The 144,179-nt window shown below is 46.7% G+C and overlaps 1 long non-coding RNA gene across 1 annotated transcript; it reads left to right on the plus strand.

The window, feature by feature from the left end:
* Positions 1-11,196: 11,196 nt before the first annotated feature.
* On the plus strand, positions 11,197-116,202 carry LOC146187600 (uncharacterized). The gene is made up of 3 exons (XR_014707138.1): positions 11,197-11,324; positions 40,437-40,512; positions 114,645-116,202. It is a non-coding gene; the product is annotated as an uncharacterized LOC146187600 (long non-coding RNA).
* The last annotated feature ends 27,977 nt before the right edge of the window (positions 116,203-144,179 follow it).

Consider the following 144,179-nt stretch of genomic DNA (forward strand, 5'->3'; position numbering starts at 1 on the left):
AATTTATGTAGCTCTTTAAAGAAATTGAAGACGCCAATTGCGGGGCTTTGAGTGTGACATCAAATGATGCGTTCGTTTTGAAGTTGTAGATGTACATAGCGAACGGCCCTGCCTTTTTTTTTTCTTGTTTTTTTCTCTTTCTTGGGCTTTATGCTTGTAACTCTGCCTGCGAGCAGAGGTGTAACGTGTGCTTCTTTTGTACCTTCCCTGCCCCCCCCCCCCTCCCACTGCAATGCCTTGGCGCTGTGGGTTCCTTAATAAATAAATAAATAAATAAATAAATAAATAAATAAATAAATAAATAAATAAATAAATAAATAAATAAATAAATAAATAAATAAATAAATAAATAAATAAATAAATAAATAAATAAATAAATAAACACGCAGCCTAGATACTTTTGGCAAAGGTGATACGTTTTGAACCTCACAATTGTGAGTAGATTTTGTTTTTGACTGCGTGTGCTTGGCTATGAGTTCGAAAGGTGATAGTAAACTTGTATTGTGCCTGTTTTATCTCAGATCTGCGACGCCAACATGCGCATTTCGTGACCCTTGCTACCCTGCCGGACCAACGCCTCCTCCGCGACGCGATCGTCTAGCGTTACTCCTGTGCGCCGAAAGGTGAACGAAGACCTGCTGAACACTCTACATCTTTTTTCCTGGGTAAGCTCTAAAAAACCTGTGTTGATCATTGAAAGATCTTGATTACATGCATTGATGTGTGAAATCGACCACTTGCTGTAAGTCCGCTTTTCTACGAGGCTTGTTTGCCAACCAAAAGGTCTCGTTTCCACTCGGGAATTGTTAAGAAAGGCAGAGAGGCAAGCTCTTTCTTTTCAAACGTTATCTTCAAGATGACTTCGCGAGATCTGCCGAAAGGGTTCAATAGATGTATACTTCCCCTTTATATGTAAAATACAGGATGAAAGAATTGTCCAGCGCGCCTTGCTGTGCGAGCATGACTGGTTTAGGGCCATTTGTCACTTCCCCTGCCTGCGACACGTTCACGACTCGAAAGTGAATGCACGGTAAAAACGCCTGCCTCTTTTCATTTCAGCAAAGACCGGGAGTGTTTTCTGGTAACCAGATCTTTTTTTGGAAAACAAGCCTTGTAAAGAGGTTGACTTATATTTTGGCAAGTGATTCATTTCCTAAATATGCTGAAGCTGCATGAATGAGACGGGCTAGTTATGCCAACGAATGCACGTTTCAGTGCAATTTAGTTGTTATCATGGCAGCAGCACCATCATCATCATCATCAGCCTGACTATACCCACTGCAGGGTGAAGGCCTCTCGCATATTTCTCCACTTAACCCGGTTCTGTGTTAGCTGCATCCACTTGACCCCTGCGAACTTCTTAACCTCATCCGCCCACCTAACTTTCTGCCGCCCCCTGTTACGCTTTCCTTCCCTTGGAATCCAGTTTGTTACCCTAAGCGACCATCGGTTATCCTCTCTTTGCCCTACATGTCCTGCCCATGCCCATCTTGAGCATGGCAGCAGCAACAAGAGACAAATATTTAGTGTTTAAATTAATTTCCTGGTTGAGAAACCGGGGGGCTTGTGTTATGCAGGTAATCATAGCACGTTGTTTATATCAATACAAAGCTGCAATGCTGTCCTTACAATGATGCTCGCCTAACACGTTGTCAGCATTCCTGCGAATGTTTGCGAATCTGGCTGTGGGCTACTTGGTATGGATTTTAAATTGTATACTAAAGCATGCTCAAAAGCTGTTGAGATTAGCAAAGGCGGGCCTAAGTGGATGTCATATTTTGGTTATGCAGGACACAGCGACTACCCACCGAAGTCATGGCTGATTACATCAATGCCAAGGCATCACAGACCCAACCCGCTGTCCCTTCTCTGCTATCGTCTTGTAGCCTGGTACAGTCGGCTGTGGTCACTAACTGTGTGGTAAGCATGCTTAAACTGAAACGTGCAGCATTACAGCAAGGCAGTAAATGTTCATGATGCTGTTTGGAATCAGAAAATATCACCAACAATGATTTTTTACTGCCACTTATATTCAGTAGAAACATTTCTTGGCAGCAACATTTCACTTGAGTGTTTTTACTGCAAAAAAGGCAGCATATGCAGAAGCACATTTACCTTGATGTAAAATGACCATACAACAATGACATGTATATTGCAGAATAAATTATTAGACTCAAAGAAGTCATTCCCTTTCATATTGAAGCTACCTATACAAATAGGTACTGTATGTATGGTGCAATATAAAAAAAGAATGCTTATATATCAGATATAACAAAGCCAGTTCGATGGTATACTATTAGAGGTCTTGCTATGTGCTGTAGCAGCTGCTATAGGAGAAGGGCGTACATTACTAGGTTTCAGTTCCCAGAATGACTGCTGAATGACTACAAAATCTTAGTGACTATAAAATAACTAAGCATAACAAGTGCATTGCAGTGGAAATGTGTGAATAAATGTTATTTTACACTAATAAAACGTGCAACACTGTCAAAGAGAATGCTGAACAGCTTGGAGACAGTAGAGGCAGCTAGACTATAAGCCTCCAAAAATGACTACACCATAAACATGTATGATAGGTGCACCTATACTCAGTTACTTTTCTCCTTGGCATTTAGTTTGCACGTCCCTTTCAACAAATACCTAAAACATTCTTCTGTTCAAACTTGCCTTTCAATAGAAAAGGCTTGTACATAATGCACATATTATTCAAAGATAAGAGAATGAGGAATGTGTATAGCATGAACATATTTTGAAACACTACAGATACGTTTTGATGGATATAAAGGTACTTGAAAGCTAGTACACATTATCCACCTTCGAGATAATCTCTACCCCTCTCTGGCGGGCCCTTTGTCAGATTGGGATCGCGGAAATTGAGCCGATTAATGTTTTACCAAACCAAACCAAACCATCTCGCTTGCAGCATCACACACCAGCATGCATAATGCGCTTGCCTTTCCCGCCGACAGAGTGGATACCGTTCAAAGCGAACAGGCCCAACGGCAGAGAGGCCTTCCAACAATGTGCGATCAATACCATCACTCTGCCTACTGCGCGATATGCAACATACTACACATTCCTGTTCAGACCTGCCTTTATCGCTTCTAAACTGAGGCCTGGTAGAACAAACTCGTTCTCGCCTCGGTGATCCTAAAAAAAAATTCTAAATAGAGTGACTGTAAAAATTTCTAAATAAAGTGTTTTCTTTCTCTTGAACAAACCAAACGGAGCATAAACATCACAGTTTCTCTATCTTACACAGTCTGAAAAACATCACCAACTGAGCACGAACGGAATGGAGTAGCAGCAACAGCAATCGGATTGTCAAGAACCGAGCCCGATGTGCCCGAACTCAACTGGTTATGAAGCATAGCAGTGACTGTCACCGTGGCTTGTAAGAGAAATCCGTGGTGGAGAGTAGTGCGTCGGACTTCGTTTTCCGCACTGCAGTCGCGAGCTGTTACATAGCAGCTGCCACCTGCTTTACTGATACTGCCAGCTTTCATCTGTCGGCAGATGTAATAGTGTAGCCTTCATTTTCCTCTTGTAGTTTCTAAAGAAACAGAATCGCAGATCACATGGCTCCCGCTCGTCGCTCTTGTCATCGCTGGTAAGCACTGATGGAAAACACTGACTCTCTCCAGCAAGAAGACTTAGTTGATTTTCGTGCAAAACGCTTTCATCAAGCGGTTCACTGCAGGCTCGTAGCCTTCACTGTTTTCATTCAGATTTTTCCGGCTACTAACTACATCCGCACAGGGCTTAAATTTTCGACGACACGTAAAAAGTAGCAGCTAGCTGGGAAATCAGCTGTTTCTTTGCAGGCCGCCATATGCACTCTGACGCCGTCAGCGTGCCCTCGCGAAGACAAAAGTTACTGAGGAGCAAATTTAATTGCATAACTAAAAACGCATCTAGATCTGCTTGATGCTATTGGGTTTTAAAAATAGTTTCTTTCAAGGTAAAACTTTGTTCATTTCATTTATTACGCATTTATGGCGCCGTCTCATAAATAGTTAGGAGACGGTCCCTTGTCGAGCTCGGTCATGATTGTGGCAACGATGCAGCAACAGCGTTGGCCACGGAACCGGCGCTTCAGGGGAGTAGCCATATTACAAGTCATTGGTAATTGGACGATTTTGCAATCCGCCACCATTGACGTCTCAAGGTCACGTCACAGCCACGTCAATTTGGCATAACGCTCTCAAACTCGAGAGCGAAATTGAGAGTGATGCGTAATTCGGCACCAGCACTCAGCAACCGTATCGAGCTCACCTGTGAAAAGCAGCGCAGAGCGAAAATACCGATGTTTTCAGCAATTTTTTCAACTTACGAAGACATTTTTATTTATTTAAGATACCAAGCCAGTACCGCGTGAAAGAAATAGACGCTCGATAAAAATAATGTAGTGCATGTCAATATACCAGCATTGTTTAGCGTTAAACAGCAATCTGCACGCCGTCACAGAAGCGTTAAACAGCAATCTGCACGCGTTATTTCTTTCACAATGATAGCGACGATTTAAAAAGATGAAAAAGTTCCTTCCGAAGGTAACCGGACAGGCAGAGTGCCAGGCCAGAGCTTATCAGTGTTTCCAAAGCAACGTTACATAGCTGACGATGACTATCCTTTTTCTTACGGCCAGCTAAGAAGCAGACGATAACGTCGGCCGTGGTGTAAGCAAAGCGCCGAGGCTCTCTTGCATATTGCACGCTGCCTCACCAGCGGACGTCGCGAGCTGCATGGCTCTAGAAAGTGAGTTTTCCTTCATCTCAAAGACTGATACCGCATCGTCTCGTTCACGTCATCAAACTCCTCTTTAGGGTTAACCACCCAGCTAGAAGTTAAATATTTAATTTTACTTAATTGCATGAATATTTAGCGGAAACTTGCAGCATGTTATGTCCACTAGTGGAGATAGTGCGTTCCTGGAAATATTATGTATTAGTTTTGAGGCTACTAATTTTTTAATATTACTTAAAGTGATTTCGTCACCCTACTGGTATCACCAGAGCGCCAGACAGACGCACTGCGGATGGTCGTCAATTTCATTTTGACCGCACCTTCGCTGATAGCAACTGCGTCAGTGTCTAACACGCGCTGTAATTGCGCTTGCAGTCTGGATTCAAAGTGCGCAGTGGCCGAGCGATTGACGCCGGACGCACAGCTGGCTCTGTGATATTGGATGAAACTGCCTATGAGGGTCACATTTAGGGACATCGTAACGCCCGCTACAATTGTCTTGAGAAAATCGTTTTTCGCGACTATATTTTGGAAGACGAGCTCCATGCTTGGAATGCAACACAGCCCCTAATATGAAAATTGGAAAAGATAATTAACAACTATTGTTAATTAACGAACTAATTGAAGCCTTCTAGGTCTTGCCTGATGTCGTCCGTTTCCCCCAATGTAGCCTCAGGACTAAAGTTAATCTAAAGTCAGTTACGCTTCTTTTAACCTTTTGGACGCTCTAAAAAAAAACAAAAAGCACCTGGTATAAGCTAAATCTTGTCTTATATTATGCCCTAAACTGTTTGTTTTTTACTTGCTGGGTATGAGAAACACCCAGAGGGGTGCTCCGGAAATATTGATCACCTGGGGTTGTTTAACGTGCACTGACATCGCACAGCACACGGGCGCCTTGCCTTTCTCCTCCATCGAAAACCGGCCGCCGCAGCCGGTATTCTGTCCATAACTGAACATTTAATGACAATGACGCCAGCATGCACGTTGACCATCGCCGAATTCGCGTTCACCGTGACATCTAGTACGAAGTATACGGATGTTGTGCGACAGCATGTAATGTGGACATATAGTTGAAAGGAGCACGGAGGTCATCTGTGCACCTAACCTTTGCCTACAGCTTAAATCGATTCTGCGTCTCTATTTGGCATTGAGTACGCTTCTTCCAGCAGCCTAAGAAGCAATTATCTCTGAGAAAGTTCTGTTTAAGAACTTTCACGTCACTCGATTCAAACTCGTGACGTGCTTCGAAAAGCACTCAGTGCTCATTTTTGAAAAGAAAGGCAGTGCATAGCCTTGCCTCTCGAATCTACCCAAAGAACACCGTCGACGCACCGTGGCCTGTACTCGCGGAATCTCCCTTCTGGCCTCTGCATGGAATCCCTCCTTGAGGCTGTGTTATGTTTGTCCGGCAGCAAGAGGCGCATTTATTGCCGAAAAAAATTGCATTTAAGAATTCATGACGCCAAGACCAGGAAGGGTTGGTTCCGTGACCACTCTTTTGAAGTGGCGGTGGAGGGGACCTGCAAGCAAAAGTCTGTCTTGACCCACTGCACTTTGCTCGCAAAATGAGCCGGTGATTATAAAGTTGAATTTCCCACCTTTTTTTTTTGTTTTGGTACTTTACCGGCTTTTTTGAAGATCTCTGTTTTTAGTAAAAATATCATCTTAGTCGTCAGAATGTTAATCTGTGAATACAGGAGCTTCAGCTCCTCCCCTTAAAACGACAGCAACTTTCCTACAGAGTTGTTGGCACGCAGAGGACTGCCATTTGGTTTTTTTTTTCTTCGTTGCTTCTGTTTTTGTTTTTTTTTTTTTTTTTGCTCCGCGCTCGTGAGGTCTTCGTTCGACTTCCATCGTTGAGTAAGAGGAACATGTACTCCCGGCGTTCTCGCGAATTGGCTGATTCGAGCTCACCCGTCGACAGGAACCGCTGGAGCTCTGCTTCGACGAGCCTTCTCGACCGTTGGAAATGACCATACGACACTTTGCGCGGGTGTATAGTGAAGTCGGCTTGCGGGCGTGTTCCTCGATCATCCGCTCGTTGCCTCCCGCAAAGAAATCAAAGACTGTCCGCCTGCACCGGAAGGCGCGGGATTCAGAGGCGGACGGGGACGTGTGCGGGAGCACAAAGAAAGAGCGGCCGCTGCTTCCTTTTCGGGGGCGAACGGGAAGCGGATCGTTTGTTGGAGGACGTGTCACGCTCGCGTTGCCATACTCGCGAATGCCGTGGTTATAAAAGGAGACACAAAGGGCAGGAAACGGAATAACGCAGCGCGCGCCTCTCGGCTCGCGAGGCCGGAATTTCGAAGCCTCTCAGAGATGGTCATCAAACACCATCACATGCATGCACACAGAGGGTGCTGAAGCCGATCCGCGGTGAATAGAACCATTTATTGAAAGCAACAAGACAAAGGCGCGAATTTCACGAGCGAGTGAAAAAAAAAATCTTTATTACTGGACGATTGGTAGTCGCAGGCGGCTGGAGCGTGCGGAACTATAGCGTGCGTATTATAAACTGCGCAGGCAAGTCAGTAAGACTCCTCTTAATGGCACGCTTACCGGCTTATGCACAGTTATCGCTGCCACCTCTTTCTCTGTGCGTGAGCTAAAAGTCTAGGACTATTACGAATGCATCTAATCGTAGCAATTTACGGACATGCGCTCAGGAAACTGACTTTCACCTACAGACAAAAAGGAGGATTGTTAGGGAGTCGTCGGCGCGGCTGACTGTATGCAACCTGTTTTGTCGCCGGTAGTCAGCTCAAACAAAGGACCCGTTGCTTCGTGTTACTTCATTGCGTATACAGCTCATGCCGTCGTAAAGGCATCGTCGCGAGTTGGCATTGTTCCAACCGTGTCAAAAAAAAAAAAACGCTTCAGATTTCGCACTAATTTTCTGATGCAACCATTTTTTCGGCAGTGTTTAGGACGGTGCCATGCCATTTCACTTCCCACTTAGCATCGATCTGCTAGTCAAATTGGAGGCTATTGTGCAGTACTAATTCGAACCGAAGACATGTGAACAGCCTCTGTTAAAAGCTTAGAGCCCATAGTGGTTTGCTTGTTCTTTGTTGTTCCTGGCGCATGATAGCCTAAGTTGATTATGCGCCAAAAGAACCCAACACAACAACATGGTGGTCTGCTTCTAATCAATATAGTGGCACTCCTTTAGCACTTATGGAAGTACATTCTCTTGGAAAATGTAGGACAGAAAAGCTTACCTTTAGGAGATTTGGTACACTGGGAATGTATTTCGAGCAACACGGTGTGGCTCAGAAGCAGCACCCATGGGTTTTGAACTTTTGACAAAGGCTACCTCCAATTGTATGTTGTCCGTCGGGAAATGAGACAGATTCTGCGCCTTCCCTTTCCCTGAAAAAAAAAACACAAATCAACTAAACTAAAAACTTGTGCCAGTCCCACAATACCGAACCGCCATGCCGAAGCATGCTTTCGCACGACTTATCGGTTTAAGCAAAGTTAAATTTCTGATAATTTCACAAGATAGCGTATGCAGCTGTTGTCGTGATGTGGCATCGTGCTAGCAGTCGGCCAACGTGTCGGAAAGACACGCACGCTGTCGCATCCACAATCAGGCGGTGTCTAAGCGTCTCTGAAGAACTTTTTCTGTATAGGGCGGGCACGCGACAAAAAAAAAAAAAAAATGCACAGTACAACGCTGAGCTAAATTCACAGCTTGCTTAGAGAGAGTACTCATAGTCTATGAAATCGGAGCAGTTAGGGATAGGGGTTGATGGGGAACACCTGAGTAATCTGCGATTCGCTGATGACATTGCCTTGCTAAGTAACTCGGGGATGGACTGCAAAAAATTATTGATGACCTAGCCGGGAAAAGCAGAAAGGTAGGCCTGAAATATCAATATGCAGAAGACTAAGGTAATGTCCGGCAGCCTCGGGAAGGAACAGCAGTTCACAATAGGTAGCGAAGCACTGGAAGTGGCAAGCGAATATATATACTTAGGACAGGCAGTAACCGCAGATCCGGACCATGAAAGGGAAATAATGAGGAGAATATGATTGGGATGGAGTGTATTTGGCAAGTACTCGGAGGTAATGGCTAGCAGTTAACCGGCATCGTTCTAGAGGAAAGTATATTATAACAGCTGCCTCTTACCGGCATTCACCGATGAGGCTGAAACGGGGAGGTTGATTCTAATTGTTCAAGCCATGTTCCAATTATGTTCCGGGCAATTAAGAAAGCTATGAAACGGAAAATGGTAGGTGTAACGTTAAGAGGTAGGAAGCATGCAGAGTCGCGGTCAGAGAGATAACTGGACCAAATGACTGTAGTCGAAATCAAGAAGAAACAGGCATGGTCGGGATATGTACTGCAAAGGGCGGATAAGCGATAGTCACTAAGGGCAGCAAATTCGATTCCAACGGAAGGAGAGTGTCGCAGGGGACGGCAAAAAAAAAAAAAAAAGTGGGATGATGAGGTCAGTGAGTTTAAAGGGGTGAAGTGAATGCCGCTAGCACGGGCCGGGTATATTGGAGGAATGGAAGAGGCATTCGCCTGCAGCGGGTATTGTCCGGACGCTGTTGCTAATGATAGATAATAGCTATCACCAGCCTTGCTGCGGCGGTAGTGTAAAAATAAATGACAGCTTCCGCGTTGATACTGCAGGTGCGTCTTAAATTATTGAGGGAGATAAGGAGGAGGAGGAAAAGGAGGAAAGGCAGGGAGTTAACCAGTAAAAGCAACCGGTTTGCTACCCTGCACTGGGGGAAGGGGATGAGGGGATATAAAAGTTGTGAGAGAGGGGTAGTTGAAGTTAATACAGTCACATAACAGACACGCCACATCACATCACGTCACAGTCATGTCATAGCAAACTCATAGTCTTTCGATTAGGCCTGTGCTTCTCATAAAGCGGAGCAGTGCCTGGGAGGCCTTCACCGCAGACGATCGCCGTGGCCAGTGACCTAAAATCTTAGTTTCACTCAATGGGCGTCCATCTAGATGCTCCAGCGTACGGCACAGACACTGTCTTTCCTCACAGTATATGGGGCACTCACAAAGAATGTGGCCTATAGACTCGTCGCATCCACAGTTTGTACATGTAGAAGAGAGATAAGTTGAAAATGGCATCGAATGACTAGGTGATATGGCCATTTTTTTTCGGGCTGGGGACTTAAGATTGCACCGACACTAACCAGGAACTAACAACAAACGGATATACTTAGTTTCAGCATTAAGTCTAAGGAAAATTACGTCATGCACTGTGGCTGCGCTAAGAAGCAACAAAGAAAGTTGAACGCACTCAAACGATTCCCGCCCTTCGATATTCGTATCAATCACTGATGTATTCATGTTTCTTTTAAGCCCTGCTTTTCAAGAAATAATCGTATCACAACGAATATATTGCGGCCATCATCATTATGAGGGAGAAGAGGCACCTCCAAAAAATGAAAAAAAAAAAAAAATCTTATGAAGGACACTTAAGCTCCGCCTTTAAGGGTATGGCGCGATGGCGTAGGCTACCACCCGACGTATAAAGCCCCGCTTTAACCAAGCCGCATGAACGTGCCTGCGGGGCCTAGGGGTAACGTGAATGGGAGGGTAGGCTGATTCTCATATCACCCTCCCACATAGAAGGAGAGGCCCGTGTTGGGAGCTTCTGCCAAGCGTAATGTCAGGCAACCCGACCTCAATTCAGTACGTTGCCACGTGAATTGCCAGCTACCACATGTCAGCGCCATGATTGGGATTTTTTGCTCACAACGCCGATGCCAGATTTTCGGTGAACTGTGCCTTTAACGCTATCGTGTTACAAAATAAAGCTATATTACTATATTATAACGCGAGCTTAAACTTTTAAAGAAAACCTGTAGTCGATGGCTATTCGTGACCGCGGTATAGATTTACGTCTTTTTTTGTTGCGCAAATATGTCCTTTAGCACAAGGGATCTAAATATAAAGATGCAGGTCCGTGGCACCTATAAATGTCACCAACTCTAGGTGGTGGGGCCCATGTGTCTGTCGGAGCTACAGCGAGTAAGGACCAGTTCCGACAGCGTTGAGGTTAGAACTGACTCGTCTTTATTTTCGCCACTCGCGCTGCTGCTCCTGGCGCCCACTTCGTTCTTGTCCGGTGCCGCACCATGGCTCGCGACCTAGCGTGGCGCGAGGGGCGCTACATGTCCGTACTCTTGTATCATGTGTCCCAGTAGGTTGGTAAGTGTGGCTTCGAAGGTGTAGCTTGCGTGTCACCGAAAGTACAGCGAAAGTTGTTGTGCGTCTCGTCAGCCTAATTTGACAGGCAGAACTTCCGAACCACACTCGACAAAATGAGCGTTTTCTTGACGCCGTTGTCTCGTGCTTGTTCGTTTCTTGTGTTGCGAGAGCTGTTTGCGGGACACCTTGCTGCCATGCGCAGCTCTTTCGCGGGGTGAGTGGAAGGAGTGCCTTACGCTGCTTTCGGTGCCGCTGGTCAGGTGACCGCCCCTGCAGAGTATCTTGAGCCTCGATCATCGTCCACCCATTGTTGTCATCACAGGTAGGAGGCTCAGGCGCCATCACAGGCTGCGAAACTACTGCGAACGGGCTGCCCGCAAACGTAAGTATTCATTGCGCCTCCACACTCCTATAGAAACCGCAAAGTCGTGAAGAAATCGGCGCGGCGCGTAAGTGAAGCAGGGTTCTCGCCGAGCTTAGCGCATTGCGCGATATAGCGCATACGTGTACACTCGCCGAAAGTTGTCTACTTCTCGCAGCTCACGAGCTATAGCTGTTTGTAAAAGAAGCAAGAAAACAACAAATAATAGTTCGCGCTACGCCCTGACTCCTATTATAAGGTGAGGTAGGCATGTTTTGAAGCAGGTAATAAACTAAAAACTGCTTTTATATTCGTACAAGTAAATTTTTAGCCTAAGTTTCCAGTAGGGAAGGCGCGCTCGAACTCTGCATTGCTTCAAACCTTGATTCTCTATTTTATTTTTTCAGTTGATAATAACTATCATATATACTCCAGCTGGCTTCCGTCGTCTGCTTTCCCCTAAGAGCTGCTGCGGTGTATCTTACTGAGACGACACCTTTGCTGAGCAACTACACGGAAACTTTTAGTCTGGCTCGTGTTCGAACCTGCCATTCATCGTCAGCTCGCACGAAGCAGCGCATAAAAGGCGACACTGGCGTCTCGTTAAGGTGCACGGTGTAGACGCTGTGCCTCAATTTTTATTCAAAATCTCACCTGTGCATGAAGTGGCGCTTAGCGAATGGCTGTAAGCTGCGGCATTTAAGGGGGCGCTGAGCAGAAACAGAAGTAGACCTATATCTGTATATGTTATCACACTCTAACGAGAAAGACAGTATAATTTCATTCAAAAGGATGCTTTTGTAGCTTAGAAAAAGTAAAAAAAAAAATGGAATACAGGCATCACCATCATCAGTTCAATTTTCGAGCAAACTGCAGGGAACCGAGGCATTTTTTTTTTTTTTTTGTGCGCGATTTTCCTTAGGCTCACTTGACTCACATCAAAATAGGGTTCACAGAGCATATTCTTTTCGGCCTTCACTGCGGGGTTATAAATTGAGTAGTGAGAAAATTTTTAAGTTTTATTTTCTAGACAAAAATCTAGAGGGCACTTTGGACCGCTAAAATGCGATGAGGCGAAAGCCAATATAGCTCAGTGGATCGCAGCCCTCCACTACGGCACCTCTATCTCCCTCTCTTCTTACCTTACTCCTTTCCTTTACGGCGTGGTACATGTGTCCGCCGAGAATTGTGACAGATACTGAGCCTTTTCTATCCTGTTAATCAATTTCAAACGCCGCTGATGCCTACTGTACTAACGCCTCCTAGACATCTGGGTCTGCTTCTGATTCCTGCGTGGTGCGGCATTCGAAGAAGTGGCAAATGAAAGGCGCCGCACGGACGCCCGGCGGGGTCAGCTTCGTATATGCATGAATCGCCTGGTGACGTCATGACCTGTCGTGACGGCACATCGCGCGCCCCTTCTCGAACACAACCAGCATTTCATTGAACGCATCAAAGTTCACCGGCGTTCTATAATTCGTTTACAGGAAATGAAAGGCGCAGTATCTGTCACTCGACGGATCCCGCTATCATCCTCACGGTAGACAAAGGGAATAATGAAGAGCGTTTCACGACCCGGGGCGGGGCGCAGTTGGTACAGCGCTCGTCTGGGGATCCGGGTGATAGAGGTTCGATTCCCGGTGGAGACAAGGTTTATTAATGTATTTTTACTTCTCGCTCTCGAAAGCTTGACAGCCTCTGCCGACAGCTCCTGCTGACAACAATGAGAGCTTAACGGCGTTCGCCTTAATAAAAGCGTCTCTTCATGCCGGGTAAACGTTAACATATGTACACAGAACGGGCCATAGAGGAAAAAGACACATTAGGTGCTACGTGTGGCTCGAAAAAGTTCAGGATACTAAACGCACAGCAGGCACAGGACAGAGGGAAGCGACAACAGAGGGCGGCTCCCTCTGTTCTGTTCCTGCTGCACTTTTATTGTTACGATGTCTCATTAAGTGATCAACTCATCTGCCCTCGAAAGCGTTGATGCCTCCATTTTGCCGGCTCCCCTTTAGGTTCTTCGTTCGCTCACAATGCATTTGCTAATCGTTTAATCACAAATCCCGTAATGCGGGATTCTAATATTTCGCATAAGCTCATTAGCATACATCGTAAGCTACCACATTTTAATTCCCCACGACATAGAAACCGAATATTTAACCAGTCGGCACGAACGTTTTACTGTGACCTAGGTGCAGTGTATCTCACTGGGGGGCCAAGGCTCATGAAGGGCTGCATTCCGATCTCTCGGCCATGCCACGCGGTCTCGTAACGTACGTAGCACAACCTGACGACCACCGGCCAGATAAACTGCTATGATTTGTCGCTCCCAAAGCCGACGCCGTATTCTCCGGATAACGGGCCCTTTAACATCGTCCGTGTCCCTTTAAGTTGGTTTTAGATGGTGATACCAAGGAAAATGGTAGCGAGGCTGCATTTTTCTTTAGGTGCCTCTGAGGCGGCATTCCTGCGAAGAGGCCATGGGTACCTAGCTTCAGCGACTTATGAATAGCTCCACTGCTTAGGATGTAAGAACTCCGCGCGTGGTCAATACCATCCCCAGTAGAAATCGTGCGGCGAAGTGGCACCGAGACACTTTCACAATCGAGCCTCTCCAAGGGAACTCGGCCCCCGCCCTTCTTGTGAATTCAGTTTTCACTCTCGCTGCCACCCTGAGCGCCCTGCAGTTGCGCCCGCTTCGTGACGTCATCGGTTCGCTTTCTGCTGGTCTGATAAATGACTTATAACGCGCGTCCTGAATGCCAAGGGTATGGGCTGGCCGGTAAAAGCATGCCTTTTCTGTTGAGGACCCCTCCGAAAGCCCATTTTTAACCTTGGTATGGCAGCAGGCTCTTGCATAGGAGTTCAACGAGCAAGAAAAAAAAGGGAATAAAGAAAAGAAAGCTCTGAGCTTGAAAAGCGCCACGCAGAGTTAGGTATTCCTTCCAGCAATCCATTACGAAACAATTCGCAAACATATCACAAGCTATAGCGAATTCAAATCTATTTTTCTTGAAGCATTAACCTGTAAAAACCAGCGTTAAATCTCAAATATCAGAAGCAACCTGATTAATATCGTGACTACGTCACATATCAATGAGGCTGCGATTAGGGCTCGAGGATTTTTGCAATACATGGCTTTCAAAAATTGAGATCTTATTTGATCCTAGTGTAAATAGCCGGGCGTCACACAAGGCGGTAGTGACACACACGTAACGGTCACTCCGGGTGCTGCGAGTGCGTAAGAACATCCCCTTCCCCACAGTGTTCTTTTTTTTTTTTTTAGCTGAACTCACGTCTACTTGCGATAATGGATGTGGCTACAGGTCGTATTATAGACTCCGTCTTGCAGAACCTAGTTTTGAAATATGCTTAATTTTTGTGGCATGCATGTCTCTGTATTTTCTCTCATTGTAGCCTAACGTGATCACTTAGTATAAGTTTACGAGACTGGTCATTCCACCTGACAAGGAATGGAGAGAACTCTGCTTCACCGGCGGCATGTGTTATGTTGTGTTGGGTTTTATGGCGCATAAGCAACTAAGGCTATCATGCGCCAAGAGCAAGGTTAAAATGTTTAATGTTCGGAAAAGTGAAAACAAGTGTGTTGAAATTTACAGCTTGTTTAATAGTCTGCTTCTTTTAGGAAACTAAAAGCACTTGTTAAGTTTACTAATGCGCTTTCTCCTAAAAGCAAGCTCGGGTGGAATGGGATGGCATGGTTGACGAATAAGGTAAAATGCTTTTTCCGTACTGTCTCAAGTTTGGGTATGTAAATAGGATGTGGTTGACTGTGAGTATTTCTCCGCATTCTGCACAGGTAGGCTTATCATGTTTCATTAGTAGAAAGTTGTGTGTAAGATGTGTATGGCCAATACGGAGACGGCAGGCTATTACTTCCATTAAACGTGGATGCTGTGTGCATGATATCCATTCTTCTATTGTGGGTTTTACAAGGCGTAATTTATTATTTTCTGTGTTTTTTCCACACAGACTGCCACTTATCTTTCTGCTTACACTGTGTTCACTTCAGGCAGTCTTTATGCGGAATGTTGACTTTTTCAAACTTTTGTTGCGTCATTGCCGCCGATGTCTAAGTGGCTTGGAACCCAGCATAATGCTATGTTATGCCCTTGTGCTGTTATATTTGCTACATTGTGTACTATATTACCAAGTAATGGCATGGTTGCATTTTTGGAATTTAAAGCTGTAAGTATGCTCAGCGAATCTGTGTAAATAGCACCGTTCTCGATGTTCTTGCTTAGAAATTTTCTACAGCTTGCAGGACAGCATAGCATTCGGCTGCAAATATTGATGCACACTGAAAATTTCTGGTTACTTTTGGCCACCCTTCCACTACTACGCAACCAATATAGGAGTATGGGTTTTGAACCGTCAGTGTAATATTCGGTACAATTACTGTATTTTTCTTTGAGGGTACGATATTCTTGTATGATATGCTTTTTAGGTGTTTGGAGTTTACTGAACTGTGTTAGAGAAAAGTCACATACTGCGGGAAGGTTATACCACGGGTGAAGGGGGTTGCTGCTTTGAGCAACATCAGGGAGTGTATTTAATATACCGAGGTCCTGGCATATGCCTTCAAACCTTAGTATCAAAGGTCTAGTTCCTTGACGTTTATTGGTAAATATGATTCTGGAAGGACAACTAGTGACAATTGGGTAGCAAATGTGTTTTTTCTTTGTTTTTATTCTGAGAACGTATGCACACGTAAGGGCTTTTCTTCTGTTTTCCAATGAAGGCTCATTTGCCTCCACATAGAGGCTGACTACAGGGGACGTTCTGTGTACTCCCCATGACAGACGCAGACCAAGATTATGAACTGGATCTAACTGTTTTAAATATGATGGTCTTGCTGAACCATAGACTACAGATTCATAATCCAGACAGGAGCGCACCAGAGAACGGTAAATATGGAGGAGACATGCTCTATCTGAACCCCAACCTTTGCGCGACAGAACTTTAAAGATATTAATAGCTCGGCTAGCTTTAACTTTTAGGTGTTTTATATGCTGTAGGCATGTGAAGTTTTGTCAAATATTATACCTAAAAACTTATATTCCTGCTTTAGTGGAAGTACGGTGTCAGTTAAGCGAAGAGTAGGATCTGTCTGCAAGCCCCTCTTGAGCGAGGAGGGAACAGCAACTGTTTTCTGTGGGGAAAACCTGAATCCATTTTTGTCGGCCCAATTTCCAGGTTTGTTTAATGTGAATAGGATCTGTCTTTCACATGTTGTTAAGTTGGTTGATATGTATGCAATCTGTAGGTCGTCAACATAAACCGAGTACATAACTAACTTCGGAATTATTTTGGCTATGGAATTTATTTTTACTATGAAGAGTGTGGTACTAGAATACACCCCTGCGGTACTCCATTTTCCTGGATAAAGTTCTTTGAAAAGGTAGAGCCAAGACGTACTTGGAAGGTGCGGTTAGAAAGGAAGTCATTCAGGCAATTCAGCATCCTTCCACGGATGCCGAGATCGGATAGGTCTTTCAGGATGCCGAATCTCCAGGTGTTATCATATGCCTGCTCCATGTCGAAAAAGACAGCTAGACAGTGTTGTCTGTGGATGAACGCCTCACGGACTGTGTTTTGAAGTCAAACGAGGTGGTCCACTGCTGAACATGCTTTTCTGAAGCCGCTTTGGTGTACATCGAGAAGCTCACGGGATTCGAGAGTAAATATTAACCTCTTATTTACCACGCTTTCGAAACAATTAGCAAGGCAGCTCGTGAGAGCTATGAGTCTATAGCTGCTCGGAGAAGTTGGTGATTTTCCAGGCTTAAAGAATGGTACAATAACGGCTTTTTTCCAACCACCAGGAATGTTTCCCGATACCCATACTCTGTTATAAAAACTTAAAAATGCCTAGACAATGAGCGCTGAGAGATGGGTCAACATTTCGTAATGGATTTGATCCGGGCCGGGTGCAGTCTGTTTGCCAAGTGTGAATACTGTATAGATTTCTTTATGCGTAATTAATTTATTGTACGACTCGGTGAAGCCACCACTTGTAGGGAGTTTTTGTTTTTCGGCTGTGTTTTTGTATTTTAGAAATGAGTTTGAATAATGAACTGAGCTTGAAATACTTGAGAAGTGTTCACCTAGTATATTTGCCTGTTCTTCGATGATTGTTCGTGTGCCGGGGGCTGTGAGAAACGGGATTGTAAAAGGTGAGAAGCGGCCATTTAGTTTTGTAACTTGCTTCCACATTTTCTTAGGTGTGACGGAGCTGTTGATGGACGACAGATATATTTGCCATGACTCTTTTTCCGCGTTGCGGCGGATATATATCGCTCTCGAGCTTTTGCCTTTTTAAAATGTTTAGATTTTCATGGGTTGGTTATGTTCGGAATGTTCCCCATGCTTTATTTTGTCTTTTTTTCGCTTCCCTGCATTCTAGTCTATACCAAGACTTGTGATTTTTGCGTACTAATCCCGATGATAGTGGTATGGCTAAGAGTGCTGCAGCAATGATACAGGCAGTGAACATTTCATTTACTTCATAGATGCTCAGATTATCTGACTATATCTCAAGTCTCGCTTTGAATTTAAAAAGCGCCCAGTCGGCTAAATGAAGCTTCCATCGGCGTGGCTTTGTCAGAGTTAGTGATGGGGATGATGTCATGGTGATAATTACAGATAAATGGTCGCTTCCATATGGGTTGTCTAAGACGTCTCATTTAAAATCGTTAAAAACTGAAGGTGAACAGAAGCCTGAATCTAGACAACTCATTTTCTTAGTGCGTGGCGAGTAATAAGCATGTTTTCCTGCATTCGGCAGGCAGACATTATTACAGAGAATAAAATCTTCTAAAAGGTGGCCTCTGGTGTCAGTTTACTCACTACCCCAAAAAGGAGAGTTGCCATTAAAATCTCTACTAGAAAAATGGCTCCGGTAGCTATGTTATAAGGGGGATCCGGTAAAAACGACCCCGGAAAAAACGTCCGCGGAGCAAATGTACCCGGAAAAAATTTCACCGGGAGAAACGTCCCCGGTAAAAATGTCCCTACTGGCGAAGTAGGAAAAAATGTCCCCGAACAGGGCTGAAGTCTTGCGCTATAGGACGTAGACTGCTTTTCCCCGTGGAGAGCTGCAATGATGAATGATGCATGTTAACTTTATTACAGCGGTTTCACCTGTCGGCTTGTAATTGACCGCGAGAATCGAACTGATGCGGGCATTCATGACAAAAAAAAAATATGGCAGCGGTAAACCATTGACAGCGACTCGTCTTCACTTTGTTTGCGAGGAAAAGAGGAGCTGACTACAGGCTTCACCGGAGAAGCTTGGAGCAATGCTTTAATATGTCCGCGATGCATGACCGGTTGAGCCTCGTTCTGCTTATACTATCATCACCCTTATCACAATTCTACACCAGCATCAGAAGAACGGTTGAACCTCGTCACCAGAAGGTCTGGAAAGTAATTCTAGTGACGTCTTCTGCTTTGGCCGGTTCCCCGAGACTACCATACGCCGATCCGCTTGTACCTCTCTAAGTGGACAGTGTTACCAAACTTGCTTAACAGTGTTGCCAATGATTGCTTAACGAGCTGCGGAGCTCGAACCTCGCAACGTATAAAGAGCCAGATGGCTCTTTCACCATGCTTTTAAGCAGTTCTTGTAAACACTTCGGGCCCCCAGAGGACGCAGGTTCCAAATGATAATTACATTTAACTCAGAGCCAAGAAAGAATGGCCTAATTTTTTTTTTTTTTTTTGTCATGTGAGTTCCGGAAAAAAATTTTCTTTAGGGCCGGTTTTGGCCTTGGGGACGTTTTTTCCTAGTTACTGCTTCTTCAGGGGACGTTTTCTTCCGGGGGCGTTTTTTTTTTTTTTTCGGAGACGTTTTTAGCTACACCCGTTATAAGGTCTTCTAAGTCGTGAAGTGTTACTTTTAGGTGAGGCTACAGATATACAGTGCATATTATGATGGTTTTAAAATGGAGAATGGTTACCGCGGCGGCTTCATATTTGGTGTTAAGAGTGATTTCGCGAGTTGCGACCCCACTCTGAACTGCGATCGCGACCCCTCCAGAGAGCCTGTTTGTTTCTTCTCGGTCGCAGCGAAAAACTTTGTGTTTCTTTAAAATATTCTTGTGTCGTGATCCTAAGTTGATTTCTTGTAATCATAAAACGACTGGGGAAAATGAATTTAAAAGATCTATTATGTCAGTGTAATTTTTGGTGAGCCCACGACAATTCCAGTGTATCAGGAAGGCCATATTGAATTATGCGAATGTTGTTAAAACCTTAGGTTTCCATACTATCTGGCCCTGTTATGCGATTTCTCGTTTTTCTTTTCTAGATAGCTTTGCCGCCGCTGTAGCGGAGGCGAATAAGGGTTTGTTTCCATTGCCTGTTCACAGGCACTGGAAGTCCATGGTTACACCGCGGATGAATGAGTTTCAGGTTTTTGTTGGGAGGAAGCCTTGTGGGCTACCGACTGTGAGGCAGCTTTCGCTGTCCCTCTTTGGGGCGGGGATGGCCCTGCCTGAGGCTTTGCCTGGACATGGGCTTGTTCCTGTTGTGACGTGCCGCCCCCACGCGTCACTACATTAGAACAGTCTGGTTTGGGTGTGAATACGAAAGCTCCTTGTGTAATTTGGTAACGCTTTCGTGCTTCTTTGAATGTCATGTTTTCCTTTACCTTCAGGGTGATAATTTCTTTTTTTTTTTCCCGGACGGACATGACCGCGAGTATGCGGCGTGGTAACCTTCACAGTTTGCGCAACGCGGCGCAGCATCACACTCATCAGACTGGTGGTCATTTGCAGCACATTTAGCACACGTTTGTCAGCCACGGCAAGTCTGGGAGCCATGGACAAATTTTTGGCAGTTGAAACATCGTCGGGGATTGGGAATGTAGGTCGGATGTCTACTTTGATCTAACCTACTGCGATAGAATCTGGCTGATTGCTGGTGTAGAAGGTCAGAACTATGTGCTTCGTGGGTATCTCTTTGTTATCTTTTCGGATTTTGATCCGGTGCACAGCAATGACATTTTGTTCAGAGAGTCAATCGAGCATTTCTTCCTCAGTGAGCGATAGGAAATAATTTTCGGACATTACACCTTGGACAGTATTGAGAGATCTGTGAGCAGTGACACTTAGTGGAATGTCGCCAAACGTCACAAGTTTATGAAGGTTGAGTACTGATCTTTGGTTTGCAGTTCGAGCAGGAGATCCCCGCTGCTCAGCTTAGTTACTTTGTAATCGGGGCCTAGGATGTCTGTGAGGCACTTTGAAACTATGAATAGTGATATCAGACGAGCTTGTTTTCCAGTGTTTTCACCATGAACAACATGATATTTGATGAAACTTTCGTGTTTTCCGGGAAGAACTGATAAGCTGCTTCGGTCCGCCTCTTTTTACGAAGGCAATCATTCAGTTGAGAGGAGGAAGCCATGAAAATGGCTGTTTTTGGACCATGGTGCCAGCCACCCACCATAGAGCCCAACTAGGGGACAGGACAGGAGCTTGAAGAAAGCCCTGCCCACGCCAACTGTACACCATAACTATAACCCAATATGTGGCAACTCAGGTTAGCTACTCCACACAAGGTTAACCCTCGCCGCCAGGAAAAAATGAAAACAGTAAAAAGAGAGAGGACAGGACAGTTGTAAGAAAGGAGATAGCAAAGCGGAAGAGGAAGTTGAGGATAGTAAAAGGCGACTGCCGATTTCCCCCAGGTGAGTCAGCCCGGAGGTGCCGTCTATGGGAAGCGTGGACCAAAGTGGTGTGTTGCCTCCGCGGGGGGGCCTTAAAGGTCCAAACTCTCGGCATCGGCTCAACCACCAGGATCCCCTTTTCCCCAGACACGGCGATGCCACGCACGGCTAAACGTGGGTACTCGGGGTCCTTGGTGTCGCACAGTACACAGAAACACCTGCTTTAACAGGTGGCCCTTGCGGGGTTCACCGGCGGCATGGTCCTGTTGCTTAGTGGAGGGTATAGTCCGGGAGGAACAAAAGATAACTCAGCTGAAGTGGCCCCTTTCTAGTAGTCGCAACTCAACCCACCTTAGTCTGTGTTCCGCTGCACCGTTATTTCCACTTAATTCCTGCCTTCCTTCACAGGTTCTACCGAAGTTCGGGAACAATTTAGTAGAACCATCATGTACTCATGCAAAGAATAAACATCTGGAATTAACTCATGGCGGGAGGCATCATACACGTACATCGCGGAAGGCGAATGCAATGGTAATTCAAAAAGAAAAGTGTCAGCCCTCCTCGTATAGTTACAAGCAGTGACATCACTGAGAGGACCACTCTAGTCGAGAATTCCTCAGTGCGCCCGAAGCTTGTCTGGATCGAAACAGCTATACTTTCTTATCACTGGCGCACATTGACATATAGTTCTGCTAAATACTTAGGTTAACATCTCAATAGCTGCGGAGCCGATTTCGCCACTAGTCGAAGCGTTGCGACGTTTTCAGACGCGTACAGGGGTGAATTTGTTATATGATATGATTATTACAGCAGTAAGCTCTATTAGGTAGTGCATTAATGCCAAATACAGCGGGTAAATAGGCAAATGAAATCAACAGTGGATCTGCTGTGCATAAGCATGCTGTTCGAGCTTTCTTTCACGGACGTGATCTTCAGCGGGAAGCGCCTATATATTCTGGGTTGGGCGCGAACACGCTCACGCACGAACGCACGCACGTCCGCAAATGAAGAATGAAAATCTCGCGGGTTACAGCGCTTTTGAAACGACATGTCCGCAGTGATGAAAAGCGATCACAAAAAACTGCACTAGATTGAAATGCGCATCACGAAGGCGTCTCACTTCTTTGCGACTTTTAAAGAAGGAGTGCAGCAGCGTCTCAAAATGAAGGGGAGAAGTAAAAAAGAACTCAAAGGAGCGGAGCGCTTGATAAATGAAGTTCGAGCGGAGGTGCCGAGGAAACTTCAAACTCAGGCTAAAGGATTGGGAAACGTTTCAGAAACGTCTTATCGGCGCGTCTATTATTTATAAAGCTCACTCGATGCCGAAATAAGGCGCAGGGCCCATAGGCTAGAAAGCTGGGACGGAAGCTAGAAAGAACGAGAGAAGAGAGAACAGCGCAAAAAATAAGGTGAGAGACAACGTTTCCTAGACCTCTTATCGCTTTCCATTATTTATAAAAAGGTCGCCGCGATTCGTGCTCAGTATAAGACCGCACACAGACCTTGGCGCCGACCAGAAGCGAGATAAGAGTTTTTCATCGGGGCCTGGCCACTCTCAGAACCGTTCGTTTTTCAGTGCGCTTTACCACGTACCTTATGCCGTAAATGAGTAAAAGAAAACGCATAGACGACGAAATAAGGAGGGAACACGCTGCCTAGAAATTTCTTCTTTTTATTGCCACTTTTTTTTTTTCAGCTATCCGAGTGCTATTTCTCCTTACGTTCTACCTCTTCCCCCACCTTTCTCTATTTTTTTTCGCCCTTTGGAGCACCGCAGTAAAAAAAAAAAAAAAAAAAAAAAAAAAAAAAAAAAAAAAAACAATAGAAAAAAAGGAACTTAGAATTTCGACTTGCCGCCATCACCTACCCCTGCTCTCTTGATCAAGTTTACTGGTCTCGGGTTCAAACGCCCGTCGACATTCGTTGTCGTCAATCGAAGTTCACGGCTGCTAGAATGGAGCGTTTTCAAACCAGAAGCAGAAAAAGATCGCCTTAAGTGTATCAAAGCGCCAGAACTATGCGAAGAACGGAAGCAGGGAGTGAAAAGTTCAAAACAAGAAACGAGATTCTTGATCGTGGACACACCGAATGGAACAAGCTGGACGGAAGTCTATATAGAGCGGCTGAAAAGGAAGGGGAAAAAAAGGAGGGAGGGGGGTGCATGGGGATGAGGGACCGTAGTGCCTGCTGCCATCTATATGGGGGTTCGAACGAGTCGTGACAGAGCAGGCAAGCAGGAAGATGTAGAAGTGGGAGAAATAATCTAATGTAAAAAATACTTCCCGGCACACCGAAAAACCGCTTAAAGCTGAAACAGCGGTTTTAAGACGAAGAGAGAGAGAGAGAGAGCAGAGGGGTTGCGGGTGGAGTTGTAAGGATGTCCTGTGCGTGTGTATACGCGGAGTCGCGAAACGGACGTGTAGAGTGTTGAGAAGAGGGGGGCAAAGGGCGAGCGTTGAGTGATGCACGCGGTTCAACCGCGTCCTAAATATGGGTCCGTGGAAGAAAGACAAATTTCAAAGTAACGTGCTGCCCGCGCCCACCCATTCCTTGACAGGTCGCGGAACGGGAATTTCGCGAGAGTGAAGAGAAAGCGCCACTTCGCACACACACCACAGCCGTTCTCTGCGCGATTTGAGAGTCCAGATTTTGAAGAAAACAATAGCCACGCTTAAAAGGGAATGCAACGCACTCCAGATGTGTAAGGACAACGCGGAAGGCGCTGACCCCGGCAGAAAGGAGATTGCGGCAAAGAAAAGCGTAGGGTTTTGGTCTCCGCTTTCCGGACGTACTTTATCGAATTGTTGTCATGTAACGATTCTCAGCTCAATGGCAGTGTAACAGTATATTTACAAGCTTCGCTTCTTTGACCACGTTCCATAAGTCTCTTTGATGGCTCAGGTTTCAGCTGTGCGAACGAATGCATTTTTTTTTTGCTAGGAGTTAATCATACCAGGCGCAGTAACCTTTTACAAGTAATTAAACTGTGGTAGCCATTAATTTACCAAAATTCAAGCAAATATAGATTGCAAAACAAATTACAGCTCGTAAGAAGTGGTGACTACATTGCACTTCCGAAGAGTAATGCATTTACTTCCATATTACACGTTCCGCCAAAAAGCCGCCGCCGCGGTAGACGGCGGTGGGGAGAAATCCTGACTGGTCGACAGGGTCATGATGTCATAGCTACGTGACCCCATGATGCGGAAATTTCAAACACCCCATATTCAAAGAAAGCTAACGAATTGGCGGAAGGTCCCTGTGAAGCCAAAATTGGCGAGGGGGGGATCCAATGTCGCTATTTTAGAAAATATAAGAAATTCAGCGAAATGATTCTGTTGCCACTGAGTTCGACCACAGGCCCTCTGACCTCGGTTCGAACCCCATCAGCGACAATGCGTCGCGTAGTACATGCTAGGCATGTACGCAACGCACTGGCCACGAAACGTCGTTGAAACCAAGTGCGTTAGAGGGGCACGTAGTGAATGTGCTGTGGTGCGCATGACCCACTAACGTGTGTTTTGGATGCGCACTGATGTTACAGAAATAATAATTTTAAAGTTCAAATAGTTCGAACAAGAAAAAATGTTTTAAAATTCGCCGAATGAAAAGGCGGTGATAATGGCGCTATCGCGTCTACTCTTAAAACAAAGCTTAAGCGTCTTCCTGATTTTTCCTTAGTTTTCATGCGTGCAAAAAACCAACTCAAACTAAGTAAATGAAATCTCAAACACTCTCTACACGCGGCGAACAGATTCCTTCCCCAAATATCGTAGTGCCCATCTATTTCCCCTTCTCTCTCCTTTCCGATAGCACGATAAAAAACAACAGCAACTAAACGAGGAAACCAAAATCACGGCCAAATATCTGTCACTTTCAGTGCACCCAAGCTAAAAATTAGTCGCGAACCCAACGCCTTGCTACCTGGAACTGTCTCCACCGTTTCAAGCCTCCGATGAAGGCCTGTATCGCCTCGATCGTACCAGGCAATCGAGATGGTAACGTTCACGCCAAGCAGGTTACCACCTGTACCTCGCGCTTCTCGTGGCGACAAGTGGCACAAAGCAGCACTGTGCCCTTAGTGCCTCATGCACTCCTGACCAGTTTAAAATTCCGCTCTGGGCCATCTACCCGTTCTGCGCTCCAAGGACAGCGTTACAATTGCTGCTTCTGAGACACTCGCGATACGCGTACTCCCCATCGAATACTGAACAGAGGCCACCAGTGATCAGGGACTCAAGTTCCTACTCCTTTTACTTGCCGATACAGTACACTGGCCTCCGTTTACCAAGCGTCTTTCCTTCTATCAGGCACGAGAGACCGAGGCTTTTCCGCCAGATAGAGCAGTGGTGCTATTGAAAGTAATTCCGGAGGTAATTAAGAACTCATCGGCAAAATTGTTAAATTGTATTGTAAATTTCTAGCTGAAAAAAAGTAATACAATTATGATACTTTTATTAGAGTAATTTGATTACTGCCATGTATGAAGTTAACAACAAGATGTATTCTAGGAAAGCAGCAGCGAACCAATACAAACACGAGGGAGGAAGGGAGGAGACACAGCGCTGGGTCTCGTCTCTTCCTCCCTCTTGTTTGTTACAAAGGCTTCCTATAACATTCTGTACTGACCGTGGTCCCGTAAAATTTACTTCTGTTTCTTCCACGTTGTCAACGCGTTTGTTATCGCATTTTTTTTTTTTTTGTTGTATTTATTGTGTCCCCTTTTGGCGTCTCTCATAGCCTGCCGCTTTGAGACGTTAAGCGCCATGAACCAAACCAAAGCAATCAAACCATTTCGGCCAGTTTTACGGACGTTGTCGAGCGGATGCATGCGAAATATCTAGTGGACCACAGCGAATAAGGTAAAGTGCAAAGCTCGAGACGGCATCGCATCGGGCGTGAGACACACGTCGCGTGAGGTTGCGGCAAGTTTGCGTAAAAAGCAAAATGTTAGGACCCAACACCCGTGTGTTGCCTTTACGCTGGAACAAAATGTGCAACGACAGTCAAGATACGACAGCTGTACTCTCAACTTTGGCTCTGACAGCAAATAGATCGAACCAACGTGAAATTATTTACTTCTGCTCCAGAATGAAGTTAACTGTTATTCTACTGTGACAATTTAGAAGAACTATGTGGTAAGGAGGTTTCCCAAAAACTTAACTGCGCTTTATTACTGTCAGGGAACTGTGAAACTGCGGCGGCTGCTGTTATTTTCATTCTGAACTTTCGCGCTCCGTGGAGCAAACGAAATCCAAACAAACGGCAATATTTTTGCCTAGAAAATTTCCAACTGTGTATGCTGCAATCTCAAAGGAAGCAATCAATTAGGCAAGAGAGCATGAGAGAGAACAAAAGTGAAGAAGAGGTTAACCAGGGGATAAAAAATAAAGGACATTTACAGCCGACGATTGCGGCTTCTGTCGGAGCAGTGGATCACCCAGCACTCCAACTGAAGCCTTGATTGTCGTCGACTGGAACCTGCCAGGCACTGCCCGCTTCATGACGGCACGCAGTTTAGCGTGTCAGCAGGAGCTGTCGGCAGAGGCTCTCACGCTTTCGAGAGCGAGAGTTAAAAAATAAATTAATAAACCTTGTCCCCATCGGGAATCGAACCTCCATCCCTTGGATCTCCAGCCAAGAGCTTTAGCAGCTGCGCCACGCCCTTTATCTTATTTATTGCATGGTCTTGACACAATGCATTTTACGAAAACAAAATAAAAAAATCACTCGAATGCTATTTACATACGCTATTTACATATGACACACTAAAATTCACGCATACACAACAAAGGCTCTATCCTTGAGAGCCACGCGGGATGTTCTGCTGCAGCTTTCTGGATTGCCAAATAACTGTCCACGCTTTCCCGAAAATAAATTCTGGCAGGCCGTGCATCTTTATCGCAATGGTAACCCGCCATTCTTGAGCGCCATATACAGTAGAGGCCCATGAGCATAATTAAATCAAATGATACCCCATCCTCACTTTCTACGCATAAGTACCGAATGCCATGCGGGTCTAGCTACAAATCTGTCATTAGCGTTTTTGCAATACATCCCAAAAATATACTCCTTGCCAACAAGGTAAAAACGCCACGCCACGGATTTTTTTTTCAGCATGTTATTTATTACATGCCTTTAAATGCAAGAAAGAGCTATATACATTATTTACAAAGTAATCAGCATGTAGCCGAAAAGTCCAATTGAAACATACAACACATCATCATCATCATCATCAGCAGCAGCAGCAGCAGCAGCCTGACTATACCCACTGCAGGGCGAAGGCCTCTCCCATATTTCTCCACTTAACCCGGTTCTGTGCTAGCTGCATCCACTTGATTCCTGCGAACTTCTTAATCTCATCCGCCCACCTAACTTTCTGCCGTCCTCTGCTACGCTTTCCTTCCCTTGGAATCCAGTTGGTTACCCTAAGCAACCATCGGTTATCTTCTCTTCGCACTACATGTCCTGCCCATGTCCATTTCTTCTTCTCAATGTCCACTAGAATGTCGGTAACTTGAGTTATTTCTCTGACCCACTCTGCACGCTTCCTATCTCTTAATGTTACCCCTACCATTTTTCGTTCCATAGCCCTCTGGGTTGTCCTCAACTTAAGTAGAACTCTCTTGGTTAGCCTCCACGTTTCAGCGCCATAGGTGAGTACAGGTAAGATGCAATTGTTATATACTTTCCTCTTTAGCGATACCGGTAAGCTGCTAGACATAATCTGCGAGTGCTTGCCAAATGCGCTCCATCCCAATCTTATTCTTCTTGTTATTTCCTTTTCATGGTCCGGATCTGCGGTTACTACCTGTCCTAAGTAGACATATTCGCCTACTACTTCCAGTACTTCGCTACCTAATGTAAACTGCTGTTCCTTTCCGAGGCTGTTGAACATTACCTTAGACTTCTGCTTATTGATTTTCAAGCCTACCTTTTTACTTTTCCTGTCTAGGTCATAAATCATTCTTTTGTAGTTCATCTCCTGCGTTGCTTAGCAAGGCAATGTCATCAGCAAATCGCAGATTACTGAGGTATTCTCCATCTACCCTTATCCCTAACTGCTCCCATTCCAAGTCTCTGAATACTTCCTCTAAGCAAGCTGTGAATAGTACTGGGGAGATTGTGTCTCCTTACCTAAGACCTTTCCTTATGGGAATTTTGTTACTTTATGCAGAACTATGGTTGCTGTGCAGCCACTATATATACTGCCGCGAAACCTTCAAAACTGTGTTGGTTGTTTTTTAACAGCCGCCGGCATACAGGCTTATCACTCTGATTCTGGACTGCGTATCAGTTTCGTAATCTTTGTTAATGCTCGATGTCGCGAGTCACACCTTTATCAGTTTCGTTGTAGCGCAAGATGCACCGAGATCTGTCTCGAAGGTTCCGGCCACTCGGGTGCCTTTCCACACTGTTCCAGCCCGTGCTGGTAGCTGTTTGCGACGTTATCTATATTGTTATGTGCAGCCTTTAAATTGAGCCTTGACGAGTGTGACGGGCATTCTTTGTTCGACGATCGACCAGCACGTTTGTTTCTATCGCCGCCGCCGAGTTGCTTAGTTCTTTTGCGGGCGCAAGTCAGCCCAAATAAAGTTTCTTTATTGCAATCATCGACCCTTCATTTGTGTTGTCGACCTCGTCACCGCTATACGTGACATCTGGTGGAGGTGTTGCCTTTGATCCTTCAAGCGAAGACCCAAGCCGTGTTCCTGTTGCCCTGGAAGACCAGCCTACAGGTCACCGAGCCAGCCGCCGGTTTCAAGGCCTACAACTCGAACACGGTCTGCTGCCTGACCCCATTCGATCTCGGAAGGCATCGACGCTTACAATTGCCCAGCCTACAGCACCGGTTGTTTTCGTCCAACCCCGTGAGCCCCCCTGCTTCCATGGACGACCGGATGAAGATGCTGGAGACTGGATGGACCTTTTCGACCGTGTGGCAGAATTCAACGGCTGGAACGACGCTGCGAAACTCAGGCAGGTCTACTTTGTTCTTCAAGGACATGCCCGAGTTTGGTTCGAAAATCATGAGGCAGCTATGAAGGATTGGGAGATTTTCAAGGAAGCGTTTTTGACTGCCTTTTCAAGCGTCGTCCGAAAGGAAAGGGCCCAGGCCCTCCTTCAGTCAAGAGTTCAACTTCCTAACGAGCCTGTCGTGGCGTTCGTTGAAGAGATGAAGCGCCTCTTTCACCGCGCCGACCCTAACATGACTGAAGGTGAGAGAGTCAAATTTTCAATGCGAGGCGTCAAAGAATCGCTCTTTGCAAATCTTGTCCGAAATCCGCCAAAAACGGTGGCGGAATTTGAAACGGAAGAGTCTGCCATCGAGAAGACGTTGTATGCCCGGATGCGCCACAACGAGCGACCACTTCAGACAGACAACTCAAGCCACTACCCCAGCGCATCTGCAAGTGGAGAGAACCTTCGGGACCTCATCCAGGAGATCGTGCGAAGGAGCTCCGCCGATTGATGCCATCATCGCAACAACCCCAGGTGGCGACGCTCGCGGACGTCGTCCGTGAAGAAGTCCAGCTGGCGCTGGGCGTTCCTCAAGCGACGGCTGCGACTGTTCCAGCACAAGAGGCAACATCAATGAACTACGCTGGTGCATTGCGTCGCCCTGCGCCCCGACGTGATGACTTTCCGAGCCCTCGCCGCTACCGTCCTGTTCCTGAAAACCGCCCCTTGGCCCACGCCCGCCAAGCCTACCAACGACACCCAAACCCCAGGAAGTGCGACGCCTGGAGGACAGCAAACAACCGGCCATTATGCTTCCACTGCGGTGAGGCCGGCCAAATTCTGGGCCACTGCCCGTACCGACGAATCGATCTCCGCGGATTTGCAGTCGACGCTCCCCGACCACGCCCAGGTGAACGACCACAAGAAATTAACAACTATCTGCGTAGCGGTGAGATTGCGCCACCAAGCCGTCGGTTCAGATCTCCATCGCCGTACAGGGCCCGCTTTGCGTCGCCAGGCCGTACTTATGATGAGAGTATGCGCGGAAGGTCCCCAAGCCCGCGCAGGGGAAACTAAACAGAGCAACCTTTGGGAGGTGAGGTTGCTCAAAGGCGAAAAGACGAACATCCTGCGCCGCAGACGACCACTAACGACGACGCAGCCATTTCGCCGCCGCTCCACACGACGTCATCGACGACAACACGACCAGAGTGCAAGCAGACACCGCCGCCCAGCGAAGTAACAACGGTATGCCTCGGCCATGACCTGAAGAAACGACGGAGCCGAGATCGGACACTAAGGCCCACGTGCAATGCGAGGACGCGAACAAGTGACCTTGAAGTTGATATCGACGGTCGCAGAGTCACTGCCCTAGTAGACACCGGAGCTGACTATTCAGTCATTAGTGGACCGTTAGCCTCTCAGTTCAGAAAAGTTACCACCGCTTGGGATGGCCCGCTGATTCGCACCGCAGGTGGCAACCTGATTACTCCATTGGGACGATGCACTGCAAGGATAACCGTAAATGGGCGTACTTACCCCACCAGCTTTGTGGTCTTGCAGCAGTGCTCCCGCGACGTGATTTTAGGCATGGACTTCCTAAATGAACATAGGGCTATCATCGACCTGCGATCCAAGTTCATCAAGTTCTCTGCAGACAAAGCCATTCCTGCTACGACGACGTCGATGCAACACATACCTCTAAACGTCCTCGATGAAGAATTGACCGTCCCGCCCCGATCAAGCATCGCAGTCTGCGTAGGTAGCGCAAACATCGAAACCGCTGAAGGCATCGTCGAAGGAAATATCTAGTTGCTCTTAGAACGAGGTGTCGGCATCGCAAGAGGCATCACGAAATTCCGGAGAGGTGAAGCATAGGTTCTGGTAACAAACTTCACCGAAGAATACCGGCATCTCAACAAGGGCACGATGATCGCTTTTCTCGACGAATTAGCGGACCTCAAAGATGTATTCGCCCTCCACGACCAAACGCTGGAAGACGCACCGGACCTATACCGTCAGCCCACATTTGACATCAACCCGGCATTGACCCACAACAGGAAAGAACAAGACCTGGGACGCCATCTTGCCGTACGTGATCTTCGCTTATAACACGGCAGTCCAGGAGACGACCAGAGCGACCCCGTTTAAGCTTGTGTACGGCAGGGAGCCCACGACGACGCTCGACGCAATGCTGCCGCACGTAACCAGCGAAGACAACCTTGACGTCGCCTCCTACCTGCAGCGTGCAGAGGAAGCCCGACGACTCGCACGGCTGCGTATTAAAGACCAACAGCGCACCGACAGCCGACGATTTTACGACGACGCCACGCAGAGTACAATCCAGGAGACCAAGTGTGGGTTTGGACACCAGTTCGCCGTCGCGGATTAAGTGAAAAGTTGCGTCGATACTTTGGGCCATACAAAATCATTCGCCGCGTCGGACCACTGGACTATGAAGTCATTCCCGACGGAACGTCAGCATCACAACGGCAACGCGAACGCCCAGAAATTGTACATGTACGACTGAAGCCATATTACGCGCGTTAAAGAATCTGTGGTGTTTAAATTTTGCAGTGTTTATGTTTAAGTTTCTTTGTTTTGGAACATCGAGGCGATGTTTTTTTAAGGGGGGAGTAATGCCGCAACCTTCAAAACTGTGTTGGTTGTTTTTTAACAGCCGCCGGCATACAGGCTTATCACTCTGATTCTGGACTGCGTATCAGTTCCGTAATCTTTGTTAATGCTCGATGTCGCGAGTCACACCTTTATCAGTTTCGTTGTAGCGCAAGATGCGCCGAGATCTGTCTCGAAGGTTCCGGCCACTCGGGTGTCTTTCCACAATGTTCCAGCCCGTGCTGGTAGCTGTTTGCGACGTTATCTAGATTGTTCTGTGCAGCCTTTAAATTGAGCGTTGACGAGTGTGACGGGCATTCTTTGTTCGACGATCGACCAGCACGTTTGTTTCTATCGCCGCCGCCGAATTGCTTAGTTCTTTTGCGGGCGCTAGTCAGCCCAAATAAAGTTTCTTTATTGCAATCATCGACCCTTCATTTGTGTTGTCGACCTCGTCACCACTATACGTGACAATATCTTCCAGCACTTTCACGTACGGCTCGTCTACCCCCTGATTTCGCAATGCCTGCATCACCGCCGAGGTTTCAACTGAGTCAAATGCTTTTTCGTAATCAATGAATGCTATGTATAAGGGCTGGTTATATTCCGAGCATTTTTCTGTCACCTGATTGATGGTATGGATATGATTGATAGTAGAGTACCGTTTCCGAAACCCTGCTTGATCCTTTGCTTGATTGAAGTCTAAGGTTGTCCTGATTCTATTAGCGATTACCTTAGTAAATACCTTATACGTAACAGACAGTAAGCTGATTGGTCTGTAATTTTTAAGGTCCTTAGAGTCCCCTTTCTTATGAATGAGGATAATGTTTGCATTCTTCCATGGTTCCGGTACCGTCGATGACACCAGGCACTGCGTATACAAGGTGGCCAGTTTTTCTAACACGATATCCCCCCCGTCATTCAGCAAATCCGTAGTTATCTGATCCTCTCCAGCTGATTTCCCCCTTTTCATAGTTTCTAATGCTTTCTTGACCTCGTCCTTCGTCACTGGTGGAACGTCTGAATGTTTGTCCCTACCGCCAATATCATTACGGTCCTGACTACTTTGGCTACTGTAGAGATTTGTATAGAACTCCTCAGCTACTTTGACTATCTTATCCATATTCGTGATGACGTTGCCCGCCTTGTTCCTTATCGCATACATCTGGTTTTTGCCTATGCCCAATTTCTTCTTTACCGCTTTAAGGCTTCCCCCGTTCTTTACAGCATGCTCAATTTTCTCCATGTTATACTTCCTTATATCGGCCACCTTACGCTTATTGATTAGCTTTGATATCTCGGCCAATTCGATCCGGTCTGTTGGATTGGAACCTTTCATTCTCTGGCGTTTCTTAATCAAATCTTTCGTCTCCTTAGACAGCTTACCGGTATCCTCTCTAACTGTCCTACCGCCTACTTCTACCGCGCACTCAGTAATGATATCTCTGAAATTATTGTTCCTTGCTTCTAGGGTAATGTCGCCATCCTCGGTTAGAGCTGAATACTTATTCTGTAGCGAGATCCTGAACTCTTCTGCCCTCCCCCTCACCGCTAATTCGTTGATGGGTTTCTTTCTTACTAATCTGTTGGGTTCCTTCTTCAGATTTAGGCTAATTCGGGACCTCACCATCCTGTGGTCACAGCATCGCACTTTCCCGATTATCTCTACATCTTGCATAATGGCGGGGGTTGAACACATTATGAAGTCGATTTCATTTTTAGTCTCTCCGTTAGGACTTTTCCATGTCCATTTCCGGTTCTTCCGTTTGCTGAAGTAGGTATTCATGATTCGTAAGTTATTGCGCTCTGCAAACTCAACTAGTAACTCCCCCCTGCTATTCCTAGAACCAATGCCATAGCCACCTACTGCCTTGTTTCCTGCCTGTTTTTTCCCTACCTTGGCATTGAAATCGCCCATTAGTACAGTGTACTGCGTCTTTACTTTTCGCACTGCCGATTCTACATCTTCATAGAAGCTTTCAACTGCCTGGTCATCATAACTACATGTAGGTGCATAGGCCTGTACAACCTTCAGTTTATACCGCTTATTAAGCCTAATTACGATGCCTGCCACCCTCTCATTAATACTATAGAATCCATCGCTATTATCCGCTATATACTTATTGACAAGGAAACCTACTCATAGTTCTCGCCTCTCCGCTAAACCTCGATAACACAGTACATGCCCATCCTTCAGTACAGTATATGCCTCATTCGGCCTCCTAACCTCACTAAGCCCTATGACATCCCATTTCATGCCCTCTAGTTCCTGTAACAGCACTGCTAAGCTAGCTTCACTAGCTAGGGTTCTAGCATTAAACGTTGCCAGGGTCAGTTTCCAATGGCGGCCTGTCCAGCGTAGCCAGGCTTTCTTAGCACCCCCTGCTGCGTCACATGTCTGACCGCCGCCGTGGTCAGTTGTTCCGCAGCCGCTGGTGACTGAGGGCCGGGGTTGTATGGAGCTTATCATAGGAGGTTGCGGCCAATTACTGCACCAGGGTGGCCAACTCCTGTTCTGGTGAGGGAGTGCGTTGCCGGAGGTGTTCACCGGCATCAGGTCGCACCCCAAACCTGTTTATGCAATTCCATCGACACGCGGATTTTTTTTCTTTTTTTTTTATCCGGTGGGGAATTGCGCGGCACCGGGATTTGAGCCCCGGTCCTCTTGCATGCGAGGCGGGTGTTCTACCGCTACGCCACCGCTGCACATACAACACAACAGTACACAACTATAGAATACGACTTAGCACAGCTTCACTAAAACGGTGGCAACGAAAGACAACACATCAACAATGGCAGTCAATCCGGTTGATAGTCACTATCTTCGTGTCTCTAAGCTGGTGCACCATCTGGCCGAAATGAGTACTGGGGGAAACAAGAGGCTCACCATTCCAATCCAACATACGCGTTTTGCACAGGTTGTGCAGTCAAAGGAGGAAAATCATGTCAAAGGGTTCATGGTCTTGTTCGGTGGCCATTAAGCTACGCATACTGTGGAAATTCAAAATAAAGCCTTTCTTCAGTAGTCGTTGCAGAACGTCCCAAAATAATGTTGCATCTTTGCAGGCAATAAAACAGTGTTCAATGGTTTCAGATGTATCACATAGCCGACAATTAAAAGAAGAAACAAAAATATATTTCTTTTTTTGAAGGCACTTTACCAGGCGGAACTTCGGCATGAAGTTTAAAGAAAAACGTTTTAATAGAAGGCGAGATCGACCTTTTGCGTACCCTTTTTAACACATTATGCCCCATACAATTAGAATAGTGTGAACGATATAAGGGAGGCCGGAACGACATACATATCAATTCTTTGTATAAATTTTTCCCCAAAACAGAGAATAAGTACTCGTAAGAAAAGCGAACTGCCAGAAAACGCACTGAATCGTAAACTTCTTTCATAAAACCAAATAATAATGGCCGATCGGCAAAATTGGAAGAGATCAGTAAGTTGGGAAGAAGGTTCACAAAATTAGTTTGCAGGGATGCTCTGGCAATTGGATAGGAGCTATTACGGAAAAAGAAGAAACGAGCAACTAACTGTTTGACATAGAGATGTGTCAAACCTAGTCCTCCAGCAGAAACAGGCCTGAATAGATTATCTGGCAGCATAGTCTCAAAACTGGAGGATCATATGAACGACGCAAACGTTCGGTGAAAGGTTTGGATGTAATGCCTCGCGCAATAGAGTACCTGCCAAACATAATAAATTTTTGTGGCCAGAAACATGTTACAGGTCTCTGCTCGACCAAAAACTCATAGGCGGTGCGGAACAAAAGTCTGAGCATAGATTTTCTGTAAAAATACCTAATAGACCCAATTCCAATAGCTATCGCTAGCACCTCCTTTTTAAACAGCTCCGAAGCAGCAAATACTGGTATGACACCTGTAAAACACACTTGCAGTTGTGAGCGCATCCGAAAGGCAAACTCCTGGTCGTTTAAAATCGAAGAATTTAGCTTCCAAAGCTCCCACTGTGACCTAAATTTTAAGCAGTAAGTTCTCCTCAGCCGAGCAACCACCATACAATGATCTGAAAAGAAAAACAAAAAAACAGTACAGTAGATCACTGGAAACCAGCGAGGAAGAAACATAACTCCTGTCCGGGCGCACGTGGGACCTCCCCTGGATATGCGTGAATAGTGTAGTTGCATGACATGAGGCCCCTGTATCAATGAGTCCTGAGTCATCTATAGCACGCGACAACCCTTCACCACTTCTATCCCTGTGTGCACTAGGCACCGCACGATCATTTAGGCAACATACACAATTAAAGTCTCCCATTAACACAACATTCTTATCACAATCTAGGACGGCAGCCATGCCGTTAAACATGTAAACACGCTCAGCTGCACTATTGGACGCATAAATATTGATGTCTCCATGGCTTCCTGTGGAGCAAACAATCACAGCTTATTAGCCGCCCTCGGTTAGTAAGATAACTCAGAATAAGGCAGAGCTTTCACAAAAACAAGAAGCAACCCGCCCAAAAACCAACAGCACGCGTCACAATAACATTGTATTCAGACAAAAAGAGCCTTAGCGCCCTCCCTGTACCCTTCTCACTCTCAATTTCCGTTTCCTGGACGGCGACAAACTCAAGCCGCCCGCTGCTGATAAGTCGGCGAAGTTGTACCTGCTTCTGATGACACCTAAAGCCACGCAGATTCAGCGTTTAAAACACCAACTCCTCAGGCGTCGCCATAGTGACCACACAAGTGCTAACTAGACTTGCATTTGTCTTTCCGGAGACGGCGACGTCGTCTCCGGACCTCCGCCACGACTGCGGGAACGCGAACGTTGGCCTTCCGCTTGTGTTTGGACGTGCGCCGGCGGCGGCGATGCTTCACGGACCTCCGCCACGACTGCGGGAACGCGAACGTTGGCCTTCCGCTTGTGTTTGGACGTGCGCCGGCGGCGGCGATGCTTCACGCTTACCGGATCACCATCTTCACTCGAGTCAGTGCACAATGTGCCCGGCGCTTATGAAGATGCTCTTCAACAGGAAGGACGGCCTCAGTTGCAGGTAGAGTGGCCTGACCAGCAAGCTCTTTTTCAGCATTGACCTCAGGAGCTGGAGCAACCTGAGCCGCATCTTTGGTAGGATTAGAGCAGGTGGCCGGTTCCCTATCGTGTACCGGATTCGGCGTCTCACATCGAGGCAGCGTCTCACGTTCTTCCACTTTCGCCTCGCTCTCCTTGGAGCCACCGTGAGGAACAACCGATGTGTTAGCTGTGGCAGCCGTCTCCACAGTAGCGGCTGAAAGGACACGAGCCGCGTCAAGCACATCCGTGGCGTCTATTATATGCTCTTGTAGAGCGTCGTCGGGGGGCCGCACATGATGCCGCAGCTCACCCGCATAGGTAACGACGCACTATTCCGCGGTGTGACCGAAGCGTCGACAATCATCACAACGCGGCGTACGGCAGTGCCTACGAATGTGGCCAACACGGTTGCATCGGAGGCATGGCGGCGGTCTGCCTGATATTAAAACAAGGCTCTGTATACAACAAATAGTCAGCAGATGTGGACGTCGCCAACATCGACTCCTTCAGCGAGAGACACAACACCCCGGTTCAGTGTTCTCAAATTTTCCATTTCCACCGCTTTCCAGTTTTCCGTCGAAATCGAAGTCACCTTCCCGCACGCTTGTGGGGCCTCACGTAAGAAGGCGTCTTCCAAGCGCTCAAGAAGCCACAGAAGCTTCAATTTCACCAATTTTGGTTCTCAGTCCATGACGACACACCGACGGTCCGTAACAACGAGATCATCGCAAGCCACCAGTTTCTCTTTCGATTGTGCCGATTTACAGGTGACCATCCATACATGAGACATTTGCAATTGGGCTATTGAACTAATTTCTTTGAGGTCCAGAGAGAGAGAGAGAGTAAACTTGAATTGTTTAACGGAATAGCGTGGGCGGTTTCCTCAGTCCAGGATACCATTGGCTTGGGCGGCCTCCCGGGCCCTGGTGAGCAGGCTACGCTGCTCAGAGAGACCCGTGTGGGCCAGCTCTGCCTCCCAGTCAGCTTGGATGAGTGCTCGAGCTTTATATTTCTCTAATTGCTGTTTGCAGTTCCATATCATGTGAAGGATGTCCGAGACTTCACCGCATTCAGTGCATGTGTTATTTTTGAATTTTTTGGGTCAAATTTTGTGGTACTTTTCTAGGTTCGGGGATGTCCTAGCCTGTATGTTCCTCCAGGTTACTGCCTTCTGTCTGCTGAGGTCCTTGTGTGGTTCTACGTATCGTTTTCTTCCTAATTTGAAGTATTGTATTGGTTCCCCGTATGTGAGAGGAGTTGAAGGCTCTGGGGTAGCTGGCGCAGGTGCCCGGAAAGTATTCCCTCGGGCTATCCTGTCGGCAGCCTCGTTGCCGTCGATTCCCTCGTGTGCCGGTATACACAGGATTGTGTGCTTCACGTTGCTCGTCTTTTTTTCCTGCTCCATTATTCGCTGTGCCTGTTTGCATACGCGTCCCAGGAGGAAGGCACGACAGGCCTTTTGGGAATCGCTGAGTATTATGTGTTTTCTACCTTGGCTGCTTTGGCGCTTACCTGCAAGGGCGATTGCAACTTCCTCTGCATCTTCTATATAGGTTTTGGTGTTGATCGATAAGCTGGTCACCTATCTCCGGTGTGGTCAACTGTGGTGGCTACCGCCGTTTTTCCCCCAGATATGGACTTGCGTCTGCATAGAGTATGTCGCTATTGTTTCTGGCACGGTGTTTTGTATGTGGCGACTTCTCGCTTTTCGTCTTTCGCTCTGCTGTGTAGGGAGTCCATGTTTTGGGGAATTGGAAGGATCTGGTATTCAGCTCTGCTTTTGGAAGTGAGTGTTTCTCTTAGGGGGTTAGTTTTGTCGTCGATGGGTCGTCCCACGATGTTCAGCAGATGTCTACCAGTCCGACTTTGTTCTAGTCTGCGTTCTTGGCAGACCAGAATTGCTTCTTTGTGTTCTTCGTATGTGTTTCTATGGGTGACCCTCCCAACTCGCACCCCTATATGCTTCGCGGTGTTCTAAAAATACTTCACCTCAGTATCGAGATTTCATACTTTCACTATCTATTTTAGGATGTTCATGGCTACTCTGCACCGAATAACGACATAATAGGTGCCCCGTGAAATGAGAAAACTGCTTTGGAATCTTTCGGTTCCCTGTATTCCTATGGGCGTTAACCCTACTTTTCACCCCCAGTTGGTTCTATTGGCCGAAAATGCGAGCGACGATTGAGGGGCACGTCGCCAGCTGCACTCAATGTCAGCGCTATAAACGCCACACAAGCGTTGCGGCGGGGCACCTTCCCCCGTAACTCCATCCCGTGTACCATTTGAGCAAGTGGGCGTTGATCTCCTCGGCCCCCTACCGCTATCACATAATGGCAACTGGTGAATTGTGGTTTGTATTGACTACCTGACTCTGTATTGCGACAGGGCAGCCTTATCCGCGGCCACCACATCTCATGTGTTCTATTTTCTTCTCCGGGCATTAGTCCTCCGCCACAGACCCACGCGAGTTATTATTACCGCTCGTGGTCGCAAGTTCACCGCCGATATTGTGGAGCAGTTGTTCCGTTAGTGTGCCTGTCATTTTCGCCATTCATCGCCTTGCCATCCTCAGACGAAGGGCCTAACTGAACGAACGAACCGTACTATCACGAACATGCTGTCCATATACATTGATTCCAAGCCCAAGAACTGGGACGGAGTCCTATATTTATCACGTACGCTTTTAATACCTCCCGCCATGAGACTACTGGCTTAAGTCCACTCTTTTTGCTTTACGCTCGTTCCCCACGATACATATATTATGGTGAGGCTACCCAAAAGTAATATAAAATAATACGCCTCTGCCCGTGCCACTAGGCGGGCTTTCCCCACGATACAGCCTGGACACCATGATCCCCCTTCCTGCAGGTCCTGATGAAGATTCATCTGTCGCGGAGACACTCTGCCTTGCTGAGGAAGCCCGCCGCCTTGCCCTCCTTCGTAATCTTGCATCTCAGGATCGCTCAAAAGCACGATACGACGCTCCCAGCCATGACGTTTCTTATCAAACTGGGTATCCTTACAGGCCGCCTTGCTGTGGCGGCTTGTAAGGAAGCGGCGATTATCCCAAAAGCTGCTGTGCCACTATGATGGACCCTTTGTTGTCCTTGCCCAACTCAGCGAGCTCAATTGCCACATCACGCGCCTCGCCGTATTTCCGCAAAAAGTGAAGTCTTACACGTTGCTCGTCTGAAGCCCTTCTCATTATATATATGCGCTAGCACAAAGGCTTCAAGAGCGTATCATCTCTTGTTATTCAATGCAGCAATGTGTTTCGGTACCTTTGTCTGCTTGCGCATTAACGAAAAATGTTTCCGTTTGTTTTAATTGGTTGTTATTTATCAGGGACGACTACGATATTACATCCAATGCTGCCCTGTTTGCAAGATGTTTCTTTATCGCGCGAAACTGCTTCGGGTGATCGCTAAAATATTGTACCTCGTAAAATTAGGGGGACTGTTGGTTTGAAGCCTGTGATTAAATATTGACGAGAGACGTTTCGAGGGAGGGAATGCCGCTGCATTTGCGCATTTCAAGAACTTCAGGTAGGCACTACAGCAGAGTGTTCAAGGAACATCGCTTCTATGTTATCATTACCATGAGACGTGATTCGACTGAAGCTCGCCACGGTAGAAACGAATGACTCCAGCGCTGACTGCTAGTTAAGCAGCCTTTGTGCCGAACTTCCAATAACATATTCTGTACTGGCTGCGGTCCCGCAAAATTTACTGCTGTTTCTTGCGCGTTGTCCGCACCTTTTTTTCGCATTCTTTTTTCAATTATTGTGTCCCCTTTTTGCTCTAATGCAGCAAGCCTTTGATAACGGAGCCGGCGGCTGCCACTGCTAGCAAGCTATCAGCCACGACTTCAAAGGCGGTACCTATGGTAAGAGGGCAAAAGGATAAATTTTACAAATATATATCAAGGATTTCTCCCGCAAGAGGTTTTTTGTTGTCTCCAATGCGCTTTCTCTGACAGTTGCATCGAACCAGCAGCTCATGCCAACAATTAATGAGCCGTAATTTTGTTGCGGTTCAAGAAGGGGTAAGCTTGCCGGTTCGCGAAGGGGTTATGATCCCTACTTCGACATACTGTAATATCCATTTTTCTGTTTGCAAACGTGCAAGCCGACCAAGTGCCTAAAGTCTACGGAGGCGACAAAAACTTGCCAAGCTTTAGAACGCACAGCTGACGGTAGCGGACTAATTCTAGAAGTGGTTCGCGTTCGTGAGTGGCCAGTGCCAGTGTTGTCGGCAATCGGAATAGCACCGCGTACGACTTCAGCCAATAGTGGGTCGCTGTATAGAGTACGAACAACTCTGGTAGTTACGGAAGGTGTCTTCTCGTGCACACAGCAGCCTCCACGGCGGTGCCATAGTTTATAGAACCAAAGTATACAAGTGTGTTCTTCCAAAATAGCGATCTCTAATAGTGCTAAAGCCAAATCGAGCTGTGAAAGCTCTAGTTCCCTCACAGCATATCATCATGCAGAGTGAGATGTATGCTTCGCCAGAGTTCCCAGCTTATGAAGTCATGAAAGCTTTGAAGCGATGAGGTATGAAATTGGCGCGGCGGGTTATAGCACACAGCCTTGAGGGACCATGTGCATCTAGGGCGACAAATGGGTAAACATTTATTAAGAACAAAATTTCATCGTAGAGTGTAGGCTCAAGCGTAAGGTGCATGGCGTGAAATGCTTAGTGTTGCTTATAATATCTCATAGTACGGTAGCCGCATACCGGCCAAGACTGCCGTACATAAACCGTTTTCGTCCACTTCCGTTCTTCTAGCTATATATAGGTAGGGTGTATGGAGGATGCTTCCGCAGACGAGGAGCCTCCACCATCAGCCGCTTTTCCTATTTGGAGAGCACGCTTAGCTTCATGTGTTGCTTCAGTTGTTCTACAACCGTTCATGTTAATGTTTTTAGTGCTGCTTTTAGTTTTTAGCTTCGACCCGTGTTTTAGCTTGTTGTTAGCCTGCTTTAGCAATACATTACGCAGCCAATTCTCACCATCATCTGCGGCTACACCATCATAGGCGGCCTTTTTTACCTTTCATTCTCACAGCCACGGCGGCAGCCTGCAAACGAAAATCCGAGGCTATAAAAAAAAAAAGAAAAAAAAAAGAACAGGCGATGAAAAGCGAAGAACGAAGCTGCACGAGACGCTGTGGCAATGGCCGAGAGATCTAATGACACTGCAAAACAAAGCTGCTCTATTTGAGCCGGAGCTGGTTATAACTCCATAGTTTAGAAACATGTTCTTCACATTCAGATGATGTTCGCCTGAGTTTGGCGAGAATGAGAATGAGAAGCGTCAGCACGCAGTATTGTTGAAGTATGCAGCAAGGCAGCCAAAAATCGAGCGGAGAAACATATGCAAACCGACAGCCATGCAGACACGTCCGTTAGTAGGATGCTGAGACTTAGCTGTAGTGCTTGTAGAACTTGCGTGCGGGCTAGTTGGTTAGATGAATCTGAAGACTTCTGGCGCTGGATTGCCCATCGGTTTGGATGTCTTGCAATATCGTGTATGTGTGCGTGCATGTGCGTGCGTGCGTGTGTGTGTGTGTGTGTGTGTGTGTGTGTGTGTGTGTGTGTGTGTGTGTGTGTGTGTGTGTGTGTGTGTGTGTGTGTGTGTGTGTGTGTGTGTGTGTGTGTGTGTGTGTGTGTGTGTGTGTGTGTGTGTGTGTGTGTGTGTGTGTGTGTGTGTGTGTGTGTGTGTGTGTGTGTGTGTGTGTGTGTGTGTGTGTGTGTGTGTGTGTGTGTGTGTGTGTGTGTGTGTGTGCGTGCGTGCGTGCGTGCGTGCGTGCGTGCGCCCGCACGCACGCGCTCCAGACAATGCAGGGCCAGAAGCCTTCAAAGTAATGCTTGTGTTGCGCGCGTTATTTTTCCGATGAGTACGCAGGGACTAATGCCATATCACCCTTGACCGTAAGGCAGCCCGTCATGCAGTAGAAAAACACTCGCGGACAAAAGCAAGACAAACGCTTCTTTGGTCTATAGGCATATACAGCAGTAACTGCAAGGCGCAGAGTTGGTTTCGTATATGCACATTCGTGCATTAATATCAGAAGCTTGTGAGTTCTCTGGGTGTGGGATCGATGGAGTTCGTTATGGAGGTTTGGCATATTTCATTCGCGTTTTTCTTCCCAGAGGAAGGAGAGCACAGGGCATAGGGAAAGCGTGGCCGGTGGCAAGTTTGTTGTCGCAAACAATGGTTGAACGCGAAGCCAGATGCGGCAGTACCTGGTGTTAAGCGATGACGCCGCGCAGCAGCTTTGTTTCGCCGTTGATAACACCATTTTCTCTGCTAAATCCAGCTCGACGGCAGCGTTGTTGACAAGGTAAGCTTGAAAATCCCGAGGAGTTGAGCAGCTGGTGAGGCGACAAAGACGACGACAATGGCGACGGGCACCCGGTGGACTGCCCTATCCATTCCATGCCTATACTTCCGTCGGTCCCGCTGGAGCGGCACAGGGGTTAGTGCGCTCGACTGCTGTCCCCGAGGATGCGGGATCGAATCCCGGCCTCGGTGGTCGCTTTTCGCTGCAGGCGAAAAGCAAGGCATCCGTGCGACGCCAGTGCGCATTAAAGAACCCGAGGTGGTCGAAACTTCCGGAGTCCTCAACTACGGCGTCTCTCATAGCCTGAGCTGCTTAGCGACGGTAAATCCTACAAACCAAACTTCCGTTGGTGCTTACCGCGCCGTTGTAATTTTCTCTATAATCGAATTGAACCTAGATAACCACGGGGAAAGTTTAACTGGGTCGCTGAGAAGACGTGCACGTGCTTGCTGTTGTAGCCATTTTGTTTTAACGCGATGCTTGCAGCGCCTTCACGCCATTTTGGTTGCGAGCGTATTCCGCTAAGGGTCTACATTCAGCTGTACGCGAGGACGAGTGCACCTATAGTTGTGCTGCTCGAAACTCGGCGAGCGATCATCCCGACGGGAAGCGCGGCACACTCCCATCGGCGGCGCCCTCCTGAATCCCTAATGGCAGAAGGAAGTTGACGCTCGTTTGGAGCATAGCGCTCCGCCGCTTGGCTGAGTGCCACTTTGGCCGCCGCTCGTTGGGCCGCGCGCTTCTGCGACGCCGCCGTGGCTGCTTCTCGGGTCATTTTTCTGCCAGAGCCGTCGTACGCGCTCGTCCGTAGAGTGTGTACGCACGCTGCGACCACGCTTATGTCGACGCAGTGGAGATACCCATCGAGGATAATTGCCACGCGATGGAAGCGGCTCGCCTACGTCAGGGTTGTTCTGTTTCATTATATAAAGGACTACTGCAACTGATCCTTACTCCATATGGCTCACAAGCATCCACGAGTGACATGTTTGAGCCTCTCATCATCACCACTGACGCGATTTTAGAGGCTTTACAGGACGCCGGCTGCGCACACTTAGTGCCCTCGCTGGACCCCAGTGCCTTTACGCAAGATGCACCTGGTAAAACGGTATACGTAGCTAATACGTCTTTGTTCAGTTAAAAACGTCTATTGTTACGGGCACTCGGTAAATTTATCCATCGTATGAAAGCACGGAACCAAATCGTACAGTACCTATGGCATGATCGGAGTGCCCACTGAAACATTGCACAGCACACCTAGCCTATGCGCGACGATATCTGGAGGGACACGATATTTCAGTCGTGTTCAACTTTGAAGCAAACATTTATAAAAAAGACACCGTGCGAGAGATAAATTTCATCCTTTAATTAAAGTGCAATATCCTCGCGAGAGGACCAAAAAGGCAGGTCTTGAAAACATTGCTTTTTATCATTTTAGAACGCGCAGGATGTCTTTCGCGTCCTTGTTGGTTGCATCCACCACACTTACCTCACCTCAACTCGCCGAAGCTTCTGTCCTATACCTCGCCTGGAACACGTGATGGAGTGTACATTAAATACGGAACAATTGCCTCCACCCAGACGCCGATAACAGGTGAGGTTTGTATGCGGTATTATACTATATGTCATCGCTGTTGCCAAGTGTGTGCTTTGAACAAAGGTTTCTTTAGTGACAGCCCTCTTCGTTATTTTGCTTCCGATACAGGGGATCAGGTTTGAACATCACGCATGCTTTCCTGCAGTTAGTTAATCCAAGTGCGGATTAGACCGCATTTTTTTTTTCATGACTGTGCTGAACAGCAAGCATGCTTAATTCGTCCATTCTATAACATAGATGCCAACATCTCCCAATGTACTGTATTTGCCAAACGTAACCAGGCTGCACGTTTTGCTTCTCGCTTGTATTGTAAAGTCAACATGGCGTCCAGAGGATCACAACTTATTAATTAGTGAGGACAGGAGCTTGCCTTTACTTTGCACATATATTTACAGCTTCAGAGGTGGTAGGAATTCTCTACTGTCCGACTAAGAAGCGGAACCCGGAGCCTGGGTACTTTCGGCAAAGACCATACGTACGCACGTCCTTGTTATGTTTCTTCGCGCAAACCGGCGCGTCAACTGCTCGCTGTCATATATCGTTCTGAAGCCTCGTTACTCAGGAGTTCATGCACAAAAGCAGCACAGAATGTTTCGTCACAGGGGCCCATATACAGAAGCGCGGCCACAGGCGTCCGTGCTGAATTTGACAAAGCATGTATTAGTTGGGTGAGATTCGAGTCACTAACGAATTTTGGCGTCATTAGATCTGTTCCAAAGCTCTTCTTTAACCTTCGGTATAATTGTAAAAAGAACAACTGGAGAGGCTACATTTTGCAAAACACCTTTTACTTGAGCGGACAAGAGGGTGGAAATAAAAGGCTCGTGATGACGCAAATATGGTGGAGGTTTCCTTCACATGTATGTAATAAGTTAACGATCCCATTGTTTCCCTTCGCTTATCTTCTTAATAGCATAACTAGGAACTCAGTTGTGGCAGTCTAGATGCCACAGGTAGCATATAAGGGTTCTCGCACAGCAGCAGCGTTGAACCCTTGTAAATTTTTTTCTTCTTCTTACTAAGCAATTATCCTTCAGATAATAAAAAAATTATTACACGACCAATATCTCACTGATAAAAAAAATAGTTCTGCGTTGCTTAATTTTCATGGCTGCTGGCTCCTTTTTTCGCATTGCCTTAAAAAAGGAGTGCATAACATGTTAGTATGGCTGAAAGTTTTTAAACATAAAAGAAAGTTTTTGCGTATCTCAAAGTGACCAAAGGAAAGTTTCTGCCCTTCTTCTGACCATCTTTATTTGCGTTGTCAAAGGCAATGGCATGGCTAGAACAATAATTAACGCAGAACTTGGCGAACAATCGATCACTACTCCATCTCCCAACCGCAGAAGCAAAAGAACACAGAGGAGAATCGGAGAAAAAAAAAAACAAAAAAAAACAATAAAAACTCGTGCGTTCGTCACGAATACAGGGAGACCCTAATCAGAACGAGTTAGCCGATGCTCTCCGAATTATCTGCCAGCTAAACCTCTCCGCCTCGCGTGGAGCCACTAAACGAAACACGAAGACCGTCATTACCCACATCCCTGGTTCCAGAGAGCGACGCAGAATCTCGCTTTGGCGCTACGCGCGGATGAAACCGGTAACCGCGAGTAACACGAACAGACAGCCGCTAATCCGAGAGGTGTAACGCCGCATCAAGGGACTCAGCCGCCGCTCGTCTGACACGAGGCTAAATTCCGCGCGGGACCCGCGAATAAGCACACACTCAAGCCCAACACGGCGCTTTCCCCTTTACTTCCTGTCCGTGGACACATCTCACGTAATCTCGCTCCATCGAGCCCTCGCGCCACCACGAAACGGCCGGCCCTGCTTCGCCTCAGGAGCGACCTGACATCGATGTCCCTGGGACGCTTCTGAGCAGAGTTCGATGCAGCGTTTCGAGAGCCATGAGCCCGTTTGGCAGGAAGACAAGACAGATTTCGAGCCCCCGATGGCTACGCATCTTAGCACATATTAAGCCCGCACCACTTTAAGCTTCTATTCTTGGCCAATTCTGGTGAACGTCGTCCGTGAAAAGTCCGCGAAGAAGAATACTCTAGAAACATTAAAAAAGTTAAATCTGAGACGGGCTCATCATAAAAAAGAAACATCATGAAATCTTCAAATGGTACAGCGTTGAGCAGAATGAAAATCAGCGCCAGAGCAAACCGAGCAGTATAAACACGCCCATCGCTGCAGCCCTGCTCATAAGTGTTCCATATTTATAGCATCTCACCCGATGTGCTTTAAATAGTTATCTATTATTCGTTACTTCTGCGCTTACAGGTGCATTTTGCTTAGCGGCGATAATGTTGCAGTAGAGGTCGTGCAAAGGAACCAGAAGAAGACATGGAAAAGCTCACCTCTTTTGTCGACGAAAGCTTTGCGAAGCCGCCCTTACACGAACAATATTTTGTACAGTGAGAAAAACGAACACAGGGGAAGAAACACGCAAACAAACAAGGGCTGACTATCAACTGAAATTTTATTAGGAAATACTCGGGCTTAAAGGCTTCAAACCCAGCACGATCATGGAAGACAGTTAGGCTAGTTGGTGTGTATTCGGTAATGACTGGGACATTGCAACTAGCGGGAAAAGCACAAAGGACAGCGACAAAAGGTGCCAACGGGACAGCACGCTAGTGTCCCGTCGGTACCTTTTGCCACTGTCCTTTGTGTTTTTCACGCTAGTTGCAATGTCGCAGTCATTAACAAACCCAGCACGCGCCGCCGCACAAATAATGAAACACACCAAAAATTAAAAACAACAAAACAGCAAACTAAAGCACACGTGCGCACTAACCTCATTGCGCTGCAGCAGTAGTCTCAAGATAGTCCAGTTCTACCTGGTGTAACGCCACCGTAGGTTTCGCTATACGCACGGCGTGCGCGTTGTGGCGATCAGATAGGCCTCCGCTATTTCCCGGCACAGCTGATTCCTGTGCCTGAAGACAACATCGGCACGCCCCAAATCAGGAATACAAGCGCTATCATTATCTTTGCTGCATCCACGGCAATGTAGAACGAGATTTTATGAAGCGGCAGAGGTCCCCAGCGACCTCTCGTGCTCTCTCAGGCGGACGTTGAGGCACCTTCCAGTTGAGGCATCTTCCAGAGAGTAGTTAGCTGTTTTGTTGTTTTTGTTTTTTGACGTGTTTCATTCTTTGTGCGCCTGCGCGTGCTGGGTTTAAAACCTTTATAAGCAGGAGCATTTCCTAATGAAACTGCAGTTGATAGTCAGCGCTTGTTTGTTTGTGTGTTTCTTCCCCTGTCTTCGTTTTTCGCGCTGTACGTTAATGTTGAACGTTCACCAACTCGCCCACTTTCCTTACACGAAGGTGGAGGGATAGGGACTTAGTTGTGCTAACGCGTCGCTGACGCCGGAAAGAGCATACCATCACTAGCGTGTCAAGAAGCGAAAGCATCGAAGGTGGCCGGACACGGTAGAGTGAAAAGATTAGGCATTGAAGACGGCGGTACGAAACATTTAAAGCATCTGCACGCGTTCGGTGAGTGACGCGCAGCGCGCTGTCAGCTGACAGCGTGCTGTGCGTCACTCACTTGAGCTAGCTCAAAGAGTAACTAATAAAGAAAACAAAAATACGCCTAAAACAGTTCATACAGACACGGCTGGTGACGGCGGTTCCTCAAGCCCCGAAAAATGTTGAGGAGGACGTGTGCGAGGTCTAGCTTGTATATGTGACAGTAGAGAATTATATAGGGAGTCGCAGGTCCAAAGGACTCGCTGGTTCCTCGAGTGAAGTTAGAAGCATCTAGGAAGCGTTCTATACGCCATGTGTTTCAGCGAAAAAAAAAACATTATTTAACTAGTCCTAAATATAGCTATATATATATATCAACTTCGAGACAAGAAAGATATTTTTCAGAAAAGCATTTTCAGGTAGAGCTGACGCAGTTTTCCATAAAAGCAACTCTAATTGTACATCTAAATAACTGAAAACCTTTTTGAATAATTTTGGCGGGTAATTTGAATGGCAAGTTAGAAGCCATGAAGAAGACGATGTCATATTAGCTGGAAACGAAAAAAAAAAAAAACACTTTTTAAAAATATGCAGCTGCAATTCGTTGGTTTCTCCCGTGCGAAACTTAATCTGACCGCATTACACGCGCAGCAAACCAGGTGATGACGTCACTTCTGCTATACTATACAGTACTCGAGGTCTCCTTGGAGGGTGACCTCAAAAAAAAATAATAATAATAAGGGGCATTTTCATGAACTCTGCGCCATCCGGCCAGTTACCACTTTAACAGCAAAACAGTCAAATGCTGCAAACTCTCTTTGTGGAATGGCTGGAGACAGTGGAAAGAAAATGGTTGTTCCGCAACTTTGCACTGACCCTGCAGGATGCATTATTTATGCAACCGGCGTTGAAGCAATGTGCACCACAGCCAATAGACGACATAATCTAATGTAGCCGTGTATGGTTTTGACTCAAAATTGTAAATGCCCGCTAAAGCGAGACAATGTTGAATTTGCAGGGCCCGTTTAAGAAAAACGAAACATTTGAAGGCACCAACGTGGAAAAAAAGAAAGCATATATAGGCACTAATATAAAAAATACGCATTATAAGGACAGTATTAAAAGCTCTAGCGAAGGATAACTCGTGGTCAATTCCAAACATGGTGTGGTAACGACGCGCAGGTTTGAAAAAAAGAAGGCAATTGTCTAAATTGCAGTCTCTATTGATCAGTGTTCGGAACTGAGTGCAAACTAGTGTAGGAAACCGAGCCCGTGTCTGCCATTGGAAGGACACGCGCTTCAGTCACTTTCCTGCTGCAACGCACTCTGTGCACCGAATGCTTTCTATACATATAGAGTTGACAAGGGAGCGCGCAGCACGAAAAAAGGTATACGAATCTATGCTAGCGTGGTCTCTAGCGAGATGAGAAAATATGACACAATATGGCTTGGAACTACCCCATTGAGGAATGATTAATAAGAGATGACATCATCACCCTTCATTCACACCTTAACTTTCCCTTAACTTCCTCTTCCCCCCTTCCCCAGTGTGTAGATAGCAGGCCAGGTTTTCTTTACCACCGGCCGACCTCTCTCCCTTTCTTCTCATTAAACTACTCTCCCTCTCTCTCTCTCTCTAGAGACAGGCTCGGTCATTTCAGTGAACCTTTTGAGACAGTTATCGCCAAATACGGGCGCTGTTTTTTCTGTTCATAAAGGCGGACTGCTACTATATGCAAAACGGGCGAATGATCTTCGCCGCACACCAGCTACCGACGTGTCATCTGTGTATGCACTGGTCTTTATAGTGCCAGGCACCAGCGACGAACTGCACTCATTAAAAGTAAGTGACCTTCCCCCCTCTCCTCCTCGTCGCATGCAGAATCCACCGTAGACACACTAAAATATTCCTGCAACTTTACATGTCATTCTCGGGTGTCCTGAATAGTAAAAAATGTACTTTTTGCAGACGCTTTCTTCAAAGCATGTTAGCGTCACGCAGGAATCGGGCCGTCAGCAGCAGTTTTCAGATCAAAAAGCCGCGTGCCAAACAAGAGTCAGGTTTATATCCTTCGCCGTGAACACAGGCCCACTCGCCATCACGTACTCACGCGCAAACTTTCTTTTTCCTTTTTTGGAAGCTGCTCTTTTCGCCAGGATTGATTAGGGGAAGAATCAGTTTCTATGCACGGACAAGTGACGAGCAACGCTAGGGATGCCAATCTTCCTAGCGCAAAAAGTAAATAAAATAACGGCTGCGGATAAAATCACCAGTACGACGGTGGCGCGAACCATGTTAATAATCGGCCGCGCGCACGCATCGCGCGACAGTTGTCGGTCGCAGTCGCGATCAGAGGGGCTCCATAAACAGAGGTAATGCTAGGCCGACGGTGATCTCGTGCACGCGCTCGCAGATGTTGATGCGGGCGGACGAGACAGGCGCGACCGTAACCGCACCAGTTGACGGCGGGGCGCTCTGGGCGATACTTCCGGCCCTAACGAGGGAAGCAAACAAGTCCCACACGCACGCAGCCAACGGCGTCCCTCACGTGAGCTGCGGGACGAATATCGACTAGAGTCACTCGATAATTTTCTGCGATGCCTGTTCGCGAGATATCTTCCCGCGTTTACCGGAGTACATGCAGCGCATGGCGCGGAGGTGCTACCGTGGTGCGCAAACCTACTGAACGTCATGAAATCCAGCTAACCTCCCCGTTGGCTTGAGCAGTTAAATGCACTGAAAACGGATTAATTTAATAGGTGAATGTAAAAGGAGCCCACCCCATCAATCGCTTCAGTCATCGTACATAATGCAATGTATCTCTCACAAGCACATAGTGCGATCTTTCAGTGGACATTTTGCGGTTCATAGCACGAGATTGGAATGGCCTGCTGACCAAAATTGCCACCATCATCAATCTACTATAGCATTGAAGCGAAACATTCAAGTTAAGCATTTCACTGATATTTACGCCATTTGTTTGTCGTGTAGCGCCTTCTAAGATGTGAGGTCTCAACCGCAGAGAAAATGGGTGAAATGAAAAGCTAAAACATTTTTTTCCCCATGCCTACAAGCATTGTATGCCTTAAGCTTAAAGAAAAAGTGAGGACAACCACATCCACCTTTTGAGCTCAGTAAAAATCGATTTCGTGGCTCTTTCTTCCTACACTCACATGTTTTTCTTTTCTTTTTTTTTTTTTTTTCATTTCGAGGCAAAAGACAGATTACGTATGGAGAAAATATGGTGTGAAAATGGAGCTTTCTTTCTTTCCCCCACTTGATCCATACTTGTGGTGTTAAGGAAAAGAACTTCGTTATCCAATTGGGAAGTGAATGAAAGTGTAGCCTCAGAGATCCGGCTGGAAAAATCTGTCCTATACCATCGCTGCACTTCGGCTTCGAAATTTAGCGGCGCTAGAGGTACATACCTGTATTTCTTCTAATCCTGAGCCATTTTATTTGATGTTGAGCTTGCACTATTCTAAGCGACTTTTGCTCTGTTCTCTTCTCGTGATATTTGACTGCATGTAAAATCCGGTGGCTGCTTATGCAGGTGGAAGGCAGCAGAAGTATAGCGTATATGGGTGTCTCAAATTGAATGTTAAAAAGTTTGTAGAGCACAATATGGGTCTCTGACGCTTAAACAATTTTTTTTTTGTGTCATTTTCTTATTTCTTGTAAAAATCTTAGCCGAATGCCGCGAATTAAGGCGTTTGATGGTACTTCTCTCAAGAAACTGGATCTTCTTAGATGCCATCGTTGGGGATTGGCATTGACATTTGACAGCTGGCAGCCAGGTGCAAAAGGGCTGCCATCAGTGATTCCGTGAACGAAGCAGTGGGAGCAGCTATGCACGTAAGTAATCAAAACTTTTCACATATAAGGAGTGAGTCAGCTTGATTCCTTTCTACAGGAAATTCCGACAGGTCAAAAATACGAGCGAAGGAAATTTATTACACATGACTTTTTAGCCGTTAAGAAATAGCCCCTGTGCTTTATTTGGACATAGGCGAAAATCCACTTCTATACCAGCGATTTCTGCAAAAAAGCACTTGTCTTTAAACTAGTATATATATTCATGTCTTCTGTTTATTATGCTACGTCAAAGTGATGATAGAAGACGTTTACGCCAATCAGAGGTATTCATACGACGTCACGGGGTCCCATTTGTGGAGCAGCGCCCTGACAGTTTCTGTAGTGGAAGCAGCGTGCAGGTGGCGATAAGCCGATTAGATATGCGTTGAAACCTTTTGCCTTGGTACATGCACTACAACATGGCCGCCCCATGTTGTGGTGCATGTATGTACCAAGGCAAAAGGTTTCAACGCATACATACACCACAACATGGCCGCCCCATGTGACCTAGGTGCATACTTGCTTTAAAGCTGATGGCACGCGTAGGAATGTGTCTGTTCTTGTTCGCCTGTTGTACCCGGCCGCTTAACCCTATGCAAGGAGTCATGAGGGCAGTGAGATTTTGTTCGAGGAATTTTCTCTTCTTCATGGAAGTTTAAGGGTAAAACTTCGCGAAAAAGAACTTTTTACAGTATTTGAGAGACATTTCGGAACCGAAATTGTCGTTTTTTTTCTGTTGCATATTTATGGCGTTTTAAAGCTGCTGCAGGGATCCGGGACTAACTGGGACAATGTTTGGCACTGAACTTCACTGCAAGGCAAGTGTTGACGGGAAAATGTGCTGAAGTCGCTGAAGTCGCTTTTCACTTGAGTTTGCAGAGTTTTCGAGGAATGCGCCTCGCAGAAAATCGGCCGACTTCCACTCCGGACACGCTCCAGCTGCTCACAGCCTTGTGGATCATCGTCCCTGGCACATTATCGACTACTCATCGCCAGCAAACAACGGCCGCCCGTTGCACGCACGCCGAGCGTTATGTATAGATCCGCGACACGGATTCACTCACGCGTGCACACCCCCTGCAGCGAGTGCGCACTGCAGAGCCCTCTTTTCAACAACTCTGTTGGAACAAGGGCGATAACTGCCGTTGGAAAGGAGTAAGAGATTGAAGCATGCTGGCTCGGAGCACGAAATATCAGGAGAGCGAGCACAAACACGTGAGCATCGGACTCCTGTGCGTGCAGCGGTGGGCGTTTCCGAAAGCTGTCGCCACTCGCGCATGCGCGCCTCTGTCACGTGATCGGATGGACTGCTTCTAAGCGAAGGCGGGTGGCAGGAGCGCGCGGCCGCAAAGAGGCGTCGGAAAATCGTTATCGACCGCGGCGGCCGCCTACTGTTTGGCGTTGCGAGTTTTGAGCGCGGCGCGCCGATGAAAACTGCGGCAGCGTAGCTGCGGCAACAGCGATGTGGCGCGGACGCAGCCGGCGATTTAGCGAGCTCCGACCAAAATAACTCTTGCCGCGCACGCTACGCGCAGGCGAGCGTTGGTGCGCGTCGATAAAGGGGAGTTTTGACGCTCCGTGGATCCAGGTGCCAGGCGAAGTTAGCCCTGGTCAGGGCTTTTGTGAGGGCCAGCAGAATGGCCGGCCGTGGTGCCTAGGGCTCCACCCGCAGCCGTATACGCACAAAACGGCAGCCAGATGTAAAACTCGCAGAGGTGTATACGGGCATGAGGATCGAAACGTAAAACTCGAATGACGCAGGCCCGTAGATAAAAGCCATCTTGAACGCAAGAGAAGTCGAACAGGCCCCTAACTGAACACTTCGCGATATATATATATACGTCAACTTTGTTAGCAATACAACGGAAGCACCAACATGAAGTTCCTGTGACAAAATCAGGACATCAGTGCACCCTCTAATGCTTTACAGGCAATAATGATTGAAGCAAATTGTTTCAGTTAGGACGGTCGCTCAGCCTCAGTCCCGGAATAGCTGTATATGGTCACAAATTTTTTATAAACTCTTCAACTCCAAAATATGTGCGCTGCTTCAGTTTCATTGTAAACGGTATTAACAAAAAACAATGGCTGAGGTTTAACCCTGCTAAGCCTATAGTTAGGCAAAGCAAAAGCATGGTTTCGCTTGGTTTTGTTTGGTTACGCTTAGGCAGACGTCGGCAGACATGGATTTGCAGCGATCAAACTGCCGAGACTATGTAGTGAAGAACGTCTTCAACTACGAGAGGAACACGTGATGCTGTATCTGCCGTCGAAGGTCAAGTGGGGGTACACTATAGGTGGTACCATGGTTAAGATATAAAGCCACACTCTGACCTCCGGCTCTTTGAAGGCCAAGCGGTCGGAGAGGTGGATCTCGCATGACACATGACGTTGTGAAGCTTTCGGTTTAACTCGGTGTATGGGTTTAACGTCTCAAAGCGAACCTGGCTACGAGAGAATCCGTATATATAGAGGAGAGCTCCGGAAATTTAAATCGCCTGGGGTTCTTTAACATGCACTGACATCGCACTGCACACGGGCGCCTAGATTTTCGTTTCCATCGAAAAAGCGGCCACCGAGGCCGGGATTCAATCCTGCAAATTCGGGCATAGCTGTCGAGTGCCCTAAACACTGCTTTACCATAGCGGGAAGTGACGCTTTCGCTTCAAAAAAAAAAAAAAAAATCTTAAGCTGTCAAGTTTATAACTGCTAAAACGCGCTAGAAAATCCAAGAATACATTACACAAAATCTAAGGAGACCAAATATTATCCACCGCGAAGAGCTCCCGAGGCGCTTCTAACGCATGTGGACCGTGTTTTTCCATCGAGGAAGGCATCGGAAATTTCTCTAGCCGTGTGACCTCGGCTACTGACGATGGCGCCATTGTCCATAGAATTCGGGGTTAGTACAATTGCACTTTTTAGCGCACATGGTTAGGTGCGAACCGTTCAGGGTTTTCATGACTTGTACGTAGATACTGACAGTCTCTTGCAACATTGCTTAATTCAAGCAAAGTGACGAGGTTATGGCCTGGCCTATGTGGCATATCCGCAATGTAAACAATAATAATAAAACAAAAGTGCGGTATGTTTCCGCCACTGAACACAGCACATGTTGCTTCTGTTGGCTTGTGCTGCACTTGCCGCCTGCAGCTGTGACGTATGTATAGTAGAGAACCACTAAATATCCTAGTTTCGGAACTCCGCGCTAAGCAGTTAAGACTGTGTGCACGGGCACAGGAATTGTGTCCTTCGGTTGCACCGCTGTTCATGAAAGACCGCTTATGAAAAGCGTTCACAGCGTCGCATGCAAATGCAGCACCGTATATCAGTATGGGTCTGTCCATGCGAAACGTATACCCATCCGAACCAAAAATGGACCAGCGCCGATTCCCGCAGAGGTTTAACATGGTTAAACCTAGTACAACATGCGAAAGGACTATTTCGGCGCATAGTTTATCTTGACGGATGATGGATGTAAGCGGCATTGTTCGCTGTCCTCTCGCTATGACCTGTCGGGGGCACGCTCATGCACGAGGATGACCATAGTATATAACCTGTGCAAGTTGATATGAGCGACACATCCGCTTTAACCACGCCGCACGAAGGTTAAAGTAGCGTGGTCTAGGGGCAGCCTGCTCGCGATCAAAGGAAAGGCTGGATTCTGATCTTGCGGAACAATCAGGATGAGGGGGTGATTGCGGGCCGCCTCTGTTTATTGAGGGAGGCCAGGAGCCGCGGCTGGTCGGTCGACGGAGCGGACCGATGACATGGTGCTGCTACCTGGCTCGGTTGCTGGGCAGTTCGATGATGCACGAGCGTTTGAGCTCATGCTATTGGGTTCGATGGATGGATGGATGGATGGATGGATGGATGGATGGATGGATGGATGGATGGATGGATGGATGGATGGATGGATGGATGGATGGATGGATGGATGGATGGATGGATGGATGGATGGATGGACGGATGGACGGATGGACGGATGGACGGATGGATGGATGGATGGATGGATGGATGGATGGATGGATGGATGGATGGATGGATGGATGGATGGATGGATGGATGGATGGATGGAGAGACAGATGGACGGACGGACGGACGGATGGATGGATGGATGGGTGGATGGCTGGATGGAATATAGGAGCGTCCCCTTTGAAACGGGGTGGTAGCAGATGTTATCATGTTCGTTTTTTCCCTATATCCTAATTATTGTTTTAGATCAGTTCACTATACCTTCATTCTACTTATGTAATTTTTTTCTACATTGCTGACATTATGTTACTTTTCTGCGTTTAAGCCACCAATCTTCCAATCGTTTTTTGCTAGCTTCCCCCGCAGGTTCATTACCAGGCCACTGGTATCTCTAAACCTCAGGGCCTCAGGAAGAGTGACTGCGCCTGCATCGACTTCCGGATGGATACCATCACATTCGAGTATAAGATGGTTAATTGTGTATGTGGATTTACCACATACTGCACATGTGTCATCTTCATTGTTAAACTCCATTTTGTAGCTGCGTGTTCTAAGGCATCCTGATCTAGCTTCAAAAAGTAGGGCACTGCCTCTTTAGTTATTAAATAAAGCTTCCTTCCTGATCTGCGTTTTCCACTTTCGGCGTAGTTCCGCACTCTGTTTCCTTTCCATAGAATTTATCCAATCTTTACCTTCAGTGTTTTTCACCTGTTGCGTAACGCTCTTTATTTCCTCGTCCTTGTGGCCAGCACACTGACTGGTTAGTTTCCTAGTTCTTTTCTTCCATTGTGAGCCACCGCTTTTTAGATATAGGTATTTAAATACTTTAGCTGAACCTGTTACTGTCCAATTTCCTCAGGCGTTCCTCATATAATATTTTACTCTGAGCTTCTCGTACTTCGAAAGATGCCCAGCCCATATCTCCCTGTACCGCCTTATCTGTGGTCTTGCCGTGGGCACCCAGTGCTAATCGGCCTCGAGCAGAGTGGCCACCTAGCGGTATAGCGGCGAACCCTACCCAGTGTGGATGCGTGTTCGCGTCGCGTGCCAGCCCGCAGTGATTTACGTGCACGCGTGCGGCATGTACAAGGGCTCTTTTTGTTTGTGTCGCGGTTCCTGTGCGCTTTTGCTTACTTATCTGCCTCTTGCAAAAGAGACATTAACAGGCTATTTTGAGATTTTTTGACAAAGAGTGTCTCAAACGAAGCGCTGCGGTCGTTAAGCGCCGTGTCAAAGCAAACCCGTTGCCGCTGTCAGTACAACTTAATGAAAACGCTCAAAAATTGTATATTCCCGTTTCTGTTTGGAATATCGCAACTACTTACACATGCGACCGCAGACTGCTGCATAGCAAAATCCAGTTTGAACAAGCCATTTGTGCTTTCGGTATCCACGATAGAATTGTCTGAGTACTTTTTTTTTCTTTTAAACCTCTGTTGCGGTGTCTCAGTGGTAGGGCGCTCGACTGCTGATTTCGAGAACGGGGGTTCGCCCGGCCGTTTCGAAAGGCGCTCCTCGGCTGTGGGATTTGACTGCACGTTAAACAATCCCACGTGGTCAAAGACACCTAGGTCCGCCCCTACATCATCCGTCATATAGCCGATGTCACGAGTTTTAACTCATATATGCATTTAATTTCTTACTTTTTTCCTGTTGAAGGATTCTGCGCATCCGTAATAGTAGTAATGAGCACATTTTGCTTTAGAGAAATGCTCGAACGTTTGAGAAACAAATCTTCGCAGCACCCATTATACTAAATATTGTAACGTAACGTAACACAGAAGGCGCTCTGGCACTCTGGCACCGAAGAACACCAACAACCAGTCAGGTCAGCACGAAAAGCGGAGCACCGTTTTTGCTTCGTCGTCTTCTCCGAATCTCCCGTTCAAATCTTCGTCGTCTATGAATGGCATGTGTCATTGCCCCCCGCCCCCCCCCCCCCCCCCACCTTCTTGGCAGCATCGCCTCGATGCTGCAAATGCTGCTTGATGCGATGAGCTGACAGATAGTATGCTAGGTTGGTATGGCATACCACAACACAAAACGGGGCACCATCAGTCTCAAGAATAGTCAGCTGGGCGATCGTGGTAGGGTTTCATCCGGACGACGTGTACAAAATCAGTGAACTTGCGTCGTCTGCGGCTTGAGAGATCTTGGGTCGCGGATTCAACGAGCAACGTCGCTGAGGCGGCGGAGGACACGGTATGGGCCGAAGTACCGGCGCAGCAATTTTTCAGAGAGCCCACGATGACGAACAGGCGTCCAAATCCAGACATAGTCTCCAGGCTCGTAGGCAGCGAAGCGCCGTCCCTTGTTGTAACGGTAAGCGTCTAGTTGCTGTTGTAGGTATATGCGCTGCCTTGACAGCTGCCGCGCTTCTTCCGCACGCTGGGTAAAACTAGCGACGTCCAGGTCAAGCTCATGTTCGTCTTCGGTGTATACGGGCAACATTGTATCCAGTGTAGTGGTCACTCGACAGCCGAAGACAAGCTCGAAGGGTGTGAGCCGCGTCGTCTCCTGAAGTGCCGTATTATATGCGAACGTGGCATAAATTTGATCCCAGGTCTTATGCTCTATATCCACGTACATAGACAGCATGTCGTCCAGAATTCTGTTTAGCCGTTCCACCGAGCCATTAGTTTGCGGGTGGTATGCCGTGGCCCGTCTATGGCTAGTGTGTGTAAGGTTCAGCACAGCCTTAGTCAGGCGGGCCGTAAAAGCTGCCCCGCGTTCGGTAATGATAACAGCCGGAGCGCCATGACGCAATACGATGTCATGGACAAAAAACTCTGCTACTTCGGTGGCAGTTCCATTTGTGAGCGACGCGGTCTCAGTATATCGGGTCAAGTAGTCTGTCGCGACAACAATCCAACGCTTTCCATTAGTTGACTTCGGCAAAGGACCAAGAAGATCCATCCCCACTTGTTGGAAAGGAGTTTTCGGTGTAGCGATCGGCTGAAGAAATCCAGCTGGTTTCACGGGTGGCGTCTTTCGGCGTTGACAATCATGACAAGTTTTAACGTAAGATCGTATTGAGGGTAATAATTTCGGCCAATAGTATTTCTCCCGAATTCTTGCAGGCGACCTTGCAGCGCGACAGTATCCCGTCACGTCCGGTTACCAAGAGCGTCGGCCTATGTCCCCGACGAGCTAACGTTCTACAAGTCCCCACTCTTCCCGACGCCGCTCCTCTCCCAGCCCTAGCCGGGAAAACTAATACCAGCGGCCTTCGGAGGCAGGGTCGCTGATGTCTGGAAATGTGAAGATCCTCCGTCATCGTCAGGCAGACCCGACGAGATTTCGCTTGTGTCAGGTAGCGACAGCAACCGGCATACTACCTGCGATTTATGTGTAACGATTGATGCAGTGGATGTCACCGCGTTACTCGACACTGGTGCCGATTATTTAGTAATGAGCCATGGTCTCGCCCGAGAATTGAAGAAAGTTTTGACACATTGGTCCGGCCCGAAAATTCGCACGGCGGGAAGTCACTTGATTGAACCTGCAGGCAAGTGCACAGCGCGGGTCGGCATCCGTGGTTTTGTGTATGTCGGAGAATTTATCGTGCTTGCTGAGTGTTCTAAAGACTTGATCCTTGGTCTACACTTTCTGCAGACCAACGGCGGTGTCATTGACCTGAAAGAAGCGCGTGTTTCCTTTTCGACGAAACGAGCCGTGGCGCGCATTGAAAACGAAGATCCGGGTCTGAACGTTTTGCGTATAGTCGACGATGACGTGAGGATTCCGGCACGTTCTAGTGTGTTGGTTCTTGTAAAGCATGACTTATTCCACGATTACGAGGGCATCGCGGATGGGCACCTTCCGCTACTACTCGAGAAGGAATTAGCCGTTGCTCGAGGACTCGTACAACTCCAGAACAGTTGTGCTACTGTCCTCCTGACAAATTTTGCTAAGCAGATGCGGCGTCTCGCCAAGGACATGGCTGTTGCCGTCCTTCACGATGTTACTGCCTTGTCTCATTTATGCACCGCCGGAGCGAACCCTAAAGAAGAGGCCGCACCTTGTCATGCTCTGCACACCGTTAAAATTAACCCCGACTTGAGGCCCGATCAGAGGAATCTTCTCTCGGCTCTTCTGAGCGATTTCGCAGACTGCTTCGACACAGGCTCTAAGGTCGGTCGTACTCCTGTCGCCAAGCACCGCATCATCACCGGTATCGATCCAGTCCTGCATAATCAACCTATCACTACGGAGCTTACCCCCGTACATCAACGCCTCAGCCGCCGCCTACGTGGAGAGCCCCCTGAATTCGGACCCCTTCCGGCCGCTAACAGGACGACGCACCCTCAGACGGCCGTAGAACCTGCTGCAATGACATCTGAGAGCAGGCTTCCTACCCAGAACCTCCACCAGATTTGTAACGTAACGTTTCACAGAAGGCGCTCTGGCACCGAACTCCAACAACCAGTCAGGTCAGCACGAAAAGCGGAGCACCGTTTTTGCTTTCTCGTCTTCTCCGAATCGTCCGTTCAAATCTTCGTCGCCTATGAATGACATGTGTCAATATTACATAATACACGTAGATTAATGTACACTGGTAGCCCATTAGAATCATCAGAACCCTTGACTTCGGTCCTGTCTTTCGAGCAAACTGGTTATTTCTGATAAGGGGAGTAAAATAGCTTCATACAGGCTTAACCCTCAGTGATTAGTTCGTGAATAAATACATATTTATAGTCACATGATATTCAATGATCCGTAGCTCGCACTTCAACTTTACTGCAAATTAATCGCTGATAGTCCTAAATTTTGCAAGTGTCTAAACGTTCCGTCACATGGTGAAATTCATTGTCATTGAATAAAGAATAATTACACTACTATACTTTACCATTTATAAGCATCACAGAAATCAGAAATTCCTTATACTTTCCTCGGTTTCAGGAAATCATTTAGAGTCATTTCACAGTGCAACACGAGACTATCTGCCGCAAGAAGCGTCTGCCTTGTTTTGAGCTCGGCAAACTCAATTCACCCACCGCTCTACACGTGAGCAGTTTCCTGTGCGGCGAGGCTTCCTGTTCAGTGTCGGCGTAATCTCATTTTTGGGGAATACTTGTGCCTGGTTGTCTAGCCAGAGTTGATGTTCACTCAGTCTACGGCAGCCCGCCGGGCAGTACGTTGTCAGTGCCGCATTTCACCTGCTTAATCCTCGAGTTAAGTAAGACATAATGAACCAGGCTGCATCGATTCAATAAAGTACGGCAGGTCAGAGCACGAACCTTGATCTCCGTGGGTTTGACTCTAAATTTACCCGTCTCACTCGTATAAGGCACATGCACGCTATTGAAAAGGCGATATGTCATGTTCAAGCCTAAGTATCAGGTCTGTGAGCTTCGTACAACGCAAAAAGACAAGTGGTTGCATGCCTTTTTTTCCCTAAAATCCACGCATCTTTCTTTTTTTTTTTTTGCTGCATTGGCGAAATCCAGATTTTTTTTCTGTGTTCTGCAATATTAGAACACTCTAAACAGTAAATCGCTAATGCATTGCATAAGACACGTTTTCATCGCCAACAAACCCGCCGTAAACTCGGAAACAGACATACGCCGCCTGCGTTTCTGCGAGCGCCGCCGGCTGCCGATCCACACTATCGGAGCGACGGTGACGCCACCTCTAGGTCGATCTCGCGGCGAATACCTACTTCAGCGCCTTCATATGCGCTGCGATTATCAATATCAGCGCAGCTACAATCTTATCCTGCCATCTTAACGACGCAGGCCGAGAGGCGCTGCCAGCTGAGTCCTAATTTGGCGACGCACCGAATCGGATAGCCGCTCATTGAAGTGTAATGCTTTTGCACTGACAAAAAAAAAAAAAAAACAAAAAAAAAAAACAAATGCTTGTCAGCGATTGTGGATGTCCTTTCGTAAACGTATTTCTCTTGAAAAAAAAAAAAAAAAGGTTCTGCCCACATATACGCACTCTTCGAAGTTTCTGCCTTGATTTCTTACTTGATTTGAACATTTTTACCTTCAACCAACATTTGGTTCTTCGCAAACGTTGGTTGAGGATAAAAAAGTTAAATTCCAGTGTGAGGTAAGATGCAGTGACAACTGTTTTTTTGCTAAATTTCATTTGCGCTATATTTTTTTCACGTGATTCCATTAATGAAAGGATGCATGAATACTTCGCGTTTTCTTGGCTCACCAAAAGGCAAATGGTGTGGCATTTTGAAAGATATATATTTAGCTCAACATCGGCAGCGTTGCAGCCGAAACTACTTTTTCATGTCACCAAACGTTGTCAGGTAACGTTAAATATAATTTAAACTTAGTAAACGAAGCACGTTTTAAAACACTGTGTTACAAACGTCGCAAAAAGTGGCTACTCTTCTGAGGTCCAGGCCTAAATTTGGAATCAATATCCTGCAGAGAAAAATACAAGGCCTTAGACTTCAATCTAGAAGGTTTTATACGAGTAAACTTTGTACGCAATTTTTGTACAATTTTCGGTAGCAATTGTAGAACGCCTGCGAACTCTGATGCGTTCAACGGAACGCTGATTGTGTTCGGCAATGGGAGCGCTATATAGTACCATGTGCAGCACTAACGCTCAGTCTTTCGTATTTTTTTTTTTTTTTCACTGCAGATTCTGCAGTGCTCTCGGAAATTTATTTATTTTTTCGTGAGTTCCCTGCATCTCATTTTGGTGGCTCGTACGCTCCTGCAAGCCAATTGAAACAGCAATTGTGCGAGTGAGAACACCTGCAGGTCATGTAGTGGGCAACAGCAACAAGTGAGCTCGGCGGCCGTCAGTTGATAATATCCATCACAGTTTGCCGTGCTCTTTTTATTCGTAGGTGGGAACTTTTCACATTTCGTATGGATGATTCTTTTGTGCTGAAATAATGAGATTATTCGTGCCCCTTTGAAGTGCCTCAATGTACAAGTACAAGTAAAGAATTATCCCCTTTGAAGTTTTGTATTGCGCGTAGCCTTCAATTTGCCGATGGCCTCGAGTCCGCTTATCCTAATGCAGTGCGGAATATTGTAACCTTTTATTGAAAAGTTTGCATAAAGTACGAACTCGTACAAAATGCATCATGCCCGTGACGTCTGAAGGTGCGAATACTATTAAAGGTGCAACAGAATTGACAAACATAATCTGCTAACACCAATTTTACGTAGAAAACATGGGAAAAAATTGGAGTACCACAAAGCGAACGTTTTCTAACTTCATATTCCTGTGTGTCGTATTTTATGTAGTACCGTTATCTAGTTTTCTTTGGACATTAGCGCAACTCTGCGAAAGACACCGAGTTTTAATGAGCCTTCGAGGAATATAAACTCGAACGAACGTAAAAAAAAAAAAAAGAATCAACCCACAAACTGAACTACTTTATTCTTGGAAAAAAAAAAAAAGTGAAATCACGTTAAGGGCTTCAAGAAGATCGAAGAAGCGCTGTCAGCGAAAGGAAAAAAAAAAGTAAAACCTCGAACGCGACTCTCAAAACGTCGATTGGAAACGAAAAAATGAAAAAGAAAACAGGGACCAAATGAGGAACGCAAAACGGGGGGGGGGGGGGGGGGGGGGGGGGGGGGGACTCGCAGTCAGTTCTTAGCCGTGAGAAACGCGACACTTGCGCTGTAGTCTACAGAGCGGGTGGACGTAAAAGAACAGCGAACGAAAACGCGTGTAAGGGAAGACAGGGGAAGACCACACTGAAGCAGCAGGGGTTCTGCATGAAAAGGGAAGACATAATACGAGTGAGAGCGGGTGGAGGGCTCGCAGCAGCAGAATATCCAGCAAAGTTTGGGATCCGACAGTCCGGTCAGGCGTGCATGCGAACACGCACTATACGCGTGAAGGGCTTCCACCCCTCCCCCCCTTGGTTGGCACGGACACGCAACGAGTGAGCGGCCGTGATTAGAATGACAAAGCAGAGCCGCCCGCTTCCTTTCCCCCCTTTGGCTCCCGTCAGTTAGAGCAAGCAGGCCGAGTATTGGCTTCGATCCGCGCAGCTGGTCCCTATGCCTGTCCCTCGCCACCGCGTGCACTGCAAGCACCCGGAGCGGGGCGCTTGCTGCATGTTTAGGGGGCGAATGCGCGGGCACTGAAGTTGCCACCTATATTTGAAGAACAAAAGAAAAAAAAAGAGTGAAGAAAGGAGGTTGATAAGGGCAGTTAAAAAGAAGGAGAGGGGGGGGGGGGAGGGGTTTCGTGAACGCAGGGGAAATAAAGTTGACAAAGCTCATAACCAACTGTATAAATAATACTCTTCATCATCGCTTACCCGTTTTTTATGGTTGTTTTTACATCAGAAGAAGCAAAATATAGGTGACACTTGCGCGGCCTTTTTAAGTGCATGACGCGACAGCGTTACGTCGTCCCTTGCGGCGGGTCCTCGTTCGCGTACATTCAGTTGCCTACTCGCTTAATCAGTAATTCCTTAATCTCTGCCTCTGTTACCTTACACACGTTCATTAGCATGCAGCTGTAAGACAGAACATTATCTGAAAGAACCCCCGACATCGATATAAAGCCCGCTTTAGTCAAGATGTATGGACGTGCCTACATTGCACATGGTCAGCATGTCTGACTCTAGTTCCATGCAGAGTCCCGGAGGGCGCGATTCCCATTTCACTCTCTCAAGCTACCTGCCAGTTCAGCTATATGTCATTTGGCCCCGTGACATCGTACAACTAGCAATCTATCAGTGTCCGGCCCTGTCACTAACTAAACCTGCCAGACTTCGCATTTTCTTGAAAATGTTGCCTTTCACCCTGCAGCGACAATATTAATGCGGTGGAGCTCTGTGGAGCGAGTAATTCTGGCTTCTTGGGTGCAGCGAGGGCAGAGTGGCTACGTCATTTCGTTGGTTTTATAGCTGCCGGAATTACCTAATAAGAACGGTTTCTGGTCATTACGGGACCTCTCCTTTCGATTGCCTTATGGAGAGTCGAATTTGTCTACTGAATGTGGCGTATACTTGCAATTTTGTTAAAAATTTATCCCTTGTCAATCAGATGTGTATTAGAGATGACTAGCATTGTGTAACGACCACGCGCTATAAGGCTGAAATTCCCCGTTTCTTTCGGTTTGCAGTCATTGTGTATTTGCTGTAATGCGAAAATGCAAAAATGTAACCCCTGTCTATTGATGGGTTTGCGTAATATGATAATAATAATAAAAGTGCTCAAGGGTCTAAGCATTTATAGTATCGTTTTATTCGATCTCCGCTATCGAAATTGTGTTTGTGCGGGCTGCAAAGAAGTAGCAATTATTGCTTTTGTTCTATTTATCATCATCACCATCGTCGTCGTCGTCGTCAGCCAGGCTATACCCCTTACAGGGCAAGAACCTCTCCGGTACCCCTCCAATTTACCTTGTTCTGTGCAAGCTGCATCCACTTGACCCCCCCTCTTTCACTGAGCTTCCTTTTCACCCCTGCTACGCTTGCCTTCCCCTAGCGACCGTCCTCTCTTCTCATTACATGTACTGCACATACCCACCTCTTCGTCTTGATTTTGAATAGAATGTCATTAACTTTAGTTTTTTCCTTGACCCACTGTTTTGTAGCGACGCATTTATGATCCACTAACAAGGCTTATATCCTGAGTGGACGCAGCAGCGGTAGTCAGTGACAGGTTCTGCGTGATAACGCAATGCTCCCTTCGGCTGAATGCGTATGATAAAGCTCAGAAATAACTAGAGGACAAAGTACACAAGAGCCCTTTGTCAAAAATACACAGTCCCTGCGGTAAGTGTTCGCGAATCCTTCGGACAGAGTCCTATGTGGGGCACTCCGACGATTGGGCCAGCGAGTAAAACTTCCACTCTCGTTCTGTACAACCCCGGAAGCGGGGTGAGGGGAAGTCGCACAAATGTGATACCAAAGCGAGGAAGCTGTTTGGGCCAATCACGAAGTTGTCTCCGTCATTTTTCAGCAACCAGTGGTCACCTTCCTCTCTAAACACTCAGGCCTTGAATGCAATGCAGTGTAGCCTTCATCCATGCAGGCCAGGCTTAGGCTTTGGCCGGCAGAGAAGGACTCAAAAGCGGGAGAAATGAGTGCGTTTCGGAGCGAGGGATTACGCGTAACCTGAGACGCGGCGCGGTCCCGCGGAGCAAACCATATGTTGCGTGGCTTCCGCGGCCATTGCCGGGGCTTTACATTTGATCGTTTCGCCCGCACGCAGAGACCTACTAAGCGTGCAGATGGTTGAGATAAGCGATCAGAGGACTGATACGCTTTTTGATACTCAGAGAAGTGGGCACACTCACTTGTAAAGCACATGGTGGCGTTCCGGGGAACTTTTGTCGGTGCCTTCTGGAACCCCGATGTATTAAAAGATACAAGCTAGCTAGCAAAGCACGGAGCTCTTTGCGTTGAGATTACTTGCAACGGAGACCGGCCACCGGTGTTATAAGCTCGCAAATGCTCTGTTCAATACTGGATTTTATTTCCTTCGCATATGCTGGAAGCGCCACCTCGGTGTTGAAGAGCCTTGTAATTCAATGCCTTAGGTTCCTTCAGAGGGTTGTTTGCTACTTAAATATTTCCATTTTCCGGACTGTGCTGGTTGGGCCACATGCTTGCGGACACGCCGGCGGAATTACTGGCGCAGTGGCTTCCTGATTTACCGATTTCTATAGGATAACTGACGCAGCGAGTTACTGAATGAATAGTTTAAGACTGCATTTCGAAGAAATGAAAATAATTATTCCCGACACCGCACCCCTTCTAGTAAGGTTGAGACCTCATGTAAATAATTTTTTTTTTTCATTTTTTCAAGTGTCATAATGAAGAAATTCGACACGCACTGGAAGTGAGGAAAGCATATATGATTGTCTCTGTTTTTTTTTTAATTTCTGGTGCTTATTATTTGGAAGTTTGCGATGTAACCATTTCGTACCTGGAAAATAAACGATCAGACAGCAGATAAAAAAGCAACAACTCCATCCTACCGAGGTATCTGAGCACACGATTCCCGAAATTTGAAGGCCCAGACAAGACATTTTTTTTTTTTTTTTTTGTCCAGGAAATGCGTTTCAAACTGTTTTGGTGACACTTGTCAGAAGATGATAGATGAAGAAATCTTAAAAGCTCGCTGAAAGTCTCACATTTGCACTCTTTTTATCTCGCACAAGTTGTTCACAGTGATGCTAAATATTTTGAGCGGAAAGCACAGATAGCTGAGAACATACTGCCGTCACAGTTTATATAAAGACAACCGGGGTGCAAACGATATCTCGCGAATCAGCGAAAATGATTATAAAAAGCTTGTGCAGAGACATCAATCTGCGTTCATACTTGCTTTTAATGCAGACCCATATCGAACACAGTTAACAACCGAGTTTCTGCGATGCACAACGCCGCAGAAGAGGAGATGGGCGTCGCCTCTTGTGACATGAATGCAGTAGGCCATTGAAAACTTCGCTCGTGCATCATACTTCGAACATTTAGGCTGAAAGCTTTATATGTCTCATTACGAGGAAAGCCATCGGCGATGTTATGCTATGCCCGATGGGTGGTTCTAAAATACGTCATCAGGCGACAGTACAAAGTAAATGCTACGAAGTCATAATCTCGTGACACAGGCCCAACCACGACCGAGGGCGCGGCCCCTTCAGACAACGTTCGACATGTCTTTCATCTGTATCGACGAGCACTGGCGGACCTTCATGGGGCGGCAGTTTTCTGTATCAAAACTGTGATAAAACCATTCGTCGCGCAGCATTCCGAGTGACGTCATATCAATTATGGTTGCATGTGGCATACAATTGCTAGTCACGTTAGAGGATAGTTCGAAACAGAGATTCAAACTGACAAAATAAGTGCCTTAGTTGTATGCCTTCAAACCAAGGTTTTGGGTGATTATGGCTCCACGATACCGTGCGGCATCCTACGTCCAATGCGCAAACACGCACACTGAACAAAATACCAGCGGAAAGAACTTTATTACACGTCGAAAACCTACCTCGGAAGCGTTTAATTCGCATTCCTATACGTAAGTATAGCCTGAAGTGTGCCTGCTGAAGTTTCATTTAGGTGCCCGCTCTGCGCAAGCAGAAGTCTCATGGGAGCTTGTCTGAGAAGTCTGCGGGTGCTGCGGTACGCGGAAGCTCTGTAGTTGAAACCTGGAGGCGTCTTGCTCCATCCTATGCTGCGAATAAATTATTTTCGATCGAAGATAATAACCGGTGGATGTTAAAGGGACACTGAAGCATTTTTTCACAAATCGAGTATACAACAGAATAGTAGTTTTTCATGCTGCGAACTCGAACATCGAACTGAAATAAGGTAGACACAAGCGCGATTTTTCTTTTTTAGCAGAAACATATGCAACCGGTGCCGCGGGCCACACCGCGGGTCATGGTGCCGCTTGTGTTAAGGAAACAAGAATCTACATGAGCGCACACAAAAGGAGAGAGAGGACAGGCACCTGTGTATGCGTCGCCTTTTAAACGCTAATTTAAACGGTATTAGTTCTGATCACCCAGAAAAATGCCCCCATCACACTATTCTGTCTGCAGATGCTTCCGTCAGCCCCAAAAAACCTACAGTTGGCATATTTTCGCAGGATTTGACATTGAGCTATTCGGTCCGTATCTCTTGAATTGGCTCTGCACAAAATTACATGCCATGCACCAAAAGTTATCATTCTCGCTGATTTTTTATCAATGTTCAATCTTGCTTGAAATCTCACAAAAATATTTTTTCAGTCCATTCCTGCGTTTTTCTTTTCTGTTCCGCGTACTTTGAGTGTTCGTTCATGTAAAAACCAGGCAGTGTGAGGTATAAAGAACACTTCTGAGGCCATAAATTCCGAGCTTGAGTTTATATCTATGCAGATGTGGGTGGACACCGAAAAACGTAAGTGCCTCATGCGGAGAATTGAAATCCATTGATCATTTTCTTCTCTCTTGCCGGTGGTACACACTTCAGAGAAGGACATCCCTAGTGAAAAAATCCCTAGAGTCACAATAACCTCATACAAATTCTCATACTTAACTCATACTAAACTCGTACCAATCTCATATCACCTCATACAAATCTCATTAAACATATTGTGAGCCTTCCACGGATCTTCTTTCACTTGTACATACCATGATCTTCTTTCTTTTGTACATACCATCGTCATCATCCCGCGGCGCCGGCTCCAGCACGCGCCTGGGTTCACCATCAGATTAAAACGCTGACACGGCGTACCTTGCCTGCCGTCACGACTTTGGCGTCTCGACCCGGCCTTCTTTCACAAGTGGTGGAGGTGAAATTTGATCCCCTTGCTGTCTTGTGTCCTGCCTCTCGCTGGAGCTACGTTCCGGTCGCCGTTTGGCAACAACCACCATCGTTATGTCAACCGAGAGCAGTCCCGACCCGGCCGGACCCTCTACCTCGGCTACACCGCCGCCTCCCACTGTGCCCACTGTGCCCACACGACAACGCGACCCGCCGCTGTTCGACGTTCGTCGCGACGAGGACGTGGATGACTGGTTTGACACTTATGAACACTGCAGTGCCTACAACCGGTGGGATGACGCTTTAAAATTCCTCAACGTTTCCTTTTACCTTATTGAGGTCGCCAGGAATTGGTTTATCAACCGCGAGCCCCACACCACTAACTGGCCCACATTCAAACAGCAGTTCCGCCAATACTTCGCCGACCCGGCAGTTCGGACTGAGATCGCGAGAAACAAGCTCGCTTCCCGTCTTCAAGGTCCCGATGAGTCGTATGCGTCTTACATAGAGGCCATACTTGCACTTTGCCGGCGTATTAGTCCCACCATGTCTGAACCTGAACGCGTGCACCATGTCATGAAAGGAATCAATTCTGTGGCTTATAACACCCTACTTGCCCAGAATCCATCGTGTTGATTCCATTATTACGACATGTCAACGCCTCGAACAGCTGCAGTCCTCTAGATTGCAGCCCGGCTTCTCTAATGGCCCCCCTTCTACTGACTTCGATCTAAGAGCCCTAATTCGAGCGATAATCCGCGAGGAGCTTCAAGCCTTGAGCCCTTTCTGCCGGCACGGGTGTGATCACTCCTCTTCTAATGACGCCAGCCTCCGCACCATCATTAAAGAAGAATTGGCAACTATCACCCACCCTGTCGCACCTGACCCTCCTGCACCTCGTACAGCGCCGACTTATGCTCACGTTGCTGCATCCCCTCCTGTCCGTCATTCGGAAAACTAAGCAATGCAGTGTCCGGAGGTGAAACTGCATTCTGCGAACTTACCAAAAGTCCTCCTCATCGCCCGTACAATATGATTTCCGTTTTAGCTGAAGGATTACCGGTCGAAGCTTTGATTGACACAGGGGCTGCAATGTCTGCTTATTCGCGCTGATTTGTGCCACCGTTTGCGGAAAGTAACGACACCATATGATGGACCTGAACTTCGTGGAGCAAATGACGTCCCTCTACATCCTTCAGCAAAGTGTACAGTTCGAATTGTTATAGACGGCGTCCGCCACCATGTGCAGTTTGCTGTGCTTTCACCGTGTGCGCATCAGATGATTTTTGGTTGGGATTTTTTGTCGACCGCGTCAGCGTTAATTTCTTGTGGCGACCGCGTCATTCATATGACAGACAGTGATTTTTCATCTGACATGTCTGAAGGACGTCATTCTCTCATTGCCGCAGTTGACACTGTATTGCCTCCACAGTGCGAAAAACTTGTTACCGTTGTTTCGGAACACATCACTGACGGGGATGTACTTGTCGCACCATCTCATCGTCATCTTGCACGTGGAATCGCCTTCCCATCAAGTCTTGTACGATTCCGCAGCGGCTCAGCGATAGTAACTGCCACGAACACATCCCGTGAATCCATCGTCCTGACTGAAGGAACTTCCCTGCCATGCATAGTGGATGCTCACCCTAAGTCCATGATGGTGCTCACCGCCCCGCTACCTCAACAACGTGATTCATCGCACGTCTCTCTTCCGATGCTGTCGAAGACAATCAGTCCGGACCTCATGCCGCACCAACACAAAGAATTGCTGGAATTGCTTCAAGCCCATCAAGCCATTTTTGATGCCACTTCCCCTCCACTGGGACGGACTAGTGTTGCACACCACCGCATCATTACTGAAGGTAACTCGATCGTACGCCGACGACCTTATCGGGTTTCTCTCTCGGAACGAAAAGTAATCGAAGAAAATGTGAATGACATGCTCCGTCGCGATATTATTCGTCCATCAACAAGCCCATAGTCCTCCCCAGTAGTATTAGTTAAAAAAAAAAGGACGGATCGGTACGATTTTGTGTTAATTATCGCGCACTAAACAAAATTACCCGTAAAGATGTCTACCCGATGCCGCAAATAGATGACGCCCTTGACTCTCTCCAAGGCGCCAAATATTTCTCGACCTTGGATCTCCGCTCAGGTTATTGGCAAATACCAATGCATGAGGGCGACAAAGAAAAAACCGCTTTCGCAACTCCCGATGGACTTTACGAGTTTAATGTTATGCCCTTCGGCCTGTGTAACGCACCAGCGACACAAAGAATGATTGATACGGTACTTCGTGGCCTAAAATGGAGAACCTGTTTATGTTACTTGGACGACATTGTTATCTTTTCGGCAACTTTTAGCGACCATCTCACGCGCCTGAATGAAGTCCTGACGTGTCTTTCTTCAGCGGGCCTTCAGTTCAACACCAAGAAGTGCCACTTTGCACAGAAGGAAAATAAAATATTGGGACATCTGGTTAGCCGTGACGGCATTCGTCCAGACCCAGATAAAATCATCGCGGTCTTGAACTTTCCTCGTCCGCAACGGACTGCAGATTTGCGCAGTTTCCTCGGCCTGGCGTCATATTTCCGGCGTTTCATAAGGCATTTTGCAACTATTGCTGCGCCACTTCATGAACTACTTAAAGCGCGCAGCTCTTTCGTGTGGACAGAACAGTGCAACACTGCTTTTACCGACCTAAAGCACGCCCTCACATCAGATCCCGTTCTTGGCCACTCCAGCGACAGCGTTCCTACCATCCTGCACACTGATGCCAGTGGTCACGGTCTTGGCGCTGTCCTTCTGCAGCGCGATGCAACTTCGCGTGAGAAAGTCATTGCCTTCGCTGAGAAGGCAATGACCTTGACTCCAGCTGAGAAAAACTACACCATTACCGAGCAGGAATGTTTTGCCGTCGTCTGGGCTGTTCAAAAGTTTCGCCCCTACCTCTATGGTCGGCACTTCACAGTTGTGACCGATCACCATGCTCTTTGCTGGTTGTCTTCACTGAAAAATTTGACAGGCCGACTTGGCCGCTGGATTCTACGCCTGCAAGAATACAATTTCGACGTCGTTTATAAATCGGGTCGCCAACACCAAGACGCCGACGCTCTTTCTCGCTGCCCACTTACGGAATCAGCCTGCTGTTTTTCTTCGCAACGAATTTCCACCTCTGACCACAGCCGACCATCTCTTCCCCCGACGCAGATCACAACAGTTTCTTTTGACGATTCTGAGCACAAACACGCACTCCGCTCGCAGCAATTAGCTGATGCCTACTGCCGGCCCATCATCGACCGCCTTATCGGCGCTTCGAACCCGCCCAATGCTAGGCTTCGCCGCCAGCTTCGCAATTTCAAACTCGAAGATGGCATACTACGCCGCTACGTGTATTGCCCTGATGGAACTTGTTGGCTCCCAGTCGTGCCGCATGCGCTTCGCCCACGTATACTGGAGGCTTTCCACGATGATGCTACTGCAGGTCACCTTGGTTTTGACAAAACATATGACCGCGTAAAAAGACGATTCTTTTGGCCTGGCCTATCTTCTACCGTAGCTAAATAAGTCGCTTCCTGCTATCTGTGCCAACGCCGTAAGCGGCCGACTTCTTCGCCCGCTGGCCTCCTACAGCCTCTTCCATGTCCCGCCACGCCATTCGACGTAGTCGGCATCGATTTATATGGTCCCCTACCTCTCTCCGATGGGGGTAACCATTGGATTATAACAGCTGTCGACCACCTTACACGCTACGCTGAGACAGCCCCTGTACCGACTGGTTCCGCCGAAGAGGTAGCTAATTTTTTTTTTTTTTGCGATCAATTGTCCTGCGTCATGGCGCTCCTCGGGTGCTTCTAAGTGACCGCAAGACGGCCTTCTTATCGACAGTCGTTGCCGAAGTTCTTCATGCGTCATCCACTCTTCATAAGACAACCTCAAGCTACCACCCCCCGACTAACGGTCTGACTGAGCGATTTCATCGCACTCTATCCGATATGATATCCATGTACATCACACCGGATCACCGAAATTGGGACACTATTCTATCATTCGTCACATTCGCCTATGATACAGCAGTACAGCGGACTACCGGTTACTCTCCGTTTTTCCTCGTTTTTGGCCGTCCTCCCACTACAATGCTCGACACTTCCTTCTTCTCTACGCCCGACTACTCCTCATCAGTACCAGCCCAGTTCTTATCCCGTGTGGCCAGATGCCGTCATCTTGCCCGCCTCAACACAGAAGCGCGCCAGGAAGACCGCAAGAGTCGCTACGATTCTACGCATCGTGCGGTCTCTTTTCGTCCCGGTGACGAAGTCCTGCTTTACACACCACTGCGCGCCCCGGGCCTTAGTGATAAATTTCAGCGTCGCTGTCTTGGTCCCTACAAGATCATAAACCAAAGTTCCCCCGCGAACTACCAGTCACACCTGTTGATCCCCCAGCCGATCGACGCCACCGTGGAACTGAAATTGTTCATGTCTCCCGCTTGAAGCCGTTTGTGCGCCGCGGTGCATCGGTTGGTTAGGAGCGGCCAGGCTGGCCGCTTCCGACCCCCCGGGAAGATTGTGTGAGCCTTCCACGGATCTTCTTTCATATGTACATACCATGATCTTCTTCTTTCTTTTGTACATACCATCGTCATCGTTCCGCGGCGCCGGCACCAGCACGCGCCTGGGTTCACCATCAGATTAAAACGCTGACACGGCGTACCTTGCCTGCCGTCACGACTTTGGCGTCTCGACCCGGCCTTCTGTCACAATATGAGAAATATATGAGATTGTATGACATTTGTATGAGTTTAGTATGAGAAATCTGTATGAGGTTATTGTGACTCATACGGCTTTTTTCACTAGGGATTCCTGGAAGTCCTCCTGTCTAGGTTAGGACTCCCCTCGTCACTACCCGTTTTACTATCGGTCGGTGCGAGTGCCAAGGAATTTGCGTTGGACACCATTTGTGGGATTATTCATGGCTATATTATTGCAACTGGTAAGTTAACTTGTTACCCCTTCTCGAAATTCGTTCAGTTTTTTTTTCGCCAAAATTATTATGGTTGTTATTAAACTCTAACCAGAATCTTTATTGATGCATTGTTCACATCTTTAGATTCTCGCTTTGCGGCAATTTTTTTTTTAGTGTAATCGACTATAGAAATTTTCATGTGTACGGCACTACACCTTGGCCAATCCCCCATGGTGGGTACGTGCCACGTATGAAGAGGCAATACCAACAACAACAACAAAAAAAAAGATAAGATAACCCTGCGTGCGACATGTATGGTAGTGAGGAAACCATTTCACGGATACATGGAGGTGAAGGGTAGTCTGTGGTACCATTTGTAGACAAATGACTCGATAAAGTCACGTCGTCGTCAACATTGCTTTATTTGTGGTGGCTTACTGAAAGAGACAAAACGGGACACCGGCTACGCCATCCATGATCACAGCGATGGTAAAATTAGCGGGATTCGCGAAGTGGTGGCGGGGACGTTCGTCAAGAACTGCGTCAACGATAGAAGAAGCAGAAAGGGTGGTGCACATAGGCGGGCCAGCGTAGCAGTGCAAATTAAAGTGTTGCGTTTACACGTACCCCGTCCCCTCTCTTTTTCCAGCCCTCATTTAGATTGCCAACCTTGAGGGAGGTGCTACTCAAGTGCATTCGAGTAAGAGCGGGCAGGCAATAAAGCCACGCTAAGGTAATGAAGACCATAGATGGCAAAATCACTTTTTAAAAGGAAATAAATTACAACACCAATTAATCTGCTGAAAATAAAAAAGAACATATCTAAATATTGCAGGTTACTCTTTCCTAAATGTTATGGCATTACATTACGATTAATTCTGCCGAGTAATGCAGTTACTTTTACATTACTTTCTAGTTCTCACCGATAAACAAAATAGCAATCTCTCTCCAGACGCAACGCGCACATTCTTTCTTCTCCCTTGCAAATACTGTTCCAGGCAAAATCAGAAGCACGGTCGGAAGCTTGTCGCTTTCGTAGCACTCAAGACAGACTCGAGCGGCGAACCCAGTGTCTTGCTGGCCTGGAGCTGTCTCCACCGTTTGAAGCTCCCGAAGCAGCTAGGGTAATTATTGCTTCCTTGGTGCCGGGAATCGACCTAGATACCGTGCACTCAGTAATATTAGGTTCGTTCGATTCACCTGCACTACGTGAACTAGTTGTTGTGGTGCTGCACTTTGCCATTCGTTTCAGCGGAGCCACATGGCGCCTTCTGCACGAGACCATTCGTATCAAAAAGTGTAAAGTGCGGCCGTCGTGTAGGTCTAGCCTACGAAAAGTTCAGAAACATTCTGCACCTTCTCAGCGGTGAGCGCCGAAATGGTGCAGCTGCTGCCGTCGCATGTAAGCAGACGACGGCTTGTGCGACGATGCCTTGTATGTTGTGATAAACAGCCAACAGACGAGTTATTCCTTTCGTCCGGTGTCCGAGTTAGCCATGGAAAGGCGGCACGTACTATACACGGCACGTCTATAAAAAGTAGGCATGCGCGTGCATGCACGCTGATTTTATTCTTGATCCTGTGCAGTAAAATATATGTATGCTTCGCGCCAAAGTTGCGCATACATCGAGATGCTGGTTCAATGCAATACTTCATTGCAATGTGCCATTTGAAAATTTGGCCCCTTATTCGAGATTTCGACGCCGGTTGACGTGAATGGCATACACAGATAGCCGACCTCTGATGAATCATTCCGTCTGATTGTGCATCGTAATCATGAATGAATGTGTGCTGTCTGCTGTGTATGGCGCTCACATTAACCGGCGTCAAAATGCCGATTCACAAATAACCTTAATCGCGGTAGCTGGCGCGAAACCCACATATGATCATGCATCACAGATGCACGTGTTTACTTTTTAGATGCGTTAATTGCGCAGCACCCATATCGGTTTCCTTGACGAACTAGGGCACCGTTCCGGTGTATATTCGCCGTTTATTGATTACAACGCACCACATACAACGCTTCGTTTCCACGTGATATTTGAAAATTAGTCGGGTTATTCGGGATGTTGGCGCCGCTTGATGTGAGCGGCACACAGTAGACCGCAGCATGCTGGCGACGCCAAGGTTAGCAGACGACGAAGCCTACTCTCTGCTATTCGTTTAGGAAGCAGCCGGTGACGATGCTGCACTTGAACTGCCAGAACTGGCGGAACTGCTCTGCACGCTTGTGGCACCGCCGAAAAACTTTACGAAACTGGTGCAGCGAGCGCAGCCGAATCGAACGGGCCTGTTCCCGCCATAGCCGCTTCCGCTGGTCTCTCCCCCACCCCTCCTTCGCCACGTGGTGACGAGTGTGACCAGGTGCTAGTGTGCCCTAGCCGCCGCACTAGTGCCACTGCGCTCTCCCAACTTGTTTTGAAATCCGGCCATCTTACACACTTTGTCCCTTCGGTGTCCTTTTGGCGCCTTACATACTGCTGCTTGGGGAATGGTTGCGACTGCCCATGGAATAGCCGCAGTAAGTGGCTCCGCAGGACTCCGCAGGACTCCGCAGGACTCAGGCGTAGAGTTCTACTCAGTGATTTCTTTTCTTTTTTTACCGATCCATTTAATCTGGCCGAGGTACGTGGCCGTGCGTCGTTCCAGCTTTCACGGTACTCTACCGCGTTGTCTATTAAAAGAACAGTGGTGCATTTTTTTAAAGTAATTTCGAAAGGAATTAAGTACTTTTGCGGCAAAATGAGCGCCCTAAAGTAATTCATTACATTACAAATTACATAGAAAGGTAATTTAATTACAGTCATTTCATTACTTTAATTCAATTACTGCCATGTCTAATGTGGACTGCAGAAAAGGCTTCGAAAATGTATTGAAGAGCTCAAAGTGAATGTTTTAAACGAGGAGAGGGAATTTTTCTGACAAAAAAGGCTCTTTTTATTTCCCTCCCACCTAGCCCGTTATCTTTTCCTTATTTTTTTACGGTCACAGATCATGTATTTATAAATGAACAGCTATTTTCGCGCATGTGGTCTATATTTTTGACCAATTTTGTTATCATTTTCGATGACACATTTGCACCGACATTGGAGGTACTAAGCAGTAACGGAAGACGGCCGAGGTAGAAATAGGGAAATAGGTGTAAGAGGCTCGCGGGGGCTCAGAAGCAACCAAAATTAAATAAAACAGGAAAGAGCGCTGGAACAGGCCGAGCGTTAGGGGGCTCGAAAGGCGGAATCGAAAAGTACACGCTTCCCGTGAACGACTGCAAACAAAGGCTGAATAGCCCGATGCTGCGCTGTTAACAAAGCAGCCTGGCTGGTAAGGAGGGAACGCGAACGTCGAATGAAGCGACGGGCAAAAGGTCGTTAAAGGAAGTGAATGAAAGGGGGGAAAAAATACGAGATAGGAGGGCAGAGCAGAATAGGGCTGTATCTACGGGGAGTCTATAATAAGCAAACGGCAGACTAGGCAATTGGGGAATCAGAAAATGCTGCCGTGGGGAACTTGCTCGGAGGGAGACCATTACGGCACGCAGGACACATCGCTTGAAGCCACACGTGTGCCGAGAAAAGCTCGTTAAGCCAGGTGACGGGTACATTGAAGAGGCTACAAGTGATCCGAAGATGAGGTAGGGATAGGGCGTCTCGCTGAGAAGGAATGTCTGTGTAGAGCCGGGATGTGAAAACACACCTAGTTATAGAAACATTTGCTGCTATAGCGACAAAGGCTTTACAAAAGAAAAAGGAAAAAGCGCTACATGTTTTATTTGAGCGTAAGCGCACCTATCGCCCTTTTGTTGCAGTGAGGGGTCAATTTGGTAGCGATCCTTTCAAGGTATCCCTTGAAAGGTTCAACGGCTCGGTCTAGTTTGTTACGCGTGATACAATGAAGAGAAATGAACTTTCTCTTATATTTTTGTGTTGTGCAGAAAACCTCGGGAATTTTAAAGCTTACGTCTATGTACGCATAAGAATAGGTACAATAGCCCCTCTCGTCATCTATGCAGGTTAGCCGTTCAGCCAACAAAAAGAAAAGAAAAAATTCATGTTAATTGTTCATTGGAGACTATGGCCATAACCCCAATATGACCGGCCGGTGGTTCACGCAGCGGATAGAGAGCAATCTTTAATTCAAAAACATAAATTGAAAGATATAAATAGAGCTGTCATTTAAGTACTCACGACTGAGGCACATATTTCAATGGCACTGCACAGTACAATAAAATGTATCGAAAAAAGGATGCTGGCACAATGAGCATTCCAGGGGGCCTGAGGTTCTGGTATAACAAAAGTAGCGTAAAAATATCCGCGGCCAACGTTATTCTGTACATTGTTTCGTCAACAGATCATTTCAAATTACACGCTGTTTATCTTTATTTGTCCTATAAAGAAAACCCTCTAAAGAAAGGTGTTAGGCAAGGAGACACGATCTCCCCAGTAATATTCACAGCTTGTTTAGAAGAAGTAGTCAAAGATTTGGAATGGGAGCAGCTAGCGATAAGGGTAGATGGCGAATACCTCAGTAATCTTGCGATTTGCTGATAACATTGCCTCGCTAAGTAACTCAGGGGATGAACTGCAAAGAATGATTGATCACCTAGACAGGAAAAGTAGAAAGGTAGGCTTAAAAATCGATATGCAAAAGACTAAGGTAATGTTCAGCAGCCTCAGGAAGGAACAGCAGTTTACGTTAGGTTGCGAAGCACTGCAAGTAGTAGGCGAATATGTCTACTTAGGACAGGTAGTAACCGCAGATCCGGACCATAAAAAGGAAATAACAAGAAGAATAAGATTGGGATGGAGCGCATTTGGCAAGCACTGGCAGGTTATGACTAGCAGCTTACCGGTATCGCTCAAGAGGAAAGTATACAACAGTTGCATCTTACCTGTACTCACCTATGGGGCTGAAACGTGGAGGCTAACGAAAAAAGGTTCTGCTTAAGTTATGGGCAATGCAGAGGGCTATGGAACGAAAAATGGTAGGGGTAACGTTAAGAGATAGGAAGCGTGCAGAGTGAGTCAGAAAATAACCCAAGGCACTGACATTGTAGTGGAAATCAAGAAGAAATGGACATGGGCAGGGCATGTAGTGCGAAGAGGGGATTACCGATGGTCGCTTAGGGTAACAAACTGGAGTCCAAGGGAAGGAAAGCGTAGCAGGGGGCGGCAGAAAGTTATTTGAGCGGAGAAGGTTAAGAAGTTCGCAGGGTTCAGGTGGAAGCAGCTAGCATAGGACCGGGTTATTTGGAGTGATATGGGCTATGCCTTCGCCCTGCGGTGGGAATAATCAGGCTGATGATAATAATGATGATATCTTAATTATTTTCGCATAGTTTTAGGTTTACCCAATAGAAATAATTTCTTCTCTTCTAAGGCGATGAACCACCGGACGTTTGGAGCGCTGTATCAAACTGAAAAAGAATCATTGAGCTGGCGACTCTACCCATTTGTCTTCCCTAGCGGTGACCTTAAGCTAGAGGGTTCGCCTCGGACTCGTGAAGCACTGATTTTGAGGTCCAGTGGTGTAGCCGGGTTACCAGCAGTTTTCTAGTGGGTACAAAATTTCTGCGGTCCCGATGCTTTGCTCTTCTGCAGTAAATGCTTAGGAAAAGAGCCTTGGACCAAACCGTCCATTTCAAAATCGGTGGAATACCCGGCAGCACTGGGCATCGAACCAAGCACCTTGCGAATACGGATGCACTGCCATATGGCCACCGCTTCGGTTTTGGTGTGCGTACTCGCCGCAGCTTGACAAGGGTATATAGCGGAATCGCACTATTAGCCGAACTTCATTGTCTCTCAAGGGGTGCCACACTTCCGCAGTTTCTGGAATTCGTCAGCTGGCGCGGTGGGCGATGGTAATTCCAGAAGGTCATCGAAGGAAAAGTACCCTCTCTGCTCTGCTCTAGCTGTTTCTGTAATGCATGGAGAATTTCAGAGGGGAGACCTTAGTCCCTTTCTTGCATAAAAAATAAGGACGGCGGTGTCGCGTAATAATTAAAATGCTGAATTTGCGAACACGAGGTTTCTTGTTCGATCCGAGTTGGAGTCAGCCCACTTTGTTTGGAGTCTGCGAAGAATATTCTGGCCACATGGTCTTTGCCACTAGTGTCTGACCAAATACAGTTAGCTTCTGAGGGAGGGGTGGATGTGCACTTAAATTCTGTATTTAAGGGTATAATGCGAAAGCGCTAATCGCTCTCGTTTGCCAACTCTCCTTGAATCACATACACTAAGTGTGCCTAATTTCTAATCCCTTAATTTGTTCGTTTAATGTCTCATACATATGCTTTAGCATACAGTCTTATGTGAAAACCACTCGACATCTATAGGTATAGAGTCCCGCTTTAACCAATTCGTATGAACATTCCTGCGTGGCCTATAGGGATGCAAGCGTTCTGGGAGACTTCTGATGTCACCCTCCCATCTGAAAGGAGACACTCGAGTTGGCAGCTCCAGCCAAATCGGGCATGCCGTGTGTTGACGTTAGGCAAACCCATGGCCCATCAGTGCCCGGCCATGTCAGGCCACCGCCACCTATTACCTGCGCGAGACATACTATACTATATAGACAAGCGTCAGCCTGTGACGTCAGTGGAGATGCGGCGGCACTGGCGGCAGCAGTGACTTTCGTGGTGTAGGCAAAAGCGCGGGCCGTCTGCATTGGATGCGCGGCGATTGCTGTGTTTTCGGGCATAATTCCCAATATTTCTGCGAGCTGTGTTGCGGTTGATTGCGCCTCGAGGAACAAAAATCAAAATGGCACTTGTTTTGACATATTTCTTGCGGTAGGATAAAGATGAGAACGAAGGGCAGCGGCGTTGAGCGCGACAAGTAGACTCTTCGGTGACGGATTGCCTTCGCGGCTAACATGCGTTGCAGTTCTTCACCGACACTAGATCAATTCGTTTGCAATCATTAATTGTCATTATTGCTTTTCGGCGGCACGACGAATAGCGCAAGAATAAACGCCTGAAGCTCGTGCCCGTTTTGATCTATCAGTTGTCCTAAGAAGTTCAGACGCGATATATTCCGTGTGCGTATGATCCCGCAGGGAAGCTGCACTGTGAGTTCCATTCACTTGCAGTACTGCCCGTGCATATGTTCACACAGAACTGACACAAAAGCTGCTGTGAAGATAATTGCAATTACATTGAGCGGTCACTCCAGTGCGATATTGCTGGCAATAACAGGCCCGGACTTGTAAAGTAGCTTTTCTCTGTTTGTGCTTTCGCGAGTTTCAACGAGTGACTCTTCATCGTTATGATCCGGGCAGTCCCGCAGCGTTATTTCTCATATATTTAAATTTTATTTTTAGGGGTCATTATAAAACCTTGACAAACGAATTAAATATCCACTGATCGAGCAGGATATTTAAGTATATATGGTACATGGAGTTTATTGTCCCAAAGTGGAATCGACTATGAGGGGTGCGAAATAAGCAGAATAAGATGACGCACATTTGAATAAAAAATTTCCAAGTGTATTAAAAAAAGCTCAGCAGATCGCGCAAATTTCGCTAAAAGCGATCGTGGGGAACGTTGCATCTGCACTCATGCATCTCTCCTATAGATAAAAGAGAACAAAATCAGAGCTTTCTTACTGGCCTTCATGTACATATTAACCTGTGAATGACCTTGCTATGTCTGTAAGATGAGACAGACGTCAAACGTCTTTTTATCGAGCAGGCGAAAACAAGTTGGCAGCACACTTTGCGAACATGCTACAAAGAACTAAAAGATTGAGTTCTTCTTATTAGATATGAAATTCTATGACTTAAGTTGCCGGTAAAGTGAGCTAGAAATGTGATTTCTAGTTTACTATATATAGTTGCCGATAATGTATTGTTCTTTAGAGTGAGTGCTTGTAGCAGCAGAAAGCCAGTCAATAGAGTCGTCATATATGAAAAACACATTTCCAGTCATTCATATTGTCGTCCTCCTTGTATGCGCTAGGAATAAGCCCGGGAGTTGAACAGGGTTGACTATTAGTCTTTCTTATACATTGCTCTTTCTCGTTTTTATTTAACGTCTAATCCCTCACGGCAGTCACCTACGTACCGTAGCCGTGCGCTATTGAGGCCACGGAGAACGAAGCTAATGCAGCGCTCTTCTCCAGGTAATTCCAGCTGTAATCGGCTGATAACGTGCGGGAATACTCTCCAGGCATAATCCAAGCTAATTCTATGCATAAGCGAAGCTTTCGTTTCATAATAATTCGCACGCGCGAACTGGTTTCGAAGGCAGCGTCGCTTTGCTCAATGTAGGCACTCTGCGCTTTTTCCTACCCCCCATGTCGCTGTCGATCGCAGCGCCACATTTGTTTACAAACATGACGCTTGTCTATAGATTTAATTTTTACTCAGAACACCAACAGCAACGGCGACGGATTCTCTGGAGGACAAGGCTTTTAACGATATCGCTTTAAACTGTTCATGAAGTAAAACCAAAGTTAGGGGCGATCAATTTGATCAATGCGAAGAAGTGCGGCATAATTTTTCTTTCACTTGCCAATCTATTCCAATTCTACTTCGTTCTGATGCAATTCGAAATATTATTTCGTTGTCTTAATCGCGCCCAAATTCTATTCTTGTTTCATATCAGTTCATACTCGCTTCTTTTAGTCTATTATATTAAGTTTTTTTTTTCCTTTCGTTACTCTATTCTCCTTCCACACTATTCTTATTTTCATTCATTCTTAAGTGGTAGACATTCTAACACCTAACTACTTTATATGCCCACTTTCATCTATTAGCACCGACGTTGTGTACTTGTGTATGCTAAATACTAATATTCGCTGCTAATGAATCAGTAATTACAAACTTCATTGACACCGCTTACAACGTTACCCTTGTTACTATATTATATAGATTCATTTGTTGCAAGAGGGGCGTTGTGTACCAGACGCCGTTATCTTGCGACCTTATACGTACATTAACCAGACAGGCTGATGCAACAGAGCATGCTAATTCTTTGGATAAGACAGACACAAACTTGGCAAAACATTGTTGCTGAATGTGATGCGTATCATTCTTTGATGTCACTGAGTTGTTTTTTTCTTAATGACAAGACCGCCAAGTAGTCGCTGAGGCCTTCCATATCATCAGGGGAAAAAAAATGGATGAGTTAGCAAGACGTCTGCAGCTTTGTCTGCAAAAGAAATGACTTTGTTGCACGAACGGTAACATTTAGGGCGGGTATAGCAGGTGTGAAAGTTATTTTTTGTAATGTTATCTCAACACCATGTATGACAGTATAAGCATGTGCGTCCACATTTGTATGTATAAATTGACTTCCATTCTTCTAATAAAACCAGTTGTATGTTCAGCGCCGTGTTCATCTCTTGTAGTTTTTTTCCAACGTCTAGTGCTGTTAATCACCCCCAACAAGCCAAACCTGCAGTTGTACTATACTGTGGCGCTGTACTGGTACTGCACTATATTATTTAATCCTCTTCAGTAGACCAGAGGCATCAGACCACGGTGCTTCAGACGGACGATACTGACGGCTGTTTTTGTCCTCCTTCAAATCACTCCTTATGCTTCCGCAGACGTGTACACCTCATTGGGCTTGCTTGGCACGCCGCTTATTGTGACTTAGTTTTGCATCGCTGGTGTGCTTCAAATCCCGCTGAAGTGAGAAGCTCACCTGTCCAGAACACAGGACTTCCAGAAGTGCTGTCAGACTCGCACTGCATGGCGTAAAAATGAAGTCCATGAGGTGCAAACATTTCACAAACGTTGCACTTGGAACATTGAAACAAATTTTGACTGAAGCAGGCCGACAGCGCGTTTATGTTTAAAAGGGGGTCCCTTGAGGTGCGGGTTCCAGAACAATAATATGTACTAGTCGCACGTGAATTACAGTACAGGGCGAATAGAAAAATTCCCCTTTCCGAACATTTCTGATCAACTTCTAGGAATGGAAGTGGCGGCTATTTCCCTCTCGCTTGTCCATTCTCGAGTACGTCAGGCATTGTTTTGCACCATTCGTGACTTTGATGCAGTGGTGACCGCCGGAAAATATCGTAGGTAGTTTCACTATTGGCACAGCCTTGGCTGCGGCTTTAGTCCGTGTGGTGCAGAGCCACCACATCGAGGCGAGGATGTTTGTCGGAAGCTGAAGCAGCAGCTGCTGCTTTATTCTTGACTCCTGCAGATAATTGGAGAAGCTGGCATAGTGCGTTTAGATCTGTCTCATTTTAAATAACATGCCCAAAGAGCATAGCTTGCACTGTTTTAATAATTAGTCCGCACAGGTTGTAAAAGCGAACCTTTCATGAGACGAATGCATTTCTGTGCTGCCTTCTCTAAGTTTTTCTTATGAGAAAATGAGTCGCACTTAAATTATCCCCAATTATTCATCAGCAGTGTGTATAGCCTTAGCTTCCAGTCGCCCCAGATTCAAAGGCGCCACAATGCTGTAAGCTTAAAGGGAATAAAATAGCGTATTTTTAGTCAGGGACCCAAAGCTATTGCAAAATCTGCAGCGAAGGGGAGAGCACACAAGTGAGAGCACCGAAGAGACAACTTGGCAAAGAGAAGAAGCGAGCGGAGGGAGGGCCATGAGAGGACCGGTGCCATTCTAGGACGAACCGAGTCCGCTCTAGCGCGAGTACCGGATGGACGCTGTGTGTGTTAATAAGCTTCGGCAGGGAAAAGGGTATCTCTCCACCGCGCCACGCGTGCAGCCTGGAACAACACAGGGGCAGCGAAGAGGCACCGCCTAAAGGGGGAGCGGGTCGCGAGGGAATGGGGCTCAGGAGTGCGGCGAACCGGCGAATCTCGGCGCGAGGACAGGACCGGAGTCCCGCTCCTGAAGCAAGTGGCGTGCTCGCGACGAACGAGAGCGCGGCGGCTTCTTTAATTGCGCCGCTCTTTCGAGACTGCCGAGGCGGAAAGCTGCGACACTGCTGGCGAGCAGAGTTTTCGCCTGCACGCGCCGTGCGTAACGCAGCTCGTTAGCGGAAAGCGGACGGGAGCACCCCTCGCACTCTGTCCTCCGTCCAACCCGCTGCACTCACGCTTCCCTACCTTGTATTCACGCCTCGTGGCCGGGCTTCTTCCTCTCCCCTTTCGTCGTTTCCCGTGCTAGAACGACATTTTCCACCTCTCCTGTGCCCCTTGACATCGACTTTCGCTGGGCGCTTATATCTCTTTACTGGAATTAATGTCCTTGCCGACATGCTTCTCTTTTACTCGCATGTTCGTTTGAGCCTCTAGTTTCTGCATCGCACCTAAATTTTTCAATTCAACCTTCTGGCACTCCAAAATCCGTGAAATTCTGGAACCATCCTCTTCTACATCACCTGATGCTCCCTTTAAAAAGAAAAAGAAAAGAAAATGAAACGTCCCGGCATAATTTCTGCATAAGTTACCCAACGACCCTTTGAGTTTATTGCGTTAAGCGATGGCAGGATTTCAACCTATTGCCCCCCCTTTTTTTTTTTTTTTTTTTTTTGCAAAATCCAGAACGACAAACATCAATAAGCTGGCTAGCTTCCTCGCTTTTTGTGAGCACAGCAGCTGTGTCCAACGTTTCGCCGTATCCTGCAACTCATTTGCTAAATAACTCGGTGCCTCTTCAGCACGGGAAACAAGTCCGCCCATCCACCCGTTATGGCCACGCTAATGTTCTGCGCCACGGATGCCCACCCGGGTATGCCCTAACTAAGGAGCATCAGCAGATCAACTGCATGTGAAAATGACAAGCTTTATTGTGAGATACATAAGGGAGCCCGCAGCCACTAACACAAAAGAAATCAAAGGTGACTTTTCTGTGAGTGTTAATCAATGTTCAGTAATAGTGTTCGTGGAAATATTTTATTACAAAGTACTATAGGAGAAAACAGCCACATGGCACCGGTAGGATCCGAACCCACAACCTCCGAATTTCGTGTCCGGTGATTGCGTTATGGTAATAGCTGTTTCATCTTCCGCATCCTTAGATATTACATTGCGTGTAACCTATTCGTGAGAGTGCACCAGGCCCGTCCTTCTCCATAGCGGTGGGTAGACGTGAAACGTCCTGTGATGCCGCGAGTTTCCCGTGAAACGTGTTATAGCGGGTAGGGCGATAGCTGCGTGACTACCCTCTTGCGCTACCCGTCACTTCAAGGCCTTCGTATTTGAAGCCCTCGTTAAGCTAATCAGCAAAGAAATGTAGGCAAAACGAGAGGCTTCAGGGAAAACGAGGGGCTTCGTTATGACATACAGAAGAAGGGAGTCGACAGCCACTGGCACCAACAGCTGATAAAAGTTGATGAAGGCGATTTCCACAGCACAACGCGAAGGAATGGCGCTTTTTTACACGCGAAAAGAGAGGGCGCTGGATGTTGGCAGAGCTTAATAAAGGGGAAAAAAGCGGTTATATGGCCGAGTATTCTACACCGGCGGCAAGCAAAGGTGATCGGTTCGTGCCACCGCGGGTCTGAACCACGCTTGAGGTCTTGGGATTTTTATGTTTTGTCGGAGAAAGCAGGCCAGTGACAGACGGTCACTACCGGGGGTTTGATCGTTTACCCGTTCCTTGCACCGATAGATTAAAACGCCGCATCAGGCTGGATGACCAGTATCGCTATGCGTAGCTTCCAGCTATTTACCACGACCTCGAATACATTAATAAATATGTGGATAGTGGTTCTCGAAGGTCTTGATATTCGTGTGGCAGCGGCTGTGTTCTCACTGGCCGAACTGTGAGGCAGACTACGTTCTGGCATTGATTCTTCAAATGATGCCGTGGCACAACTAACAAAAAACAATGGCGATCTTGAACGAAGATGTCGGCGAAATGTCCACGTCCTGCATGGTATCACTGAAGAATCAAATTAAAGTGATGGGGATCTATTGAAGAAAGTTTCAGATGTCATTTCCGAAAATGTGAAGATGGAGTGCGCGAGACTGAGCGTTGTCATAGGTTTTTGGGCCACGGGATGACCTTCCGCGTCCTTTCATCTTAAAAATCTTTGATTACTACGTGAAAATTACAATATTAAATATTTTTGATCACTTAAAAAATTTGCCTGTAATGTAACCGAAGATTACTCCGTTAAACTTCTCTTATTCCGCAAAAAAACTTTGCAAAGCGTCAGCCATTTTATGGCGGGGGTTTTGTGGCAAAGTGGCTCTTCGATCCCGTTTTCATTCAAAAGGTCGTTACGTTTCGGGCACTTCTACGGGTAACCTTAAAAAGCACCTTAGCTACTCCCCTGGACCCACGGGTTTAGAGTATGCTGCCTTATCCCCGTCATCACCATGGACTGTCATCGCCATCTGACACTACCTGACGGCTCAAATGCGCACAGGAAAACTTATCTGTTTTTAATATTAACGCCAGAAGGTAACAAACATATTGTTACGTGGTGGCATGACAAGCGATGGAACACGGCGACACAACAGAAACAGAACGACGTGATGACATGACGATGAAATATGCTTTAATGGCCAGCGGGCCTGGCGGGAGTACTCCGCCCCGCGCCACTGCCCGCTTCGTCATCTTCGTAGCACTACCCGGGGCCACCGAGCGATCGTCCCGATCGATTGCTAGAAATCCATTGCATGAAGTGACGATGAACACAGACACAGGATTAGGACATGAAACGCTGGACATCACAATGAATGCGAAGATGAGATGAATGCTTGCCCCGGAGCATCGGGTCCAATCTTTACCGTTTACCGAAGGCCAAAGCTCATGGACACGCCGAACGGCTTGGGCGGGGGTGCTGTCTTCGCTCGAGTGGTCGTGAGGTTGCTTCGTTGTAGGATCGCTCGGGTCGGCTTTAGGCTCTTCCTGGTCGTCATGTGTTGTGGTCAGGGCTAGGGACGGGGCTGGGGAGAGCGGCTGGTCGGGTCTGAGCACAAAGGGCTGGGGTAAAGCTGGGCGGTGATCTCCACGGGCTCTCGGCCGATGGACCCGGCGTACGGTTGGCTTCGACGGGGCAAGGCGAGGATGGGGATGAACCGCACCTCCAACCAAATGTTACGTGGTGGCATGACAAGCGGTGGAACACGGCGACACAACAGAAACAGAATGACGTGACGACATGACGATGAAATGTGCTTTAATGGCCAGCGGGCCTGGCGGGAGTACTCCGCCCGCGCCACTGCCCGCTTCGTCATCTTCGTAGCAATATTCCAATATTACATCTCTTACCGTGTCGTATTCCCTTCATGTTGGGCTGCTCACGGAAACGTGTGGCTGCACGAGTGCATCCATGGTTTCTAATTTAGGCTTCCTGGCTGCGTGGTAGTGCGGGTGGAAAGAGGAATATGACTAAGCGGAATGTGTTGCGTTTCTTTTTCGCTCTGAACTCAAGTTCACAATTTTAACGGCCCCTCTCGAAGTTTCAATAGACTATTGTTGAGTTAGTTGGTGTTCTTGATTTAAACTCCAGGCGATTAATCTATTAGGTGCAAATCAATTCCTAACAAACAGTCCATGTGGTTGGTATTACCGTCTTCTTTGAATTGTTGCGTACCGTGAGCTATTATTTAAACACACCGCTGGGTTGCCTCCGTGGTTAAGCCATTCGCCTACCGAACCTGAGTGCCCGGGTTCGAACCCTACTGCGGCGTCCTCGTCTCTAGGAGTCGAAGCGTAAAGACGCCCGTGGGCTGTGCGATGTCAGTGCTCTTTAAAGAACCCCAGGTGGTCGAAAGTTCTGGAGTCTTCCATTACGGCATCCCTCATATCACGAGTTCGGCAAAATTGATCCGGTAAAAATAGCTAACGCATTCTTCAATGCCTGCTTTCAATCCGTGTTTTTATCTGATAGTGATGAAGTAAAATCTTTTGATCCTCCTGACGCGGCAGCCTCGATTGATAAAATTACAATTAGGAAAGAGGGTGTGCTTAAATTAGTACTGAAGTTGGACACAAAACATCATGCTTAACTCATTTCTGTTTCGCTGTTCCTTACGGACTGCTCGATATCTCGCAATTACCTTCAGTGAATCCCAAGCATCGGGCGCGGTACCATTGTACTGGAAGCTGGCGAGTATGATTCCATTATTCAAATCTGCTAACAAACATTTTTTTACCTAACCAAAGACCTATTTGATTAAATTCCTATTTATTTAAGATGTTAGAACACATAATACACAGACATCCAACAAAATTCTTCAATGCCTTAACGTGTTGTCCCGTTTTCACCCCAGTTTAGGCAAGGTTTCTGCACCGTAAAACACTTGATTGAATAACGGCATGATTTTCCCTGCACAGTTTATTTTGACGCCCAAGCGGACGCCGTATTTTTGACATTTTTGACACTTTACTACATCCTAATTTCATATGCAAACTAAACACCATTTAAAACATCTTCGCTTGTTTAGTTGGATAGCTTATTTTCTTTCACATCGGTCAGAGTCCATTTTCTATAATTCAACCAACTCCTGCCCTGCCTACGCATGTATTATCTGGCATTCCTCAAGGTTCATTGCTTGTCCGTTTATTATTGCTAATATACTTGACGACTTAGCTCGCCATACCAGATCAGCAATACGCCTCTATGCGGATGATTATGTGTTATATTGCCACAGACGCCGGTAGAGCTAAGTAAGCAGGTTTGCTGGCATCAACATACAAGCACTGGCGAATGAGAAGAAGGCTGGGCTGACCGACTCGCGAGCGAGCTTCGAGAGAAAGAAGACGAGCGCGCTCCAGTGTCCCGATCTCGACTACAGAGCGGCGCCAGTATTTAACATTGCGGCCATTGCCCCTCTCGGTGGACATGGCATCGTCCCGATGCCGAGCGGGGAGGGGAAGACAAACAGAACCGCAGGGTGCATGAACGAGTTCCCATGGAGTAGTGAGGAGAAACAGTCACAGGAATGAAACAAAACATGTGGCTTGGCCGAGCGGGCGTGGAAGGGATTCATTCCGGCAGCGTGGACGACTTCTGATTGCGCCTCCCGACGGGAGGAGCGAACAGTTCCTTGGGGGATCACTTCGTAAGTGACGTCACTGAGGCACCCACCACCTCCACCAAAATGTCACAGAAGAAGACAGAGCTAATTAATCAGGTTTAATGGCACCAACACAATAAGGACACGGACAATCCAATGGTAGCTTCAAAATTTGGGTGGGCCACTGCCAAAATTTGGTCCCTTGGCCTCCAAAATTTGGCTTCGTCCGAGTTCGTCCGACCAACTAAGCAACGGTACTGAAAAACTAAACACACAACTCATAACGTAACTAGGAACGGAACTCACAATGCTTTCGCATTTATGCACGTAAGCAGATTTGAGTGCACCCCTGTATTTTTTTAGTTACAGCATCTTTGTTATATTATATCGTTACATATTAAACAATTTAGATCAGTTAACATGTACTGTGCCTTACTTTTTTATTATGGGTTTTTAACCCCACTCCTGCAATAGTTCCAACAGGGACTGCGTATGCACAAATAAATACGTTAATTAAAATGGGATGATTATTCTCACCGTTCGACGCCCCGCGCCAAGGCTCTCTTGACTTCACTGGAGGGGGTCGGTAGACCTACAAATAGGGCACGTGCCACCAACGTCGTCGTGGGGAAAGCATGGGTAAGTTGGTTAGTTAATAAATAGAAAAAGGGAAGATGCTTTTATCTAGTCAGGACATCTGAGGACCCGTGCTACGGCCAAAGGAAGTAAAAGGGCAGCGAGTAGACAGTGGGAGGAATTGAAAGAGGGCAGCGATGAGAGCAAGGACAGAAATAGGGACATAATGAATGACAATAATAGTAATAAGAGACTGCACATGAGCACGACGTCCGCCTGCGATTATGTTAGCACGAAAGGCATAGCGGACAGATGATTCTCGTCCCGCTTCGCTGCGTAGAAGTCACTATAGGTGAGTGAGCCAGCGTGCGGAGAGTGTATATCTCGCGCACCGCGGACGTGCATAAAACGCGTGGACGCTGCTTTTTGCACATTTTACAAGGCAAATTCTTTGTCAAACTTTAAGAGCACAAGGGGGCTTCGAGCCCTGTCCATGGCTCCTGGAAGCAATCCTGAAATACGTAAGCTCGAGAAGGGGGAGGATTAAATTTGTCGTCACCCGCAGGACTGCGAACGCTTGAGATACGGAATGTTAGATTCAGAAGCAAACTCATTGGACTGCATAATTTTGACAAATGCCGTGTATGCGCTACAGAAAGGTTTTACATTTTGCAGGAAGAAGTACGTCCCATATATATAGGAAGTCATAACTGGAACGAAAAAATGTTCATACCTCAAAACGAGATTAGCAAATGTCAGGCTACGGGTGCGCCCCACGGGGGGCACCGCATGGCAGTCACGTGGAGGGAGCTCGTTTAATATCGGGTGACCACTTGCTTTTGTCGTATCGACAACTGCAAGTTTATTTACTGCCACACCCCAAATCGGCGCGGATTAACGGTAAGAGCTTTACTAGAAACCCAAAGACCAAAGAAACCTTCTTGAACCAACATTTTAGTTCATGGCCCCTTTTCCCAAGCATTTCACCCCAGAAGAGCCGAGCACCAGGCCGGGGGAAATCTTGTACCCATTGGAAGCCGGCGGGTACCCGGCGGCACTGGGGATCGAACCCCGTACCTCCCGAATGCGAGGCGGATGCTCTACCAGAAGGCCAGCGAATTTAGGCTGCTGCACGGAGTGTTATCACTCTAAGTTGCTTCACCTGTCGGCGGCCGGGCAAGAATGGTCTCGAAAAGTGTATTGCGCAAGGAATGTGCACAAAGGAAGCTTTTATTTGCCATTTGCCTCACGTGTGAGCAAGGGAAGGGTCCTGGGTTTTTGTGCGCTGCAGAGGGGCACGTGATATTTTGATTGCTGAACTTTTACTTCTGCGGAACGAAAGAATTATTACTAAAGTCCCTAAAAGAAATAAAAATAATGCTATCTCATCTGTACTCTTGCGTCGCCGCTCCTCCTCTCGCTATTAAACCGTGGCTCCCTCTGTGCGGGGCACAGCCAGCAGATGCTCTCCGGAGTAATCGGTGGAACCAGGTTTCGCTTGAGTTTTTCAGCGTGCATTTTTGCCGCAATCTGTACACGTTATATTATGGTTGGCTGCCGAGCACCAAGAATTGATGTCTGTAGGGCGTTGCACTCAATGCTTCTGTGGTTAGCTGTCACACAATGTGCCGCGCAGCGCACAAAGTCGGCATAGCTCCATTACAACCTCCGCCTCTGTGCGTCAGTCGCTCATCAGCCGCCGGTCAAATTGAGCGAAAGGCCTGCAAACCTTTTAATAGGTAGCCAAAGCGACGTACTCATCAGCATTTTTTACACGCACCTATCTTACAGCTGTCACGGAGTTGTGAGGTAACGGTAAATCTGCGGAAGAGCGATCTGGACCGCTGCAGTGAAGTGCTCATCTATCCAGAAAGCCGTAGACCCGAGCCATTTCCCTCGACCGGTCGACGAGATTACGCGGGTCGTCCAGGCTGGAGCTCGACAGCTAGATCTCCCACTGCTTTTCCATTCGATTCCTGGTTGTTTTGGGCCCATGTGGTTTCTTGCATCCCCACACCATACATTGTGGTGTATTCGGCACGTTACAGAATGTGCAGTCTTTGTCAAAAATATACGGCCCAAGGGTTTTGTTTCAAAGTCTCGTAATGGCGATCAGTACGCATCAGCACCGTTCGAAATCTCGTAGACGACAAACCTAGTCCCATTCTTCTCTATGCTTACCTATATATTCCTGTGTTGCTTTCAGGGGCTTAGCTAGATTGCTTAGAAGCGAACCTCTTGGGCCGTATATTTTTGACAAAGACTGTACATTCATATTTTCCGGCGGTGGACGATATCCTTTGTAGTAAGGTGCCGCGGACGTGGCGGTTGGTTTGTATTTTTCGGGCAATGACTGCTTCTTTCTGGTTATTTTCTAGTGGGGTGGGGAATGTATTTTCTGTCAAGTCTGTAATGAAGGAGGGTGTTAGTATAGCTGGCGAGAATGTTTTTGCAGGCCAGTTGGTGTATTACTAAAACCTATTTAAGCGCAGTCAGACAAACACAGGAAGGAACGAAGTAGCAGGACAGAGCACTGAGTCCTGTCACTTCTTGTGTTTGTCTGTCTACGCTGCAAACAAACTTCAGGGTTGTCAATATACTTCTTGATTACATCCTGAGTTCTCCGAAATCCCTATGGAAGTGGTGCCCGGTTAGCGTATCCTCGGGCTGAGGCGTTCGCGGCCTCGTTTCCTACCAGGCGGGTGTGCAACATATATGATGTAAGCGTCTACGGGTGTCGTGTTGTGGTTTGATGACAGATTTCAACTGAAATTTCTTCCCTTTTGGTAATTATTGCACTCAGACTACGAACAACTAAGTATTATAGCATGTTCATTGCTCATCGAAAGCTAAAACAATTGCAGCCTCTTCTGCTCCGTCAGTGTCATTTGCTTTAATAGTTGCAGAGACTGCAGCCCGCTGCAGTTTGCCTTTGCCCCTTCGCTGTGTGACGTTAATTTCCTCCAACTACGCTGTCTGCCGCATGCCAGAACACATTACGCAATGCCAGGCACGAATTTCAGTAATGCGGCAGCAGTAGTCTGGCAGGCATGGGTCCAAGACGACCCTGGCCACGGCGGCAGCGCTTGAATCAGGCGAAACGCGAGGAAGTATCACGCTTGGCAGGCGGCTGCCTCGGCTTAGGCTGTTTCTGATGAACGGAGGCCCTTATCGTCACTTTCACGTGTAGTGCACTCAAATGAGCGACAGCAACGCATCACGAACGAGGACGCACCAAGTTCTACCATTGGTGCAGCGGGTCAGAGTTCAGGGCGGTGCCTCATTTTATCCACATACATGTGTCACTGCCGCTGTCCCTGTCAGTGTCACTAGATAGGATTTCGATACTGTTTTCCCGACCTCCGTCCCTGGCTGATTGTTGTATACCACGTTTGGTCACGACTGTACAAGATTTCCCCGGCCTGGTGCTCGACCTTTCTGGAGCTAAAATGCTTGGGAAAAAGAGCACATATTAGCTTCCGCTGCTCGAGACGGGCTTATGGTTGTCCAATGGCGAAGGGAATCACTGACCCATCGGCGTAACGTTTATGGACAGGAGGTACCAATCCAACAAGCAATAAAAAATGTGTGTAAAAACGCTTGACGGCGTTCGGCCTATGGGAGGGTCGAACGCAGCGGGAAAGCGTAGGGAAGTAGGCCGGCGGCAAGCTTCACAAATTGGCACTGCTGTTAGTTGATTGAGAGGCTTTACTTCTTATGACTGCGTGCTGCGCAAAAACGTGCCTATTCTGTACTACATAGATCCTCTGTTTTCATTTCAGTGATGTGAGTAAATGTCAAGTCTTTTTTGAGCTGGGGGACACAGGTCCGATCTCTGCCGCAGCGACTGCGTTTGGCTGCAGGCGAAACGCAAGGCGCCCATGCAGGGTAAAAAATATCAGGTCGAAGTTAGCCCAGACACCTCCACTACGGTGTCCCTCATAGCCCATGTCGCCTTGGGATGTTAAACCCAATTGCAATATAATACAAAGATTGGGTCATATGACTTAGAACAGCGCACACACGCAGAAGCATCAGGCATGAGCAAACTGCCCTCGCAGTGAAATGTTTTTCCACCACATCCCTCGCAAAACATGCATATATCGCCGTCTCGTTTATAGTGAACACCCCTCCAACGTTTATGCACTGAGTAGTTTATTAGTAGGTCGAAAAGTTTTATAAGCGTAAAACTTGCCTCAGTTTTATTCTAACCCTGAGGTCGTATATTGTCGGCTGTGGCGGACACCAGTAAGAAGCTTCATTGTTTTATTCGTTCGCTAATTATACTCTATAACACAGATTTGTATACTCATTGACTATCTTGTTTAATCCGTGTTGGTAAGACATTCCTTCCTATGTTTTAGCGCACAGACGTTATATGAACATGATAGTGTTAAAGTTGGCAGTTGGCAGCTGACATGGCCGAGCACCGATTCTTCGATGGTTTGCGCGGCTTAACGAGACCACATGATAATGCCGCTAGCTACGCTACCTCATGACAATATCATAAAGTTGTGAGGAGATGCCAACTCTGGTTGCTTATCTGAGATGGGAAGGTGGAATAAGAATGAACCTTCTAGGGCCCGTATTTCGAGTTTGCGTCGTTATCGAAGTGCCGCTATTTCATGTGACCTCGAGTCATCTGATTGGTCGAAACGCAGGAACTGGATGTTGCCACTGCGGAACCGAAAGAGGTGGCAACATCATCTTCCAGTGTTTCCACCAATCAGGTGACTCGAGGTCGGGGAGATAGCGACACTCACGATAACGACGCAATCTCGGAATACGGGCCCAGTGCTCTTCGATGCCGATTCAGGAACGGTTCACCCTGGCTATACACGCACGCACGTTCATTCGGCTTGATTAAAGTGGGGCTTTTACGTCGGGTTTTCGTCCCGGTATCGTGTAAGCCACCATGTTTAGGGGGCCTCCGCTCTTTAAATCGTTCTTAATTCTTTGCATATTACCATTCCCTTTGTTGGTCTCCCTAAGCTTATGAATTAACTTTGACAGCTCCAGTCCGATTCTATCTATGGAGATGGAGGCGTTCATGCTTGGCCGCTTCTTACTCGGATATTTCTCCCCATGAGAAAACTTACCTGCATCCCGTCTAGCTGCCCAGCGTCCTGTTTCTTTTGTGCAATCTGTAATGGTATCTGCGATATTATCATTTATGGCTTGTACACTAAGGTTATCGCCCCTTGGTCAATGCAGAATATCCGTTCTGTAGTGAGGTCTCGGATTCTACTTCTTACCGCTAACTCTTTAATGGACCTCTTCCTCACTAATTTCCTCCACCTTGGCTTATTGGATATCTTATGATGTTTACTACGCTTCACCTTGGTGATCATCTCCGCATCTTGTACTATTACAGGATGAACGCACAATATTAAGTCGCCTTTAGTCTTGCCTTCCACCTTCAGTTCTCGATTTTCTCCAATCCATGAATTATTTAGTGCCGAGAACTCTGCTAACAACAGCACCGTCTCACCCCTGTAACCTTTTCCATAGACATCCAATGCCTAGTATATTGCTTCCTTTTGCATTCAAGTGACCCATCAGTAAAGTGGTCTGTGTTTTGCTTTACTCATCGCTCATTCTACGTTTGCATAGAAGCATTCCACTATCTGGACATCATGATCGGATGTAGGCACGTATACTCCCGCACCTTCAACTTATACGCATTCGGACTTATAATTGCGAAGATACCACCCTGTGAATGCTATAGATTTCATCTGTGTTGACGAGACATTTTTTTATACCTCGGCATCCTTTTACAACTGTTCCCTAAGCCATAATAGCATAGTACGGGCCCACCGTTTAGTTCAGCTAGATAGATATCACGTTCCAATAGGCCTGTCCTTCGCTGCAGTCGCATCATCTATAGCATCACTCCCTGATCGGCTGAGCGCGAGCTCGGCGGCGCCGGCTGACTATGGGTGCCGTCTGCTATGTTTTTATCGCACGTTATTTATCCATATTTGACTTCCCTACATGTCCATGCGGTATGGTAGTGTTCCATATAACGACGATACAGCTGTGCTGTTTTCTGTGGAGTCGAATTACCGAGTAAAATAAGAGGTATGTAAAGAACGAGGCAATGTCTAATAATTTTCGTTAAATTTCTTTATAAACCTTTATAAAGAGCAGAGACATTAGCCTGCCAACCAATATCCGTAAAACTCGTGCTATGGTATTTCCAGTTGTGATGTATGGATGCGAGAGTTGGACTGTGAAAAAGGCTGACCGCCGAAGAATTGACGCGTTTGAATTGTGGTGCTGCCGAAGACTCTTGAGAGTTCCCTGGACTGCCAGAAGATCAAATCAGTCGATATTGTCGACCATAAATCCTGACTGCTCATTGGAGGTTCAAATTCTAAAGTTAAAGCTCAGCTACTTTGGTCATTTAATGAGAAGAGAGGAGTCGCTGGAGAAAGATTTGATTTTGGGAAAGGTTGAGGGTCGCCGGAGAAGGGGTAGGCAGCGAACACGATGGTTAGATGGCATCCTCGAGGCACTGCAGATGAAGTTATGTGATGTTAGGAAGAAAGTGAGAGACCGGAAAGCGTGGCGTGACATGGTCAATAGGGTCACGAAGAGTCGGACACGACTGAACGACTGAACTGAACTGAATCGTCTCGCCTGGCACAAAAAGTAAGGTTATAAAGCTTTATAGGGACAGCTGGAGTTCAATCACGGTGGTACCAGGGTCTTAAGTGGTTGTTTGTTTGTTCTTTCCGTTGAGTTTTATTTGCTTCCAGTACACTTTTCCAACATCTGAACAGGTGAAGACTATACTTGCTCCGTTTTTGTTATTTTCTGTCTCATTCCAAGCGATGTTGATTGCTTGTGAGCACGTCTTATGTTTTGCGCCCCTTATTGTTTCGGTGTATGTTCGGGGTGCAGAGGTTCACGAGAATTGCGTATTATGATTCGTACCATTTACCTAAGGTTCCGTTAATTGTACCAAAAAATCCCTATTTCAGGTTCTTTTTTCGTAAATTAGATTAAAATTGAATGTAGGTTACTAAATATTTGTGACAATTCGCGAAGGCTCTTTTTTCGACAATTTTACTCCTAAAATACCCCGAATTATGGACACTTCTCGAAAGAAGCATCACTGCTGGCTTCTGTGTTGTGATATCTGTGAATGCTCACGAGGAGGGGCTAATTATAGCTAAGTTGCAAAATGAATATTCCTCATCGTTTCGCACTTGTCTGCTGCGAAATAAAACGAAATAAAGTGAACACAAGACCAGAAGCTGGTCTCCCTTTGCGGTCGCTGGTGCTTTCAGCGGGGTGCACCTGGGGCACATCATTCGTCTCCGCAGCATCATTGCGAAGACCCCGTTGAGCGGCGCTTCTTCTTAGTTTGTGTGACTATAACACTGTCAATGGGAAGACGGAAAAAAAAAAGAAAACGAGAAACAAGGAAGGCATAATGATTATGCATGGCATTTTCACCCAACGCATAGTCGCGGCTGAAGATGTGCCTCTCAAGGCACGATGCCATGCATGCAGCAGCCCCGTCACACAAATGCTAGCACTGCTCTGCAAGCGACTTGGAGAGTCCACACGCAGCACTGGCTGTGCCTCAAAGAGCGGATGAACTCTTGTCACTAGCGTCGAAACATGACAGTGCGGAAAAAAATAATAAAAAAACCTAATGAACTTTGTCCCCCTCCGAATATTCAGTTCTCTAAAATATATATATATATATATATGGGGGACACCTAAGCGCCGCCATTAAGGGTATGACGCAATGGCGCAGGCTGCCACCTTACATATAAAGTGCCGCTTTAACTAAGCCGTATGAACATGTGCGAGTGACCTAGGAGTAGCGTGCTTGACTCTGTATCGAAGGGAACTGGAAGGTTGACTCTTATTCACCTTCCCATCCCCTCCAAACTTTCTGACGTCATATGGTCTCGTCAAGTCGCACAAGCAATCAATCAATCAGCGCTCGGCCATATCAGCTGCCTTCTACCACCTACCAGCGCCATTCCCACGATTCTTTGCTCGCAACATCGACGCTGAGTAAAACAGGACCGCTGACGCTATGGCGTTAAAAATTGGGCGTCCACCCCTGATCCATGTTCTCCGGTATGGTAGCAGGCACAATTGTGTTCTCTTTGCAGGCTTGCTTCTATTGGCTAAACAGAACTGTCGCGTTGAATCTGCAGCGTCCAAGGTGAACGGCCAACTTGAACGGCAGCAACTCATTTTTCAAAAATATCCTAAGACTAACAAAGAGGCAGCTGCAGCGCGCAGCGTAGAAGCAGACGACACCGATGCTCTGTGCTCTGCAGGCGCTGGCGCCCAGCTGAGCGCTGACGTAGAGTCACTTGAGGGTAGCGAAGGATAGCCCTGGTCATGTGTTGTGAATTGTACCTCACCGTCATCTATGATTCAACTGGGCTCCTAATCACACTAAGAGTAATTATCCATTCAGTATCTGCTAGTTCTTCAAACGGCACTATGAGACTAGCTTCACTGGATAAGGTTCTAGCGTCAGACATTGCCGCGTTAAGTGTCCAAAGGTGACCTGTCTGCAGCCAGAAATTGCACCCCTGCGCTGCGACACAGTTCTGACCACCTGGCACCAGCCTAGTCATTTGCTCCGCAGCCGCTAACGACTGAGGGCCGGGTTCCCCTGGTGTATTCAAGCAAGCGGTTATGGCAAACTATTTACACTGGTGTGGCCGATTCTTTTGTGGTGAGAGGGTGCGTTATCGGCTGTGGTCGCCGGGATCAGCTAGGTCGCAACCAACCTAGGCCTAGTTATTCAATTAAATCAAGTCGGATCTCTTTCATCCGGTGGAGAATTGCGGCAGGACCTGGATTCGACCCGCTGTCATCTTGCACTTGACTCAGATGATCTAATTCTTGCGCCATGGCTGCCATCGTTTGTTTTTATTTCGAACCATAACCGCACATGGTTATTGATTCCAAACTATAAGCCTGTTACACGGGCACAGTTAACCGCGGTTATGCGAAACCATGGTTAGCGCATGTTACATGGCGGACCAAACCGTGGTTACGCCACCAACCGCGGTTATCACGAACCGAACTTGGCGACCTTGGTTTGCGTTGTTAACCGAGAAGATGGTGGCGTCATGGACGGAGGCAGCGCGTCGGCAGCGTCCGCGCCCGTGTTACAAACTTTTCCACGCAATAATTTTGAGACAGAAAACATACTTTTCACCAAAATTATGTTCATAACAATTATCTTCGAATAACGCACATATTTGCGCACAGCATTTCATTTCGCCGAATTGTAGCGTCAGTTCGTCTTTTCCACCCAATGGGGCGTTAGCTGCCATAACCGAGTAAGGCTCCCTGTAACCGAGGGCTCTGGAGTGTTGCGTAACAACGATGCACCGCGATTTTAGATAACCACAGTTCAGTTTGGTAACCGCGGTTACACTAGCCGCGGTTAACTCTGTCCGTGTAACAAGAGTATAACGCTACTTATAAACGTGTCGATGAAAAATGAGGCATGCTTGGTGGCGGTGCAATGTTTAGCTGATCAAGTCCTGCACAAAGTTTAATGTTTACTCACTTGTTTATTGACTAATATGAAAGTTGAATTATCTTATGCAGCCCTAGTTAAGCATCTACGCTTAATCTGTGCCTGCCACTCTGGTTCATCGAGACTCCTGAGTTCTAGGTTGTAAATTTAATGAACTGAGGCGGCTATAAACTTTAGGTGGACAGAAAATTCCAAAACATCCTAAAATTTTGTGTTATTTTTATCTCTGATAGAAGAATAACAGGTGACTAAAAACATTATCTCATCTCTACTAGACAATTTCTATAGTGTAGTTTAGCTTTACAACGTGCAAAACATCTGCTGAGGATTCTTTTTTTTTTTTTCTGCTTGTCTGCGCAACCTGTAGGCTGTGTGCGTTTTTCTTACATTATTCGTTTGTCTGCCCACTGATCTCCTCGGAACGTCCAGTGCTTTTCTTGGCACTTATCATTTGGCGTTTTTGACTTGTCAATACAACGGTATATCAAGAATATATCCAAATAAAGCGAGTAAAGCTGAAAGGTCTGTGAAGGCTTAACACTCAGATTCGCACAGTCACCGTTACCAGGAAGCGCTAGAGACGTTCCATATCTGTAAGGTTTCCTAAATCGATTTCAAAGAACCCAGCCATTCAGCCTCAGTCGAGCGGACTTCTTTTTTCCTTCGTCAGTTTGGAAGAAACCTTAATCTTTATCTCTCCGCTGTCTTTTGCTTTTCTTTTCTCTGCTTCTTCGGAGAGCCGAAGACGTGAGTGCGCACGTGATGCCGTATAGGGCCTTCCGATTGGCGCGGTCGGAGAAATCGGCTGCGGCGAGCGTCATGGAAATGAGGCTTAAGCGCGACGATCACCGCCAACTTCCGGTTCTGCTTCCTGTTTCCCGGGGCAGATGCCTAACGACGTCCAGTGGCAATTGAGAATTGGCTGCCGCCCCAGTGGCCGCCGCCAGATCTCGAGATGCGCTTCGCTGCGGGGCAGCTTCCGGCTAATGCCCGCGTAGCACCGCTTCCGAATCTCGCGCTTCCGCTTCCAATTCCACTTCCGGTGTCCACAGAGATTCGTGTTTCTCGCATTTTTTGCTGCGTCGCCCACGAACGCTGGACGTGACTATTAGGGATATGCCCGTGGGGAGTTTTCTTGATTCCCTGCCCCCTCTCTCTTTTTCCTTTTCTTTCCTTGCATTCGTCCCAGAGACGTCGATTGGCCAATGTCGGCGGCTAAGAAAGATCTAACCGCATTTACAAAACACGCAGAGACAAAAAAAAAACTTGGCCCAATGGGTCATTTATATTTGGCCAACGCTCCATTAACTGAAGCAGTTGCTACGAAGATAATTTGTTTTCGTAACCAGAAATTGATGCACACAGCGTCGTCAGGGATAGCAGGGCTTTACAGTTTGCTTCTTAAGGTAGCAACTCACTTGGAATTTTTCTGAAAACGCCATATGGTGTTTTGCCTCCGTGTTCAGTGCGTTCTTCAGCCTATGCGCTCTGCTTCCAAGGCTGTCGCTTCCAAATGTATCTCGGCTTTAGCGACATACGCAGAGCACAACCGTTCCACAGAGGAAGAAAAAAAACGCCTTACTTTGCTCAGATATAGTTACCGGAGAGCTCTTCTGGTCAGAAGTCGCAAGCAGAAATGTTGTGCGCGCGAGGCAATAGCGCTGAAGTCCATCGCTGTTTTGAAAAGGGATTGACGGTGCCATAATGCTAGAATCGTACTGGCGTGTGTATACACGTATACCGGTTTACCGGACGCCTCCTGCGAACGAGCTGTGGCATGAGTGAAGTGAGGCGCTGCTAAGGCTGCAGTGCTGCTAAACCATACGACAAATCGGTACACGTCTAAGCGAGCAATTCTCCGATCAAACAAGGGTGAGGGAAAGCCGGGGAGGGCGAGGGCTTAAAACATTCTCTCTGTCGTCAAGAATGACCCAAAGGGGTCCTCGGGCACGTGCAGACATTGCCAAATGTCTGCACGTGAAGTGTTAGGTGGGGCAGTGGAGGTCCTGCAGAGTATCCATCGCAGTTGAAGATGGAGTGCGTGTACCGCACAACAGCAATGATGGAGTTTGAAGCCTTATCACATGTTTACTAACACGCAAGAAGGGCGGGTCACGTGCCAGTTTATCGTTTGTTACGCTACCCACATTCAGGCTGTGAAAAAAGGGATGTCCATGTATGTATCACAAATGCCGGAGAATCGATTTGGATTTTGCCGTTAACATCGCAGGCACTTCACAGGAGACGACATAGATGAAGTTCCAGCCTTTAGCAGCCAGTTACCAATCTCATGTACAGGGGTTTGTTCCTTTTCTTTGTCACAAAAGCTGTAATTTCTTGCACTGTTATCGAAGAAGCAACGGAGTTTTCTATATATATATATATATATATACCACACCAGGTCATCTCCATTACTTCTCGAAACGTCTTCACTCATTTTATGGCATTTATATAATCCGTACAACGTAAAACGCATACACCAAAGTATACCCAAGCCTGAAATTCATCCGCACTTCCACGCGCCATCGTTCTTCGGGGTGGTCTTTCTGATACTATGTACATCTACAACCATCAACCATTCCATCAACCATTCCATCAACCATTCCATCCTCTCAAGTGACATAGTAATTTCCTTTATCTTTGTTTTTTTGTATCTCAGTGTATTATTGTTACTTCATATCTCTTGCGTTTTACTTTCGTTTCTTCTGTGTTGTGCACCTTTACAATGACTGATGCGTCTCCTATGACCACTCTGTTTCTCTCATATACAATATTTTCTCTTTTTACATTTTGCGTTGTATCTCGTGATTGTTTCTCTTGAACATGTCTCGTTTTTGTTCCTCTTGCTCAATACTCTTCTGGGCCCTGTAAGGTATTAAAATAAATAAACAAATAAATAAATAAATAATTATTCCAGACAAGGAATCAAGAAATGGTATTCGAGTAAGTTTGCACACATAAAAACCCCCACTGAGCCCTACTTTTTCATGAAAAAAGTCCATGAAATGTATGGTTGAAATGCGGTGCACTCCCCACAAGAGCGCCGCGCCACTGCAAGATCTGCAATAATTCTCCCCACCCACCTCTAGTGCTCTTGCTAATTCTTATGCGTCACATATTTCATTGCACCTGACATGCCTTCTAACCGGGTACGAACGAAAACATCAGCTCTTATATGTGACATGCTCAGTGCGAGTTGGGGCAACCACGCTCGGGCTCTACGCCACCGGTGTCTCTCTCGCCGGTAGTTCTCGCTCTAAATACCTTTTTAAAGCTCAAGAAGAACTTTTCTAATTATGGCATGTTTACAAAAAAACCTACCCATACTAATTTCACTCTCTTTCAGCCTGTAAAAAAAATTACCGTTTCTCCAACAAGTAAAAGTGTCAGTGTTATGAATGTGTCAGTACTCAATTTTAAAACCACAATATATTTTTTTCTTGCACGGAACGGAATTTGATCACTCTAGCATATTCCCATCTTTGCCCAAACTGCCAAGTTTTTTAATTTTTTTTTTTTTTTTAAGAGCGCACTTCTTCCTGGCTTGAGCGGCGGCGAGCATAACCGGTGGACAGCTATATACGGCATATAAATCTAGGAAATGAATCTCAGCGTAAATATGACTGTGTGTACGACATTAAAGAGTAAAGTTTAAGTGCCCATGTGTGTAAAGTATGTCTCAAAATCTTTACCGCCGCATATGGGAAAACCAAAAATACCTAAAGAGGCGCGCTCAAATTTTGCAATATGAATCAGCGCAGGTGTCTGGTCCAACGTGGTCCTGAGTAGTTCACTGAATATTTGCGGACCCAGAAATCTGGGACGCCTTTCAAATGTGAGGCAACTATTAGATATAAAATATTTTTAAGCAATTGGTGTTGACGGGAAATGGTTTAAGCTTCCGATGACTGGCGAAACCTTGCGGTTAAAGTGTGCCTTGCGCTTGAACGAGCAGTTTAAAAAGCTGCCATAGAAAACCGATCGGCTGCGTTTTAGAAAATACTTATGCGGCAAGGATATAACCTTGACGCAAACCTCTGAAATCTATTTTTCTTTTTTTTTTTTTTTAAGGCGAAAGCCTTTAATAGCTCGTAATGTTGTCCGTTCGCGAAAAGTGTCACACTTATTCGAGACAATCCGCGGGATATCGCGAGATTGGGACGTCATGACCTGGTGACGTCACATACCATGACCGGACGTGAAGTTAAAAATAAATAAGTAAATATTGTCTCCGGGAATCTCACCTCCGTGAATCCCCAGCCGAGCGGTTTAACCAACTGCGCCACTTCTTGCCAGTTTGCCAGTGTGCCCTGGACGAAAACACCAGATAGGTACTTCGGAGTTCTTATGGCTTACCGTGACAGTGAACAGTATTGAAGAGGGCAAGCTAAAGAGATAAAGGACAAAGTTGAAAAGTGTAAAGGAACCAACCTGCCAGAGCCATTATTTGGAACTTGTTCTTTATCAGTAAGCTCTGGTACGTTATGCAGGGGTTGCACTGTTCACGGTTAAATATTCAGAAGCTGCACAGGACTTTCGCCGTATTTGTCTGGGCGTCCGAATGGGAGCACTGCAGCCGGGCCATCTTGTTCCGACGAGTAAAAGACGGTGGGCTAGGATTGGGCCACCTGTTATTGCGACAGCTGGTCAGTTGTTTTTAGTTTTGTTTTTTAGAGCGACGACTGGACCCTTTCTTACGCACCGTATACCAAGTCAGGCTGAGGCGGCTGCTGCCGGAGTACGTTGTTTCAACTGAAGATTTTTCTGCGGGGATTAGAGGCTTTTACAGAGAAGTCGTAGGAAGTGTGCGGTTTCCTTCAGGGCGGTTTTCAAGCGATAAATTGTCAACAGTAAAAACGAAAGAAATTGTGCTATACATTGTGCGACATTGTGTTCCCAGTACCTTTGTACAGGACCTTGTGCAGTGGAGTCTCAGGCGAAGATGTTTTAAAAAGGGTAAAAAGAATGCTGGTGACGCCAGGAGAATACACCTTCTTTTTTCAATTGCGCACCGGAACCTTGACAGTAAAAACATTTCTGGAGGGAAATCGATTATTTATACCCTGCCTGGGGATCACACTATTTAGTATTCAGGAAGCCAGAAACAATAGACCATGTTTTTTTTTTTCACTGTGTTGGGAAGGTGTTTATTTTTGGGATGTATTGCAAACAAGGCTAATGCAAGATTTTCCGCTAGACCGTATGGTATCCGGTACTTATGCGTAGAAAGTGAGGATGGGGTACCATTTGATTTAATTAAACTCACGGGCCTCCACTGTATATGGCGCTCAAGAATGACTGGTTACCATTGCGATAAAGCCGCACGGCCTGCCCGAATTTATTTTCGGGAAAACATGGACAGGCTTTTGGCAATTCAGAAAGCTGCAGCAGAACATCCCGAGTGGCTCTCAGGACTAGAGCCTTTGTTGAGTATGTGTGAATTTTAATGTGTCATATGTAAATAGCGTACGTAAATGTGTTTTGCACTTAGATTCTGTCATTGTGCATTGTGTCAAGGCGAGACAATAAAGAAAAAAGAAGTTAACCAACTGCGTCACGCCCCGGATGGTGAAACGCTTCATAATTCCCCTTGTCTACCGTGAGGATGATAGCGGGATTCCTGGAGTAACAGGTACTGCGACTTTCCTGTAAATTAATTATAGAACACCGGTGAGCTTTGAAGCGTTCAATGGAAAGCTGGGTGTGTTGGACAAGAGGCTCGTGATGTACCATCACGACTGGTCATGACGTCACCAGGCGATTCATGCATATATGAAGCTGACCTCGCCGGGCGTCCGATCCAGGCGTCCGTGCGGCGCCTTTTATTTGCCGCTTCCTCGAACGCCGCACACAGCAAACAGAAGCAGACCCAGATGTCTAGGGGCGCTAGTACAGCGGACATCAGCGGCGTTTGAAATTGATTTACAGGATAGAAAAGGCACAGTATCGGTCGCAATTCTCCGCGGACACATGCGCCACGCCGTTAAGGAAAGGAGGGATGTGGGAGTGAAATAATAGACGGAGATAGAGGTGCTGTTGTGGAGGGCTACAATTCACCGCGCTATAATGGCTTTCGCCTCATCGCACTTTAGTGGTCAAAAGTGCCCTCTCGAAGTCTTTTTTTTTTTTTTTTCCACAGCCGTCAACATGCGGCCTTATCACTGCGATTGTAGAGCACTGACCGATATTGTGCTCTTTGTTTGCTCATGCTAGATATCGCGAAGCACGCTTTGATCATTTCTTCATATAGCGCTAGATGTGCCCAGATGAGTCTCGAATGATCGCAAGCAAGAACAAGTTACCGTAATATTTTCCAGTGTCCCTGGGCTGGTTTACTCAGAGGTTTGTGCACAGACTTTAAATTCATCACTGCCGAATGCAACGGGAATTCTCAGTTCGACGTCCAGCGAGTACATTTCGTGAGCTGCTTAGTGTTTGCGGGCGCAGGTCAGCTCAAATAAGGCTCATTTGGAATTGCTACGGCGCTGTTCTTTTGTGCCTATCGCATTGTCACCACTAAGTGGCAGTATTGTAAGCTGCGTTTTATGAACATATTGATACAAGTGGTCTAAACATCCGCTATATTGTTAGCAAAATTGCGCTCCTTAAGTTTGTTCTACGCTCGAAACGAATAATCAAAAACTTGCCTAAAACACTAATGGTTTGTGCTTTTAGGCAATTGTGAGACAACTGCGGAAAATTATAGGAGACGTTTATGAACATAATAATAGAATTAGCTTTAACTTCCGATGCGTGCCAATATGTGATTGCTGAAGTTTGTCCTGTGCTCACAAAAATTGAGTGTAGCGAACATAAAAACGCAATAGGGCATATTTAGTTTATTGACGAATAATTGGATAAATCGAGAAGCCAAGCCTGCCGAGGTAAGATCTACGGATATAGAGATCGTTATCGTGATATTAAACATTATGTAAAAAATTGCGTTCAAAGAGTATTTTTCAGAAAATTTCAAATATTTCTGGCTGTGTAAAAAATGCCAGTGTATATACTACCTGATTTTATTCATGAAACTCTATGGGCAGCTATTGCCTGCTGGAATTAAATGCTCAGGATTTTACTGCTAGGCTTAAATGCTGTGCGTGATATTTTATACGTAAGCACTACTTGTGGACCGTACCTCTGCGAGGTGCGCACATCTTGCGAAATCCCCATAACCGCCGCTATCATAGGTCTCCACAAGGGTAAAGCTTGTTGGTGCATTTCTTGGCATGTTCGAGCAGGACGGCAAGGTCCTGAAAATAAAGTACTTGAATTTCCTACTTTATTTTTTAACTAGGCTTACTTTCAAGAATATCATTGGTTTTTCAAGCATTATACACGTCATTAGACTTCTGAAAAATCCCCGTTTACGTATTAATTTGTAAAGAACGGGATATTTATTACGATTAATCTGTTCTCTGTGAGACTAAATTAACCTGCTTGCTTGTATTAGCAGCCTTGAAGAACCACTCGATCGGTTCATTTATTCTTCACAGAAGCTTTGCTTTCTAAGCTTGATCTTGCCGAGGACGGATATGCTGTCGATATAAATCTGGTGACAGTGCAACTCTGTATGTTGCGTAAATGGAAAGAACAGTGGTTATACCTAAATACTTGACGAAATTAATTGAATAAATTCAGTGATTTCACCTCTAACTTGTTGCTGAAAGGAATGCGTGGGATTAAAGCGTAAGTACTTTATATGGTAGTGCAGAGGCATAAATAAATGGCGATCTAATCCATGCTACGCCTATATTATTCTATTGCAGGAATGCTTGCATGCTGGCCCATGTTCTTATGGCATAAACACAGTGCATATTGTGAGGAACCTTAGTTTTAATCCCGCGTGTGCCATGTGCTGTCACGCAGAACAACGAGTATCGACATGTCGTAACAAAAATAAGACACATAGTTCATGCTGGTTGCATAGACGTTGGTTAGCAACTGTGGCCCCGAGCGGATTTGGCATGAACATTGGCAACCACTGTGATTAACGTCGACCTTAAAGTCACCGCAGATGACGAAGGGAAAGTGTGGCTCCAGAGCAATGCATCGGCCACCTCGCGGACACCACTACGATTCTTGCTTGAACGCAGACAAGGTAGACGCTTGGGCCGTGTTTCGATGAAGGCGAAACGGAGAGGCGTCCATGAGCCGTGCGATGTCGGTGCACGTTAAAGATCCCCAAACAGTTGATATTCTTCCGGAGCCCTCAGCTCACTTCTTTCTCTCTTATTTCAGCGCCAACTTCCTCCCTTCCCTTACAGCGTGGTTCAGGTTTACACAAAGTTGTGTTACAGATAGTGTTCTGTCCTTTCCTATAAACCAATTTAAATTTACGGCTCCACGACACACACTCCCAGACAAACGATCTTCTGCCTTCGCAATGTCTTTACTGTAGGTAGTAATTAAAAAAAACTGTTCGCAGTTAGCACTGCTTCCCTTTACGATATTTTTGAAGTAACACTTTGAACCGCAGCATACAAGAATTTCTTAAACTCATCTGAGCCTCATAAGGGCCCCTATGACTGTTCTGTAGCCTTGTTAGACGGAACCGTGACGGACAATGGGAGTTGAAAATGCTGTCGTTAAATGAATTCCTGCATTAAAAAAAAAAAAAGGAACACGAAAGAAGATTTTAATTACGAAGAGAGACATCATCAGATAATAAAAAACACATTGTTCGAAGAAGGCGCTACAAGTCTATATACGCTTATTTTAAAAAACTTATGTCGGCGTAAATTTTAAGAATGGTATAGGCTACAAAACTTCAACAGGAAGTAGGGTCCCGTGAATGTTTAGTGCGTCACCTCCGAGATCTTACAAAGGCCAATGCATCCCACTCTTCTCCAGCAGCGAACGTCAGAACTACCGGATGAGCGATGAAGTGTCAGCGAATGAAACTGCACTCACAGGTATGTGCAAAGTGGCGAGGGGTTACCTGTCACTCGACTAAGATCGCAGCTTATTCCTTCACGGCGCATCCCATAGTCGTGACGCAGGCTGCTGCCGTGCGTTTGCCAAGTTCTTGGACAGAGTCATTCAATATTTTACTGGTCATTACACTTCGCAGAAAGTCTGATATAGGGACAGGAGCAGTCACTAGGGATGCCCTTACCCGTCGAGGGCATCGGAGCGGCGCGGCCTGGCGCTCTATACGGCACTGACTCGGAACAAAAAAATGCATCTAAATGTACCAACGAACGTTCATAGTATACCTTCCGAAGGATAACACATGGAATGAACTTCAGAAAATTTATGATCAAAGGCAATTTAGCGTCGAATTAGGCCTTCGAGCGATAATTTTGATGCAACAAATGCATGGTATTCGTGCCGTGCTGCACACTGCAGTCATAGAAATATGTATGTTTTTTTTTTTTTTCGCGTTCCCGAAGTATAATATATAGACGGCAGATGCCAGATATTGATACGCCGCATGGCTGCACTAATTGCAACTGGCGACTGCGCATGTCCCATCCTTCATGTCTGTGGTGGTTAAATTACTTCATATTCATCGGTTGAGCGGACAGTTCCAGTAAATGTGTGCTTAGAGTTCAGAGCCAGTATTTACTTGAAATGTTTTTTTTTATTGTTTCTCCCTTTTCAACATGATTATTTTTTCTTTCTGCATGCGATGTTGTGCTGCCTATAGGCTTCGTTTTATCTTGTATTATTTTCAAGTTTTCCCAGTCCATTTTACTCGCTTTTACTTCATTTTAGGTGTTGATCACATCTGCAGCCAGCGAGCCTTACCCGCGGTTATTTTAAAAGCGGGTTTTATAGCTCCCCCAAAATGTAAATCTTGTGAGAGTGGAGCGCAGTAATGGAGCTTAAATAAAACGGCAAGCTGCAGTCGCAAAGAAAGATTTTGTCTTAAATCAGACGGTTGCTCTTAATACACAAGCATACCTACCCCAATGTGAGTACCTTACGTATCATACATGTCATTCTTCTCAATGAATAAGACGAAATGCAAATAAAACAAAATTAACGCAGACCACTTTCAGCTATTATAAAGAGTTGAAGGAGGTGCTGTTGGAGCGATTGTTTTTGCTCCTAAAACCTCATGAGTGAAAACAAATAGGCCACAGAAGTCTTATTTTCCAGAGGTAGGACATGGCCATTCAACTGGTAGCCGGTTGGCTCCTTAATTTATTTTTCTCCCTACTAGATGGACGTAAAGTACGTGCACATACCCTTGAGTGATAGTGCTTTTTTCGAAGTTAAGACATGCAGCTGGCTCCTAAAAATCAAAGGGGCCAACTTCTGATGTGATTACCACAAAATGTGATGGACAGTCCACATTAGCAGAAGGAATTTAGCTATAATGCATTATGCTTTCTGCTGCGTTCATATTGTTACGCCAATTACGCTGCGCTGCGCGGCGTGGCGCATGTGAAAGAGGAGGACGAGGTGGATGCGCGAGGACTGGTTCTGGGACAAGCCTTACTGTGACTGTTCCTGGTTTTCATGCATATTCCGCATATTTTGTAAATAATACACCCATCCCCGTTGAAGAATGGAACTTTATCACCAGTGAACTTCGCTACGTAGTCTTCTACCATCTCCAAAAGGTCGAAAAGATGGTTGAAAGCACTTGCTAACAGCATTTTGTTCTTATGCGAGTCAAACTCCTTGGTGTTTGATATGCATTCTTAGGGATCGGATGTAGCTGGAACACGTCATCAATGCCAAACTCTTCACAGGCATGCTAGGAACAAATGTGCAACAAGGCACCCTGTATGGTCACTTTCATTACCTGCACCATTCTCCTCAGAAGCTATCTCAGACGGGCTCGCGCACAGTACACGCAGCCTCGAGGGCCTGATGGTTCTCGACACTTACTACGCTTTTGGTGTGTAGGCGAGCGGACATTCGGAAAAATACGCCTGGAGGCCGTCGAAAATCCTCGCCATGGTGTGCAGCAAACGTTTTCAAACGCCATGTTGCCACGCCACAACCACAACTTCAACTAGCCATTTGTCCGCGCCAACAATGGCACTCGCGTCTAAGCCCTTGTCGCAGAAACGCACTTGCGGGGAGTGAAATCAAAAGCTGAAATTTGTTTTCCGGTTTTACATAATTATCTCACATTTCTCCAATTTGTTGTTAATACGTAAGCAAAATATCGACACTCTTTTTCTTTGCCCTGCATGCGGGAGCGGCCCAAGTGGACAGCAGGCACGCGATGTCTTTTCTGACCTTCGCGCACATCACACCAGGCACAACACAGAGCAGAAGGTCGAGAAATCGCAAGGGTGCACGCAGCCTCCCACGAGCGGAGAATGAGTAAGCATGTCAAATTTCGGGAATGGTCTACTGTCACGAAATCGGCTCAGATTTTCGTCGAGTCAGCGCCACATGAAGAAGGCGCGCGCGTGGCGTCGCATAGTACATTCCAGGATATTGGAAAAACGTCTCTTTTTCCTCGCAAGGAGAGCGCGTAGCCTTGCGCGCATCACTGTCACCACCTCCTCATCGGGAACGGTGACTGACACGGCCGAGAAGGTGCTTGCTGGTCATCTCCAGAAAGTTCTGCCGCGCCTAATCAGTGACGGCGCGCGTCTTTGCGGCAGGAGGAGAGGTCGCTTGCAGAGTTAGTTACGTGTATGTGAGTATCTGCCTGGGCGCGTTTTAACAGACTGACGCGGCGCCCCTATTTATTGAGTTCGCGTCGCTTGAGCCAGCCAGCCAGTGTTAGAGTCAGTGCTGCTGCGAGTTTGCAAATGCTACTGCTCGGCTCCCGAGGTCAACCCGCTGCTCGGAAAGCCCACTGATCTGCGAGAGAGTGGCACTCGTCTACAGGACGGTCACATCGTGACTCTTCAGACGACGGTCTGCGACAGTGCCTAGTGAACAATTTGCGTTTATTTGTTCTGACTGTCTGTGTGTTGTTCAGTGTTGTAAAGCTTCTGTGCTTATTAAAGGCCTCTTTAGTTGCATGCTTAGCGTTTGTTTTCTGTGAACCTCTGCTCTGTGTATTTTAAGTGTTAGTGTGAATTCTTCTGTATCGTCTCTTGCTGTATAAAGTTTGTTTTGCTTGTTAATTCTCATTCCGACCCTTACTCGGGCTGAACCGGTGAAAGCTGGGTACCAAACGGCCATGCCCTTCTGTCACTACAGGTAGCTGACTTCCGGCTGAGCTTGCCACGCAAGTCGGGGGCATCTCCTTTGAGACCGAAACGGCTGCCCCCTCATATTGTAAGGGTGTCTGGGATTGTGCGCACCAATAACGGCGCATCGTTAATAACTTATAATTATTAACAGGTGGCACCTACCTAAATTTCGAAAGTAACCACTGAGTTGACCACGGTCCAATTACGTTGGACACTAATTTAGTGAAATGTTGATGAAGCCAATAGTCGGGAGTCCAGGAAGCCAAATTCGAGAGTTGCCCACCTAAATTTGGAAGGCACCACTGAGTTGGCCATAATTAAATTCTGTTAGGCACGAATTGCAGTCAAATTCTTGCGTGGTTAAATGTTGGGGGCCCAGGGACCAAATTTTGGGGTTAGCCCACAGAAATCTGAAGTCATCCCTGAATTGCATATTAGGCTACGCGCCAATTTTTATCAATGTGGACGAGGTCAAATTGCAGGGGACCAGGGGGCCAAATATATGGGGTGGCCCAGCACAATTCTTAGTTCAGCACGGCGTTGGCCATACTCGGATTAGGTTGCACACTAATTTTGGTCAAATTTGGATGAAGTAATATTTCAGGAGTCCAGGGGGTCCAAATGGTGGCCCACCGAAATTTCGAAGTCCCCACTGAACTGGCCATACCGGATTAGGTTAGACATCAATTTTGGACAAATTCTGACGCGCTCAAATTTCCATGGTCCTGGAGGCCAAATTCAAGGGATGGCCGACCAAGATTACAAGGTCGCCACTGACTCTGCATACTTGAATTAGGTTAGACATCATTATTGGTCAACTTCAGAAGAGATCAAATTTCCGGTGTCCAGGAGGCTAAATTCTGGGGATGGCCGACCCAAACTTGGCGGTGACCACTAAATTGGCCTTATAGAATTAGTTAGGCATCAATATTGATCAAATTGTGATATAGGAACATTTTAGGTGTCCAGAGGGCCAAATTTCGGGGGTGGCCCACGCAAACTTGGAGGTCAGCAATGAGTTGGCCATACTGGTATAGATGATAATAAATTTGGTCAAAACAAATTCTGGGGGCCCAGAAGGCCAATTTTGCGTGTAGGCAGGCACTTTCTGTGCACACTTTCGGAGGTTACTTTTTTTTGCGCCATGAGTCAACGCTTACATATTAAAAAAATTAGTTGTGGTTTAACTCTTGTTAAGCCTAGTTGAATTGCGATAGCAACGGCGGAAGCTTCTTCTGCCTGCTGCATTATTCCCCTATCACGCCCTGTCAGTATAAGGTGCTACATTATTGGGGGCACTTAAGCTCATCCTTTAAGAGTATGACGCGAGAGCGTAAGTTACCAGTCTTCTTCTTCTAATTGTTCTTCTTCTTCTCCTTCTTCTGCTCCTCCTCCTCTTCCTCCTCCTCGGCTGTTCAAGTTCAAGCGTGGCCTCCGCCGGAACTATGCGACGGCTCGAAACCTGGCGCAGTATTGCTATCACAAAAAAAAAAAAAAACCTGCGCGTTGACTCGCCGCAATATACCGGCAGCCGTTAAGTGACAACGGCAGCCACCTTCGCTGCAGGCCGCCAGATGCTCTCAGGTAGAGTTACTATATATACCTCTACCCTCAGAAAGTACGCAGCGCCGCGCTGCGCCCGCCGCTAACAGCGCACAAAGCTGCCCCATAGATCTACGGCGGAGTGTCGTGACCACAAACGTGCTGAAGGACACTTATCGGTGGTGACGAATAAAAGCCAGCCGTTTCGCACATGCCTGCAACGCTAGCTTTGCCTCAACATTCTACCTCTTGCGGAGAAGCCGAACAATTTCTTGTTAAAGCAGCTGGGTGGATTGTAGGGATTTTGTGAACTGCTTTGTCAAGCAAAGATTTTCTCGTATATTTTGTCTTCATTACAGTTAATTCGATATGATTCCTAGAAACCTTGTTTATTAAAAACGCACCAACTAGCTGTCGTAGCACCTGCTGCCTTCACCGTTTTGGCAACCTCTCGTACGCGTTATTTTGTCCGATAAAGTTAACCTGTTTTCATCGATGAGTTATGAGACACGTCTTTTATTTTATTCGGGGCCTCTGAATGCCGAGATATAGCTTTAACATACAGCAAGGCGCACTGACACCCTCCTAGAAAGCACTGATGTATTATCAATGCCCGTGAGTAACAGTTTAAAATCGGACGACCTTTGAAGCAAAAGAGTTGTAGATATAATGAGTCTATTTTCTTTTCATTCACAGCTTAATACGTCTTACTGCTATTTGCTGCTTTGTTCAGCATCAGCGTGAGGCACATCTTTTTTTTCTCTCCAGGGTTGCTTAACGTTTTGTGCGATGGAGTATGATTGCAATGGTTGGCAATAAATTTGGCGAACATTCAATTTTTTTTTCTTCTTCTGGGAGGGGGGGGGGTGGGCGGGGAAGGAAGAAAAGACTTAACTTTGTTTTCATTCTTTTTTATTTTAGGCTATTGTGCAAGAACACTCGGAAATGGAGCCGGCTAGGACTGATTGTGATGGACACACCCTCGAGTCTCGGAAAATCCACGGAGCTTGGAAATGCAAACTGGCCAGAAAATGAGCTGCCGTCAAACATGATCATAGCGTACACTTGAGTCATATCTCCAGAATAAAGACCCGAAAGAGCGCAAGAAAGGAAGAACTGCGCCCACACAAAGCGAGATACTCACAACGACAGGATTTGCTGATTATCTTTTTATCTTGATTTTTTTTTTTTTCAAACCCGGAGAAAGTCCGCGGCACTCAAAGGAAGCACGGTCAAATAAGACGCCCGCGGACACTGGCTATGAAAGATCACAGAGAAGCCTCTTCGCCAAGAAACGACGTCGAGGTCAAAAAGTGAAGCGCCTAGCAGGGAGGTGAATTGGAGTCCGACAACCAGCGCAGTTCGCAGCACATAAATCTTCTTTCCGGTCAGAGAAAGTTAACCTCTATCAAGAGCGCGTCTTCGCGTCTTCCCTCAGGCCCCCATCGTGTTCATCTGCCAGCGGCCTTCGTCGGGAACGCAAGATCATTTTCACTCACTTCCTTTTCTTAAGAGACGACAAAGTATCGCCGCCTGAAGCCTTGGTTCCTTCCTCATTTTCATCGTCAGCCTTCTTGCGTCCTTCTCATGCCAGCCACGCCGCACACGGTCTCAGACTATGCATTTTTGCTTTCTTAGGTTCTCGCTTTTGACTCTCAAAGACCTATAGTGACCATAACTCACTCTACAAAGCACGGCCTCCGCTTGACATTGCATGGAAAGAGAAGAATACTGGAAATAGTGATAAAAATAAACCCGTAGGTGAAAAGGAAAGAGATGAGAATGTGGCGAAAGACTCTCAGAACAGAAAGTCCCATGAACAGCGGGGCTAAGCTCTCTAATGGATCAACTTGGCGCTAGACACGGACCCAGGGTGAAGTAGTATAAACGAAAATGAAATGTGACCCTTGGAGGCCGCCTATGGGACAACGCAGAGTGACTAGATGGAGGGGAAAAGGGACGAAAGAAAAAGAAACTGCCGACAAGGATGACATTAGATGGAAACCCAGAGTCTAGCAGATCGATAGAAAGGACTGACCAGTGCGTAGCGTTCACGCGATTCCGCCGGAGTTGATGACAAGGGGTGACAAGTTTAAGAACGGTTCCGCGGGGCTGAAGGAACCAATGATTTTAATGTTTGTGCTGTGTACATAAAGAAAAGAAGTTGCCCTGATTGTTCTTCTTATTCGACATCGCGAACAAAGAGCAAGCAATAAGTAAAAAAAAAAAAATGAAACGCGGCACTTCAAATGACTTTAGAACCAATGCTACAACGGTCGAAAAAAGAAATAGCCAATTTAAACAAAGGCCTCTTTCGACTCCACAAAGTTGAGGCAGGGAACGACTGCTAGTAGAAACGAGACATTTTATTTGAAATCAAAAAAGAAATAAAGAAATAAAATTACGGCTCTGAAACTCGGCACTGTACTTATATGACGCTTTCGTTTTCTTGTAAAACCCAGCAGAGAAATAAAAAATTCCAAAGTCAGAGGATCGTTTTCCTTCTAAGAAAGCCTAACAGTACGAAGATTTTGCGGCGCCCAAAAAGTATAAGCAAGTGCTAACAATAGCGATAATAATACCACGCCCACACGGAAAACAAGAAAGGCGGGAAAGCAATCGGCCATCTTTCCTCGGTTTTCTCCTTCAGAGGTTCGCCATCAATGTTTCATTCCCCATCCCCCACCCCCCAACCCACCCCCCTCACCGTTGCACTACTCTGAAGAGGACGTTCTTTTTTTGGCCAGCACAAGGCGACTGGTCGTGAGGCGCTGCCTAAGCGGCTAAGATACATGAGCTGTCGAGTTGCACTAGGCGCCACCTTCTCTTCATTCTGGCAGAGAAAGCGGCGGCTGCGGAGCCTGGCTGTGGGTCGGTGGTCGAGGCGGGCGAGGGTCGCCACAGTCCACCGCCTTAAGCTGGCGGGGAGCTGCCTTTTTGCCGCTTCCTCCACGGCCACGAAACGATGATGACGATGGCGATGCTCAGCGCTTGACTGAGTTGAAAGGTCAGTCATTGCGACCATGCAACCGTTGCCACCGTGACACCAACGATCCCTTCTTATTTTTAAATCGCGTTATTGCTCACTTCCCGCCGGTCTCTGTGTATATATTCGCAGGTCTTCTCCGAAATCAAGAGTGCCCCCTGTGTTCGCTGTGCCCGGCTCAATACGTTCCCGTTGGTTGTTTTTTGATGCCATTCGTTCTTCCTCCTTGCTGCGGTGAAGGCGAAACCATCTCGACGTCTTTTAGCTTCCGGTCTAACTTACTTTTAAAGTCTTATGCCACTCCTCTGCACCCTTGTATTCACCTTTTTTCGCGTCTCTCTTTTCTGTTCCTGGTTGAAAATAATTTCACTGAATGAGGCTACATATGAGGCTAGCGTTATGGAGACGTTGTAGTTACTTTAGTCTAGAATTATGATTGTGAGAAACAGCTGCCCTTGCGCCCCTATAAACGCTATGCTGCAGTAAATTTAGCGCACTTGCTTGCTTGTTTATTCTTTTCCCTTCTTCCTTCCCAATTTACTGAGTCGTGGGGTTTTCACATTTGGCCTCCTTTTATTTTTCAGCTCATTATCTAGCGAGCGCGTACGATACCAGTCATGCAGATGGGCTACAGCTTCGTTTCTTATTTACGCCCAAGTTTCTGGAGCGAATCTCTTGATGGGCGAATGCTGTACAACAGCTTGAACATTATCCAAGTGGTAACATAAATTTCCTTTCTGCAAGTTCTGCAAATCGCCTTCTTTTTTTTTCTCCAGTTACTCTCATCAGCCTCTCCACTCGTCTGCATCAGCTCTGCAGAACTGACCTTCAGCCCGCTACCTTATATTTTTATTTATTTAGTTGGCTCGTTTCTCCTCCTTATAAATACGAGGAAATCATCAGCGTCTCGTAGGAAAGCCACAACAGCGAAATCGAGGAACTCGAAGTTAGAGTCCAAGTTTGGGTGGCAAAGCGCTGGGAAAATGCCAGGCCGACTACATCCGCCGCTCGGAAAGCGTTCTTTTTTCTGCTGGCTTTCCTTGCGGGCCGCAGCAGCGCGGAACTTGAAATGAAGCGGCGCGCGAAAAGGCACTAGGCTTGCGCGCCCAAGAGTTCAAGTGCTCTTCAGCCCTTCCCTTTGAGAACCTCGTTCGGACGCTCTTTGAGGGCAAGGGAAAAAAAGAAAGGAAAGGCGCTGACGGCGGGCGTAAAGCTTTCTTCATTTGGGGCGAACCACAGCGAAGCCAGATAAATAGAAATGGCCTGCTTCCTGGAGTTGCTGCTCGCAGTGAAAAGACCATTCCCCGGGAATGACCCTTCTATCCTCTAGCTCCTTCTCCCAGCGCCCCGCCCCTATAGCTCGGCCCTTTATCCGCCCTTCGTTCGCGTGGCTCCGTTTTGTATCGTTAACTCAATAGCTTGTGTACTGGCACGGCGTTATACTATGACATTAGTCGCTTGACGCCGTTATTTATCGCTTCTGTTGCCCCGATAACAGGGAATGGCACTCTTTCCTTTCTTCCTCTTGCGTCCGTAAGGCTTGGGGAATGCGTTACTCAGAGCTTGCCTTTTTTTTTCCCGCACATTCGGGCCGTGTGCGGCTGGAAGGATGATCGAATATGCGCCAAACGGGAGACCACGACAGTCACGCGAAGTTCCCCTAATTATTGGATGCATGTGGAACCATCCTGAGTAGGGATTACGTTTACGGCATCCCTCGACGCTCATCTTTCTCGCTGTGAAAAGATGCTACTGATTTTCCAGGCATTCATGAATCTTAATACCCATGGCTTGAGGAGATATACCTGTTTGTGGTGTGTGAAAACCCTCTAAAGTAACATTGAAATAAGTACTGGCTGAGCAACCAAAATGTGATTAGTTGCAACTTGAAAGCGGCTGGGCAAACAGTGATGACAGAGACAGGCGCAGAAAAAGCAGTGCAGAATTTAGTGCAGAAAAGGAATAGCAAACATGAATAGATGGCCATAAACTTAATCCAGCTTTTTTTTTTTTGTAGCAACACCAACCATTATTTTGTAATATATATGTGTCTGCAAAGGTATATAGTGGCCCTGCGCTGACCAGGTGGCGCTGAAGTAGCTCCAATGTGGCATAAAAAAAACTATCGAAAAGAGTGACTTGTGTGGTGACAAAAGCTGGACATCCTTCTCTTGAGGCAGCCAACACCGCTTAGACAGCAATACATATAACCCATATTAAGACGCACTGTGACGTGTGCACCCTGTGACGTACACTTGCAGCAGAGCTCTCGGGGTAGTACGCAGAAGTTTCCTTGTTGTTACCCACATCTCGGAAAGAGCACATACCCACGGTGGGAGGTGGCAAGAATCCAATGCTCTTTTGTTTTTTTTTTGTTTTGTTTTTTTGCTTTTTTTTTTTTTGACAAATCACTGCTGTGGGAATGACGCGCGTCCTGATCAAATATTTTTCATTCTCTCACTAAGCTCCGCTGTGGTCGTCATGAAAACATCCAGCTAAACCTTCGTATTAGACTGTTAGGCAAAGGGTAACCTACAGTGACGAATGGCCATGCTTGTATGCTCGTGCTTTCCTAAATTAAGCGTCGAGCAGTAACGCTGTAGATTTCAGCAAAATATGGTTTTCATCGGACGTCATCTGACCCCGCATGCGATCATCTATTTGGTGTGCTTCACTCTTTCCCATTTGAGTTCACTGTCGTAAGCTCTCAAAGTTTGGCCGGAAAGCGGCCACGTTCTGTAGTATCGTAATACTTACGAAAGCCTTTTTCAACAGCGTTGAAAACAAGTACTGCGTGCGAAGTACACCTGATTCTTATATTAAGAATGGAATCTCGTAGCAGAACGGGATTCTAGGTCGGAGAGGGGCGCCCAGTAGCGCGCTTGCATCCCAGTGTAACAGAAAATAGCCAGGGCGGCAGCATAAAACTGCGACATCGTTTAACCTTCTCCAGTGCGATTGTGGCACAGAAAAGAGAGAAATAATTTGATGAACAACAGCAAGTGATTTTAATCAACTTTCCAAATCCGCTGACTTGCTGCTGTGCGTAGGGGAGGAACTTGTGTGGAGAAAGAAATAAGAGAGATGCCGGGAAGAGATGAAATAAAAATAAAATGAATTAAGAAATGATGAACCATAAAACGTGGAATGATGTGCACGAAGGGAGGGGGGGGGGGGGGGTGAAGATGAAACTTTTTCAAAGACCGTCAAAATTAGCGACAACTCATAACGGATATGCGTGCATGAAGCAGCAAACATTAGATTCGAATTCAGTGTCAAAATATCGAGTATTATGGTATTTGACGATAGCACGACTAAGACCCTATGAACACAGGGATTTGAAAAACTACGCGCATGAATGTGCAAATATCTGGGATTGTGTATAGATGAAAGCAAATATCTGAAGGCTCATGAATCGCATTTCAAAAAGAAACAAAAAATGGAACGTGGCCATAATGAAGCATAGAGGTAGTAAGGTTGAAAGTTGGGCGAGTTGAATCTGGTTCATTTTGTAGGTAGCGCTTGTGTTGTGTCCTTCTATTCTTGGTCCTCGTTTTCCGCGCTACCTACAAAATGAAGCATAGAGTTCACAGAACAATCGAAGCTTGGAAGAATAGACAGTAGATGTGAAGTAATAGGACGAGTATGGAGTTGATCAGCAGTTTTGTGTCTGAGTTTTGAGAACACAGTACTGGGCTTGATAGCTATAGTATAAATACTAGAAATATACCAAGAAACGGGGGCAGACTGGCTTTAGGGGGCCATATGGAAATACAATAAAGTTACTATGGGTTGGTCGTCCTTCTCATACACGGCAAGCACAGAACGCAATATCGCTTCGGGAGGAACTTCGAAAATTTATGCAAAGAGACGGGAACCAAAGTCTTCATATGTATTTGTACAGGATGATCATGGGCACGCAATTAAGGAAAAGAGTCAGAAATTTAGAAAGCTTGGATTAGAAAACACATTCGGGTAGACTCGTAAAGTCTTTTGGTGGACTTCCATAGACACTGAGGCAAATGTCCAGGCAACAAAATGTCCAGGAAGAGAAAGAAAGAAAGAAAGAAAGAAAGAAAGAAAGAAAGAAAGAAAGAAAGAAAGAAAGAAAGAAAGAAAGAAAGAAAGAAAGAAAGAAAGAAAGAAAGAAAGAAAGAAAGAAAGAAAGAACGTGGTTTTCCGCAAATTTGTTCAAGATGTATTGTTATCACGCTAAAATGTTTTTGAGTAAAAGTGTCGGTGGCTTCGTTCCTGAGTGCAGCCCTCAGGCAAGGGCCATTGCTCCTGCACCATAATCCTGCATGCCTGCTTGATCAGCAGCAAAAGCTGTCCAGCAAGAGAAGATCGAGTATATGGTGACGTGAAAGCAGAATGGCGCACTAACATAAACCATCACAGAAATAAAATCTAGCTTGACGTAAGAAAAATTGCCCTCGATTACGTTAGATCCTAATACGAAATTTGAGCGCAGCTTATCAGCTGTTTCAGTTTTTCGATGGATTGAGGCAAAGATTTCGAGCAAGGCACGTATGTACAATTACAGACAACTTTTTTTAATTTTTCACACGTGTTCTATCAAAAACACTCCACTAACATTTCTTGGCTGTCATGAAAGAAGCTATGGTAGAAGAAATGAAGAGAGCAACTGACTTATCGGAAGGTTGCGGGAAGCAGCGCGTGGGTCCATAGGAACGTTGCGCGACGAACAGATAGCAGCGACTGACTAATGCCGCTGACGCCGCTAGCGAGTAAAGTGAGTGAGAACGGGATGCACCGTGATCCGCTGATAGCGAGCCGGCGTTTCGGCAACCGGATAGCACCCTCGTCGCCACGCAGGAAGAGAGGGGACCCCCTCCTCCTCTTTCTGCATGGCAGCGACGGTGTTTTTTCTCCGGTTGCTGCGTGCGCTCCTGCCCCCATCGTTCGCCGCTGAGTGTACCCCCCCCCCTCTTCCTGCTAGGCTCCGGTTGCCGTAGCGCCGGTTCGAACTGGGGGGAGGAAAGGGGGCGGAGCTGGTTGCGACGCCGACGCCGATGACGACGCGAAACCCAGGAACGGGGGCCAAAGAGAACATGAGAAGGGTTGAACGCTGCTGAACCGAATATGGAGCGAAAGCATTGGCTGTGGGTGACCGAGCGTTCTTCTTCTTCTTCGCGGCTGTTCGAGGTCATTCGTGACTACGGCCAGGGACTACGCGATGGGCCAAAACCTGGCGTAGTATTGCTTTCGCAATAAAAACAGCCTCGAATGAAAACAAAAATGCATATAAACAGACAAGATTCAAACTAAAAGAAGATAAAATGTACAATATAGACAACGCAGCCAAATTAATTTACTAAGCAATAGGCCTTCCCCGCCACATCTCTTCAACATGGATGCCAATTATGTGTCTCTGAACTATGTTAAATCGAGCACATTTTTGTGGTTCGCCCGAAATTTTATAACAGTCGCGTCCGGTGCTCTATATATATTATAATCGTTATCGTTTCGGGGCGGTAAGTAAGGATTTCTTGAAAGTCCTTTTCACTTGCCCGCTACCAACTCGGATCACGTTGGTAACGGATATTAAGAATGTACTAGCACATTTGTTGTGCTGCAATTTCTGAAAGTTCTTTTTGTCATGCATATCATATCATCCTTTCTTTTTAAATTCTGACGCATTGCTAGGGTGTGACGGAAATATAGATTGAGCAAACATGTCGGTGTAACGAACAGCTGCAACAAACATGCTCGCGAATATAGTCGGCAAGTAGGGAATCTTCACGGTGCGGAGTAGCGAAGAGACCACTGTTTTCTGAGCATGATAATTACATAAGAGGTAGAAAAAAAGGAAGCGTGGACAAGATGGCCGAGGGCGTACGTCGTCCTGACTGCACCTACACTGTGCACGCGCAGGCCATAGTACACAGAGAGCGAGAGAAAAAAAAAAGAAAGAAATCAGAAAACGAAGAAGAAGAGAGAAAGGAAGCGTTCTTTTTGTCTCCCCCTCCCTGGAAGCGAATGCATGCAGCGTCGGCGATCGACTCCGTCCAGTCACTCAGCATGAGCCGCCGTTCGCGTGCGCTACGGGAATAAAGAAGGAGCTGACGGTTCACAACAGACGCGCACTTTGGAGAGCCATGGAGACCCCGGGCATGTCGTGCGCTTCCTTTTGTCGACGATAGCCGCGCAAAAAAGGCCGCGCGGCGCTTATTTTCTCCTCACTCCCTTTCGAAGCTCCGTTGCGACGCTCTCGAAGAGCCCTTTAAGAGCCAAGAGATAAAAAATGTAGGCGTCGAAGGAAAGTCACCGGAGACAGGTGGATAAGAGCTGGAAGCTCTCTCTATTCAAATGAGACAGCCACTTTCACTGTCTTACGAATGCGCCTCTCTCTCGTACTCTTCTTTTCTTATTTCCTCTCTCTTAATTTCGGGAGGATAGGAAACTCGTAAATGCCTATAGAGGTTGCTCGCTAGATCTTCAGAGTGGTGCGCTTTTAGAAAACGCTGGCAGAGGAGCTGGAAAGATTTTTTTGAGTCTATATTAACAGGCAATGGTTCTTGTAGAAAGCGGCCTTGTTGCCACTGGCCTATAGCAATGAAATCGCCTCTTCGCTACGAAACTCACTGAGAAATCAAGTCGATCCGCTTTCAGCGTGAGCCCATGGGTCGGGAACCTTCCATGGCGGGATGATTTTGATACAAGATGAAGGCGAAAGTGATTGTGCGCTGAGAAACTGAAGTGGCCGAAATTTATTCACTGCTGTCGAGTATGCATCGTGTCTAAGCGCTCCCATGTGACACCAACCACGTAAAACATGATTGTTTATTTTTCTTATTCTCCGATGCGCATGTATTTGATACGCCGGTATCAATAAGTAAAAAGAATATAGATTTAATAAAGGCAGCAGTAGGGAATTAGGGTTCACTTTCGTCATTCTTTCATCTGGATGGCGTCAATCAAGGATAACCTTGCCCTGCCATCTCAGTAAAAGAGCAGCAACAAACGCGCGCTTTATTCAAGAAAGGCCGCGATCTTCAGGAAAATATTGCTGATAAGAAGGTAGTACCAATATTGTTGATGTACGCGAACAAACTGTTCGCATAAAAGTGATTTTACGCGCATCGAGTACAGACGCAAAATAGGCGGACAAGCAGAGCATAGAAATACGAAGAGAGCGAGAGAGGAGCCTGCAGTCGTGCGTGTAAGAAGCTCGCTACTCAGCGGATAACTCGCCTCCGCGAGCTTATGGATCTGCGAGTGGCGCTCGCCGCTTGCGACGACAATAGCGCGTCTCTGAACACAAACACCGCCAAGCGACCCAGATAGGAAGCGAGCTGGCGCACGCACACTGCCTGTAAGTGTGCAGCGGAATCGCGGCACTGTTTGCATGCACGCATGCGATGAATACGATGATCTGAGCCTTTCGGTAGACCTGCTTTTTTTTTTCTTTCTTATCATGCTCTCCCTTTTCCTTGCGGGGGCGGTAGGTAAGCAGTGCTCATTGTGAATGCACGCTCAAGCTCTGGTCCCCCCTACCACCCTCCCTGGAGCGCGGTGTTGTATCCTCCGTTCGGTTATTTTTCCTTAATGTGCGCATTGTCGTGCAACTTTCGTCGGGGGTCCGTCTAACGAGCCGTTCTCGTACATACAGATGCGCGTCCCCTAATGTGCTTTTGTCAATCGCGTGATGCGAGTAATGTCTCCCATTGTGCATTATTATAGACGCGCGCCGGAAAGAGCGTCGCACGCATGCACGCCCGTCTCTCGCGTGCTTTCGGGCCTTCGGTTAGGGTTGAGACGCCCGCGCCAGCCATCCGAGATGTTCTTTCTCTTGGACGGGCAAGCGCGCGCACGCACGCAGGTATAATCGAGGACGTTCTGCTTTGTCCAAATTTTTGCTTCCACTCATGTGCGCTGCTTTTGACGCTCACTCATGCTACTTCGATAAGAAATTACAAAACCTAAAAATCAGATGGCGTTCTTTTGTGGCAGTAATATCACTCAGAGGAAGGAATTAAATTATGATTGCATACAAAATAGAATATCTGGTGCATTCCGTTGCGCACATCTGCTTACAGAAAGAAAAAAAGTTAGTATACCGAGTGATATACCGGCCAGCAGCAAAGGCACTGAACTGCCATGTTGACCCTCAGAAAAAATATGGTATCAGAAAGGCAAGACACAGCTGCGGTCACCTGACGTTAAATACATCCCACTGGACAAACCCTGTGAGAATTGAATGAATTCATTTCAACCTTATGAAATCCAGGCCAGTTAGGTCAGCGAAATTGCTCTCGTTTGGGTTCGCATAAATAATAGGTGATTTTTCCAAGGGGGATGAATTCCCTGCAAGTTTTTCACTACATTCCCCCTAGAATACACACAGTTACGAAGCAATTAAACTTCTCTCGAAGGAAAAGACGCGGACAAAAGAACGCACACACATGCTCATATGTGTATTCTTTCGCGCCATATTTTTTCCTGCCTCGCCATTTCTTCCAGAGCACGTTACACCGAATTGCCCAAAACCACCACGCTCATCTTGTCAAGCTGAACATCATGGCGTGCAACTACACCGGATACTCGTTTTGAGCACAATGAAACATTATCCTCATCATACATGAGAAAACGTTAACAGAAGAAAAAGGCATCAGTAACAACACCACGTAAGAAAACTGGAGAGAGCTTAAGATTCGCCTCTAAAGCTACGCCGCCACAGCTTTAAAGGTTCCCGTCTGCTGCTCTCCTTGCGGAACCTCCTCCGCTAACATACACTTTGCTCCCCGCTTAAGTCACTAATCCCTTGCCCTGTGGTTCTATCATTTCACGCACGCTAATCATTCCCGCGCAGTCTGTAGTTGCCACACAATGTGTGAGACTATCAGACACGGACACGAAGCCCCGCTTTAGCCACGCCGTACGAACGTGCCTGCGTGGCCTAAGAGTAGCGTGTCTGATTCGAAATTTAAAGGTCCGGGAGGGTTTGAGTTTCATTGCCCCTTACAATCTCAAAGATTATGCCAGAGTTAGAAGCGCCTGTAATCTCTGCAATGTATTGTAGTCTCGTGACGTCACATAAACCGCGACCAGCCAGTGCGCGGCCATAGCTGAACTGGCAGCGGCTGTTATCTTGGCAAATGCCATGTAGACTCGTGACGCCACACAATCCACTGAGCAATCAGTGCGAGGCTATGGCTGAGCTGGCAGCGCCTGTAATTTCGGCAATATATTGTCATTTCGGCAGTAAGCAACAGTTGTGCTACTGTCCTCCTGACAAATTTTGCTAAGGAGATGGGCGAGATGCCTCATCTCCTTAGCAAAATTTGTCAGGAGGACAGTAGCACAACTGTTCTGGTGTTGTACGAGTCCTCGAGCAACGGCTAATTCCTTCTCGAGTAGTAGCGGAAGGTACCCATCAGCGATGCCCTCGTAATCGTGGAATAAGTCATGCTTTACAAGAACCAACACACTAGAACGTGCCGGAACCCTCACGTCATCGTCGACTATACGCAAAACATTCAGACCCGGATCTTCGTTTTCAATGCGCGCCACGGCTCGTTTTGGCGAAAAGGAAACACGCGCTTCTTTCAGGTCAATGACAGCGCCGTTGGTCTGCAGGAAGTCTAGGCCAAGGATCAAGTCTTTCGAACACTCAGCAAGCACGATAAATTCTCCGACATACACAAAACCACGGATGCCGACCCGCGCTGTGCACTTGCCTGCAGGTTCAGTCAAGTGACTTCCCGCCGTGCGAATTTTCGGGCCGGACCAATGTATCGAAACTTTCTTCAATTCTCGGGCGAGACCACGGCTCATTACTGAATAATCGGCACCAGTGTCGAGTAACGCGGTGACATCCACTCCATCAATCGTTACACATAAATCGGAGGTAGTATGCCGGATGCTGTCGTATACCTGACACAAGCGAAATCTCGTCGGGTCGGCCTGACGACGACGGAGGATCTTCACATTTCCCGACATCAGCGACCCTGCCTCCGAAGGCCGCTGGTATTAGTTTTCCCGGCTAGGGCTGGGAGAGGAGCGGCGTCGGGAAGAGTGGGGACTTGTCGAACGGTGGCTCGTCGGGGACGTAGACCGACGCTCTTGGTAACCGGACGTGACGGGATACTGTCGCGCTGCAAGGTCGCTTGCAATCTCAGTAGGCCGTTCGTCATTCCGAGGGTAGAAGTCCTGCGAGACGAAACCCCGCATATTGACGCGGCGGTACGGGCACGCCCGGTAAAGGTGACTGGCTTCCCCGCAATGATAGCACAGGGGCCGACGGTCCCGGGGCCGCCATACTTGATTTTTACGGGGTCGCTGGTAGATTGGTGGAGGGGAGTAGTGAGGCTCCATGCGGCTCCATGCGAGGCCCTCCAGGCGAGGACCCTGCGGCTCCAGTGCTGGAGCTGCGGCGTTAATACTATGGTCCGGCGGGGGAGCCTTACGTAAGACGGACGCGTAGGTGGGCCTCGCGTCGAACGTCTGGTGGGGAACGCGCTGCTGAGGAACGTCAGCAACTTGCTGAGCTGCCATACGCACCTCGTCCCGGACGACTTCAGCCAGCGAAGGAAAAGATGTTGTGTTGCAAGGCATCCGGAGCGCTTGCAGTTCCTCCCGCACGACAGAACGGATGAGATTGCGTAGTGCGTCCATGTCGCTGCCGACGTGCACAGGGGGTGCGTCGGACCCAATGATGTTCACGTCACGGTTGTACTGACGGGCTCGGTGTTGCAGCGTTGTCTCCATGGTAGCTGCCTCGCTGAGGAACTCCGCCACAGTGCGCGGTGGACTGCGCACCAGTCCCGCGAAAGGTTCTTGTTTAACGCCCCGCATCAGGTGACGTAGCTTCTTATCTTCTGGCATTTGAGGGTCTGCACGCTTCAAAAAGCGTGTCATGTCCTCAAAGAACATACGCACGCTCTCGTTCTGGCGCTGATTGCGCGAGTGTAGCGCAGCTTCTGCTCGCTCCCGGCTGTCGGCGCTAGGAAAAGTGGCTTTCAAATCACTACAGAAGGCTGCCCAGGATGGAAAGGAAGCGTCATGATTTTCAAACCATGTCCGTGCAGTCTCTTCAAGAGCGAAGTACACGTTGTGGAGCTTGCGCTCATCAGTCCACCCGTTGTAACGAGCGACTCGCTCGTAGGTCTCAAGCCAGTCCTCGGCGTCCTCGCGAACACGTCTCCATGAAAAGAGGGGGGTGTTCGCGGCTGATGACACAGGATGTGGGTGGGAAGCCTGCTCTCAGATGTCATTGCAGCAGGTTCTACGGCCGCCTGAGGGTGCGTCGTCCTGGTAGCAGCCGGAAGGGGTCCGAATTCAGGGGGCTCTCCACGTAGGCGGCGGCCGAGGCGTTGATGTACCGGGGTAAGCTCCGCAGTGACAGGTTGATTAAGCAGGACTGGATCGATACCCGGCAATTCCTCCACCAGATTTTTAACGTAACGTTACACAGAAGGCGCTCTGGCACCGAAGAACACCAACAACCAGTCAGGTCACCACGAAAGCGGAGCACCGTTTTTGCTTCGTCGTCTTCTCCGAATCGCCCGTTCAAATCGTCGTCTATGAATGGCTTGTGTCAATATATTCTCGCGACGTCATATAAGCCGCGAACCATCAGTGCATGGCAATGACTGAGTTGGCAGCGCCTGTCATCTAAGTACTGCCATATAGTCTCATGATGTCACCTAAGCCGCCGACCAATCAGTGCGCGGCTATTCGGAGTTGACAGCGCCTGTCATCTAGATAATGCCATGTAGTCTCGTGACGTCACATAAGCCACCGACCAATCAGTGTGCGGCCATGGCGGAGTTGGCAGCGCCTGTCATCTCGACAATGCCATGCAGTCTCGTGACGTCACATAAGCCGCGACGAATCAGTGCGAGGCTATGGCTGAGCCGGCAGTGCCTGTCGTGTCATCTCGACAATAGATATATATTATCGCGACATCGCATAAGCCGCGACTAATCAGTGCGTGGCTGAGTTGGCAGCGCCTGTCATCTAGGCAATGCCATGTATTCTCATGACATCATATAGATTGCCTACCAGTGCGCGGCCATGGCTGAGTGGCTAGAGCGCCCGTCGCGGCTGCTGGAGGTGCATGGTTAGTTTGAAACCCACCGTCGGACACCGACCGTTAAAAATGGATGGATACAAGCACCCCCCGGCCTTGCGCTCTGCTTTTCTAGGGGTGTGCGCTGCGCACCGAAGCGCGGGCGAAAGACGAAAGAATAAGGAAGCACCTTTTGGTGCTCCGGAATATTTGGCTTCTATCAAGTCCCCAGGGTCCCTTTTACAACTGCGTTTGCGTCTTCTTCCAAGTGCCCTCCAGGGTACTTCTACTGGCGTCTTACCACTCTGCAGCGATACTTTGCAGCCTTCAGGGCTCAGCTGGTAGCCTGGCTAGGCCTGACGTGCAGTTGCTCGAACGACCATGGCTGACACGGTTGCTGTTGCTGGCAGCTCTCATCTCCCTGCTGATTCTACCGCGCACCCTTAAGCCACAGCGGTCGCTTCGGACAGTAGGGCTGACCTCCCGGATGTTGCTTCTTTCTTGGAGGATCATTCAACAGATGTGAATGCTGATTTCGACTCGCAGTCACCTTCGGATGCGAATTTGACTCATTTGACTACCTTACCAAGCCTCTCCCCGCGTCCTGCGGCCATTGAGCAGTCCACAGATCTTGATGAACTTCCGCTGGATTCTAACGTTGCCATTTTGCCATCTATTTGGTGGACGACTGATATGCGCATGGAGCGCTCACGTGTGTGGGCTCAATTTATTATAAATCTCTTCCTGTCTACAGAGCTAACATCAGGCGCACACATGGCAATTATATAAAGGAACTCTTCTCCAATGCTACAAGGAAATTCCTTTTTGGCAATTCATACAAGTATGCTTTTGCAAAGCTCAGGACTCCCTCAATAATTCCTATACTGAGATACCCTGACGGTTCTTATACAAAGACGTTTCAAGACAATACAAAGCTTTTGCTGAGGACGCATGTCGCCGTGGACGATTCTTCTTTAGATCTACCTTTCCATGCCCACGTTAGGGATCTTCTTGAGCAGCATTATAATAACTCAATCCAGGATCCAACTTTCGGCCTCGAAGAAACTGAGGCTGTTCTAACATCCATGGATTTAACGTCTTCTGCTGGCCCTGATCTTATCTCTCTTCGTTTTGTCGTTTCCTTGTTTAATGCTCATCCCTCCTTCTTTTCCTCTATTTTGAATTTTCTGTTTTTGGGTCAATTCCCTCAACCATGGAAAATAGGCAGAGTTATTTTCATTCCCAAACTGAACAGACCACCGGACCTTCCGAGTTCATACCACCCGATATGTATTAATTTTTCATTTGGTAAAGTACTCGAGCGCTTGCTTTATGGTCGCCTGTACTACTTTCTATAAAAAAATAACTTGCATCACAGGAATCAGTATGGCTTCACTCACGGCCGGAATTCTGTCCAGGCCCTTTATAAATTGCGTAATTATTGCAGGATTACAAACAACAGAAGCACCCTGTGTTTGTTTGTTTTTCTCTTGACTTTAAAGGGGCATTTGATAGCGTTTGGCGCCCTTTATTATTGCGTTTTCTAAGGCAGCATCGATGTCCAAAAAATATATATTCCGTTTTAGCTTCCTTCTTAGATGACCGGCAATTAACATATCAATCTCTTTTGTTCTATTTCGACTCCTTCTTCTCTTGGTAGTCCACAAGGTTCGCCTCTTTTCTCATTATTTTGGAAAATTGTCCTTTATGACCCTCCTAAGTATATCTCTCCCTTCCCCAATTCGCATTCAGGCATATGCCGACGATACCATTATCCTTGTGCCTGGTAAGACAAGTCGCGAGTTATCTACAAGGGAAACCAGCGTCCCAACTTTATTCCAGCAACGGTGCACCAAACATCACGTTCAGTTAATCGCAGAAAAAATGTCCTTATGTTTTATTTCATAATGGAGTACCAGCATTACATAAGCGCAAACCCACCATTCATCTTGGATCTCACAGCCTTAAGTGCGAGCCAACTATCACATTATTAGGGATTGTTTTTTATTCGTACCTTACCTTTATTCCCCATTTAAATCACTTGCAAACTAAAACTTTGGCCTCTAGCACTAAGCTCCTTAATTGGTTTAATTTACACTTTCGCGTTTCAAGTTCTCATTTGCGTCAAATTTATTACCAATTCATTCTCCCCTCGATTACATATGCTGCCCCAGTCTGGTTGTATTACTGTCCTCTTTCTCGACTAAGAGATCGCGTCCGATCACTGCAACGGATACCGTTCCTCGCTCGTACTGGCGCCTACGCAACCACGCGAACAGCTGCACTTAGTGTTCTTGCAAATGTTGTTCCATTGCCTATTCATCTAGACCAGTTCTGTGCCGAGTTAAAGCTTTTTACACTCTGGCAACCTATAGTATATGGCAACGTTACATACAACCCTTCTGAAACACAGCCATTGTTCAATCCCTGGACTGATCATTCCTCAATGAAGTTTAAATTTCATTTTATTAAACTCACCTACCAGGAAGCCATGTTCTGTTCTTCTGAACGTGCACTGCATATCTATACTGATGGGTCGTCAACACTTCACTCAGCGGGCACAGCTTTTGTAGTGCTGAACTCAGCCCAAAATATATTATCTGTTCATCGCCTTTCTTTGCAGCCACCTTCCAGTGCGTATGAAGCAGAACTTGTAGCCTTTAATTCTGCTGTTCATTACGCACTTAATAACCCTCCCACTACCGCCTATTCATTTCTATACAGATTCTCTGTCTCTGCATTCTGCCATCTCTTCAGTAAATTCGTTTAACCCAACATTTATTACCATTCAAAAAAACCTGTCGCGCTTATCGTCTCTTGTTCCATTGATGTTATTTTATATCCGGGGCCACTCTGGCATTTATGGCAATGAGTTCGCCGACCAAACAGCTGGTAGGGCAGGCCAGTACGGCCGTTTACACCCTTCTACCCTTTCAAGACGTTATGTCCATTCACGCTTACATCGTTCTTCCCTTCTTTTGTGGAGCACATATTTTTAATTATTTTGCCGTCATTATTTTTAATGACGGCACAGAATGATTAAATTGGATACCTGATACACTCAATATATCATGAATTTGTCCGCCCCATAATGCGATGACAACTCTAATTATAGGGCATGCAAGATTTCTTTTTTATTTTAAAATAGTACGTCTATCCTCCTCTTCGCTTTGGTCCTGTGGCAAGATGTGTAATGACGTCCGTCACTACGCCCAAGACTGTTCCCTTACTGCTCCTTTTGTTTCTCGCCCAAACTCTTTTTGCGCATCAGATATTACAACGTCTCAATACCTGACGCTTCTTAGGAATCCTCTCGCTTGTGCAAATTTATTTCAAATGGTTCAATGCATAAGCAGCACTATAGCTGACTATTGTCGCTGACATTCTTCTTTTATGTGAACTATTTGCTTGATATTTCGCATTATTTAAATTATATGCCGCAGGTTTCATTTTTCTACATATCTCCTCAGCAAGGTTGCTTATGTTGTTGTTTTTTTCTCTTTATTTCTGCCCTAAACCATTCTATATTTTTTTTTTTCGAAACATGCGTTCCAATTATGTACGTAATCATTTAGAATTGATTTCCTTTTCTTTTCTCTCTAATACTTTCCGCGAATCCATTGTTTTTCTTCTCAGGTATCCTTTATTTCTCTTTTTTTTTTTTTTGGCTGCCTTAATACTTGGGTGCATCTTTGACCTGTTTGCTGTTGTGGCGTGCACGCTGCTGCCAACAGTCCATCCTTGGCTTTGCAAGCACCAGCGGATTTCCGTTAGATCCTGTACTTTTGTGAGTCTGGGGATGAGGGACTCCTCACACCACACTACTTGGGCCTGTACCGGAAACAAGCCTCTACACCTGTGCATCACAAAAACAGAGGAACAGTGGGAGGCGACCCTGCTCAGCTCAACCTTGGAGGATCAGCGTCAACTGGTCTCCCAGGTGGGGGCGGTAGCCATAGCCGCTGGGGTCCTGCACTGAGGACACCACTTTCCTGTATTTCCCCCCTCCCTTTCTCTTACCGAGAATAAACGTTTTTCAATCAAAATCGGAGCGTCCTGTCGACCCCCAACCACGCTCAGTACAGAGGAGGAAGATTGCTCTTCCTTTCAACCTGTCTGATTCGGACACGCCCACTTGCTTGCATGGAGGCGCCTATGGCTGTAGTGCGCAGGTCACTTATGCCTACTGGATCACGTTTCTACGTGTCCATTGGTATTTCGTCATGGCGTGCCCTTCGATGCCGCCAACTCTCCATCTTGGTTTTTACAAGCACCAGCGGATGACCTGCTGATCCTGTGCTTGAGCCTGACGGTGGTGGGGGCGAGGGTCTCGTCGGAGGGTCCTGCACACCCCCTACCACGCTCTGCACAGGGGAGGGCTCAGTGCGCCTGTGTTGAGCTGAGTGCTTTAGGCATGCCTTTCAGTTTTTCTGGATGTGTCCATGACTGCAGTCACTCTTGTCTATAGAGTCAGGTCCACGTGGGCAGCATGCATACTACTATGAAATGAATGAAGTTATTATTATTATTATCATTATTATTATTATTATTATTATTATTATTATTATTATTATTATTATTATTATTATTATTATTATTATTATTATTATTTTAACTCCTCTGTGATATGATACTTTTTGCCTTTTCTGCTGTGGTTGTCAGACGAGTCCGGTATAGTGGTGCAGTAGTTATTTTTTTTAATGTATTTTCCTCCATCGTTTCTCTTACCGAGCATTTTGCGGTTAATATAATCTCGTTTAGTGACGGACGTCTTTCGCATCAGACTAGATTTAATAGATTTTTTTCTTCTCTTTTGTTTTGTCAAGGTTTTACAATTCTTTCTCATCATCTCCCTCTTGTCTTTGGTGTCAGCACTTTCTCAATTTTTGTTTAGTTTGACTGTTCTGCTCCTTTATTTAGTGGGTTTTTCTTTTTTTCCTCTCTTTGTGGATTTGTGGTCCAACGATTACAATGGTGTAAGAGGCTGCAATTTTTTATTATCCACCCAATTTTTTATTTCTTATGATAGGGACTGTCCTGTTTACTTTTCTACCTCAGTCTCCCTTTTTTCTTATGTTTTGGGTTTTGTATGCCTGCCTCTCTCTCCGTGCGTTCTTTGTCATTTTTGTATGTCGGTTGTTTTGCTGCTGTTCCCTTCTTTTCCGGTTCTGGTTCCTGTTTTTGTTTCATTTGCAGGTCGGGATGCTACCTTCTGGTCTTTTTTTTCTTCTTTATTCTTCTTTAAGACAGCGTGGACCAGCTTGCGACACGGACTTTTTTTTAATACCTTATTTCGCATTTTGAAAAAAGTGTTCTTTTTTTTTCATCTCGGAGCTTTTGCACCTTTTTCTTTATTTTTAATTGATTTTAAGCCTGGCAAAGCTTTTGCTGGTCCGGGCACCCTCTCCTTTTTTTTTTCAGTTCGAGAGGACGAATAAAATGGTAAAATGGCGGAGTTGGCAGCGCCTGTCATCTCGACAATGCCATGTAGCCTCGTGATGTCACAAAGCCGCGACCAATCAGTGCGCCGCCATAGCTGAGTTGGCAGCGGCTGTTATCTCGGCAATGCCATGTAGTCTCGTGACGTCTCATAAGCCACCGACCAATCAGGGTGAGGCTATGGCTGAGATGGTAGCGCCTCTCATCTCAGCAATATCATATATATTGTTACGGGGATGTACTTAATGTGACGGCACTGCGATGGGCTGAACTCGACGCTAAAACTTCAGTAGCCGTGCAGAATCCACTCTCTCAGCGTCGTCCTCTTTCTCAACGCTTCGTCGTGCCCGCGTTCCTCGGTCGTCGTCTTTGTCAGTGAGCACATCACTTTGGTCCCGCGTTTCCCGGTAACACTACCCCCCTCGGCAAAATGCAACGTCCCGGTGCGTATTAGGCGTGCGGTGTGGAAGGGGAGTAATATGGCTTGAGGCGGGCGACGTGTACGATTTCGGAAGTGGGTGTAGCAGTCGGCGACTTTGGGTGGAGCGGTGCAATTTCATAGGTGACGTCGGTCACTGGGCGTAGTACACGGTAAGGACCCGTGTAGTGGGGCAGACGTTTTTGACACAACCCCACACGACGGCACGGAAGCCAGAGCAAAACCAGAGATCCGGGAGGATAGTGCACATCGTGGTGGTGAGCGTCGTAGCGGCGTTTTTGAGCTTCTTGAGAGACGGTGAGATTGTGACGAGCCATCTGGCAAGCAGCGTCGGCTCGGGCAATGGTATCGCGGGCATAGGTTGTGATGGGGCCAACGGCGGGAAGCAAAGTGTCGAAGGGCAGTAAGGGGTCTCTTCCAAAGAGAAGATAGAATGGAGAGTACCCAGCAGTGTCATGACGCGAAGGGTTATATGCCCATCGCAGTGCCGTCACATTAAGTACATCCCCGTAACAATATTCTCGCGGCGTCCCATAAGCCGCTACCAATCAGTGCGCGGCCATGGCTGATTTGGCAGTGCCTGTCATCTAGGCAATGCCATCTATTCTCATGACGTAACATAAGCCGCTGGCCAATCAGTGTGCGGCCATATCTGAGCTGGAAGCGCCTGTCATCTCAGCAATATCATATATATTCTCGCCACGTCCCATAAGCTGCGACCAATCAGTGCGCGGCCATTGTTGAGTTGGCAGCGCCTGTCATCTAGGCAATGCCATGTATTCTCATGACGTCACATAAGCCGCTCGCCAATCAGTGTGCGGCCATATCTGAGCTGGCAGCGCCTGTCATCTCGGCAATATCATATATATTCTCGCGACGTCCCAAAGCCGCCGACCGACAAGACGGGTAAAATTTAGCTCTTGAAGTGAAGTGAGTACTATTGACTGTGGGAATTTTCTTCGGCTGTCAGTGCAACTGAAGTTGTGCCCGCGAACTTCTTGGAATCTCACCCGTTCATCTAATTTTCTGCCGTCCCCTGGTACGCTTGCCTACTCTTGGATGTCATGCACTCGTGTTTGTTCCTTGACCCACTCTGCTCTTTTCCCGTGTATTATCCATTACACCTACTGTAATCTTCCTTTCCGTAGCTATCTGCGTTGTCCTCAGTTCAAGTTGAACCGTTTTTATTAGCCTCCGCGTTTCTACACCATCAGGAGTTCCGATGGCGTACCACTCATATAGTTTTATTTTCTGGGACGCCAGTAAACTGTTATTAATTACCTTATAGACTACCTGTCAAATGCGCTTCCCCCATTTTTATTCGGCTAGTGACTTCACTGTAATGGTGCGGATCTCCTGCCACTACATCTATTACAACTACTAGCGCCTTGCTATGTATCGTAAACCGCTGTTCCTTTCTGAGGCGGTCGATCATTAATTTTTGTAATATTAATTCGTAGACGCATCCATTTTTTGTTGTTGTTTGTTTTGTTTTTTTTTTTTTTTGACCAGGTCACTAATCTCTATTTTCAATTCATCCCTTCTGTTACTTGCTAGGGCGATGTCATCAGAGAAATGCGGATTGCTAAGGTATTCTATTTTAAATATTACCTCCACGCGCTCCTAGTCCAGGTCTATGATTATTTATTGTAAACTAGCGGTGAATAGCACTGCAGAGACCAGGTCTCCCTGTCTGACATCCTCCCTTATTGAGATTTTACTACTTTTTATGGTGGGCTGTAGTCGCTGTGCAGCCGCTGCAAGTTGCCTCACGTATTTCTGGGCACGGGCACGGGGCACTGGGCACGGGAACACTGCTCAAGGCATCGTCTTGATTCAGCCCTCTTTCGACATGCAGGCTTTCCTGGCTTTCTTCGCATCGCTGCTATCAGCTGCGCAGTTCAACCAGCCAGTACCTTTGGCCTCGTCACCGGTATCAAGCCCACCGCTCGATGACTGCAATTGTACGCTCCCTCCCTACCATGACCTGATATCATCGGCACAACTTGATGATCTTCGTCCGACATCATCGGCAACGACATCGCTACCAACCAGCTACTTAAGCAGCCACCCCATCGATCGAGGCTTCACTGGGCACGGGAACACTGCTCAAGGCATCGTCTTGATTCAGCCCTCTTTCGACATGCAGGTGTGTAAAAAATTTGCGCTATATGCTAAGAAATCCGATAACAGGTGCTTAGTAGTGTTCCCGTGCCCCGGAACCTTGCGTGAAGCATTGTGTGAGTGTTTCTCGATGTTGTTTCTGTTGTTATGCTGTGGGGACATCGAGTCCAACCCTGGTCCTCCTAGGCGTCAACCCGCTGTCACTGAACTTGAAAATTTACCTGATGACCCTGCCGAACAAATGTCTGTCCTGTTCCAGCTACTCAAAGATTTGCACAACCGTTCGTCACAAAGCGCGAAGTGTCAAACTGAGTTGGCGGCCGACATAAAATCCATAAAAACCGATCAAAAAACTATACAAACAGACATCACTGACATTCGCAAGCGATTGGACGATCTAGAAACGAAATCTGATTTATTTGACCGTCTCTCAGATGAAATAACATCTACTCAGTCATCAGTAGAAGAACTAAAAGCTGAAAACTGCCGCTTACAATTGCGTCTGAACGAGCTAGAAGATCGCTCTCGTCGGGATAACTTAATTTTTTACGGCATTCCCGATTCTCAAGAATCCTGGCTCCAAACAGAAGAAAAGCTAACAAATCAGATTAAGGCTGTATTTGAGTCATTTCCCGCTGATTCATTCCATCGTGCTCACCGTTTGGGCAATTTTTCTTCTAACGAATGTCGCCCCGTTATCGCAAAGTTTACGAACTTCAAAATGCGAGATCAAGTGCTTTCACTGCGCAGTGAGTTGAAATCAAGCGGTGTCACAGTAAACGAAGATTTTTCGGCTGCTACTAGGACCGTCCGCAAAAAACTAATAGGTTTCGCAAAATCTCTACCTCAGTCGCCGAAATTCAAGCTAAAATATGATAAACTATCAATCAACAACAGGTTGTACACGTATGACATAGCGTCGGATTCCATTAAACAACTTCGGACACGCACAGATAGCACTGCCAGTCATTCAGATGCATCATCCTCCGCCATTGTTTAGGGGTACGAGAGGGGCAGTGGTCTGATTTCTCCATCCAATACGAAACTGTCTGTTCTATTTACTAACGCTAGGAGTGTTCAAAATAAACATCATGCATTATCATCTATTGCTGATACATGTTCGGCTCACATTATTGCTCTTACTGAAACTTGGCTCACGCCTAATGTTCTAGATCACGAAATTTTTCTCAACGCAGATAATTTTACCATATACAGATGTGATCGGTTGGCTCATTGTGGTGGCGGCGTTCTACTTGCTATATCTAATGACATTTCATCCTCAAGTATCAATATTAACACTGGTCTTGAAATAGTCTGGGTGTCGTTAATTCTTGATCATTGTAAATTGATACTGGGTACATGCTACCGTTCCCCATCTGCACCGCCTACCTTTATGAACGAACTTCATGACTGTTTTAATAAAATATGCACGACTTTCCCTTCTACTCCTATACTCCTGCTCGGCGACTTTAATTTTCCTAACATTTCCTGGAACACTAATACGATGCCCATTTTGTCTCCCTTCTCAGCGCAGGGTGATGAATTCATTAACTTGTGCTCCTTATTTTCGTTGACGCAGCTAATTACTGAACCAACCAGAATATCACCTAATGCCTCAAACACACTTGATCTCATCCTGACAAATAGACCGGATTTTGTATCAGACATTACTTTATTTTCAGGCATTAGTGACCATTTATCAATTACTTTTCACCTTAATGCGGCACCCCCCCAAACATACCAAGGCAAAAAAGATTATACGCGACTACAAGAAAGCAAATTTCGTGGCAATAAATGATGAACTATGCACTTTCATGGAATCTTTTCTTTCAAACTTTCATGACCGTTCCATTCAGTCAAACTGGGATATCTTTGCAGGGGAAGTTGCCCGTCTAACAAACAAATATATTCCAGTCCGCAACATCGTCTCTAACTCGCACGCGCCATGGTACAACGCCCATATTAAAAAATTATCAAACAAGAAAAAACGGCTTTATCGCATCGCAAAACGTTCACCAACTGACTCGCGCTAGGCTGCCTACAAAGCTGCCTCCAAATTATACATAATGGCACTAAAAAGTGCCAAGGACCACTTTTTATCTAACACCCTACCGGACATGCTACAAACAAATCCCAGAAAATTCTGGCGAGTAATCAATCCCACATCCAGCAATCCTATCGCTTTGTTAAACTCATGTGGTCAATCGGTTAATAATGATATCTGTGCTGAAGTATTAAATGAGGCTTTTGTTAATAATTTTTCATCCAAAATCTGTACCAATCTTCCTACTATATGTCATCATGATTACCTGGTGATGCCACCAGTGACTGTTGACACAGCTGGCGTTGCTCGCCTAATTAATACTCTAAAAGACCATTCCAGTCCAGGATATGATTTCATTAATGCAAAATTTTTAAAAAGCACTTGTGCCTATAGCTCAGTTATTTTAACTTATATTTTTCAACAGTCACTGGACACAAGCACACTTCCTGAACAATGGAAAATTGGAAAGATCGTTCCACTTCACAAATCAGGGAGCAAGTCCTCTCCTGCTAATTATCGCCACATATCCATTACTAGTACATGTTGCAAATTACTTGAACATATCATATTCGCCACACTCGTGAACTTTCTTGAGAGTAATTCATTTTTCTCGTCTGCACAACATGGTTTCCGCAAAACTTATTCATGTGAGACTCAACTAATTTCTTTTACAAATAGCTTGCATCATATACTGGATAAGTCATCAGTCGTTGATTGCATCTTTTTAGACTTCTCGAAAGCATTTGATAAGGTTTGTCATCAGTTGCTTCTTCAAAAATTACTTCCGCTAAATATTGACACCAATTTGTTCAAATGGATCGAATGCTTTCTCACCAATCGCTCACAATATGTCTGCGCTAACGGCTACAACTCATCCTTTGCTAATGTACTATCAGGTGTTCCACAGGGTTCCGTACTCGGACCGTTATTGTTCCTAATTTATATAAACGATCTTCCATCCTATGTGTCATCTAACATACATTTATTCGCTGATGACTGCGTTATTTTTCGTGAAATAAAAGACGATAATGATATTAACATTCTACAGCGCGACCTCACGGCTATAATCAATTGGTGTAATCAATGGCTGATGGAACTAAACTCTAACAAATGCAAGGTAATGCGTGTCACCCGTGCTGCTAATTCGTCCCATCTATACTCTCTGAATGACATTGAACTTGATAGCGTCCATTCTTATAAATACCTAGGCATTCACATTTCATCCGACCTAACTTGGCGGCTTCATATAGATTACATCATTAAGAACGCTAACAAAACGCTAGGTTATCTGAGACGTAATTTTTCCCGCGCCCCGTCTACTTTGAAATCACTCCTTTATAAAACTTTAATACTTCCAAAATTAGAATACTCAGCAGCGGTCTGGGATCCTAGCCATGATTACTTAATTACTGCACTTGAACGCGTTCAGAATAACTCTGCTCGTTTCATTCTTTCTAACTATAACCGAGGAGCAAGTGTCACAGAAATGAAAACTATTTTGCGTCTTCCATCATTGGCTTCACGACGAAAAGTTTGCCGGCTAACCCTATTCCACAAGTTATATTATCATTCCGTCTTACACAGCAATTTTTTTCAGACACCCTATTACATATCGCATCGCATTGATCATCCCTGCAAAGTAGCCATCCCTTTATGCAAAACAGATTCTTTCTTACGCTCATTTGTTCCCCGTACTTCCAAAGAATGGAACGATCTTTCTAATGAAATTATATCTATTACTGATACAAATAACTTTCGCAAAGCTTTAACCTGCATTATATAAGTACTACTAGTTTTGTGTCTACTAATACAATTATTGCCGATTTCATAGCTAATATTGTATATATAGGATGTATTATTTATGTACCCGATTTTTGCAGTGTTTCTTTTTTTCCTGTATTTCTTTTTGCCCACTCCCCTCTGAAATGCCTGTACGGCCCTGAGGGTAAAGACAAATAAATAAATATGCCTCTCTACCCCTGGTTCCGCGGTGCGTGCATTACTGCTTAGGTTTCAACTGATTCAAACGCTTTCTCGTAATATATGAACCTTACATATAGGGGTTCGCTATATTCTGCCCATTTCTCTATTACGTTACTGACAATTTGAATGTGGTCGATTGTCCCGTAGTCTTTACGAAAGCTTGCCTGCTCTTTCGGTTGAATGAAATCAAAGTTTGTTCTGATTCTATTAACGAATAGAAGCAGGATAAGCGCTTTTTTTTTTTTTTTCAGTTTCATGCCTCCTTCCGTATGGATTAAAGTAATGTTGACGCGTCCTTTCAGGACTCCGGTACACCCGAGGTCCTACTGCATTGCGCGTGCTTATATATTGTTGCTGCCAATAATATCAACCATGTGCAACATTTTCTCCTCATTGGTGCAAGTTCCGCCGCCCGCAGACGTCATGCTAATGCTCGAGCGCGTTGCTTGGGCTGACATTAGCGCTGCAGAGCGTCGGCTTGTGGGTGCACAGTGTGCTTGTAGCGGCTATACGAGGCAGTCAACACTCAACGGCGTCAGCCCGAGCCAAGCGCTCAACGTTCGTGTGATGTCTGTGGCGGAGATATTCGCACAAATGTGCAGAAAATGCTGTGCACAGATGGTATCACTGGAAGATATAGTATGTAATTATGCATTACAAAACAACAGCACAAAAGGGTGGGTACGTACTACAAGAAAGGAAGGAAGGTACCGTATGCGCTGACACGCCACTTGCGCTATTTTTCACCAGGAATATTCCGCAAGAACTAAACGTCTGCTCAGATATGTAAGTGCAGTTGGACATAATTTTAGTAATTAATGATCTGTCTTGTACGCCGCATCACAGTGACCGTTCATTTTCTTCGTGCAATGCCTTAGGCTTTTGCACGGCAAAATTACATTTGCTTCACGTTATATAATTCACTGCAGTGCTAAATTCTAAAATAGGGAAGTCAAGTTCGAGATAATAGTATTTATATTCTTTAATGTACCGAGTGTATTTTTGTGTTTTGTTTAGGCTACTGGATGATCATTTGGCCGCAGATTTCATGAGACGTGCCTTCAGCGTGCTACGACGCATACCGCACTCGACACATAGTTGCAAACTTCAGACATTTATTTCTCTCAGTGCCTGTGCAGCTGCAACTTCCCCATAGCTCACCAAAGACTGTGCATACGCGGGCTGGCGATATTGCTGCACTTACAAGGAAATTCAGTCGCAGGGTCTGCACGATACTGTCTGCAGTACCCTACGGGTGACACAAATGTTCCGGGAGACACAAGTGTTCTCATTCTCGCAGCCCTCTCCCTTCTTGCGGAGGTACGGGAAATAAAAAAGCCTGGCGTCGATACTAATTGCTACGCGTGTCAAGCAACCTGGTGCGGAAAGGGAGGACCGAAATGAAAACTAGTGGTGTCTGAAAGACTCCACAAACCGAGCACCGCGGTTCCTGATAACGAGCTGCCGAAAGCTGACAATCATGTTGTGTTCAAAGACCCATGACATGAGCCCAAGCGCCCTCATGCGCTTTCCCGCTGTCTTGCGTAGTACGCGCGTACACACCGTCTCTCGCTGCGAGTACCCCCCGCAGCATCCCCTGCCCGGAGAAGAGGAGGTATTGCTGCACGCAGATGTCTCGCCGCTTCTCCTCGCCTCTAATAACAGCCCGCACAAAACGTGATTAGTCGGTGCGGTGTGTCAAGATGGCCCCTTTTATTTATTTATTTTTTCTCTGCATCCGCTCTTCGTAATGCGAACGCGCGCCCGATGCACTTCAGCACCGCCGAATGACCTCATACGCGTGCGCGCGTTCGTAGTGCAGGGAGGCTCGGAGAGAGAGAGAGAGAGAGAGAGAGAGAGAGAGAGAGTTGTTTGACAGCCATAAAGTCCATATGTTATAGCTTCTGCCCGTTCGCATTACAAGTTGCTGTGTAGACTCTCTAGCTGTGGGCCCTCTTACGTTGATCTCTCTTTTTTTTTTTTTTTTCGTGCAGCGTGTGCACGTTCGGAAGCAGCACGCGCCCGTTGTCTGTCCGCAACGAGTGTGACAGCTCAATTGCGCGCTTGCTTCGGGGTGAGCAACTGGCGGCCGAACGGCGGGTCATTGCGGAGTTTGATTGCGTAATGACCCTGTTAGTCCGGTTCGTTCCGGCCCAGAGGTACAACGTACGGAAGAAACAAAGGCGCGCATTCACCTTCGGACTTGTCTTTATTTGCCCGCACGACCAATTCGACCTCCCCCCCCCCCCCCCTTTTTTTTTTTCCTCTCGCTCTTTTAATCACGTAACAAACGTGAAAACCAACTGCCAATTACATGGCGCGTGTGGCGCCGTCCCCAGTGTGCTCTGAGCTCGCCCGTGGGCGCCCCGCGGGGACGCGCCTATATGCGCTTGATAAGTGACGCCGCATACTCCGCCTCAGCAATTCGGCGAGGCAGTCCCGAAGGTGAGCGCGCAACACTAGGGGCCCTCGTTTCGAGGCGAGATAATGTAGTCTCGCCCTATGTGTAACAGCTCAGCATACTCATGTTGGCTGCGACTGCCAACTCGGCTGCGTTTCGTAGTAATCCCTGCCGCGAGAACGCTCTGAGACAAGGAAACGCAGACCGCGCGCAATCGGCCAGTTTCTAAAATGCATCAGTGAAGATACGGTTACCGAACAATGATAACGACCGCTTTAAAAATCGTCTTGTAATTTGGAATCGGTGTTAGTATAGCTGAGGGCTAGAGCTCGCTTCTAAGCCTTTCTTAATGCGTTTTATTTGTAACGAACATTCGTGTTTCACCGTTGGTAAGAAAGAAAAAAAGAGAGCACAAAAAAGGCATGTACAATAAAAAAATATTTAAGCAATTTTTACTTCAAATGAAATCATTTTAAAGTGTCTTCCTAGCTTTTTTTTTTTTCTATATTCCGGTTTCGTGCTACCTTTCTTTGGGGTGGAAATTAATTTCAGAAAATAGTTACACTTTAATAAAAAAATGGAGGCTATTCGGAGCAAAGCTATAGCAAACTGAGCTGCTGTAAACAAAGCAGGGTTTTATTATATATAGCTAGTGTCACCTTCAGAGTTCAAATGTTTTTGTGTTTCAGGTGAGCTGCCCGGAATCTTAATAAACAGCAAATGGCGCACGTTTTCTCTTTCGAAAATTTTTGCAATAAATGCTGTTATTTTGGTTCCGTGTCTATGCGCTTTTTAATCAATTAAGCGAGTTGATTTACGTTGCTTCTCCTCTCTTCGTACATTCACTAGCTCACACAACGTAATATGCTTCATACCTTGACTATGTGCATGTGCCGTCGACACATCGTACAAAATCTATGATCTTTTATGGTAGAAAGCATCTTTCCTTTATATAATCATGCTCGGCGGGCAGTCTTTGGAACTGAGCGAGCCACCACTTCTAGGC

Source organism: Amblyomma maculatum, chromosome 5, assembly GCF_055883805.1.
Source record: "Amblyomma maculatum isolate TAMU_Amacu chromosome 5, ASM5588380v1, whole genome shotgun sequence".
Lineage (NCBI taxonomy): Eukaryota > Metazoa > Arthropoda > Arachnida > Ixodida > Ixodidae > Amblyomma > Amblyomma maculatum.